This window comes from Melampsora larici-populina, assembly GCF_000204055.1.
Source record: "Melampsora larici-populina 98AG31 unplaced genomic scaffold MELLAscaffold_74, whole genome shotgun sequence".
Classification (NCBI taxonomy): domain Eukaryota; kingdom Fungi; phylum Basidiomycota; class Pucciniomycetes; order Pucciniales; family Melampsoraceae; genus Melampsora; species Melampsora laricis-populina.
In genome coordinates this window covers 159,913-282,184 of record NW_006768838.1, presented here as the reverse complement: position 1 = coordinate 282,184, position 122,272 = coordinate 159,913, and the positions used below count along the sequence as shown (strand labels likewise).

Below are 122,272 nucleotides of genomic sequence, written 5' to 3'. Positions count from 1 at the left end.
CATACATCAGAAAAAGCTGGTTCAGTGCTACTGTATTAGCTACACAAGATAGATTGTGTTATCTTTTATTCTACGTTTATCCACCAGACTATCTGAACACTCTATGTTGTCAACACCACGGTTTGTATTCTGATTGCATTTTGTCCCACTCATATTATGGTCCAATGGCTTGTACGCGACTTTTATGCAAGTTTTTTACGTTCATCTTATCATTCTCAGTTCCAAAAATTTCGAAGAATGATAGCAATGATTGATATCTTTTCAGTGATGGAATTGTTTCTTTTTCATGTTACACTAGTCTAGTCTTGAAGATGTGTAGATGGAACGAATTCCAAAATTAGTTGTACAGCCTATGAAATTGACCATTAGGCTTCTTATACCTCAGGTAACACTACCAGCAAAGTTGTCTCATTCTAGATCGAGCAAAAATGTTTTCAAAATTGATCTTATTCAATAGTCTTTCATAACTACATGTATATACAAGTATTCACGTGAAAGGAATCACGCAGGCATGAATATATCACCAATTAATTTTCCCAGTTTGAACTACACACACTGTTGCACCAGACGTTGCACAGCTCATATAGTGTTGTTGATGCATGTACTCTGGAGAAAGATTGGTCATGATTGATTTCCAATACTTTCAAAGCAGCATATAAAAATAATGTAGTTTTCTATGACATGTACACTTTTCTAAACCGTACAGAAAAGATGTACTTTGGTGTAGTGTCAGGTTTGAAGCTGTACAGTCATGTGTACAAAGCTTGGAAAGAATTTCACACAAATTTGCTCAAATTTGGTGGGCAAAAGTTTCCAACCTTTCCAAAATTGACTGCAGATTAGAATTGGAATGTGGTTCTTTGAGTATTTCAATTCATTATATCATCTGACCCTCTTCATTCCCTACTCGGATTGATCTATCTTAATTTTTTGTCAAAAATACAAAGGATGAAAGACCAATTCTTGGAATCAAAACCAGAAGCCATCATGTATCCTCATCAAAGGAGGTATAAAATGATGGCTCTTCAGGCATCCCTTTATCATTGGAAGGATGTGGAGGGGAAACAATCTCAGCAAACTACAAAAGCCCTTGGGATGTTCAACTGTGAGTGCTGTGAGCAATATACTGAACCAGGAGGCATCTCTTGATACTATTAGAGATGATTGGTTCTCACTCAATTCCCAAAGCCAATAATAACCTTCTATATTGCTTGAAGCACTTGTTGCAATGACTAATTTCCGGAGGTAGATCAATATATGGCACAATACTGGTTGTGCAATCACATATCACCAAAGTGGTCCCTGAGTCCTTGTGACCTGTGTTACACAAAGTTTGATTTATCCACACAAGATGCATGCCATAATGCTTGAGCAAGTCTCATTTTGCCCAGTGATCAACTCATACTTGCTTTTCTTTTGACTGAATGTGTTGAGTTTGGTTTGACAACAGCGGCGCCCGCCGCTAGAATGCTAGTGAAACTGAAAACCTCGGCGGAAAGCTCTTGCACCATGATCGCCGGAAAATCAAGTCACGTATTTCCACGACTTCATTTGGCAGATCTTTCAGCCTCAGGGATTGATGAAGAAGTCCAAACGTGGTGCCATTATTTGCAGTCTCATATTGTCTTTCACATCTGATAAAAATCTCGGTTTTCCCGTGCATGTCATGGAGCCAATTGGTCGACTCAAGTTATCTATTCTGTGTGTATTGAACACAAAAGGCCTGGAAGACCTGCTATAAAACTCAATTGACTTGATCCTCCAATTGTATCTTCCCTCATCGTATCTTCCCTCATCATATCTTCCCTTATCATGTCTCAATTCATCGAAAGTCTGATCATCAACTTTGTTACCCACTTAAATCCAGCCACCAACCCATATCTGACAACAGCTGATTATCTTGAAACACTCATTCTGGTACGTCTTGATACCGTGAACCTATTTTCCTTGTTGAACGTCTGAAATTTGACACAACAGATCTTCTTTGATATGAATATTCCTTACTGCATGTATAGCCATGTCCTCTGCCCTCTTGGTCGCGTTACATTCAACCTGTTATTGTGGTACAGCTTATAATGTGAGGATTTCATCTTTTTGTTAAAACCGACTAATCCGAGATGACTCTCGATACCATCGTTGACAATACTTACACCATTCAATCAACATGGCATCAAGAATGTTTATGCAATCATCTTACATTCTCTATATTCGCTCGAAGACCAAGAAACCGTATCACATTGGCTTGAATGGAAGTAAGTGGCTTCCAACTTGATATTTTTTCTATTTCGATTTCTTGGGAATAATAACACATCATCTCCTGGAGTGGGTTTGATATCACTTGATCGCGCAAACCATTGCGGGTTGTGTTACCTGCTTTATAGTATACGTAAGACTACTACTGCGTTCTCGACCTTGAGAGGATGATCTAACATATCCACCATACCAAATATATAGTCGCAATGACCGAAATCATCTTTGAGCAGCTTGCACAATCTGGCCATCTAGACCAGGGATACTCAAATTTTATACTTGGGATCAAATTTACGTTTACAGCTGCATGCAACAGGTGAGCCTTTGCGAGCTACTAAGCCATTTTTCCCAAAGCTGACTTGATCGGTTTTGTAGCGGTGAGTTTATTCAATTTCGTCCAAGTCTTTGAAGAATTATTCATGAGTTTTCAACCGGACGTCACTCAGTGATACTCTGGCTCTGTATTTGCCATTGTGCATTAGTCAAACAGAAAGCTGCTACGTCACACATGACTCCAGTGGGAAAATTGCTTCCAACCGCTGTTGTATGGGCGCTGAATATATTCTTGGTGGCGATAGTTGTTGCACCCTTTGGTCAGCTTTTGCCTTCAATCAAAAGTTCAAAGATATACACTCTAAAATTTTTGTCACATCTTAGTCGCACTTTCATTCACGTTCATTAAACTCACTATTGAATATAACCAAATCAGACAATTCGGGATGTCCTTAATCCAAGGTCTTCGGAATTCGGCCTCTGAATGCTCGGTAGGTAAATGTGGTGTAGCCCAGGTAGTCACGCAGGTGATTCCACTCATACGGGAAAGGTCTCATATTGTCAGTTTTTTCTGAAAATAGTCAGAAAAGTCAGAAAATGAAACTTTACTACCTTGATTAGGATCTCTTGGTATATTACACTGGAATGGGTGTGGATTGCTATATATTCATTGATGGATTCCTTTTTTTGGTATGTTCCTCAATTGTACATGAAAATTCTCAATCTGAAATTATGTGTTTCAATTTATTACAGATTTACATTCCATTCCTCTTCGTACTGCTCCAAAGCTTTACTGATAAAAGAGGACTGGAGTCTTCAACAATAAAGACGCAAAAAGCAGTGACTGTGAACACCTTTTTAGAACTTGCAATTACATTCCTAAGTATACTTGTAGCCGTATATGCAGTAAGCAATAACCTTGAATTTATATGTGTTTGATGAAAGTTGATGATATGGAATTCTGTGTTTGATCTTACGTTTCTTTACATTTTTTTCACAAGAAAACTTTGCTACAAAATGGTCGCTTTATCCTAGATCCGTACTTTTGGCTTCTCGTTCGTGTCGTAAGTTTTTTTTTCGCCAAGGTCTGCCTTTGTTTCATTCTCTAATGCCTCGTTGCAATTCATTAGGGTAAAAATGCTGTCATCTCAAGTTTTGGAAACATGTTAGTAAATCAACATTTTTGATTCCAAAAGACAAACAATTGAAGTGATCAGCTTCGGAAGTGCTCTGTTCTTGATTTTATACAGTCTCCGGAGGGCGGATGTATCTCCTATATCACACATGCAAGTACTGAGTCTGATAAAAACACCACAGGATAACACACACGTTCATAAACCCCACCAACAAGCGTGAATCGGTCCTATTGCACTTATCTGGATTTGCCCTTTCTCAGCTGTGAAATTGTTGTATTGCTTTGGCTTCTCAGCTCTTCTGACACTTGAATTGACATTATCTCTTCCATGCAATATATATTTAAGCTAGCTTGATTCTACTTTGTCTGTCTCTTTTTCTCCTGCATGCCAATGTTGAAGTAAAGCGTGTTTTTCGTTCATTTTATTTACGCAGATTACATTTCAAAACCACGACACTTCGCTAATATTTTAATTCAACTTACATTTCAATTATTATGTTATCGCTATGTGTATGATTTTAGTAAAACTGTTTGAAACCATTCCAAACCTAGGTATTTTTACAATGTATCAGTTATATACCTGGAAGAGCAGCAAATTTGATAATCTTCTTTCTTCATCCAAGTCATTCACTTCTCTCCTTGGATGAATGTAATTGGCTATCATGGAATTGTGCATTTGTAGATTTTAGGTTCACGTTCGGAATTTAATCCATCCCTACTCTGACAGACAGGTGTAGAACTTTGTTTGCAAGTCCTAGCAAAGGTATAACCTGAGGCATAGTTCTATGAACTGATTTTGACATTTACGGACCGGCATGAATCCATAACTCAAGAGTCTGGGTTGTTCACCATGATAGTTTGAGATTCAAGTATTGGAAGAATTCCTAAACCTCTCCACCGACAACCAAAACAAAAAATATCCAACTAACCAATTTTCAAAGTTTTAGGGAAGGTTCAAAGTTAGAAAGAATTTTTCCAAAGACAATGACTTCTTTCAACAATGACAGGAAGACTGTACAAGACAAAGTAAAAGTGGCCGCAGTAAAAATCAACATGAAGGTACAAGAGACAGGTACTAGTAATGTGAATACAAGAAGTCATTCAACGACTAGGGCACCAAAGGCTCCTACACTGTGCCTATTGAGAGAGCCCCCAAAACCAGGGGCCCAATGATTTGCAAGTTTTTTTTTGTTTGAGTTTTTTTCTGGTATGTTTCCAACTGATCAAAAAGGCTTGGATGCCTACCCAACTTAACCACAGCAACTTGACCCTTGCTAGGACTGTGCCAGTGCTTATACAGATCAGTACTCAGAAGTGGTTTGAATACTGTTCCACCTCAGCATCCCTTAGTGTAGTCCCTGAGACAAATAGAGATCTTTATGTCTTTATTGCCGCAACAAAACACAAAAATAGAAATCAACAACTAAAACAAGATCAACACTAATAGATACTTGATGAAAGAATTCAATCAGGAGTAAGGAGATTCCTACTATGCCTTATACAATAGTTAGGTCACCGACTCCTCCTGGAATCAATCACTATCAACAATACTTGTGTCGTGGAGATCTATTTAATTGTTTTAAGTATATAGATTATTAAATTGAGATGTTTTATAACAAAGAAACTGAGACCAATTTGAATTAATCATGTAAAATGATTGTTAGAAAATAAAATTCAGCACCTGAACACTTAAGTCTTTACCCTATACCATAGGGTCATACAGAGTACCCTGTGACCCAATGGGGTTCCTAGGAATACTGTGAGATGAAGTTGAATCTTGAGAAGCATCTTTGAGATCTCAAATTTTCTCTAAGTCCCTTTTTTTATAAGGGAGCTCTTCCAGCCACACTCATCTATCATACACGCACCTCACCACCCTTCCCATATACTTCACCTACATATCACACCTCCACCACCCTGTTGCCACGCTCCACCTACTTCTTGGGAGAGTTGCCGTATCAGTCTTCCTCTGAGACTACCTGAGAGGATCCCTGAGACATACAGGGATAGTATAATTTTTCTCAGGTGGCACTTGCTTTCCAAGAGGGGCGTTTCTTGTTATTCTCTGACCTTCTCGGACCCACACAAGTCTGTACAAACATCTTTTGTGCAATCGATGCATCCAAGAAATCTGCTCTGGATTGCTCCAAATGAGCAATGGATCCATGTCTATCCATGTCTATGTAGGTACATGTATAGATAACCTTGATTGATGAGGGCCACTTGTTAGATCTACTACGGTCCAATGATTGGATGCCTAGTCGGCCGTTCAGAAATCATAACACGATTATCCTGGTTTTCAACAATACTAATACTAGAAGATGAATCAGTTAAATTCATCAGTTTTGATTGGAACAGAATTTGAAGTGAATGTTGCAAAACACCTACAGCCATTGTAAAAACTATCGGCAGATTTTTCAGAAAATGTGTCGTCAGCGGATTTAACTCTGGAAGTCAAAAACTTGATTGTTTTCGACTTTCAGAGTTAACTGTATTGTCCATCTCTTGGATTCAACAAAAAGTTTGGCCCTTCCTCCTCTGATCCTCATACATACCTCTCCCTTCTCTCTCCCTTCTCTCTGTCTTCCGGCTATTTGTCTTCCTCTTCCATTCCAATTTCTAATGGCCGGAAAGAGCCTTCTCCAACGAGTTCTCTCAATGACATCATTCACTGATAATGTGTTGTATTTCCCCTACTTTCAATTGTTATATCCTTCACCTACCTCCTTTATCAACTTGTCCCCTTCTTTTGTACTTATTCCCATCGAATCCTTATTCACCATTCACATCTTATTCAACAAATCAATTTTCACAATCCATACATTATCTACTGTATCAATAATTTCATTTTCTCCTCTGTTTTACCTGTCGCAAATCTATTATACGCCTTCTGTTCCAATCTACTTTTCTCCTCAGTTCTACCCAATACAGATCTGTCGTACGTCTTCTCTTCCATGTTGGTTGAATTCATCGTCTCTCAATGGATTCAGCACTTATCTTATTAATGCTTCTCTTTGACAGTTTCACAAATGTCTAATCCTTCCGCAATCACTCCGGCTGCGACTCCCGTGACTGGCTACATGAACAGTTGTGAGCTACTTTTCATCTGTGCATTTTTTGCATTCTTCAACTAATGCTTGATCACTTTCAGTGTTTGAAGAATCAGAGGACCGGGTCGGAGACAAGCAACGATCAACCTGCCTCAAGCAAGCCCCCTTATTGCGTGTGGGCACTGCGGCTCGTGATGCTTTTGATCAGAATAACCTGATGACATTCAAGGTCCGATTCAAAATTTATACCGATACGGAGGTCAACATCAATGCTCCGAATCAGAGCACCCCCAAAGTTGGGGCTAGTAAGAAGGTACCGGAGTCTTCTAAACTTAATCTGATTGATTCTAAAGCAATCAACGCTGGCTACCTCAAAACAAAAATTTGCGTGTTTGGAAAAAGTTTGAATGAGTTCAAGGAACTTGTGGCTGGAGCTTGTGAAAAGTACGAGGCTGGTATGAAAAATGTAATTCTCAATAGTCATTTCTTGCCTGACCTAAAGTGGAAAGCCACCATTGGGCGGATCAAGTCAGTTCTCACCAATTTTGATCAATGGCAAAATTTGGTCGACGCTCTTGAGAAGTCTACCAAGAAAATGTGTACTATTTTGATTGAAAATGAGAATGTGCAAGTTAAAGCAAAAGATAAGGCAAGTTTGTTCTGTTCAATTTTGTTTTTATATTTTTCATCTTTCTTCAATTCTTTCTAACATGATTGCATTGAACAGGCATCCGCGACTAAGAAGCTGATTGCGACAACTAACGGAGGCGGAACCTAAGTTCAAGAAACCGAGGTGAGCATATCCCCTAACTTCATATATTATTTATCAATTTTTCTATTTTCTATGATCCTACACAGGAATCGAAGAAAGAAAGAGAGTTAGCTACTTTTGCTAACTCAATTTTTAGCAAACACACACTTGAAAAGTCCAACGGTGGACCTGGTAAGATATTGACTACGCCTTGGGATCCGACCTTCCAATATTGATTGACTTACCCGGCGGCCTGGATTTGGGCAAACGGGGTTGTAAGTGAACATTTAACCATCTTCACTATGTAGGTTTTATGGAAACAACTGACCACTTCACCTTCTTATAGGCGGCCAACATTGCAACCACGGAAATCCCTCCGAATACTTTGGAATTCCGGTATGAGATCAATAAGAGCCGGTGGTTCCACCCTGACATGGGTGTGGATCACCGGGTTGAACTTTGTTTGCAAGGGAAGCCTTGAAAATCACATGGATTGTCTCAAAAGACCCACTCAAACCTCAATATTCAGGCTGGTGGGTCTGGATTGAAGAACAATCCTCCGAACCACCAAAACGACCCTTTTTCCCATGCCAGCTCCCAGCCCAATATCAAGCCTGACTTGGTGAAGATAGGTGGCAAACGTGACCTCTCCGGGCCAAGCGAGATGATTGACATCAAGCCGGACTTGAAGAAGTTGAAGGTAGAACAACGTAAGCGAGGTGTCATGGTACGTTTGCTTGGATATAATCAGTTACTGACATGATTTTTTCAATTGCTCCTGCTCCAGAACCCAAAACTTCTATCAATGAACCAATTTATGTTTCAAGCGATCATAAAAGCGACTGGGTAAGCAATAGTGTCAGTAGTAGTATCAAGTTTGAACGCCCGTCCACATCTCATTCGGTCGAATTCAAACTGTTTCTGGCCGACTGCAACATTGCATTTGACAATGAACAAACTCGAACTCTTCTTAGAGAGGCCGGCATCCTTTCCTGGACTGACCTGATTCCCAGTGTTCAACTCACTGAGGCAAGTCTAACCTCCAAAGGGATTGACCGTCAAATTGCCCACCGCATTTTGACCAAAGCGCAAGCTCGTTACAAATGTAAGAAACTTTGACCACTTCCCAAAAACAACGCTTGGAACTGATCACTTATCTCTTTTTGGTTAATTTGTATCTTAGAATTTACTTATTAACCCACCGTGCCCACATCTTTGGCCTCAAGTTCATTATTTGGGCAATATCTTATCATTAATTTAGTATATTAGTTTTATTATCTTCACATATCTCAATATTATTGACGTATGATTAAATATATATGTATTGTTTATCCTATTAGCAAATGATACATCAGCTCATTATTATAATGAACCCTGCTCACAATCTGGTCAGTGGCTATAAATCAAATTAGTTTTCCAGCTTATTACAAACAGAATTGCAAATTATCATCAGATATTTTTTATCTTATTCAGAATTTATTTATCTCAACCTGAATTTATTTGGTGTTGTGTTTGATTATTATTATATCTTGTTGTATAGTTATTTCAAAATGGTCACTTGGTGTGTTTTTCCAACCAATTTGATGGTGTTATTGTCCTGGTTGAATCATTCTATACATTCTTATCAAAGTTAGTTCTTGAACAGAGATATCCTTTCTCAGTCAGTCGCTTGAGTATACTTCCTTGTAGTGTTTGAAAATCTAGTTCCTCTTGTGTGTTTGATAACCCATGAAATATATTATTATCCTTGGTTCAGCGTGTAAAAAATTTGATTGAACTGTAATCCTCAACTGATGTTATGGATTGTGAAAAACAAAAAGAAATTTGAGAGACTGTCTACTTGACCAAATCAAAAGAATACCCAAAGAGTCGTAATACCTAAAGCAGATGTAAAGTCATTCAATGACTTTAAATTTTTTTGAATGACTCTATATAGGTTTGAAGATTGTGCCTTCATTGGTTTTTTGGCCCTTTAGTGCGAAATAACTCATGCCAGTTTTAAGCCGTCATTATTATTCACAGAAGCACGAGAATTTGGAAGTCTAAGCAAAGAGCAAGTCATGACTTGAAAAAATGATTTTGATTTCTAGACTCTCAATAGTTAGCTATAGCAGTCAATATCTGTGTACAAACAGGAATAATATCTGATCATAGAAATATATTTTCAATACTATGAACTAGTGAATACCACTGATAAATTGTGATTGATACCAAGAATAAATGGAGATACCATGAAAAATAACAATTTCAAATATATCGACAACTTTTGAATAGCTTGGTGCAAAGTGATTCAGTGAACAAAGTCAAACACATCAAATAAATTGATACTTCCTCTCCCGCCACATTGACTGCCCGGTGAAGGGCTCAGCTTCTTTTCAAACGTGACTTCAGGGGTGAAAAGCCTAACTCAATAGGGTTGTAATCAGGTGAATATGCTGGAAGATAGAGTACCCGGATTCCACGTGCTTCACAAAGTGCCTCAATATTTCCTCCGTGATGGATAGGCGCATTATCCATCACGAGGACCAAATTCCTAGCTGCCCAAGGATTCATAGCTGGCAACTATGTAATGTATCAATCCATATGTCAGTTGTGAATACCAAACAATAAGAAAGAAGATGACTTACTAATTGGTCTTCTAAGTAAGCCTCAAAGTCGATTCTTGAGTATCCACCAGGCTGGATAGCCAAGGCTACAAGTCCTCCTAAAGAGATGGCTGGTAAAACAGACCATCTCTGGGATCGAGTTGCCCTCTCTAGTCACACAGTTCTTTCGCCACGAGGCGCACGTGCGTAATCATGATAAAGATGACGTTTATTGACAGCAGTTTTGTCTGTATGAATAACAATAAGAACAACAATAAATCAGCTGATTTCGGTCAAAGGAAGAAAAGAATCTTGTATCTCACCGGTGAATACCAGACAAAAAGGATCAATTCCAAATATATTGCCAATATAAGCACCTCGCGCCTCCTCCGATTGATTAGGATGGACAGTGCAAGATTTCTTTCTTGTCCATCCAAGTTTCAAGTGTACTTCATTTGAAAGAGTCTTGAGAGAAACAATAAATCCAAACCGGTTGGAGATCCTCTCCTGAAGCTTGTCTAGAAATAAGGTAGGATCATGTTGAAGCAAGTCAATGATGAAGTTGTGTTGAGCTTGGCCTAAAATGGGGCGAGTGTCTGGAATCATGTGGTCATCGGGATTTGTGATCACCGTGCGGGTAGTTTGGTACAAGTCGAACCATCGGCAAATGGAGGTGAGGGAAACATCCACGCCAAGGGTCAATACAATATCGTGGAACCTCATGCCATGCATGACCATCCAAACCACGACCAACTTGATCTTGGTCGGATAGGTGTTGATGGGCATCTGTAGAAAGAACGATGTCAGTACAGTAGTGAGGAAACAGAAAAAAAAAGAAAAAACGAAAAGGAATCACAATGAAGTGAGCCAGTGAGTGCGAATGATGTGACAGTTTGTTTGATCCGAGTGAAAGGAGTCTTGGATCGATAGACTGCTTGGATGAGGTTGTAGACTCCGGATGAGACGGAAAGAAGTGGACAGAAGGTCAACAAGGAATTGAAGTGGATGGAAACCAAAACCGGTAAAGAAGGAAATCAGTTCACAACCATTAACCGGCTTTCGGTATGGTACAGCGGGGTGTAATGGCATTATAGGGAGAGAGGAAATTAAACTTAGGTGTAAGATGGGTAAAGGGTACTACAGTATAGTTTTACATCTCGAAAGCCAATTTTCAAGTTTTTGCCCTTTTCATTAAATCCGGCGACGACACATTTTCTGAAAAATCTGCCAATCGTTCTTACATTGGCTGTATACGATTTGATTCTGTAAAGCCTTAAGTCAGATCTAACTGGGTGTGCATCATAGAAGGTGATAGCTTTGATTTGGGTTGGTTATCAAACCTGCGTATTTGATAGGATCGATTGTCAGCTAAGAGATCGAAACAATCCAGAGAACGACGTGGCTCACTGGATAGCTATTACAATACCCTCATTGGTGTAGGTACGCTTGAAGCAATCTACAATACTGACATAAGGCTGATCAACACGACAGACTTTTTTAATCATCTTCATATTGAAGTTTGATTTCATTTTTGCAAGTTATTGATATTTGAAATCAAATTGAAATCAAGTTTTGCTTACCAACAGATCCATGTTTCTTTTTACGAGTATAACCTTCTTATAAGATCTCCATCACAGATTGAAATAAAAACCAAGTAGGAATCTCTTTGCCAATTTGCAATAATTTCCTAAGTCCGGAATTCCCTCTGTTCCAGAGCGAGCCATTGGAATGGATTTCTAATCCACTGTACGTATGAACTATACAGTGCTACAAGCCGCCACCAACTTGTGTGGTAAGTATACAACAAGCCACATCACTTTTCCAAATTTTGGATAGTCTCAGAGCAAGATAGTCTCAGAGGAAGACCAATACGGTCACACTCCCTACTTCTCACAGGTCCACCACCCCACATATCTGAACACACCTACTGAGGACAAATCCACACCTCCGCACAAAATTCCACTCTGTCAGTCAAAAATCCACCATGCTTTGCTTTCCTTTCCTCATCCACAACACCCCTTGATCCTATACCCACCAACCTTTACCAATCACCATACATGTGTCACACATGATACATACCTACACCCAACAATCACAACTACACCCCCAAAGCGAAAGTACCAAGTCACACCTTAACCCTATGTAATTAGGTGACTGACCTTTGATTGTGACCTCAACTTGACCACTTTTTGATTTTGACAGACCCTTCTGGCACTGATTCGACTTGGCAGATGGTATGGCACAACCAGGACCTTCAACTTGATCTAGTCACTCTTTATCCTGTTACTGAAAGGATACTGGAGAACCTTGGGATCCAGTTCTCATTGTTATATTAAATTATAAATTGAAACCTCTTCTTTAAGAGTCAACTGACTGTAGTCTGCCAGGATTTGTCCCAGCAGACTCTTAGTTGTTAACCTTCCACCCTATCTTCCCCTTTCTCATTATCCTCTTCTCCCTTGTACCTAGTTTAACAATTGAAATATAATAATCATTATTATACTTCATACTGTCCAGGGTGCATTTGCAGGATTTCACTGCCCTGGGGCTTGAGGTGGATCTGATGGGGAGAAAAAATCGAGATGAGTCATATTTGAGAAGCTTAGTGTAAGTGAGTCAGTGAGAGAGCCCAATAATCTGAGTTTGATGTTGATGATAGTGGTGATTGGGGGTGAGTTTGGTGAAAGTGACCAGACAAAGGCCCTTTATTGGTTTCCTCATGGGTCGGCCCCCTATATTGTGCGCGGGCGAAGGTCGTGTGCGGCCCATGCTGCGTGTGACGTTGCTAGCGACACGCCCTGCGGCTACGCAGGATAATTAAGCTAAGCACTTAAGCATCTGACAAAAGTTTTAATTTTTAGGATTTCAGATTGAGGTTGACCATTTGACCATTTGACCAATTTCAATTTTGCAACTTTGACGAACGATCGATTCATCCAGAACTCAAAATATGTCAAGAGTTGGTAAGTCATCTATCACTCAACTACTTCATCTTCACCCAAATAGCTGAACCAATACCGTCGTTTTAGAGAAAGGTGGTCGTTCCTTTCGACCGGTATTAAAAGGAGTCAGGAAACCTCCCACTCAAGCAAATACAACTCCAAATGTTTCTCAACCCGTCTCTTCACATCCGATTTCAACACCCACAACTCACGTTACATCTACTCTCTCTGCACCAAATAAATCGGCGCCAGATTCATCATGTCCTCCCAGTCAAACCGCTGGCCCTAACTCTACTCCCCTCGGTTCCGCTCCGTCATCCTCCACATCTCGCATTACATCTCAAAACGACCCTCCATCAAACAAGACCCCCTCAAGACCGCCAGAGGTGGCATCTCCCATTCATGCCCCATCAAGCTCCAATACGTCGAGCTCTCGGACGATTCCATCTCAAAATACCCTTCGATCAATTGAAAATATCCCAAACTCACACGGAAGCCCACCTACGAATCGAACGATCAGGGCCAGCTCAGTGATGAGTAACATCAGTACTACTTCTACGCAATCAGGTCTCACTGCCGCCGAAAAAATGAAACTCAAAGCTCAAGCTGCCAAAGCAGCTCGAGCAGAACATAAGCTTCGAAATCCCACTCCACCACCTTCTCGTCGATCTTCTGTTGCCCCACGATCTTCAGTCCCTCCAGAACCGTCCATCCCGGTTCTTACAGCCGCAAATGCTGCATCAGTTTCTGCAACAGCCACACCAAATTCTAGCCTTTCTTCCTCAGCGGGACCGACGATGGCTTCCGGTCCCAGTCTCATGACTGGGACTGATGGATCATCTCGAGTAGTGGAGGCGATTTCCCAGTCTGTTGAGGATGCCTCGCGACTAGATGATATTCCGGTCCCTTCTCAACCACTCACTGGCGCTCTAGACGCATCAACAGCCGAAACAGCGAAGAAAGATTCGAAACGACAAACTTCCACCACCAAATCGACTAAAAAAGTGCCCACTGTTAAAAAACCCAGAAGAAAAGCTGCACCAAATCCTACTCCAATCGAAAATGCCGATGCTGATGAAGAAGAAGACATTTCACCGAGACTCAAACGTAAACGCCATCTATCCGCACTAAGAGCGGCAAAGGGCAAGGGCAGGACGTCGGCTACGCCTGATTTAATGGTGACCCCAGTCAATGATACTAATCATGAGGAAAACGCGCCTGGCACCAAGAAGCTTTTCAATGATAGCTCTGGAAGTGAAGACGATGGTGATAATTACGAACAAAGTGATGATGATGAAAGTGAGTCAGAAACCGAGAAAGTCAAACCGAAACCGAAAAAACGGTCAGCTTCAAAATCAAAACCAAAACCAAAACCAAGGAAGAAAGCAAAGAAAGTTGATGTTGACGAAGATGAAGACGAAGCATTTGATACACCTATCGATCCTAGTAAGGTGAAGATGGATTTCCTTTGTGCACCTCAATTGAGCAAAGGCAGAGGATGTGAGACTTTACAGAACCGTATGAAATTGGTTATCGAACGTAGGGATCGTGAGAAGATGGAGAGGATGGCGAAAAGAGAAGAAGAGAAAAGGAAAAGGCGTACGCCTGCTCCTAGGAGGGAGACTAGACCTGCTGAAGAGGATGAGGAAGAAGAAGAAGAAGAGGACGTCGTGCAAGAGGAGGACGCGGAAACAGAAGCAGCAAATGCAGCTGCTCAGGCGAAGAAATCACTGGCAGAGACTTATGGACTCGAAGACCTCGATTCAGATGACGATATGGATAACTTTGAAGAAGTCACGTTTGATGAATTCCAAACTACGAGCAAGAAAACGAAATCAACTCCGAAAGCAGCTGTGCCTCAAGTACTACCTGATATCGAAGAAGAGGAAGAAGAGGTGGTAGAGGAAGATTATGTACCCGAGCCAACCCAATACGCACCTCAATTGAGAGTTGTTGATGGACAGATTGTGCTCGATCAAGATTCGTTACAGGTTGAGAGACAAGATCAGGTAAGTCGAGACCTACTGGTTTTGGAACAGAAGAAGATTGATTGACTGATGACCGTTTCCTTGAGTTTAGAATGATCGATTGGATGAAATGGAGATTGTCGAAGAACATGACTCGACTCGACTTGTCAATTCCCTTACCTGGAGTAAAAAGATTCGCGGAGAAAGGTGGAGTGCAGAGGAGACTGCATTATTCTTCGACGTAAGTTTTTCTCTCGGCATCTATGTTTCCGTGTAGTTTAGGTGTATTGAGAATGTTATTTGTTTTTATAGGCTGTCAGAATGTTCGGATCGGATTTTGAAATGATCACTCAACTATTTCCTGGTCGAAATCGTAAACAAATCAGATTGAAATGGATAAAAGAAGAAAAGAAAGCACCCCAGATTATGACCGATATGATGATGGGAAGACAGCCACCTTCTAGAGCGAGTGTCACACCTAGTGTACCTGAAGAAGAAATTGAAGAAGATACTGAAATCATTAGACTTGAATCTTTAAATACATTTGAAGAATATGCTAAATGGGTTGGGATTGATTGTACTGGACCGATTCCTGAAGATCCAATGGATAAATGGAGAGAAAAAGAAAGATTAGAAGATCTTGAGATGAGAAAAGCTAATGAGGTTGGAAGTAAGAAGGGTGATGATGGGGATGAGGATGATGAGGATGAGGAAGTGATTGAAGAGGAAGTTGATACAAGTCATTGGGGACAGTGAATAAAGCTTTTTGTTTTGCAAGACTACTCAAGTTGATTTATTTGTATTACCAGTGTCATATCATCCACTTTTTTTATGATGAATGTGTTTTGTTGTATTATTGTTTCAGATCTTTCTCTGGAGATGATTCTTCGTGAAATACATGTTTAAGAATATTTGCATATCAAAATATGTGTTAGTAAACACAACAGAGCATTTTACCAGGAGCCCAAATATTGATTGATCTCAACATTCAAAGTAGGTAGGTGGAGATGGACAATGTGTCTAGCTGTAGCAACGTTGGCTGTAGAAAGATTTGAGTGAGATGTGATATTGTGGCCAATGGGAAGTTGTCTCTGTTTGGCTCAGCTTTGCAGCGGGTTTAACACCACTCAATTTATGCAACCAATATAAGCATTCACAGTGGCCCCAATCTGCTATGATGTTTTAGTCAACAAGGGTTTTCAGTAAAGACCTCAATGGATGCTGAAAGCTCTTAGAAGTAGAGTTGGAGCACCAAAAATTAACTGTAAGTCTATCTCAAATTGTGAGGCTCCAGGCAAAATATATGGTGGGATGGTTCTAAGATCACTATGGGGGAGCGGGGTAGGGAGATAGGAAATTATGTACACCAAAACCACTCAGATCTACTCTGGAATCTGGAGATTTGCAGCTTTGGTTTTCTATAGATGGATCACAAAGTGCATATAGTCTGTAGAGTACAAATTAAATGGGGAATAAACAAACAAAAATCAAGACAAAAGAAAGTGAGATGAAAGGTCAACTTAAAGAGCTTCTAGTGATCTCAAGTGATTGGTTGGTGAATCAATTTTCAGAATGTAGGCAATTAGACATCAAGAGAGCATGCAACACTATAAGACATGAGCTGTTATGATGAAGGGAGTTCAAGTTGAATGAAAAACATGTAAAATATAACTGTGCCTCAAGAAAAATGGTGCAAAAGTTTGAGAAATCCCTACCTTATATGTGTGACAAGGACATGCATGAGATTTCTTTTTGAAATTCTCGGGATTCAAAGCACTGCAAGGTCAAGGTTGATAAAATTTGACAACATTTCTAGTCAACTTGAAACCTCTTATCATGGTTCCAAGAAAAAACATTAGAAGTATAAGTAGGTAAAAGAAGTGGAATAACAAAAGCAATAGATAAATCAGTCAGTATATATATCAGACAATTGATATGACAAGTACTATATCTCAAATGTTCCCTGCAAGCACCATGCACAATATGGTCAATTGATCAAGATACCTTCCATCATAATAGTATGCAAATGGCCTCTTCTGTGTGTAAGGTCAAACTTGAATGCCACTGGCACAAGGATTCAACTAAATCCCAGGATGGGACTTGATCAAGTTTGCATGGATCCATCACAAGTCTTCCAGGAAAGCCCTTATAGAATCATCACTCCCCCATGAGTAGCCAGGTGAGGCAAATACCCTAAGGATAGTGCCATGACTGCTTCAACTCAGACTTAATGTGCTGCACAACTAATTAAAAACATTGTTCTGCCTTACATCTTTTTTGCCAATTTTTGAGAGTGAAGGCTCAAAAAGATCATTACACATTCAAGTTGTTACAGAAAGAGGGAAATGGAATAGAATTACGGGATACAAACTAGAAACCCGGATTTGTTCCGGGTTTCCCAATTCGGACTTTTTGGCTGTGTTTGCGCAAACTGGGAAACTGGGAGAACGTGGGAAAGTTCCAAACACAGCCAAAAACAAAAACTGGGAAACTGGGAAAAAAACCCAGTTTTAACTTTGTATCCCGTAAATATGTACAGTCAAATCGGAAAAGCTTGACCGATTTTGCCCGCAAAACTCGAGCAATTTGGCGGGGAATTTGTGACAAGCTTTTCCGGTTTGACTGTATTGCAGCTAGTCAACCAGGCAACTTCCCAGCCTCATAGGCAAGTTGTGTTCTCTGTCAGCTTGAGTCGGGGTTGTTTTAAACAATTTTGAGGTATGGTGGCTGTTGATGAACGTGTGAATTTCTGACCCTTTAAAATTCCCTTGGGTCGAAGAGACAAATTAAAAACTTTGTAATCAGAGAAGCATTTTTTTCAAACACCGGAATTCAAAAAAGTAGGTTTCATAAACACGATATCGGCCTTTATCGGCTTTAATTTTGACTCTTGGTGTATAAAAGGATAAGGGTACTCAAAGTAAGTATGTACGTGTACATACTTTTTGCTATATACTTTTTTTGGCGGGGAAGGCGAGGCCAAAAGTATATTTTTTTTCTTTGTCCCCGCCAAAAAAAGTATGTAGCGAAAAGTATGTAGCGCTACATACTTTGCTTTGAGTACCCTTGATATTAAGCCAGCGTGAAAAATATTATTCGTTCGGTGAGTACAAAAGTGTAGACAAAGTGGCAACTGAAGCTTGATGTGAGCACGCCATCCTGATGCGGTGCCGTGCTCGTCATTACATAAATGTGGGAAATGACCGGATGTGAATTTTGAAGTTGAATGCAAAATGTATACATCAAGATGCAGCTCGTGGCCTCTCGTGAAGTTGTGGCTCAAACGGGCTGAACAAGGGAATGCTCGCAGCTCAGCGCCCAGCGCGTGGTTCCTTGTCTCTTAGAGTATGAACTCTTCCGCTGTTGTCCTCTGTGTGCGATAAACTGGAGTCTGGCTTGATGAGCTTTGATGAGTCACGACTGGCGACAAGCTTTGTTCACAGAAAGTCACACCGGTGGAAAGTCAGGTCAACTGTGTGATTCGCTCGCGCGCCGCAGGGTGACTTTCGGAAACTTGCGGAAAACGTAAATTTTCTGTTACGTTTCTGTCACAAAACGTACGCTTTCAGTGACGCAGTGATCATACTGGAATGATCATCAATCGATCACGCAAAATATCAAAACCGAGTATACAATGGGCGTATACAATCAGATTCACATTCTCCCTGGTTTTGGTCGCCCTTGTGGATCTTGACTCTCACAGCTGCATCGCTTTTATTCTCATGAGAGGGCGCTCTCGACTTGCATCTGTGTTCTTCTCATTGCAAAGTATTTAGCAGCTAGCTTACTCAACGAAATCTTCGAACAATTCCAAGAAAGCCGCCGCTCTCCTAGATCTTAGAAAGGCGTTTCATGATACCTTCCTCTCATTGCTATTGTTTATCTCCCGTAAAATGCAATCTCCTGAATATTCACGTACTCGCACTCGCTTTTTGGCTGCTCTTGGTCGACTCTCGACGAGGTCGAAATCGCTCACGGGAGAAGAAGGTAGTGCGGATGACGTTAGTGTCTTATGTGTTTTCTCTTCCCAAAAGTTACTGAGATTTTTCAACTATCCAGAGCCCGGTATTTGTCGCACCGATAGTCAAAAGCCAGCCGCCTTATAATCATAGCTCACCCACCACGTCAATTAATGAAACTCAGAGCTCTAGCTCTCAGAGTTCATCTCTCAATATCCGCGTGAGTATCACGATTCTCCTTGACAGACCGTCTGTATATCAACTCCTCTCATTGGTGTAGGTGTTTATACATTCCTGTTCCAGGAAAAAAACTTTTTCTCGGAGCCCACGATACTTCAACAAATTTCTACTACGCAAAGACGGGCTCATCCACGATCAGTAAGCAAAGAAGTTTTATCTATTAGCACGGCCAAGTGACTTATCCCGCAATGTCTTCATCAAGGTATCTTTATCCAGGATCAAAAGACCTGCTCGGTTGCGATCTGATACGCACACCCATCAGCATTACGTTCGAAGAGCTCATCACATCGAGGATGACCAAGGTCCCCAAATGAATTTCATTAACCCCTTTCTTGCCGGACCCCACCTCGTGAGTCACTCATGTGTATGTCTCATACTTGTATTTTTGACTTATCCAAGCTTTCTGATGGATCTATCAGGATTTCCCGATGATGTATGGAAACGGCGTTTCACCGACGAACGATACACCACAAATAATGCCCGAGGCTTCGCCGCATTCGGAGGGACGAAGAAGAGCAATGAGTGCCGCTCTACGACTACCCAAGATGATGCTTCCCAAGACAAGAGCAGCGCAAGCATCGTCTCTTTCGAGCGGGTCTTGTGATCATAGAACGCTCTCATCCACGAAATCATCCCCAACCATAGATAACCATGGCAGTGTTTCATTCCCCAAGTATACCACAAAAGTTTCTCGCACGGGCGGTCAAGGCATGCAATCTCCTGCATTAGGCCGTGGACTCGAATCGAAAGTCTTTCCCTTTCCAAGTCACGCAGAGCGATTTGATCATATTCGACAACTTCTCAGCGATGAAGAAAGTCTGTTTTATGCGCAAGACCTGATTTCAGACTCCTCTCAGAGAGAGACAAACCCTTGGAGCACCACGTCAACAAAGGCCTTGGAATTTTCCGCTAATTCGGGCGTAGGTCTTGACGCCAAAGAATCTGATATCTACTCCGAAGTCACGACATCGGATACGGAAGCTTGCACCTTTCATGCCTACAGTGACAATACTCCAATATCATGCATATCAACAGGAAGACATCTCCCCCTCAATCGTGGTCCTGGCATCAGACTATGGGCAACCCTCGCTAGTCATGCTGAGCTATGTGACTATTATCAGACAATTTCAGATGATGATGGTAGTGTTCTTGATGCCGAGGGCTACACACCGAGTATATCCGCCGATGAACAATTAAGCCCAGTTTTTCGTTCGGCTAACACTTCTCCGGAAGCAATAATTTAACAGATACCTTGATCTTTGCATGTGGTGATGTAAACTTTCTGCCTTCTGTCTGCTGGCACATGGAAACGCATACTGCTACATAGCGCTGCTTTTTGAAAGGTTCATTTCCTGGTGCAAGGTTCAAAAAACCCCATGAAGATAACATCAAGATATGCTTATCACGTCCATCAGGCTATAGTATTCATGTATGTGGCTGAGAACTTGTCAAATACAAACAATATGCCTCACGAAATCCTTTGTCCAAAATTTGAGCTATGACTTTGATGTGTATTTAAGCTCTGCGCGGTTTCCTTTTCATCAGCACTCCTGTACAATCTTTCAGACCACCTTCTTCATCAGATAACATTGTAATATAGACGTTTATCCCAATTTTCAAGTCGGACCTTCAGTTTTCAGCTTTAGATTCAGTTTGACAGATATCCAATGAGCCAACTCATACATCGCTTCCTAGTATCGGTATACCGATGAGCATCGCCGAGTAATTTGAGCATGGCGCAATGTCAATCCCAACCAGGATGCCATGCAATCGAAGATCCGATGCGTCTTTAGGCCGCGTGGCCGGGTGTTGATCCGAGATTTCTGCTTTGGTACCGGTGGGAGCCTCGACATCCGGATTGACGATGTGCTCGCAGCAGTCCGGACTCCCAGCATCTTTGTTGAGCGTATACATACAGTTTGCGGAACTTCTCACGAGTGAATTTTGATGCAACACTTGAACCTCGCTTTATGAAGCCCAATTGCTCCCATCAGGGCTAAAGGGGGATGAGTTAGCGCTTGTTGTGGAGGCAGCAACTCAGCCACAAGATAACACCGCACAAGATATATTTTCTTGTTGAACGCATCCAGGTTCTTGCAACGGGATAACCGCAAGTTTGCGCGATGGACAGTGGCAAGTGATAGTGCATCTCAAAAAGCTTTGCCCAATGGGCTTAAGTCATACAATCCAACCAACTCTCGTGTGTTTCATAATAAACGCTGCCCATAAGCCAAAATTACAAGTACATCTTTTCGATGGAAGTTGTCAACCTTTAAAGAAATGAAGAATCACTACTGTTTCCAAAAGCTAATCCGAAGAGGCATCTCAGCGCCATTCTTCTTGCCTGCTATCCTCGGTCTGACAACCTGTTGTTCCACACATCAATTATCAATTCATGCATACAGTCCAGATAAAGGACACATTCAGTGAATTATTTGACTCACACTATTGGCTCTTCTTTCGATCAGAGGTCCACCTCCTGGATCCCTCTCTTCAAATTTAAATTCCAATAGCAAGTGAGCCAGGATCACCTTCATCTCCATCACAGAGAACTTGTATCCAATGCACGACTTGGGGCCTGTCCCAAAGCTCAAGAGACCTGCCCATAGTCCGACAGCTTGTCCTGAAATAGATACACCTGAATCTCCTTCTCGCTCCGAGTTTTTGGACATCCATCTTTCTGGATCGAATTGATCAGCAGTAGGACCGAACACGGATTTGGAGCGATTATAAGCACTGATGGGAATCAAAATCGTCTGTCCTTTTTGTATAGGTATGGAGTTGACTATATCCCCGTTACGAAGTGTGACTGGGGTAGAAAGAGGTATCTGATCTGATGATATGGCTTGCCGTAACATGCTTGTCGCGGGGGGTATGAAGCGCAATACTTCGCGCTGAATTTCAGAGATTGTAAGGTAAGTTTCACTCAGCTTGTTTCTATTCATGTCAGACGTTCCGGCACTACCTCGTCACGAGACTAATCGGAAAAATGGCCACATCAATAGAGCTAACTTACGCAAAACGCATCCAGATACGGCAGAGAATATATCATCTCCGGTTCGAGACTGCCAGTGGGGCACTTCTCTAGAGCGTTCAAAAGCTCATTGCGCAACTTGACTTGAACTTCAGGGTACCGAGTCATTAACCACGTGGCCCAACTCAGAGAGGTAGCAGTCGCTGGTGAGGTAGAATAACACGACAAAAGCTAATCAGTTTGAGTCTATCGTACAAATTGATATGCCACTTCACCTACTTTCGCTTCCAGCCGCTATGAAGGTCGATATCTATCACAAAAACGTTCGTAAGTGTCCTCTCATATGTTCTTTATGAGAATTACAAGAAGCTGAGAATTCAAGGCTCTCACTTGTGACATGATCTCATCCTCTCGAAGCTTGTCTCCTGAAGTGGTCTTGGAGTTTTCCCTAATCAAAAGAGTGATCAAATCTTTTTTGTCCTTTTCCAAACCTGAAGTAACTTCTGAATGTCTCGCTTCGTAAATCTTCCAGCCTTGCTCCGTGAGAATACGTAAGGCTTCTTTCATAGCTTTCGTGCGTTGTGTTCGGATGAATTTCTGTAGGAAAGTGAATTCCCTGACCGCTGTGCGTATAAGAAAGGTGATCCCTGTATACTGAAAGGCACCGGAGCAGCTAAATGTCGGAAACGGTCTTGTCAGTGGGCATTGAATGAAGAATATATTGATCAAAGACATGTTGAGGCGTGCAAGAACTCACAAAAGGCGGTTGAGCGCTCTAGTTACATGATCTTCACCTAGTAGGGAGTTGAAGCTGTGGCCAAAACCTGCTTGTCCAATCTAAGAAAAAATAGTTTCCGTATAGCTCAGAGTATGAAAAAGCTTAAATAAGGAGGATAAAAACAGTAGGAATCACTGACAATATCCAAGGTGACACGGTTGAACCAAGCATACATGTCCACTATCATATTTTTATCATTTTTAGAAGATGAGTCGTTGTCTTCGAGCATTTGACGTAGAATTGAACACAACTAGACCTCATACGTTCAATTAGTACTATCGACGCGGATGTAGTTTTGTTACATAAAAAGAGATGTCTCACCTGTTGGGACTTTTCTTCAAACATAGGGGAAGCTTCCTTTAATTGTGTAGGGGAAAAGAAGGGAAGAAGCATCTTCTTTTGTCGTCGATGAGGTTCACCTGTGTCCATGAAAAAGATAAGATACTTGATCAGCCTGCTCGAAAGATATCTATAAAATGAGAATGAGGGGCCATGCTCAAGTATTTTTGAAGAACTCACCTTGGGCGCTAGCGATCCCATGTCCCAATGAGTGATCCAGTTCCCTCAAGTCCGATGGTGTTCTTGGGTAGAGCTCTGCTTTTTCGAGTAATATATGATTAAGGGCTTTTGCATCGATGGTAGATAAACGTTTCTCCTGTGTCACATTGTTCGCTCCATCCTATGTCAGCTTTGGTTTCAGGCATGAAGAATGCAAGTATGAGCAGCACACTAACCCCAAAAAGACATTGATAAACAAACACATGTCCATACTTTTCCGCCCATCTCTCATGAGGTGCACCGTGCTCTGACTCAAACTGAGTTGGCGAACATGAACACGTTCATTATGAATGTCATCCGAATATATGGACAAGGCTCGAACGATGAAATCAGGCACGGGACTTACGACCTCCAAAAGATTTCCAAAGATCCAGTCCTGTGGGTCGGGTCCCGGAAATGCGGCGAGAGGAGAGGAGGTGCTCCTTAGAAAAACCCAACATAGAGCTAACACGATACCGCCGGCCAGTACGGCGCTATGGACAACAGAATTATCAATATTTCACGTAGAAGGCCATGAGACGCAAAAGTCTGAGACGAAACCCACAAGGCACGTATAGCAAAGCTGGAGGTCAAGCACAGTTGAAAGATTAATGTCATGATCAGGAAATAATATGCTACTGTCATACTCCAAAGGGCTTTAAAGCCTGTTACCAAGAGAATACTAATGAAAAATTAGCGGAACGGAAGCATCCCTTCAATGAGCTTAAATACCTTCACAACAGGTCACAGTGGCAACTTTTTCAACGCCGGGATATCGGCAATTTCTTTGGGGTGTAAAAGTTAAACGGAACGGAGAACCGAGAAAGATCCCAGCCCCCTCAAAAGGTTGAAGGGGAGCCAATGACAACAGCTCACTGACAATCGCTCGATTGATCCAAGTATACCCAAGTTTCAGTTTACACCGGCTGAGTTGCGAATCGTAATAAGGTTGGAATTCAAAAACTCATTTCAGGAGAGCATCATGCCAATCCGCGGGGGAAAGTTTTCTCTTCTTCATCAACATTCCGGCTACTCATCCGTCTGGAGTTTTTTCAAGTCGGCGAACCTGAGTTTGCTGATGATCAATCAATCATACGCCATGACCGAGTTTACAACTGGTTACGAGATAGAGCAGAATATATGTCCAATTCATTCAAGTCTTGAGATCCATGTCCGATATCGTACAAATCAGGGTCACATCCGAGATAGTTTGTGTCCACCTATGTACAAAATATCTCACCCGGTGATCTCACTTCGGCGGTGACCCGAATATGTATGTATGTACTTGTGTACATATTCACAGATCTGTGCCCGGTAGGGGTATGACCCGGCCCTGAAGTGTCAGGTCTTTGAATGAAGCCAAGCTCAGCATTCGGTGTTCAAACTACATATGCACATCCTCTTGATTGCACAAAGCTTGCCACTGGCTCGGACCATCCCCTTGAAAGCGTGTTTGAGAGCTCGGGAAGGATGCTTGATGACGTCAATTTTTCCAAAAGATTGCCTCCATATCTTGCCTGTGATGGGGTCTTGCATCTTTACAAGAATCAAACCTCAAGATGTTCGCAAGACATGTCCTACTATATTTTCCAGTCATGATCAGGAAGTGTTATGATATGTGGCACTAAAGAGCCAAAACATTTCCTTTACGTGGAACATATCATTTCAGAAGTTAAGCTAAGGCAGATGGCCTTCTTGAGTCAATTGTATTCATCGGAGTTAAGAAAGTTTGATTCCAAGTGGGGCATTGAACTTGTACACGTTACAAACTTCTGCAGAAAGAAGGGCATCTAACTTTTGTTTTGAAGAGTTGTTATACGAGATTTTATTATTGTACATGTTATCAAAACCCTCTTTCTAAAATGTAGTCCCTTCTTCAAAAAAAAGCGGACGTGTCCGCGTCGGATAAGCTTAAGTAGTCTCTTATTGTTTTAAGATATTCTACATGCACGCATTTATCTTCGACCTTGGCCTATGATCACGGCTGAGGTCGAAGCTTGTTTTGGGGGAGCCCGGGCGGGGGATCGGCAAACGTTTGCGTCACGGTAAAATACCCCCAAGCTTCAAGGATGGAAATGATAGTTTTTGGTCAACCGGTGAGTGGAGTGGGTTGAGGATTCGGTGCATATAATCCAATTTCTCAATTTCCCATCATCCAGATCACCCACTAAAATTTCTATATTCCTTCAAAATTGATGGACAACTTAATATACATTCTTGTACATCTTCTTTGGCTGCCAATGGCATTCACTTTTTATCCTGTATTAATATGTGGTGCGATATGAAACACCAAAAGCTTTTTACTGTACCACCCATCATAAGATATTCAAGCAAAACATTGACTTTATAACTTTTGAAAAAGGAACGCATGATGATGAAAGAAGTAACGAAATAAAACCAACAATGTAAGGTAATAAAGTACAAACTAAAGAGGGTGATCAACAAATTTATGAAGGTTTTGAAAGAAACAGATATATATATGTAAGGCAAAAGGATGTAATGATTAACGTAATAGTATCAAGAATGTTTGAAAGAACAAGTTGAATTCGATAGATCAGATCTTGTAATCTCTTTACTTTGTATTGAGCATTTCACTCAAAACACTATAAAACCTAAACAAGCCCAAGACCGTCTCAATATTCTTCAGTAAAGCTAAAATCATACATACTATTTTAAAAGAAAACATAGGCCACCAACATATATCATTCATCTTCATCATCCACAACAATCGGCCTCTTTCTACGATTGTTCTGAGAACCACGTTTCTTCTGAGACCCTTTATGATCCAAACCGTTTCCATCCTCTTGATTTTCTTCCTCTTCCTCCTCTTCTTCTTCTTCTTCTGCCTCTGCTTCCTGTCTTTCGATTCTTCTCTTAGCACGTTTGATCTCAGCCATAAACCTTTCATCAAGTTCAACATCATTTCGAGTTAAAGATTGATGACAACCTGATTGTGGACAACCTACTACAGTCGAATTGTTTTGAATGAAATGTTGATCAAAACAGGTTTGACAAAACGCATGTCGACATAACTTAGATCTATATGGATTCGTTAAGAATTTGATACAGAGTGGACATTTGTAGGTTTGAGTGCCTCCTCCGATCGCTAGTTCTTCATCATCTGAATCATCATCTGAATCGCCTTCTTCTGTTGGTTTGGTTTGAAATTGAGTCAATCGAGTGGAGAAAGTGGTAAGTGGTGACAGTTCCAAACGATACGTTGTTAAATGATGGTGTCGATAGAACTCTTACCTATAGGAAGATATGACTTGACCGGGGGCATCACATCTGATGTACCTCGAGCGGTCTATCAATCAAAACCAATTCCCAATATCAGCAAGACTCTTCTCAAAAGAAAAAAAGACGCGTTAGATTATCTGAATCATGAAAAAAACAAATGATGATCAAACCACTCAACCCAAATAGCTTTACGAAACTCTTTAAAAGATGGATGAGTCGCAAACTTCTTACGTGTCGAAAGTGAATTCCAATCCACTAATTTATTTTCAAACTGTTTTTTAAATTCTCGATTTAAATCAGGAGGAGTTTGATGATGTTGTTGATCCTGATCTTGATCTTGTTGATCAAAATGATAAATCGTTTCTCTTAAATCAGACAACACATCTTTACGAATTTCCAAAACCTTAATAGTTTCAATCAAATCTAAAACTTCTTGATTAACTTGTAAGATCTCTTGATCTGTTTCTTCACATTCTACTAAACCACATCCTAGATCTATTAAACTTTCAAATGGACCTTTTAAGTCTCTAATCTCACTGAGGGTTTCATTGATTAACGTCTTTAATTTCGTTTCCGTCATTCGATTGTCTAGTTTAGTTTGTAAATTATCTGGTTCGATTTTTTTCATATAATCTTTTATGGTACGTGATTCGGTTGATAAATCGGGTAAGATTCCAGTCTCGAGCCATTTTTCTAGGTTTGGATATGATGGTGCCATGAAAGCTTCGAGATTGTGAGGAAGACCGATTGAAAGGTGTGATCGTTTTCCAAGATCTCAATCGATATGGTTTGATTATGATGAGAATCCAGTCGAGTCTCGAATGCTGATGGGTTCTTCTTGATTGGGAATGGTAAGGGGCTTCAAGCGAAATTGAAAGTTTTGACAAACACACGCGACGGTGATTGAAACCAGCTATAAGCATATTCCAGTCTACAAGTCACATGACCATTCCTCTCTATACCTATAAACCAGTGTAAGCCGCATTCACCTTGAGATCGGATTTCAATATCAATCCAACCAACCACCACCCCAACAAAACTCAAGAAACATTAACCAAAAATGCCACCCAAAGCAAAACCCACTACAACTATCAAATCAACAACATCAAAAATCAATCAAGAATCAAAACCATCGACTTCAACTTCTAACAATAATGCTCAAAGTAAATTATCGAAAGATGAAAGAGAACTTTTTTCAAAATGTGTGAATGCAGAACAAAGGGTCAATTAAGATTATCACTCTTTAAATCTCTATAAATCAACAACAAAACAAAACTAACTTGAATCAACAGACAAAACTAACTTGAATTGCTTTTTTTTCGGTTTTGGGTGTATGGAAGACTTTGAGTCATGAAGAACTTCAGGCTGCTATGCCAAAGTTGGATGTAGTTGAAAAGATGAATGTAGCTAATAGTTTAATAGCCAGAGTCAGTCATTTCATTCCATTCAATTTTTTTTACATCACTGACTCTAGGAGATATCTTTCATTTTCTGTAGGGTATGCTTCAAGTCAAACGTTTGCAAGATGAATTATTTTATACTGCAGTTGATAAGACACAACAGAGAGCGTGAGTGTGCATTTCTAGTTCTGGTAAAAGGATATCATAAAAACTTATGTTCGATCATTATTGTAGGAACTCGAACATGACAGCGGATGAGAAGTTGGTCTATGACAGTATCGCAAGTTCAGGCAACACAGGTATTTGTCTAATCCCCATAAACTAAGACGAATCAAGTTCTAAACTTCTGACCACATTCCTTTCTTCACCCCCAAACCCAAATCATCAAAAGGAATGTGGACGAAAACTTTAAAAGCCAGAACAAACATCCATCAAAGTAATATCAACAAGTTTTTAAAATCTTTGGAAAACAAAAACTTAATTAAATCCGTCAAGAGTGTTAAATTTCCAACTCGAAAGATTTATATGTTATCTGAATTACAACCTAGTATCGAATTGAGTGGAGGTCCTTGGTATACTGATAATGAATTAGATACTGAATTTATTACGGTCTTGTTGAGAAGTATTCATCAATGTTTACAAGATCGGGTAAGTGATTTTTTTTCTTTTGAAATTCCTTATGATTTTAGAGGAAAATTTAACGGATCCTTGGTTTTCGTTTTTTTCCTTTGATTTAAGTCTTATCCTCCTGTTAGTTCTTCTTCAACAGATCCTTTAAAAGTTCTTCTTTATCCAACTTCACATACTCCTTACCTACCTACCACTGTTCATGACGTTTTAGCATACTTGAAACAAACTCAAATCATCCAAGAAGGCACTGATCTCACAGCAGAACATATTCTAACCCTCTTAGATGTATTAGTCTTTGATGGAGTTGTCGAACGGATCACAGTAGGAACAGCCAAGATTGAAGGAGAAGAAGAAGATTTTGAAGAAGAAGAAGAAGAGAATTCAGATGGATCTGAGAAAAAACCTACTGTACGATCTAAGATTAAAAATAAAGGGAAATCTACGGTTCCGAAGAAACGGTCAAGAAATGATGATGATGAACTTGATCTAGAACTTGATGAAGATTTTAATATGAAATCAATAGATGAGGATGAAGAAGAAGAAGAAGAAGAAATCAAACCGAAAAGAGTCTCAGCAGCGAGCAGAAGAAGAAGGATCTTACCAGATAACGAAGCATTTGTATACCGAGTCTTACAACCTATCATGAACCACCAATCCAATCTTGAAGAAGAAGAAGAAGAGGACATCAAAATCGAAGAAAGTGACCCAAAAGGATCGATAAGCTTACCACCTAAACTTTCAGGCTTCTTTGATATGCCATGTGGACATTGTCCTTCGTTTGAGTTTTGTTCTTCTAAAGGTAAATCATGGCAATTCAGAGGTCAAACCGATCAAGGAGTCTTGAGTCGAAGTTTAGGAATCGAGTTGGAAAGATTACCTAGGAATGGATTGGCCGGCATTGGTGCTGGGTTTAGTGCTTTAGGTGGACTTGGAGCGGGTGGTGGGGTGGCTCCTGTCAATCCTGCTGATTGTGTTTATTTGTGAGTCGTGCGGTTTGGTTGGTTTGGTTATGTTCTTTTTTGCTGATGATGAATATTATGGTTTTTCTCATTTGACAGTAATGATTGGTTAGACTTTTAGTTGAGAATATGTATATGCTCAGATATAACTTTTTAGAAGGGATCTTTTTTTCGAATTTACATTGTATATTCTTTTTATTTTGTTTTGCTTTTTTGAAATAAGTTTATAATAAGAACCCAATAAAGTTTATGTATGTTCTTTTTGGATGTGAATCTTTTTCTTTGATGAGCCATTATAACTCAGAATGATGGGTCTTCTTACTTGACTGAAGTGAGCTTGAAGGCTTATCTACTTAGTGGGATTGGTCAGATTCTGGATTACAATCTCTTGGATGGCTGTGGATTGATTTCAGTCTTGGTGCTTAGTGAGCTGCATGAAGTTGAGTTTGGTTCGGCTGGTATGCTCATCTGAGTCATCATCTGATTCTTTAGTAATGTGCTGTGAAGAAGGATGAGTTTGAATGCTTACTCAAGGTTCTTGAGTCTGATTTGCTTGAAAGCTATGATGTCATTTGGTCAACAGCAGAAAAGAAATGGTTTTTTAGTTTTTTTCTTATTTAAACTTGACCTCTCTTCACTTTCCCTTGGCCTTTCTTCCTCTTTACCTTTCCCTTCTTGATCAAATCATCATTTTAAACCTCTTTCTCTCTCATCTCTCTTGAAGATGATCCTTCCTGGGTATGCGCGCCAACTCCGATTTTATGTACTCCGACGAACCCCGGTGATCTTGCAAGTACATATCACACAACAGCCTTTTAACTCTAGGCCTAATGACGACACCAACAATTTGACAACACCAACAATACCCGTGGGATGACTGGCGATTGCACAAAGCTTGCCGAACTTCCAGCGCCGATTTCCTCGAGTTTTGCCAAAAAACCTGTTCAGAATTGGACAAGTTTTTTTGAAATTCACAGGGAATGAATGACAAATCCCATCGCAACACCAATTACCAATAACACTTGTAATTCAAATAACCAGACAATGACGAAATTGATACCAACAAGAAGGTCACCAAAAACTAACCAACTGTTTGGCGGGCGGTAAGCAAATTGCCTCTAGTATCGCGAGGTAAAAATAGCTGTGCTCAAATCACATAAATAGTCCTCTCATCGAGCGTTGTCTGTTGTCCCCTGCTCCCACAAAAACTTTTGTTATCAGCGCTATAGGACTTGGTTTGGCTTTGATAAACTATCCGGACTATAACACACAACTTCTGTCGTGCTCTCCAATTGGTTTCTTACATACCCTTCTCAATTCTAGAGCTCAAGTGTCTAAGCGCGAAGATATGGTTTGTGATTTTCACTTGGTTCCCCTTGCTTCTTCAAGTTCAACTGACTGATTTGTGCCCTTATAGTCACGCCTTGTTATTGCAATTCTTGTTACGCAGTTTTTGGCTCTTTTTCTGTTTGGAACTGTTGCACCCTCACCCAATGTGCGTCCTTGATCAACCTTTGACAAGGAGTATTGGATCTAATTCTCCCCACTGACGATCTTATTGACTCTGAAATCCCCAGACGAAGCTTCAGAAGCGATCATGTCCTAATACTATTACATACTGTGCGATATCTGCCGGGTGTGCCTTTTGCAATGGTAAATGCGGTAAGCCTCATTCATTTTCCTATAATTATTGCGCTGTGAATTGATTGGTTTGGTTGCCAAAAAAATCATTCAGTTCCAAAAGCAAGCTGTTGATAGCGCGATTCGAACGATTCCTTCGCTTGCTCATTCTACTCGTATCAATTTGTGGCGCCTTCGGTTCGAGTTCTTGGATTTTAAGTCTCGCATCCTAGCTGTTCAAACCAAGCTATGATTCTAAGATCAGTTTTGAAGTTGTGTTCACCTTCATGACCATATTGGAAGTGATCCTTACGGCCATCTATGTGAAGGGTTTTGTTTACCTTTCTTGGATCCGAAATGTGATCCGAAATGTTATGTCGAGGCTGTCTATGAATTCAATGCCTTGAGTTCTTGAGTTCAGCCACGATCAAGAATGACACGACTTTTGTACTTACATGGAGCATCAAAACATCAACTGTGTGAGAATTTAAATGAGAAATAAGAATCATCCAGTTGTCCAAGATCCTTGCCAAAGAAAATTCACATCTATCTTTTTAGTATGTGAGTTCAAACTTCAAACTTTGATAGGGTATGATTTATTTTTGTTCGAATGTCCAAGAATCTTCAGGGTCAAACACCACTCTGACTTCAACAAGACACTTTTGATGATTGAATTTGACTGATCGTGTGAGATTGAAGTTAAAAGTGATTTATGTAAAATTTAAATACAATCCATTCGATTTATGTAATCGAAGCCATATTCGATTCGGTTGACTGAAAAACTCTTTCGAAACAAAACAGAACACTATCAAACCATCCAAGCTCAGCTTCAAAACAAACCATCAGAACTCATCGTATCATCTTCTCAACTTGTTTTCGATTCGATCTCTTCAAATCGGATTGAAAGTTATTGAACGAACTTGATACTTTCATCAAATCAAAACCATGAACCATTCCATATCGACTCCCAAACTTGAATTAAATTTAGATTCAAGTCCTTTTGAAATCGTACCACTCACAAATCCACAAGAACCACCTTCATCACCACTACCAATACCACCACATCCACTTCATCAACCTCATCATCATCATTCCCATCAACTATCAATCTCATCAAGAACAAGTGATTTTAGATCCGAGTACAGTAAACCAATCCATCAGAACTTAGATCAACCTTTACTTCCACCTAATCCTTTAGCAAGTGCTTCGACATCTACGCGTGGCTCGGTTGCTTTTCAACATTCAACTCTCGACAACAATTCACAAAATGATTCAGGCGAGTCTTGATCAACTTGACTTTTTGAATTTTTTGATATCGATTGAATCCCAATCAAATCCTTCAAAGTTACCAGTCTTCCGTCGACTTGTTTCACTCCTTTTGACCTTGACAATCTTTTATGATTCTTCTCGGCATCCTCTTTTCCGAGGTACATCACAAAGAACCATCGGTGCATCTGGCTTTCAGAATTGATTTGCTTTTCAATTCAATCTTGACCTCATTGTGTTAATCACTTTCTTGTGATTTGTTTGCATCTTGATTCTACATGAATGTGGACAGCATCAAACTGCTTCGATTTGTTGAGCTCATACTAATCTTGTGATTGTTTCTTTTTTCCCTTCTCCTCAACTTTTACAATTCGAATGTTCAATATTCAACTTCAATCATGGAAATCGAATTGGATCCTACTCAAATCCCACTTCCATCATCACCGCCTTATCAACAATCCATTGGTCCATCCACAATTCTCTCAATCGATATTCTGAACCATCCAATCTCATTCGACAATGATCATAATTCAATCCTTAATCTCGAAAACAATCATGTGATTTCAACTAATGGGATTCAATCTGATTCGGAAATCTCTTCATCCGATTCTCATTTCGCTTCATGCCTTTCTGCTCATTCGGATGATGTTCAATCAATACAATCAAATCCCAATGTGAATACCTTACCTCAACTGGATCTCGATTCAAATACTTTGAACTCCAAACGCAATTCTCAATTACAATCATCCTCCTCAACACATTCACCTGACTCATCTAACGCTACTCGATCTTCTCAATCGAATGATTCATTTACCGCTACTCTATCTGTTCGATCTCTGACTGAATCAAACACTCACACAATACCGGATCACAATGCATCTGATCACGATTCTCATTTCAATTTACCATCTGCAACATCACCTCTTTCCTGTCCTACCTTTGGTCATGGTTCTATCAACGATACCCAACAAACTTCTCCGATTGATGAACCTGATGATGCCGGACTTGATGAACCATACATGATCGCACTGGATGGGACCTTGGGTATTGATTCACACCAATCTGAAACCACCCCAATCGCATCCAATGTTACTTTGAATGAATCAAATCAACAATCTTCGCATCCAAAAACTGATTCTGCTGATCCGACTACATCATCTACTACATCAATTGATCAATCACCGACGTCAAATCTTGTCAAACCCCATCGTATCACTCAACACTTCCCTGCCACCGATATCAACCCATTATTTCTCACTTCCAATCCGTCATCAAACACGGCTAATCTTCCGGAACGTCGTGTATCTGCTTTCCCCGCTCCGATTCCTGATTCACACACTTTCAATAATCATGGCGAACGACCTCATCACCTTTTCACGAATGCCGTGGTGTCTAATGATCCTACCAATGTCCCATTGCCGCCTTCACCACCAATTCTACCGTCACCTGAACTTCCACTCGTTATTGACATGATCTCGGACGATGGTTTTCATCAAACTGACCATTCCACTTGCTTGACTTCATCTGAACATAATACCCTCGCAAACAATATCGCTGTTATTCCCGATTCATTGGTTCATGAACGTACTTTAACCACCATACATGACATGATCCAACCAACAACCTTTCTGGAAACTTATTCATTACCTCAATCTGAACCTCATATGTCCGGATTCGATTCTGATTCTGATTCTGATTCTGATTCTTTTCAATCACCTGAATTTGAATTTGGATCGGATCCATCTCCGATCAAATCTAAATCTCCGAATTTATCTCACTGTTCTAAATCCACCAACTTTTCTTCTCTGGCGCAATCTTCACGTATGGCCGCGCACCTTGATCGTGTGGTCGTGGTACCTTCTAATGGTCAACCGGTCAATGTGGTTCCAATCACTCACATTGCTGTTGTTCCTCTTTACCGCTGTCAACCTGCTTTATCACCTGCCTTATCTATCATTCCTGGAAATGATGATGACGATACTGATGATACTGACGCTGATGAAAACACATTGATATTATCAAAACCTATTTTCGATTCTCACCTCGATCGACCTCCACCTGTGCGTCAATCGACCGGATCCAATCGACTTCGACTTCGACATACCATTCGTGATTTGAAATTCGATGTACCTTCATTGCCCACTCCAACCATAATCACCAAACCGATTCCATCCACTCGAAGGTTAACAGATTCCTTGGCAGCTTCGAGAAGACCAAGACTTAGACCACCTAAAGTACCAGAACCTAGACTCAATGATTTGATGAATGAGAAACCCATTCATAGTGATCATTATTGTTGCTTTGCTATACCACTCTATAATACTGGGATCTACGTTATCTTGGCTCAATTCACAGTCTTTGGTTTTGTGGCTGGCGTTTTGGCCTTTGCGGCTCCTTCTGTCATTGCGATTGCTGTACCTGAGCCTTTGACGGCTGTCATGGGTGTCTTATGTATCTTGGTCGGAGTCTTTCAACTGATGGGGTGAGTTTTATCATTGATCTCCAGTGGACATGAGGGAGAAAAATAACAGAAGGAAGCGAGCTAATGATACTGGAAACCGATTTGTTTTGAAAATAGCTTCTATGGTGTATACAAAGAAAGGGTCAAAATCTTTAGAATATATCTTTATATTAACTTTGCATTTGTCATAATCACTCTAGGATATTCTTTAGTGATCATGATCCTATCAGCTCAACAACATAGCACTGCCATTGAACAATGTCTATTACAATTTGTTTCTGCTGATGGCGATAATACTGAAACGCCTTCGAATGAATCTAAAACACTTTGTAATATTTGGACTTGGGCTCAACTTGGGATTTGTGGGATCTTATGGATCTTATTTGGAATTAGCGAAAGTTATTTTTGTTTTCGTAAGTTGAAAGTTTCACTTCCACTTGAATCCAAGTTATTTCTATGCCAAAAAGTATTAACATTTTTCTATGTTTTTTCTTCCTACGAAAATCAAAAGTACAAAGAAGATGGAGTCAAGATCAAAAGAATGATCATTTGAAATACCGATCCATAATTTCAGCCGTTCGAGAATCGTTAGCAGTCAGAAATTCAGAAGAGATCGGAAGAAGAAGTGAATCTAATGATGAAGGAGTACCGAGAGGGATGAATGGAGTAGTTAAAGGAGGTAGTAGATTAAAGAATGAAATCGAATGGAAACCGATCTTAACCGAACCACAAGAAGAACAAGAGATCACTGAATCGAAATCACACGATAGTGGAAGTGGAAGTGGAAGTGGAAGTTCTGATGCTGAGTTTTATAGAAAAAGTTTGGCTTCTAATGATCATCAGCCTAGACGGACAAGAGGTGATAGTAATCTAAGTGCTCCTAAATCGATTCTTAAAAATTCTAATTCTAGATCCAATTCAAGTTCTACTGTTGTTTAATTTTATGTTTGTTTTTTTCTTCTTCAGTCTAGTCGTTTTAAATTTCAATATCATATATGTTGTAAAGAGCAGGAAGGATTTGTGTTGAATGTATAGATTTTAGAATAAACGGATTGAAAAGTTTTGGTTACCTTTTTTTTCCCTTACATCTTATCATTTTTTGTTTTATAATCAAATATATTTCCTCTTTCTACCTCTCAAATCATCCTTTTTTTTTCTTTGGCTCTTTAACTACATCTCTTTTTTTGTTCAAAAAAAAATAATTCTAGTTTATTCAGTTATATAGATTTAATCATTCTTTCTTTTGGTTGGAAATTTTTTTCTTTTCATCATATATTGGATTAAAGTTTAATTTAGGAAAAAAACGAAATCTTTCAAAAAAGGTTTTTTATATTTATTAGATTCTTGTACATACTAATTGAATAAACTTCGTTCTTTTTTTGATTTCTTTCTTTTCTTTTCTTCTCATTTTGCATTTTTTTTTGTTTTGGTTCTGTTGTGTTTTGTGGTTTGTGTTTATTTGTAAATGGGTTTTGGATTTCATTAGGAAAAGTTTACCATTGAAAAGGTTGTAAAGAAAATTAACATCTCACATAAAACTAAGAATTCTCTTCACTTATTATCAGGCTATGCCTTACTACGCGAGATATGATGGCCTGTGAGTTAGCTTGAACAAGAGCCTCACAAGTCTCACCACCCTCCCCCAGATCTGTGCATGGTGCGGCGGTGGTGACTGTTTTCGGCTCTTCGGCGAACAGCGAATTCTCGCTCTGGTCAGGTGTTCCAGTGTGATTATTCTTATCCTCGGCCTTGTGTTTATCATCATGGCGCTCCAAACACTCGACAGACGTGCCGGATCTCTTCTTCTCGTCCATGACTTGAGAAAAGGAATGGGTGAAGAATCATGGCACACCTATTCTACACGTCCTTTTGCCATTGGATCGGCCGGCGAAGGCAACTTCTTCCTCCTGAGTCCTGGGCTCATGACTGTCAGTGTCCCTCGGACCCTCTCCTGGATGAGGCTGAGAAACATGAGTTGTGAATTTGAAATTAAGCTTGGCATGAATTTTGCATAATACTTATGACATTGACATTTCTAGAGGATGTGTCAATAAACTCAACAAACATATTTATATCGTGATTTTCGACGTCGATTTTGTTGCAACTTGCCATTGTTCAAGTTATTTTTTGTGGGATATCATATGAGGATATCCTACGAGTGTGTACAACAAATTTGTTAAATGCAATTCTATGTATTGTACAACATATCAAAAAAATATCAAAATATGTGTACAAGATACTCTTGAGTCTTGAAAATTATTTCGATTAAATTCCCCGGCTCTTCTCTTTCCTTTGTTCCTTTTACTTACAAACGTCGAAGCTATTGAGCGTGATTTTACTTATAACTTAACAGGATTTCTTGTTTGCGTCTTGGTAGATCTTTCTTCACGTCAGATCATCTCACTGCCTTCAACATGGTCAACTCATTCACTACCATTCGTCTTCATCTCTTCTTACTTTTAGTACTTTTATTAACACCGGTCTTGACTGATCAACTCGAAAGTTCTTCTGATTCAGTCAAGAGCCTTTCCACAAATCTTTCACGTCGGGATCTACCGATTTCCAAAATAAATCATCCTTCATTAACCAAGAGAAGCAAGACTGTGGTCTCTAATCAAACCATCAAACCAGCTTCAAAGAAGAAATCAAAGAAGAAATCAAAGAAGAAATCAAAGAGCAAACCAAAGAATAAACCAAAGAACAAACCGAAAGAGAAACCACATTATCATAAGCAAAAACCTTCTATTCCAACTCCAGTTCATGTCCCAGTTCACGCTCCTGCTCCTGTTGTAAAACCGGCTACAATCCCTCGTCCTCGTCCTGTTCCGGTTCGTATTCTTGCCCCTGCTCCTGCTCCTGCTCCAATTCCAGCGGCTATCTCGCATGCAATTCCAGCTTCTATTCCAGCTGCAATCTCGGCCCAACTGTCTTCCACAAAGAAAGTTCTGAAACCTAATCCAACGCATTATTCTCATCCTCAGAGTATTCCGGCTCGACCATCAAATGTTCATCCTCAAAGTCCAACTCCTTTACTTAATCTTCATCCTTTATTACCGGTCTATGGGGCGGCTTCACAAGATCAAGGTAGTGATATTGATCGGTGAGTGATACGCGTAATAATTGTCTTGTTCTTCTTATTTTGATTACATATATATCTAATTGAACCAATGAGTTCGTGTTCGATCTATGTAGATGGGTAAACGGGCACAACAAGGTTCGAAAGATGTATACCGTAGGAGATGTGAAATGGAGTTCGAAATTAGCTGCTTCAGCCCTTCAACATTCTCAAACTTGTTTTTTTAAACATACATCTAATAATCAATATGGAGAAGTAAGTGAAATATCGATCAAACTTGATCTTTGAAGGAATTTTTCTTACATCAAAGATTAATTTCGCTCCTGTGTGTTTGTTTAACTTTTTTTTTTTTTAATTTTCAAATAGAATATTGCAGCTGGACAACAATCGATTGAACAAGTTATGAAAGAATGGGTCTTTGGACCTGGTGAAAGAGATTCATATGTTCGATCAGATCCAACCAGTCATTCTCATTACACCCGTAAGATTCCTTTGAAGAAAATCAAGATTACAAAAAGATCACAAAAACTGATCTTTTGATGATTTTTGGTTTTGATGATGTGATTCGGTCGGTAGAGGTTGTGTGGGCTGATACGAAGGAGATCGGATGTGCTTTGACAACTTGTGATTCTTTTGGTGGTGCAGCACTTGGTCCAGGTCCGATTAAGTTTTGGGTTTGTGAATATGACCCGTGAGTAATTCATCTCTCAAGTAGAAAGAATCAAGACTTTTAGAGAAATTGATGTATGAATTGATTTTTTTTTTGATTTCGAAGTCCTGGAAATGTGATGGGTTGGTCTGCTAAAGAAGTACATGCTGCAACCGGTGGTGCACCTCTTTCAGGTGGTTATACTTCAAAATTCAAACACAAACGTCGAAATGGATTTTCTTTAAAACATTAGAAAGAGAGAATTGTTCACTTTCTTGGTAGTTTTTCAACTTGATTTCTTGAGATTCATTTTTTGTTTTGTCTTGACTCTGTTTCCCTCTCAAATCATTCTTTACACTCGTTTCTTCATGTCTAATTATAATGTTCTTGTTGAAATTTAATTTCTGAAAGATTATGGTTTAAGTCACTTCATTTTTTTTTTAGAAAAAAAAATCGGTTTGGTTTAGCTATTATGGGTCATTTCAATCAAGACTTTTTGATCGTAAGCTTCATCTGGGAATATTTTCAATTCTTAGCCTCTTAACATTTCTTTATTAACATCAGAATCGAGTGGAACTATTGAACGAATCTTTTTAGTTATCACATTAGCTTGGAGTCTGATGTGACGACTTGATCAGTTGCAATTCGTCTTACTTGAAAAAGTTGTCAAGATTTTGCAATATAGCCAAAAGACATTAACAGAAGTTGGAGATAGCCTGGCTTCCTCTTTTGTCTTTCAAACCATATAACTTGGTGTTAGTGAGGAAGCGGAATATTGCAAGGGCTAGCCTCTCAAGGTCATGTGACATGGGTCACTTAAACAACTTACCTCTGTCACTCTTTGCAGAATCGTATAAATGTTTGAATGACTATGAGCTCAGCAACGTCAATGGTGAGTTGAGTTCAAAACAAGTAGTCTAGAAGGTCTAGTGAAGCTTTTGTGAAGATAATCAGGCATGAAAAAAACATAATCTGACTGTGAGAAGTGCCTACCTGGTGTAAAAGATTACAAAAAGATGTGACTTCTGCAGATTATCCTGACCATAGTGTGAGGCACATGGAAATGATGACCAAGATGCTTGCAATCACACGTGGAGTGAACAAAATCCTACAAAATCACATCCTATTGAATTGTGGCATGGATTTCTTGGTTCAACTTTCAGATTGATTGGTTTTGGATGTGACGATTTTTCACACTTTGAAGATGTGCTGGATTTTGTCTCGTTTTTCAAACTCTCACCTTACTCAAGGATAGATGGATCTGATGATCAAGGCTCACAACTTTTAACACATGATGAAGATTTGCCAAAAGACTACATAGAAGATAATCAACATCTCAGAAATACGTTCACAAGCGAGGTATGTGGCTGCGATCTCTGTGCTCAATTGAAAGTTTGCACATCTGCACCAGGATTGGATTGACAGGGTAGAGCTCTATCAACAAGTAGGTGCTCATGATTTCTTGATGAAGTTGTCAGTAGCTCATGAGTGTATATCTGGTGTGCTCTGGTGATGAATCAGCGGGACTGGGATACATATATGTGAAGATAACTAGAGTTTACCTTCTCTAGGACACCAAAGTATTATTATGGTTGATTAATGATTTCATCTCCGGTGTCCAGTCTTTTTCCTACCACACTGATTATTCAAGCTGGGGGTTCTTTTGAGTATCCAAAGAGGATGAAAGGTGATCAGCAAGAATCAAATAGAAGGCATCAGATCCACAGGGTATTTTTAACCCAACATGAATCTGATGTTCAAAATTCAAGTGCTGAGCATCATCAGACAGTGTGGTCCAATTCAATCAAATGATATCCCAGTGCATTCGGACATGACACAATATATTCAACTAATCCTTTGAAACGGAGTTATGTTAGGGGATTAATCAAGATTACTGAACAATTTGAAGGAACTTATTAACTTATCATTCAAGATAGCACAGAAACGGATTATACAAATGTCAGAAAATTGATCAAATAAAATTAGACACTTGGCGTGCTTAGAAAGTCTTTACACCATCATATCAATCGAAGGTTCTATAAATACAAGTGTGTTTGAATTGCTCAAAGGTGATTGTAAATGATTCTATATTTTCGAAGCGGACTGATGATTATGTGTTCTGAGTCTGGATGGGATGCTCCGAGCCTGTGAAAGAAAGGTGCAATTCGTGATCCATCGATTCATCTTCACTTCGTCTAGGTTGAAGTTGATTCAAAGCGACAATTGCAGGATCAATTTGAGGATTATGAGTGATGGATGATCGAGGAAGAACTGGTGGGAGTGAGGTAGGTTCTTGAAGTTGCTGGTGGTTGTCTAACTGGTGATTATCGCAGGTTTGTGGAATGACCTTGGAGCTTATCTCAACTTCAGCTTGCTCCAGGTGATCTGTATGCTCAACTGTGTCAAGAATTTGTTTGTCATCTTCTGGTGCCGCGAGAGTTTGAACATTTTCAGCCGTGCCAACGGTTTGGTCATTAGGTTCAGCTATGTCGATGGTCTGGTCGTCAGCTTCCGGCGTCGCAAGAGTTCGATCAGTTTCAGACGCGCCAATAGTTGGGTCATCAGGTTCAGACGTCTCGATGGCTTCTTCATCATTTACAGGTTGAACAGTCTTCTTCATCGTAGAAGCCGCTTGTGTAGTCAGATGTGCAAACTGTTCTTTATTCTTCTTCAAGTATTCTTCCTCACTAGTAATTGTGATTTTACGTTTGCCAACGATCTGTTGAACAGCAAAGTCTGAGTTATTGTTTGATAGCTTACGCCGATTAGCATCATCTGCATCATTCAACGATTCCCATTTATCTACTTCGTCTCTAATCTCTTTCAGTGATTTTCGATGTACACGTTCCGAATCCAGACTAGCATTATGAAGTAATATGTAACGATTCAGTCTACGCGTCATCGTATCTGTAGTCCCATCACAAGATAGATGGTGTTGCTGTAAAAGTGCTTTGAAGTCTTTCATTTTTAAAGATTTAAAATGAGGTAATGGGATTTTTTTCTCTGGTACATTCGGATTCGCTCCTTTCCTTATCTCGGCTTTCTTTAGACGTCCAGATTTTGCAAAAGTTGTAACAGATTGTTTTACATTACCAGTCCCGGCCAGACATTTGTCCAAGTGTGAATTCATGTCCGAATTACGTAGGAGCCTGTTACAGACTGGACAGGGGAGCATCGCAGCAGCTAGAAAGTTCAAAGAAAACTCAATCAGCGAACAGGACAGATATCGATGATTTATGCATAAAGCTTTTTCCATATCGAGCGTGTTTCACTGACGATTGTTGAGATCCCCGGTTATCATTTCTATGTCACTATCAGAATCAGAGACAGCCTTGGAGGGGCGCTTGTCTTTAGTTTTTCTTTTTTTAGAGGCCTGTGTGTTGGTAAGACTTCCGCCTGAGGTATCTCGGACTTCGGGAGCTTGATGGGAAGAGCGCGTTACTCGCATCCCAGATGAGGTGCCTTGAGACTCCAGCGATTCGGCTTTTCGTTTGTCGGGGATCATTCTTGGTTCAGGCAGTTTAGACGAGCTAGAATTTGAGGCTTCTGGTAGTTGAGCTGCTTGGCTTGTGGATCCCGAAGCTAAGAGAGGCAGTCGATTGTTCGCAGACTGTAACAAGCTCTTCACTCGATCCGCTTGAGAAACCATGTTAAGGATTTCTGACCTAGCCTCTTGCCAATTAGTTACAACTGTTTCTAAAGCCGGTACTGGTTTGATCTTTTCCTCATGAGCTTCAGTTTGACAAATTGGACACCTTTGACTATTTCCTACTCCACCAAGTCCAGCTGAACCGATTTTACTATTTAAAGTTTGATTGAAACAAGCGCGTATACAAACTGAACAAAACGTATGACAACATTTCGGGATATGAATCAAGACTGGAGCCTCGAAGAAATCTTTACATATCTAAGCAAATGGAAAGGCAAGTTAGTTTGAGTAAAAGAAGTCTTGAAGTAAATGAGTTGTTTCGTTGAACAAAGACTAACCGGACACCTGAGGCTGGTATCTAGAGCAGAGAGACATTGAAAGTTGGGTAGAAAGTCTTCAGGTGCAGAAACTGACTCGATTTCTTCTTGTAGTCGCATGATGCTGAGTGAAGCTAGTGAAGAATGAAGTTTTGAATTGGATTGGTTCTAAAAAGTTGACAATGAGAATTCACAAAAGTTCCAATTCCAGCTAAAGTACGATGAGGCGGGTGCGGATGCGTAGCTGGACGCTGTGTAAGGCCGCCTCTGCTGCGTGCACTTGTTAGCAATCACCAAAATCAGATTTCACTGAGCGTTTGTCAAGTTGATTTGCTCCTCTTCTGGAACCTGTTACCTGACCATCATCAACTTTCACAACTTGAAACTTGTATACCCACTCATTTCAATGCGGAGAGCCTATGTCATACCACCGCATCATCGGGACATCATCCGCTATTAAAACACTCGCTACACCACAGAGGTGTCTTGGCCGGCTACAGGCGGCCATGGCAGGCCAGCTGCAGACCGCCAGCGCTTGCATAGGGGCAGGCCGTCTGCAGATGGCCCTCACGCGAGACGCCTGCCAGACGCCTGCTGGCCCGGCCTGCAGGCCGGCTAGTTTTTGCCTGCAGGCCGGCTGGAATCCGTCTGCCGACGGTCAGCAGGCTTGCTGGCCCGACACATCCCCCGGGTATTCAGGTATCGGACTCGCTGCTGGCTGGGTCGATTTCCGGGTAGGGGCAGATCAGTCTGATCACTCAGGTCACCTCAAATCAGCTACGAGGCTCATCAACACAGACACAGTGACTTGATAACCAACGTATGATTGATTCCACAGTAGCAGTGTATGTACATAGAGATCCGTTCAATTAGACCAAACTTCAAAGATAAAAAAATGACCCGTATCACAATTAAAGTTGTATTTTATTGATTGAATGAAAAGCAAAATGATGAAAAAGCTAATAGTTTAATTAATTAACTATTGGATTCCCAACCGAGGTGGTATCAGATCCAGATGGCCTCGCATTACCTGCAGACATGCGCGCCATGATGGCCTCCTCGGATGGCAAGTCTAAAGTGACTTTTGGTTCGCGCGTTTTCAGGTCTTTAAACCAAAGTTTCCCATCAAATAACTGGCGGTCCTCATCATAGACGATCTGATAGAAGCTGCGTGTGAAACGATGTGATGTCAGTGATGCTTGAAAAATCATATACATACATATAATATGTTTGCTCACGCCGTAGTATAATCTTCGTTGCCCTTCAATCGCACCTCGGAAAGCTTCTTGTCAACTGCACGCCAGACTGACTCAGATCCTCTACCCCCTTTGAGCATCACCCGTGCGGCTTCCCGACGCTGAGCACAAAAATAAAGTGTATAAGCGAGGAGTTTGATGGATTTCCAAATGCTGTTGGACTCACGAGATATGTGATTTGTCCCCGTGTGGGCAGATCGGTGGCTGCCCACACTGCGTCGACTTCGGCCTTCTCCCCAGCAACAGCACACCTCACAGCAACCTAGATTGTGACTTGCAGTTAATCGAATGATTATATGAAGGGAAATGAGATGACTTACTCGTTGCACCATCCCTTTTATATGGGGAACCGGAATGTCTATGTTCTCTTTGGTTTTAGAGTCGAATATGCCTACCAAGAGCTGTTTCGGTCGTGAGTTGGAGTTGCATTGTTCCAAAACGCGACCGATGTGAGAAGGAGAAGGAAACACAACCTACCACGTTGTGCAACTTTTCCCTGGCGTGTTTGCCCGCCAATCGCAAGGCGCTAGCGTACGCTTGTGTGTCGGGCGCTTCTTCGACTCCATAGACTTGACGAGGCAGGTGTTCAGCGGCAAACACCTGCCCTTCTTTGGCCACTTTTTTCTAGATGATACGAAACAGAGCGAGTTAGCAGAGACACTGATTCATCAATATGAATATGATGAATCAGTGACTTACCTTCATAGTATTAAATAACGAGTTCGGAAGATACCCTTCCAAACCGTTCTTGACGGCGGTATACGCCTCAAGGACGGGGGAGAATAGCAGTTTAAGGGCCAAGGGGTTGATCAACCCCTTGGAAAACAAAATTGACATTTCAGCCAATGGTCCAGAATCTGATTCAAAAGATTTTGAAATACACTTACAAGAAGTTTTGGGCTTGCCTTCCACTGGGGCTTCACGGTTGATTCGTCTGCGGCGGATCCTAGCACCACGGCAGTGGCTGATCCGGAAGCCGATCCCCGTTTGGCTTCTGGTTGCGAGGCCAGTTCCATGACGGCCCTGGTCATCGTGACCATTTGTTCACTCAACGTGTCAATCTTACTATTGACACGTACTATCTCCATTAAGAGTCTTGAATCTGCAGTGACTTGAGCAAGATGCCGATTGTTTTCCCCGAAGACCTTTGGCGATGGTAGTTTGACAGATGAGAAGAAAAAAACATCAAAAAACAAAGTCAATCATACTGATTGATCACAGAAAGGTAAGACTTTGGAGAATTTTACCTCTGCTTGAGCAATCGCATAAGCGTGGAATGGGCCTTCTAGGCCGCACCGCGTGGCCAATGCCTGCAGCGTAAGCATTGTTGGCGCAGGGAGTGGGCAAGAGAAGGTTTGGGTAACGTCAACGACTTGATCTCTTGAACTCGGGCGGTTTGGTAGGTCGTTTCCACGTGATCCTCGCGAGTCGGATTGATTTGATGCTCGCAAATCAGATTGATTGGGAAATCCACGAGGTGGCCACTGAGGATCATCTCGGGGGCCGCGCGTTTGGCCTGATGGGGATCGAGAGCGCTCGTCGCGTTCTCGAAAGCGAGGAAGAACCTCCTCTCGGCCTGGGTTAGCTTCGTGGTTAGGAGTCCTCTGGAACTCCCGACCTCGAGGTATGTCCCCACCGTCATTTCTAGGTGTAGGTGAGTCCAAAGAGGCTGAAGAAGATCACACTCGAGGTCAGTACTGATGAGGGTTCTGTGAGTTTGTCAACTCACAGAACGAGTCGTTCCTAAGTGACCCATGGTTATTGAAACTTTGAATAACCATGGTTCCGCCTCGAGATGGCGAATCGAGGCCATTGCCGAGGTCAAGAGAACCTCGGCCTCCAAATTGAGCGCCTTGATAGCAAGCATTATGGTCAGTCAATCACACCTGAACGTGTGAAAGGCAAGTGACTTACTGAAATTAAAGGGAAAATCGGTGGCCATGAATTTAAACGATTGATTGGGGATGTGAGTTTTTGGCTGGAAGGCCGGAATCGATTTGTTCCAAGTGTGGCAAGTTGCCCCAGGCCAAAAAAGGGTTCCCAGGGAGGGATGGTGCCACTTTTGACAGATCTCAAGTGGCACCCACGCTTTGACAGGAGATTGGATCTGGTGCCCAATTCTGCACTTTTTGAAAAAAAAAATCTGGAGTCACCGTTCCACCTTCAAAAATTTGGAACTTGCCCAATGTCACCATCCCAAACTCACACCCAATCACACAAGCGCAAGCGAGATTTCTTCCTGGGTTTTGCTAAAGACTCGTGAGTGTGTTGTTGTTAAGCCGGCCACCCTTTAACTGATCACGACCATGTCTTTTCCTGGCTTTCAGCGATTCAGATACATCAGAAAGTCGATTCGTATCTCTGATACGACTTGAGCCTGTGGAGGATATGGACCACTCACCTGTGATCAAAGCAAATGCGACTCCTGAGGTCGCACCTACCGGAAACCCATTTGATGCGATACGTAAGCTTCAAGCCTTTAGCTAGAGAAAAAAAACAATTACTTACTTTCTATGTAGCTTTCCCAATAGATGGCGGTTACGTGATCTTTTCCGATCTTCGACAAATCATGAGCTTAACGACGTTGGAGGATTATCTGAAATTTGCCTGTTTGGAACACAACGAGATTGAGAATGTCCTTCCGATACTTCAGGCCAACGGAGTCAATCATTTTGATTTATTTTTGTTTGTCGATTATATCAATAGGGAACTTTTGCGTAAATGGGGCATCTCTCACGGAACGAGTGCTCGGATCATGGTCCATGCCCTGATGTTTTATCAATTCCATGTTAACAAGCTATCATGAAGTCTTTCCTTTTTTGTTATCTTGATTTGATTTGTAACGCGATCAAACGGTCTATTGGATGATGATATTGTTTTAAATCATCAGATCTTAGATGAGTTAGCTTCAAACCATATCGAACGAGAGATTGTCGCATTTGTGCAGCGAGTCTATTTTGTATTTGATTCAATAATTATAAGATACGACAATATAATCTGCGTATTGATGCGATTGCCCCATAGATCCTCGCTTCTCAAAAAAAAAACAATTGCCCCATCCTTACTTCTCAAAAATTTCAGCTGTCCCTTATTTGAAATGAAGATGGTACGCGTCAAGATTGATCCACCTCGAATATCTTCACAGCTCCTGACCATGTTAGAGCTACTGCGCAAAGATGGGCATAATCTGGATGCGGTGGATGACATGCTCAAATACGTGGATCACCAAAAAATGGAAGATTTTGCAAGCATTTCAATTCGTTTGAAGCGCAACGGTTCCAACTACGAAAGCTGGCTCTACGGGGTTAATGAAGTCTATCGCTGGTTCTCTGGCAAAGGTTTTTACTTGTACGAACCACCCTCTTCAATCACATCAATACACAATTGGGTTGCAGATGAGGTACTTTTGGCAATTATTTGTGCTACCGTGCATCCCAATGTGCGTCCAGCGGTTTGTATGGCCACGTGTGCTCATGACGCTGTCATGTGGGTTAATTGGTATCACAACTGTGAAGGTGAGCTTGGAACCTTCATTAGTTAGTAATAAATACTGATCATCCTGATTCAGTTCCAAAGATTCGGGTGGGCTTTCCATGAATAATCCGGGCGAGGTCATCATCTTCATTGATTGTGAGTACTTTATCATCATAGATCTGCAAAAGAAATGTTTGATTGACAATTCTTATTCCCTTGGCCAACCAGCCAATGCTATATAGAATTTTTGCGCACTGACTGTGATAAATTTGATGTTTATATTCAAAGACTTTAGATGATTGTAACAGCAACTACATGATTCTTATGATGGGATATCTTTCATGTTTATCATCAAGGTGTTATATATAATTGTAATATCAAGTGGAACATCATGCTGTCTATGAAATCCAAAAGCGGCTGCATCATTCACCAAAAATGTTAACCCAATGGGAAATTGCAACAGTGTTCAACTGTTCTCTGAGCCCTGGTCATTACCTTTTTTTGCTGGACGTGGTTCAGCCTTCCAAACGTTGAGACCCTTGGTGATGGCCTGGTTCCAAACCTCAGGAGGAACTGGATTGAGTTGATAATCCGAAAGCCCGCGGTGAACATGGCCATTGTAATGTGATGCCACGTTGAGGATGAATGAGTTTGAATTAACATGTTCAACTCCCCACAGGCCAATGGTTGATTCCCTCCGCTCAATTTTCTTGTGGTGGTTCTTGGCCAATTTACAATCAGAATCGTGGCAGTTATGTTGAACGTTCAGCAAGCACACAATGTCCTGGGAGCCATAATATCTCTTGGTCAATATGAACACCCAGTTGCACAGTGAAGAGCAGAACCTTACCTTGACATTGATGATCATAATTTGTTCTGTTACCTTAAGTTCCCACATCCCATAAAATTGGTTGATTGGACCCTTCTGACATTTTTTGATAATAAGATGGGTGTGGGAATCAGACACCCCCTTGAGTTTCCAGATTGATTGCACTTGTCCAACCTCGCGGGAGTTCACCTGCCATACAAAAACATAAGCCCTTTGCCTTACTTTGAGACTATCAAAGAAATACATATTGGACAAACCACCAGAAAGTCATTTTTTTCAGCCTTGTGTCGCCCAATCAACTTGATACTTTGGTAGACTTTCAACTGTCCACGGTCGACACTGAGTGGGATGCAAGATGGTGCAACTGATTGTTTCTCGCACAAAGCTTATGACATCAAGAAGCTTAGTTACATGAAGGCATCCAGAGAATTGAAAGAAGGTTACTTACGGCCAATTGAATAGGTGGAGATGCACCCCAAAGACGAGTCCAGACCCATTGCTTGAAATAACTCGGGTACTGAAGATAATAACGCTCGCAATTTTGGGCCACTATGGACACGCGATTTGAGATCATGGTCAAAAACGGAAGAACCGGATACAAAAATCCTCAACATGACCTGGGTATAGGAAGTGTTTGCTATGTCTTGTCCTGGACTTTGATGGTTTGAATGAATCGATTTGTGGCGAGTGACACCGTTGAAAGATTCAAGTTTTTCAGTTGCAAATAAACAAGCCGGTCCAAACCTACGAATTGAATCTTGTAGGTGAACGAGCATGTGAAACTTGGGCTTGTTGACCCAGCGAGCATCGAGGGCTACCAAGTTTTTGAGAAATCTGGATATGGCAATGTCCAGTTCAGCTAGATAGGTTTCCATGTTCGGTATTTCAGTCTGAAAAATATAAGATCCTAGAAGACAAAGAGATGTCCACATTTCGCGTTTTTCCTCGCTAAGGTGTTCAAACAGGACAAAGGGGACGGTCTGTAACACAGTTCGAAACTCCTTCCCCACTAGACTCTGATAGTAAGTAATCATTGTGTTTGGTTGAACGGGCGGGATATTCAAACCACTAGTATTGAAAGCCCTCCAACGACCGGAAAGATTGTTGTAGTTCTTTGAGTCAGCCTTGATATTTCTAGTTCTTTCATCGTGTCGTGGAAGAGATACTTTGTGGTACCCAAAAGTGCCACATGGAGCACCTCAACTGGAGTATCTTTGTGACCGTCAAATCCTACAAAACAATGCCTATGGATCAGCTTCTTTCAACTGAAAGCAAAGTATAATGAGAGAGACTCACCTTTGAGTCTCAACATGGGATTGAAGATATGTTCTCCATGTTGAGCATTGATGTCTTGACAGAGTTTCTCCACTTCAGAAGGAGGCAGAGACTCATGGGCTACTTGCACATTTTTCTGGAAAACTTTGTTCATAGGATCTCGAACTCCAAAGTCACGGCCCATCTTTTCAACTCGAGTTTTAGTGTTGCGCTTTTGAGATGTGTTCCAAATTTCCTTGGTCCATCGTCTAGTCTGGTTCCAATCTTGGCCAGGTAATAGGCACTGCAGAGGTCATTCAGTTTCGCTATCTGGAAGAACAAAGATTGGTCTCATACCTTCTCTCCATCTTCATCCAGGCCAAGAAAGTCTCTGACAAAATTTTCTAATTGTTTGTCAGCCTGCTTTGCCACATGTAGATCACACATCCGACATGGCGTGAGGGTGTTGGCTGGGTTGAGTGTATTCGAAATCTCTGCGTGCATTGGAGAGTCCCCCAGGTGAAAAAGAGGCACCGCCATTACCAAAACTTCTGCACCCAGATGTTGGTCATATGCAAAGAAGCCATTTGTTCCATAATCACTAGAGGAAGCAAGTGCATGTTAATTACCCAAGTAGACCTATTTCAACAACAAGAATGCCTCACTTTAAATCATCAACAACCTGATCAAATAGCTCTAGGGCTGTCGCACAATTTGAAGTCGCCAGGAAATGGATGTTGAACTCCTGGTTTGATAGATCAGATGGTAAGCCGGCCAGTGTAAAGTAGATACTCATGTGTTTGTTCCACTTTTTGGATATATTTCCTGAAGTGTCGTCAGAATAAAGAGCCAGAGGAACATGGCGGATCATTTTGCCTTGTGCCTTGGCTCGCCACGGGTTTTCAATTGGATTGCATGGTACTGTTGAATGTTCAGATTCTGCAAGGACAATGATTCACATTAGCTCTTGAGTACATTTAATTAATAAATTAATATTATTTGAACTTACGATACATATGATTCCCACAAACAGTTTTAAGAAGAACTCCATTCTCCACCTCAATATGTCCAAATGATCGCCAAAAGTCTTTGCAAGGAATGGTGACTAGCGTGTCAGAGTCAAAAGCGCAATCTTGAGGAATGATGACTTTGAGTTGAGACCGGTGATGAGGATCGTGTTTGACTATGGCCGGTAGACACTTGGCCATAAGACAACCATCCTTTTGGAAGAAGAAAACAGGTACTACAAGCTGCTGAGTTCTCAGTTGGACTGGCTCGTAGATGTAGTAGTGGACATTGTTGGATGATATCATTTGAACACGTAGATCAGGAGGGTAATCTTCACGCCACTTTTCACACTGCGATAGCCGGTTGATTGGCCCATCAATGGTGAGCTCGGGCACATATACCAAATAGGGGCTGACCAAGGGGTTTGCCAACTCCTGTGAACGCAAACAATTTAGCTATGTCTAAGCTAGTCAGATTGAGTAATGAAAGCTGGCTCACGTTACTTATGATGGTCTTGACATCCAAACCAAACAGTGGATTCCCACATGGACTAATCCTTTCCCGTATATCAAGACCCATTTTTTTCTTCAATCTTTTGACAAGTGCCCTCAAAGTGCCCCAATCTGGCAGAGTGACTCCCAGAATACGCAGAAGGGACTGTATTCGCTGGTATTGGACACGCGAGAGGAGGTTCCGGTTTGATCCGATCATGAGCAAAGCTACCACATGCTGTCACAATTGAAAACAATCAATGAGTGTCTAGTGATGCAATATACTCGAGCTACTTACCTCTTTCTTTTTGAAGGGGTACCATTCAGCTGACTCCTCAATTCTAATGCCTGAGAGCTCGTGGTCCAACAATTCCTCGTAGACAGCTTCATCTTCAGCGTTGTCAAGTCCTGTGTTCAGTGCATCAAAGGCATCGCGGAGCTTATGAAAATCAATCCGGCTGTCTGAGTCATCTGATTCATATCCATCCTTGTCTGTTTGGCCGAAGGAGCGGAGGAATGAAAGTGGAGAAGGTGGGACCGATTGCAATTCGGAAAGATGGTCATTGTCTTCAAAGTAGTGGTTCAGGTTGATTGCAGGTGGTGTTGGTGATCTCTCTACAGGGGTCGGAAACTGCTGACGTAGGACTTGGTCTTCTGCTTGTCTTGTGAGAAACTGCTCTGAGGCACGTATGTGCGCTGGTGAAGCCACATGAGCTTCATAGTATTTCATGGTTCGGCTTTGGATGCAGACATTACATCGATACCTTAAAGGACTCTTGCTTTGTTCAACAATAACTGAGTGGATGTGTGTGGAATTATGGGTCAAGTGTCAGTAGAAAGCCTTCATTGAAATGTGATTGAAATAAGACTTACACCGTGGTAGATCATTCATGATTTAGATTGAGCACGCTGCACAGTTGATAAGGTGGTTGTGGTGAAGTGTGGTTGGAATGATGTGAATTTGGGTTTGAAGTCAAATTTGGGATTGAAGTCAAATCGCCGATGTCTGTGGTGGCCGTCTGCTGGCAGTCTCTTGGCCGCTTGCAGGCGAAATTCCGGCCGGATTAAGCCTGAAACATGATGCCCGCCTGCAGGCCGTCGATACGCGGCCTGCAGGCCGCCTGTGCATATCAGATTGCTCGCTGGGCTCAAGCTCGACTGCAGCCCGCATATAAATGGCCTGCGAGTCGGTCTTGAGGCCGAATTTTGACCTGACCGATCTCAGACGGCGTCAGGCCAATTTCTGACAAAAACCCCTCCCGTGGTGTAGCTCTGCCGGTAAACCCCCCGTGAAAAGACATCGCGGAGACCGAGTTGGACGCGACTGGACGTGACGCGTCGGATCCTAAAGTAGCATACCATTGAGTGTGTCCCGCGATCCAACCAGGAAACTGTTTCTTGTGAAAATTTAGGTGATGCAGGCGCAATGAAATGTCTTCAGGAAATTACATAGCTGTCCAGTGTTGAGAGGTTCTACCATATGATGAAGACTTTCCTTGAATCAGTGAAGGAGACGAAGTAAATGCTACGTCGCTTGGACATTGGACGGCAACCCTTGCCCTCAACGAGGACGAGTCATGCTACACCAAACGAGTGGGCGCCTCTCCACCTGCCCCTAACGCTGAACGAAGCCATGACGCAGCCAGCGGTACGGGCGTGGTGAACGAATTCAAGGTCACAACAATGATCTTAACAGACCCATAATGTAAAAATGTAAAGAATGATTCGAAATTCAAGGTATAACTTGCAGATATTTAGGAGACCCGACGACGTCTGCTCTAAACTAATTGATAACTCGATCTAACTTGATTCCTGCTCAAGAAGATGTAGAATCCATTTGATAGACGATTTTATAATTCATTTATAGAATGATCCAGGTCCTTCATGCCTTTCAAGGAATATTCAGATCTAGGAAAACTCATTGGGTACTTGAAGGCGATTATAGAGGCAATCATATACACTGGTGGCTAACCTCATGGTGGTTGAAGTCGTGAAATGCCCAGTACGTTAATCTCCCACTCAACCTTCATGTTCGGAAATTCGATCATCAACTGATACCTTACAAAATCATAATGGATCAGGAGTCAGGACACCCTAATCACGGATACGAAAAAACGATGATACACGAGGAATTGGTTGATGGCTATCTGGGGACTGTGATCTTTCTTGTATTTCTATTGATTCTATTGCTTGTATCAAGTCAAAGAGTGACGGTCACCATTCTCTACACCAAACCTTGTGCAGATAATAAATTGGTACATGCAGAAACACCTCAGTGACACTATCAGAGGTTATGTCACTGGAGGTTGACTTTACCAGGTAGACTTGTTGAAGAAATGATAGAGGAGAAATAGAGTAGGTTTAATCAGACCAACCACCAAGATGCTGGATGATGGAGATGCGGCGGGTTTCTTTTTGATATGATATTGCATCCTATGGTTTTGGGGGAAATAACAGGAGATATGAAGATGATTGCAATTTCGACAAGGCTATCGGAGATCGATGCTCTTCCTATCCATATAATATGCGCTTGCTCTCCAAACCTATGTTATGCAGTTACAAGAATGATTATTGTCTAATGGATGACGCATAATAAGAGACCACTATGTAAAAAAAACTATTCTGGCTCATTGCTCAAGTTGAAGAGGTTGAGGCAGATATGTTACAAGGCGCAATTGCTAAGAGACGAATACATGGGATGCTGCAGCTCAGTATCATCTGAATGATATTAGTTGAGCGCAAGGCTGAGTACAATATGGATATGGTGATAAGCAAACAACCAAGTATTACCCAATCATAAGAGTTGGAGACAAAAATGGGGTTGAGGCCATGTTCAACACTTTCAAGCAAGTTCGGGGAAAAGTATCGCAAAGGCTACGACATATTTACTCGCCAACGAGTAACACCTTCTTCAATTCAATTTTTGTAAAGGAACTGGTTGATAATCTCGACTGGAGAAAGTCGAATGGCTCACGCGATCAAAAAAAATCTTCAACTGTATACCAATCGACTTGCAGTATTCGTCCAACGGAATCAATATAGAAACCACAGCTGCATCAAGTGGAAGGCTTTCTTCTTCTACTGGTAAATGTATCACTTTTAATTTGGGGAAGTGATTTCGGGTGATGAAGTTTGAAAATTGTAACAGTCCTTCGAATGATCCCTCCTCTAACATGTAATTTGACTTTTTGTCTGGAGCTGAATCATATCCGATAAAGTAATTGAACATGATGTGACGAAGAGCTTTGCAACCCGAAAAACAGTGAATATACTGACAACCAGCACTTGGCCAGATTGTCAAATGTGTCAAAGCCGGAAGTAAAAATTGATTATCCTCAGGTTTGAAAGCCAGACAATCCTCTTCTGATTCGAAATCCATATTGTAGGCAAATCTGAGTTTGAGATGGGTGAGGAGAGGCGCCCAAGAATTTATGAAGCAGGGCATTTTCCCTAATCCAACGTCGATACAATTGAGGATCGTGAGATTTTCTAGACGAGGAGGACCTGGCCGATTGCCCCAAGAGCTGCTTAGAGTATCAACGTCGTCCAGGACAAGACGTCTGAGGTTTTTCAGATTGTAAAGACAGGTAGCGAGCTCGCCATGGTCTCCCCCCTCTTCATCCCCTACATTTTCCAACTCGAGCGATTCGAGTAGTGGGAGATGTGTAACGGTGTTGGATACGCATTCCGATCCGAGTACTGAAAACGTAGGACTGGATATTCGGAGATGTCGAAGATGGCTGATTCCAGAGAACAGTGAGATGAGTTTATCACTCAGGTGATAACCTTGTTCTTGACTAGTAAACATCGTTGGTAGATGCGGACATTTGAGATGGAGCGTGGTAAGCTTCTCACAATGAGAAAGCACTCGGGCGAGATTTTCAGGAGAGAGACCAAGTGATCGATGATGGTCTTGAGCACTGATAGCTAGATTGTCAGAATGGATGGCATCAACATCCCAAAAGTCATTGTCCTCTTCGATAAATTTTGTGGTGTTTACATGCGAAGATTGTGGTGATTGGTTTGCGCCTATGGCGGCTTCCTCGGGACAAACGAGCCGTGGTTTTTCTTGCAGCCATTCATATCGTAACTTCACATGTACTTCTTTGACATAACATCCGTGTTTCGGTAAGATTTCATCCATCCAGAAGGACATCGGACCACCTGGTGTGGAAGGAAATTCAAGATACTAGTTCGATGTAGCAACAAAGGTAGAGGTGTAAAAAGTTATACGATATAATCATCAGTCCATTTTAGGTTTGTATCTCAGAAGCGTCAATGAGACAACAACCACCCACCTGCCATATGATGGGGCGACATAGAGAATAAGTCCTACGATTGAGCACGGAAAAGGTTTGAAAGCTCGTCAAGATTGGCGATTTAGGATTGTGTTTATAGATCCGTACAGCGCTCTTCGGCCCTGATGAAACAGTTATCGTCTGTTCTGACTTCTTCTGTAGATTCTTTTGAGATTCGGCCCAGTGATGAGTTTTGAGAAGGTGTCCTATGATATTGAGAAGGACCTCGTTTGGTAAGCGGCCGAGTAAATCTTCCTCATTTCCATATGAGTTTTCAGTTTGAGCCACTCGTTCATTTTCTTGTCTTGAGTTGGTCATCTCAATTGAATGCAACGAAGGTGAGATGAATCGAACAGAAGCTATGATTTTGGGTATTCGTCAATCAAAGTTGTGCATCATCATCCTCAGTTGATGGTCGCAGGTAGGCGCGGAATGTCTACTTAGGCCCACATGAAGTACAGACATCTTCGTTAAACGCATTCCTAATATTGCCATTTTAATTTCTTAGCCTTGATACAGACATTGTACATTCTTCGACCTCTCTTCAAAGGGTCTGGAACTTGAATGTTCCGAGAACTTTTAACCGATTTCAAGAAGGGTCTGCTGAGTTGGGCAAAAGAAAATGAAACTGTGTTCATACTTCCGGTTTGGTAGAACTCAAATTTCTCTGACCAAAAAGTGTCACATTTGGAAAGCCCTCTCTGCGCGGCCACGTCCTAAACACAAGTAAGAGTTGTAGAGAGGTCTTCATGTGGCTCTTGTCAAAGCTTCCAGTCAAGTTAAAGTCAAATTCCAACGTGCTCTGGAGGAGAGCATGAATTAACTCAAGTTGGTCTATGGACCTCTTTATCCAATACAATTCAACAGATCCTGGGTCCTCATTCAGAATGAGGTCAGCACCAATCAGGATATCCCAAGGACGCACACACATATGACCCATCTTCATAATCTAGAAGTACTGTCACTGGGATTTGAAAAATCAAAACAGGTCTCCAAATGTGATTTTGTTTCTTAAGCTTTGATATGGAAACAATCTGAGGCTTGGCAAACCAAACAAAGAACTTGGATGTGAAATGACAATCAACCGATTTGTTGCACAAAGAAGAACATGGATTGAACCCAAAGAGATATCCAAAGAGAGAAATTGAGAAAGTGAAAAGTGAGAAGATCAGTGATATCTAAAAATAACAATTGGTCTCAACTGTTGAGGATTTAATGATGAATTTATAGAGACCAGTATTAGTAAAGACAATGATAGGAAAAACTTGATTTGTCAATTGAATCTACTCTGGAATATCCGAAAAAAAAATGAAGAATGAAGAAGTCCAAGATCAGCACTTACACTCTTCACTTAATTTAAGAAAACCATTTTGAATTGATGGACATGGATGGTCAGAATATGATGGGTGTGGATGGTGAGGGAGGGTGATTCTGGTGGTGAGATTGATGATTGATGGTGTTGGTTCCAGAGAGTTCCAGAGTCAAGATTGGAAACCCCATTAGCTTGAACAAGCCCTCTCTGCGCGGCCACGTCCGCGCGCCTCGCAGAGGGGCTTGGGACTAATTGTGAAATCTTGGCACGGAGACTCCAAGGATTAAGTCCTCTTAAGCCGTTTTTTGACTTTTCCTGGTTTCCTCGCTGATAAACACCAATTTTCCTTGCAGGCAACTTTCTTCAGCACGATGTTGTACACATCCTGGTATGCTCATATCTTATATATCCTGGGTGATGTGGCCGGGAAAATGAGATGAAAATCTTTACAACAATGCCCTTTTTGGATTTCAAGTCACTCTACGTTGTGAATACAGGCTGTACAGTGCGGACCACCCCCTTAGAGCATCCGCACTGGTTTGCGGTTGTTAACTTGATCACGCACGGTAACAAACCCTACTTTAAGTAAAAAATTACTTAACTCGACTAAATTCCCCACTCGTTTGCATTAGCAGTGCTGTAACTGTTACAACTTTACAGATAATGCATGTGCTCCACACGGGTCATGCAGTAAGGTAACATTTTGATTTTTCAAGTACTAATCACCTGCTTTCATCACAAGTGTTAATATGATAGAGCCACTGTCCGCTTCTTTGGAGGACTGAAGTTGCTTTCACATTCTCCATCTACATAGATCCAATCACTACAAGAAAGATAATATTTTCTGGGCAGAAAATTAAATTATTGATACACAAAAATATTGAGAGGCCAGGAGAAGGGCAAAAAATAAATAAAAATATGCATCTTGTTCCCTGCGGTGAGAGCTTCACTCTCCATATTTTTCCATATTTTTACAGTCCGTATTGATAAGTGTACTAACAATAAACCTTCACAATCATCCAATTACAACCTGTAACAAGCACTGAGATTTGGCTCATTAGTGTTTAGAGAAACTTTTGATTTCTGAAAATACTCATAACTTTTTCAATTCCGGTCCAAAACGCTCGATTTTGGGTGCATTGGTAAGCTGGAATTGTCCTCCAAATAGTTCATAATAGGACCACACAGCATGCTGGTCTGCTAAAAAAGATATAATCTTTTTTGTACATTTGTACATACAGATCCATAGAATGATTGTTATACTAGCTACATAGTTCTTGACCTTATGAAAGTTTGAGAGGAAGAGTTCAGCTTTCTAATGCACTTAAAATCGAGTGTTTTGAGGCAGATTTGACAAAGTTATAGGTGTTTTCAGAAATCAAAAGTTTCTCTAAACACTAATGAGCCAAATTTCAGTGCTTGTTACAGGTTGTAATTGGATGATTATGAAGGTTTATTGTTAGTACACTTATCAATACGGACTGTAAAAATATGGAAAAATATGGAGAGTGAAGCTCTCACCGCAGGGAACAAGATGCATATTTTTATTTATTTTTTGCCCTTCTCCTGGCCTCTCAATATTTTTGTGTATCAATAATTTAATTTTCTGCCCAGAAAATATTATATTTTGTGTAGTGAATACTTGTTCATCTACCTGATCAGCAATTTTGATTTAAAAGGACAAAGTCAACATGACTTTGTTCAGCAACTCAATTGATCAATTCAAGTTCAAAAACCAAACGCTTGACTACATTGATCAAGCCTTTAATGAGTCTGAATACATGCAATTATGATCTTGTGAAAATATTAAAGATTCAAAGTTAAAAAAGAAAAATCGACGATCTGAACGATCTGAACAAATCCAAACTTTTCTTAATGATTTGTATCACTTGATCTTGAAAGTCCCCCATGATTAGTCTTTGAATGTTGATTGTCTTTCATTTGAACTGTACATGCTATATGAATGTTGACATTCTACATATTCATCTGATTGGTATGAAGTCAAGTTGAAGATATCTGATCGAGCTATTTTAATTAAAAAACACCAAAAATTGAAGATTGAAACAACATGAATCAGCATTGATTGTTCTTGATTTAGTTCATGTGACTGTGAGGCTTGGATTTCATCGTGTGTGGAAGGTGAATGTGGAAGGTGAAAAGGAGGTGTGGGTTGACTTTGGTGTTGGAGGTCGGGTTGAGTCTCGTTTTTGGAGTCGAAGTTGCTGTCAGCTAGTCGCGATGTGTGTTAATGCATGCGTTAGCCAATCGGTAAATTTACCGATTTGCTAACGCAAATTGATCAAAAGTTAACTACCGCGGGGCTAATTTTCCACCGGTGTGGAAAAGACCCCGCGGTTGCGTTAAATTTAACCTTACCGCACCCGATTTACCGCACGAGTGCGGATGCTCTTACAGGGCAGACATATCATATAAGTTAAATCATATAAGTTAAAGGCAAACCATGTTCGCCGGCAAAACTGGACAAAACTCCCAATCAGTACTTTCAGGTTGGAGGTTTACACGTCATTTGAGTAAAATCCCTGGCTGACGCGTTCACCTCATCATCTATTGGTCAAAGCACCTGAACATTTCATCTCAATTCAATCCAATCCTTCAACCCACTTCAACTTCAACTACAATCATCGACTATGATCAGGAACTTACTTCGATATTGACCCTTTACCTTCTTTATCAATTCTCAAGCAGTTGCTCATTTCAACCGGTCATAGATAACAATCTGATCCAAACATTGTATCTTCAAATCATTCTCATGATGAAGTCACTCAGAATGGTCATCACAAGAGAAACATTAAAGCAACATGAACCAACTTGAAACATCAAAGTAATAAAACCGATTGTCACCCTCAATTTAGTTTGCTTACACTCTACAGAGTCCACCAATCCACCATTTTACTCAGCAAGTTGATTTTAGGACTTGAGTCAGTTTGCACTCACTATTTACAAATCCAATATATACCCGTTGTGTGGTTTCACTCCAGCCCAAACCTTCCAAAACAATCACAATTTCCAATAAAATACAAACATTTCAAAAAGGGAGTTCAAGATGAGAAACCTAATTTTCCAGAATTGAATACAAGATTGAGCCCTTTGCTCCTGTGAAGAGTTTTGATTCTGTGAGTTGATAATTGCTTCACTTGTTGCATTGTATCTCACTTTGGCTAACTTCAACTTCCATTCATCTTCATTCAAACATTTTGTCATCACCAGATGGAAAGTAGTGGCCACATATCTAAGTTGGATCTCATTTTTTCAAGATACCTCTAAAGCTATCTTGAAGTATATATCCACAAATCAGACTTGGTACTGCTTCTATCAATTGCTTTATTCAAGTTCACAAGTTCTACTTGATCTCAATTTTTGGATTGATGATTGGATAACAACTATAAGTCTATGAGCAAATTTATCAACTAAACTCCATGGTCATGGTCGTGGAGTAGGTCAATATCCTATCCAATTTTGGTATTCAAGAAGCAAGTGACTAACATGACAAAAATTGAAATAGATTTGAATGAAAAATCAGTTTACTTTTACTTGAAAGGAGTCGTTGATAATTCTAAAGTTTGGTTAAATTGCCATGGCCAACTTTGCATCAGGTGCGATCAGCACTCTTTTCCTCAACCCAACAAAAGTCGGTGTTATTCTTCCTGGATATATAACAACAAACAAGTCTGATAAAGAACTGACTTTCTTTCATTCAATCACAGTCGTGTTTGTCATTCACAAACTTCAAGTGCAAGCCCATCAGCTAAAACCAAATTGATACTTCTTATCGAATGGAATCTTAGCCAGAGTTGGATTTGGGAAATATATTACATTTGTTGATCAACTGTTTAGTACAGAACAAGATTACCAATTACCCATTTCCAGAACTCAATCAACTTCTTACTACTGGTACTACAATTCACCACCCTCTAGCAAGATCAATCATATCCAACCTCAATGTTTCTACTCCAACAAATTCACATGTAACATCCTCAATCAACTGGGCTATTAGACTTCAAAGTTGATTGCGATCTTTTGCGGGAAATGTTCAACGCACTTATAATCTACAGCCGTCCCTGAGCGCAATGTCTGGTACCTCAAATCTAATTGCTGCTGCTATTGATAACGAGATGTCCGATTTGAAAGCAATCAATGCTATCATCGCCAAACTGACGGGTATGAGTGGACGATGGCAGGAGTTTTTTATATGCATGGTTTACACAATTACAAAAGTAAGCGGTTGCATACATCATGATAGGATCTGCTTATTAATTTCCTTGCTAATCTCAATTACTCAACTCTGTCATCATAGAATGGATTGCTCTTTACCCAAATGATTCAACCTAGGATCAGACCCATAATGATAGATTGTTATAAAGACAAATATTTCTTAGATGAGGAACGGTACGCCAAAGCCAAATCCCACAATTGTGGTCGGAGATTTTGCTCGGAAACGGTTTATTCAAGCCTGGGAATCTTGGATTGACTTTTCGATCTCAACTTGACAAGCTACAACATTCAAAGGAGAATCAATGAAATTGATTTGTAAAGTAAACTTCTCTTTGTTCTCATAGCAATTCATCCATCTACTCTGACCGGTGTCCTACCTCCCTCGGTCCCTCATGAGGGCTGAGGGCCCCCCCCAAGAAACCTAGAGTATTCATAGATGAACTCTTTAGGTTTGCATAGGACAAACCGACCAAGAGTTTGATATGAGCCTTGTGCATTGTGATGAAATAGGTGACCATGTAACAAGCATTACAACACACATAAATAGAAATAAACTAAAACAATAAAAGTGAGAAACATAATATGAATTTAAATAATCTTCCTCGAGAGATATCAACTGAGAGAGAGTGGATGGTGGACGGAACCCAAAGGCACGACGGTTCCGTCTGTTTCCAAGATACAGGTAGATATCGGGTAACGGGTGAATGTAGAGAAAACATCCTTATACCGAGGGTGGTTTCTCTCGATGTGTTATGACCCGGACTAACACGGTGGATGTGATGAGATAGAGGATGAAGGCCTATTGGTACTATTAACTAGATTGCAGTGTGAGGATCAAGTACAACGGAGAGGAGTGAAAACTATAGAGTCCGCTCATACACGCTATTAGCATAATGCTACTAACACCTCATGTGGTTATTACACTATCCCCCTCTTTATGCCCAGACTCCTCTTGCAGCCCTGCATACATCCCTGGGTCAGCATTAAAAAACCCAGTGGGAAAAAGCTTGACCCGCTCACTTTCTCCTTGACCTTTTGTATTTTGTAGCCGCCATTGGAAATCTCTTATCAAAATCTCTTACCATTTCTTTTGCGTTGGTTAGATTTGAATATGGTTCCCACAAGTCATGTTCTTTACCGTATCCTTTCCAGCTTACAAGGTACTCCAGTGTCTTGTATCTTTTTCTGCTGTCCAGTATTGCTTCGACCTCCCACTCTTCTTCTCCTTTAATTTCAATTGGTGGCAACTCGTCTATTTGTCTTGACTTGATTGTATCGGGTTCCATTTTTCGTAATACTGAAACGTGAAACACGGGGTGAACTCCTTTCATTGTCAATGGTAACTTTAATTGGTACGTAGAAGGGGAAACTCTTTTGACTATACTAAAGGGTCCTAGCCACCTATGGTCCAACTTGGGGCTTGGCCTTGTCGTCGATATGTTTCTGCTGTGGAGCCAAACTTTCTCTCCTACTTTCCACGCCGGTGTATCTCGTATTCCCTTATTGAATTGATGTTTCATTGCTTCTTGAGCGCCTTCTATACATGATTGTAGTTCAAGTTGTACCTCTGCTAAGCGTTGTAATCGTTCCTCAACTGCCGGCACGCACTGGTCCTCGGATGGGATTGGTCCTAGAGTTAAATCGTACCCGTAGTTAGCTTTAAATGGGGATACTCCTGTTGATGTGTGAGTGTTGTTGTTATACGCAAACTCCGCCGGGGCCAATAATGGTTCCCAATCATCTTGATGATATGATACAAAGTGCCGCAGATATTGTTCCACTACCTTATTGGCGATTTCTGATTGACCATCTGATCGGGGGTGAAACGCTGTTGACGGTTGTAATTTGATGCCAAGTCTTTCGTTTAATTGAGATGTGATCTTAGAGATGAATATCAAACCTCTATCCGATACTATGGTCTTTGGCGTTCCGTGTATCTTCCATACTTCTTTCATCATTAGATCCGCTAGCTGTTCCGCTCCATCAGTGTCGTTACATGGTAGGAAATGCGCCATTTTGGTTAATCGGTCGATGACTGTTAAGATACTATTCTTCCCGTTCGACGTTGGTAATCCCGTGATGAGATCGTAACTAATGTCTGTCCAGGGTCCTGCAGGGATTGGTAATGGCTCTAGCGATCCGAAAGGTTTCATTAGCATTGGTTTCACTCTTTGACATGAAATACACCCCTCCACATATCTGTTTACGAATGCTTTTTGTCCTGTCCAGGTGTAATTGCGTTTGACGAGGCTAAGGGTTTTAGCTCTTCCTGGGTGGCCTGCCAGTTTACTGTCGTGATAAGTTTTCAGTATTTCTGCTCTGATTTTGTCGTTTTCCGGAACCACCACCCTACCGTCCTGATAAAGGATACCGTCTGCCACTGAGTACACGTTCAGAGCCTCCTTGATTTTGGATGATATCGGGTTTATTAATGCATTCATGATTTCTTGAATTTTTTCGTCCTTGACATTAAGCTCTCTTATCTTTTGTACTAGTTCCGTGTCCGATGGTAAAAGGTTGTTCTCTGGATCAGTTTTGGTGCCTGCAATATCACATTGGAACCATTCATTAGCTTTCACGTGTTCCACTTCCTCCTCGTTTGCAAATTGGGCGTCGAACGCGTCTAATTCTGCAAAGGTATCCTCTGTGATGTTGCTAGGTCGTAAGAGTTGTCCGACAGTCAGTTTTTCTTCTGATGATGGCGCCAAGTCCGGTCTTCGAGACAGTGCGTCCGGTTGAGTTGCGCTCCTTCCCGGCCTGAATTTGATTACAAAGTCAAAACACCCAAGTGTTTCTGCCCACCTAGCTTGTCTACGTGTCAGTTGCTTGGTCGTCATGAAACTTTCCAGGTTTTTATGATCAGTATATACTATTACATCAAGTCTATGGGGGTTCCCTTCCAAATATTGGCGCCACTCTTTGAATGATGCTACCAAGGCTAATAGCTCCTTATCAAAGATTTCGTAATTGCGCTCTGCTGGTATGAGTGATCGTGATAGGTATGCTACCGGATGAACTTCGCCGTCTTCAGCCTTCTGCGACAGTACTGCTCCTAGGGCCAAATCTGAGCAATCGCACTCTAGGATGAAAGGTTGGTAGGGGTCAGCTATCCGAAGGACTGGTGCGGTAGTGAATGAAGTTTTTAGTTTGTCAAATGACTCCTGTCTCTCCTTTGTCCATGAAAAAGGTGTTTCTCTACACGTGAGGTCGTGCAATGGTCTTGCTGTTCTTGAGAATTGCTCGATGAACCTCCGATAAAAGTTGGCGAATCCTAAGAACCGCAATACCTCGGACGTATTCTTTGGAGCAGGCCAGTCTGCGACTGCTTTGACCTTTGCTGGGTCCATTCGTATTTGATTCTTTGAGATGATGAGACCCAGGTATTCGACTTCTGAACGAGAGAATTCACACTTTTCCGGTTTAAGCCATAAAGAATATTTACTTAATATTTTCAAGATGTCTTCTACAGTGTCTTCGTGATTCACATCGTCTTTTGTATAGATCATAATGTCGTCGATGAATGCGGCGGTGTCTTTTCCTATATGTCCTAAGAGAATGTCCTGGATAAAGTATTGAAAACAACCTGGGGCGCCTGTAGGTCCGAATGGCATGGTAAGAGGGGCGAATTGACCTGCTTTGCATATGAACGCCAACACGTCTTCATCACCCTCTTTTACCCTCAGATTTCCATACGCGTTTCTGATGTCCAGCTTTGTGTACTTTGATGCTCCTCTCAGACTATCCACTAACTCCATGGTTAATGGTAGTGGGTACCTGTTCTTTACTGTCAGAGCGTTCAGTCGACGGTAGTCAAAACAAGGCCTGAGGTTGCCATCTTTTTTACCCGTGAATAGTACTGGAGCCGCCCACGGTGATGTCGTCCGTCTAATTGTGCCGTTTGCTAAGCCTTCGTTCACCATTTTCTCCAGAACTTCATTTTCGGCTGGGGAAAGCGGGATGATTTTGCCTGCTTGCGGTGTAGCTCCTGGGATTAATTTTACCTGAAAATCATACTTGCGTCTCGGTGGAAGTGTCTGAGCCTTGGTCTTGCTGAACATTCCTAGGTATCTGTGGTATTGTGTTGGGACTAGTTTCTCGACTGGTTCTTGGACTGTTTTCTTCTTCTCTTCGACCGCAATTCTTGCTGCTGTTGACCAAGAGGCTTTCGCTGCTGATATGGCTGGTAGTTGACTACTAATTTGGAGAGAATCACGCTTGCGAGCTGTTTCAGACACTAGGGATGAAATTCCAGTAGCAGACTCACATTGCGGGGGTATTAGTGTAGTGTACTGTTGCTGACTTCAGCTTCAGTACATACCCCCTCTTCACTATTCCTTGCTTTCCTCTTGGCCTCCTTGGGTTCGGAGGATGTTTTCGGAATGGAAGAAGCTGACGGGACAGCTGCATTTCGTGGTTCGTCATCCTTAATTGTTGTTGGTGCTAGTCGGTTTTGGGAATACTGTTCTAAGAGAGATGAAGCGTTGCTAGCCGTTCTAAACTGATCTTTGTGTAATGAAAAAGATGACTCACATTGCGGGGGTATTAGTGTACTGTTGCTGACTTCAGCTTCAGTACATACCCCCTCGTCAACAGACCTAGCTTCCCTTGCGGGCTCCAAGGGGTTTTCCGGTTGTGACGAAACCGCTTCGACGGTTGCAATGAATTCCATAGGTGAATTGTCAAACGTGCCTTTTGACCAATCAATCTTGTGACCATGCTTTCGAAACCACGGCATTCCTAATAGTGCGTCGTAGTTGTCCTTCAATTGAGTAACGATAAAGTGCGTGGGGTTTGTGTCTTGGTCGATGAATAGATGAGCTTCTTCAGTCAATTGCTTGGACTTGCCGTCAAAGGCGCTTACCGTTTGTGGTACATTGAGCTTTGAGGTCTTGAGATTGAATTTTCTGACAAACCTGTCGCTGACTGCTTCGTGCGTAGCTCCACAGTCCAGTAAACATAAGGCAAATGGTTTTGATGTGGCACAGAGAGAGGGGCTGGTATGGGACAATGGTAATGATAAAAAAAAGCGAGGATCGCTTGCATTTCTTTTCAAATAAGTAACTGCTCCAATACCAATAACCTCCTCCTCAGAGCTCGGGATAGGCACATCCTTCAGTCCCAAGCATCGCCATTTTTTGATTCCTCCGCTCTACTCTTCCCTTTACTTTCTAATTCAGTGATTTTAGCTTCTAATTCAGCTACCTTGAAGTTGTTACCCCCACTTCTCACCCAGTTTCCACGTTCATCCTTTCTACCACAGTCTGCTGCTCTATGCCTTCCCTTGCCACACTTGTAACATAACCTCTTCTCAGCTCTCCTAGACATCTCCTCCTTAGATACCCATACCTTCGTGGTTGATAGGTCCATCGCGTCAGGGTCCTTGGTAGTAGTCGTGATTTGAGGTAGATTACGGGGTGTCAAACGTGTAATGCCGGGGTGAAGTTCGTTGTTGATGGCGATAGCAAAAGCAGTGATGTCTGTCAGTGATGTGAATGTCTTGAGAATCATGTTTACTCTGATTTCTTGTTTCAACCCGATCTTGTAGTGACTGATATGTTCTGTTTCACCCCAGCCCGTTCTAGCCGCTAGTGCCATAAATCTCGTGGTATAATCAGCAACCGTTGAATTCTGTTGCAGTGCTCGTAGATCTCGTTGCGCGCGGTTCTGACGGTCGGAATCGAAGTAGGTGGCTTCAAAAGCTTTTGCAAAGGCCTGAAACGTAAGTTCGTCTTCATCGTTAGGGTGTAGTAGGCGTTTGAAGTACGGTGCCGCCCATTGGTTTGCTTCCCCCGTCAGGTAAGACAGTGCGAATACGATCTTCGTCTTGTCATTCGGGAACGATTCCTCGTTAGCTAGAAGGTACAGTCCTACTTGATTCACAAAAGTTTCCGCTGCATCGCCTTTTGAGCCATCGAACTTATCCGGTGTTCCGACTTTTGGGCTACGGTTGGATTTCATAAGTATCTTCACATCGGATGCTGTGAGGGGCGGTTGGGTTTCACTAGTTACGGGTAACGTTGGCTGGGAAATTGCGGGGTTTAATGCGGGGTTGGTGGTGTGCTGAGCTGCCGGGGTAGTGTTTGAACTGCTGCTATTATTAAGCTGATTGATTAGGGTGTCTAATTGTTCTTGCGTCGATAATCTATGGGCACTTTCTTCATCTAACTTCTTTTGAGTCTCCCTGTGACGGGCTGTCTCCTCATCTAATCTTGCGTTCAGATTTGTAAGTTGAGATAGTATACTAGCTATATTAGCATTTAATGCATCCATCTCGTCGAGTTCGTCGAAGATTGATTCTTGCGCCGATACAGCTTCTGTTGATTCTTCTGAACCTTGTTCTTCGGTGGGAGCGGTAAAGTTCGCCGTTGTTCCGATCTTCGTCAAAATAAACTTTTGGTAGATCCTTTCTAATTCCGAGTTTCTAATTTAATTGATTCGTATTCCTTTCTTTATTCTTCTTTCGAGTTTCGATTCTTGTCCACCGCTGATTGGTGAGACACTGCAATATGTTATGACCCGGACTAACACGGTGGATGTGATGAGATAGAGGATGAAGGCCTATTGGTACTATTAACTAGATTGCAGTGTGAGGATCAAGTACAACGGAGAGGAGTGAAAACTATAGAGTCCGCTCATACACGCTATTAGCATAATGCTACTAACACCTCATGTGGTTATTACACGATGCGTGTAGGAAGAAAATGTTGCAAAATTTCCTCTGCAGGAAATTTCAATTTCTCTCCCACGCCTTGACTTCCTCACCTCAGAGTTATCCTCACCCAGTATCTGGAATCATCCGTTTGGCACTCAGTTCTCTCACGATCTCCTCTGAGATCAGATTATCTCATATTCCCTCTTTTTTTTTCACTCCCACCCGCCACCCGTGAAGTTACATGGAAGCTCGTCCTGAGTGATAAACTGGCTTGGAGTATGGTAGTAAGTAGTCGAGAGGTTTCTCTGGCAGCAGTAAAGTAATGCAGATGTTGTGTGGTAAGTAGTAGGGCCAATGTAAGTCTTGGACCTTGACAGTCAAGGTGGTAAGAGTCTCTGACGGGGGTTGCCTAGCCCACCGTTCAGCGCCCTTCCATCTACTCTGACCGGTGTCCTACCTCCCTCGGTCCCTCATGAGGGCTGAGGCCCCCCCCCAAGAAACCTAGAGTATTCATAGATGAACTCTTTAGGTTTGCATAGGACAAACCGACCAAGAGTTTGATATGAGCCTTGTTCATTGTGATGAAATAGGTGACCATGTAACAAGCATTACAACACACATAAATAGAAATAAACTAAAACAATAAAAGTGAGAAACATAATATGAATTTAAATAATCTTCCTCGAGAGATATCAACTGAGAGAGAGTGGATAAGACATACCTTCCGTTGCAGCATATAAATCTCATGGATACGATGCAGTAACTGTTCCTTGAGCATCTCCAATTCTCACATCTTACATTCTCTATCTCCTAGATGATATTGATGTCCATTGAATCATAACCATTCATGAGAGGTGGCGGAAGATGTTCGCAAGCAGTATATTGAGCTCCACTGAGAGACTATTTTCATTTGTCTTGGTTGGTTCCAGTTGGACTACACTATGAGAAGTAGAATCCCACTGTACCTGTGCATCTAATTCACAATTGTTACAACTTTGTTCACCATCTAATTTCTTCTTGGCACTTTGAGCAGCATCTTCAGTGGCTGCATGTTGGTCTTGAAGTCATTTCAACTTGCTCTCACCCAAACTCAATGCCGTCCGACTCGTAGCAGACTCCTGAGTAAGTCTATTGCATCAATGACGGACTCCCTTGAGATCGTTCAAAATGACAAAAGAAGAAGCTAGAGAGATGAGATTGACAAAGGGATCTTTTGAGGCAGTGGAAAGTTGTTGAATGGCATGTTTGAGACCGGTGGGTGATAAAGGGAGTGACAGAGGGATTGAGCCAGAGGATGAATCAAAAGCAGGATTGATATTCCTGAAGAGATTCAGGTTGTCTTCTACCAACTTGAGAAAAAGTGTGAAGGGTTGATCAGGATCAATGGGATACAATTGTGAGGGTGAATGGAGTTGAGGGGATATGGGTAGACATAGATGCGTACCTAATTCCAACTTGTTAGGTGGTGAAGAATTGGCTGGATGCAAGGTGTGAGGAACACATTTGGGGTGAGGTGCATGCTGTTCAGATTAAAATCTTTTGGACATTTAAACCTGGAATTTGGTAGTAGGGATTGGGAGTTTAATCAGGTTTTGCCGGCAAACACGGTTTACCTTTAACTTGAATGATGATGATATACTGATCACCACACCAGCTGTATCAAGATAAATCCAAAGGGAAAGACCATACATAAATTTTTGTCTCTTTTGGTGAGATCTGATGCAGCTACTGTAGATACTCTTTGAATTGCTCTCATCCATTTCCTTGCTACTCTGCAACCATATTGACCCTAAGATGGTATAAATGGATATATAGAATATCTTGGATGAGATCTGTTACAAATTTGTCTCACAGCTTATGGTGCAACCAGATATGATGACTCTCCACTAGGTATATACTGTGCTCCACTACACATATATTCTCAAAAAGGAAGTGTAGGCTTAGCTTTCTGTAATAAAACACGTGTGCCATGAAGAGGTTCAGTTTTGATCTGAATAGATCAATGCCTAAGAAGCTAGTCAAAAGATACAGGATATACCTGAGGGCAACAGGTTATGTTGATCAGACTAAGCTTCTGGCTTGTTGACAATGACTCTAAAAAGAAACTGACCTGAGAGCAACAGGGTACATTGATCAGACTAAGCTTCTGGCTTGTCGACAACGACTCTAAAAAGAAACTGACCTGAAAGCTCAGAGCAAGACGTGAAGAGCATGCAGAAATAGGATTAACAGACAATAAATGAAGTTGATTCTTTTCGACAGTCTACACACCTGAGGGCAACAGGGTATGTTGATCAGACTAAGCTTCTGGCTTGTAAACAACAAATCTAAAAAAGAAACTGACCTAAAGTCAAGAGAGAAGAAATCAGAGAAACACAAAACAAAGAATTGAAAGAAAGAAGACTATCTACCTGCAAGCTCAGAACAAGACGTGAAGAGCACACAGAAAGAGGATTAAAAGACAATAAATGAAGTCTGATAGTAGAGGAAAGAACATATAGATAGAATAAGAAAGTTGTTAGTGAATAAGATGAATAAAACAACTAACAAGAGTGAAAATCACTTACTGATTCTTTTCAACAGTGAAAAGAATCAGAACACGCGAAGAGAAATTGAAAGACAAGTATATATAGAAAAACACCCCTGTGTACACAATCATCCCTTTGCTCAACAACTACTCTAGCACGTAGTACATCACCCAGCACATTAACATGCATCCACTTTCCTTTTTAATCCTAGCTTAACTATCCAACAAACAACACACACCTACAGTTCAACTCCTGCACAGCATCACTTCAACATCCGTTTTCAGCTCATCGTAATGATCTTTGACCAAACTCCAGCAGATATAACCTTATATCTCAACACTTTCAGCCCTGCTTCACTCCTAAGACTGTAGCACAGGCTGATCAAGCCACTCTGCATTCGCCTTTTGTGGCGGTATTGGTTGTGGACAAAGATAACCCAAATTTTCATACACCACAGCCTATGGCACATGGCTGTAGATGCTCTAACTTAACAAAGACCATTGCAAAATCCAGGACAGGGAAAAAGCAAGGCCCTTGGACTTGTGTCAAGTTAGACCAATTTCTCACTCAGGATCAAGACCTGAATTCTCTTGCTTCTGTCCCTTTCAGCTTCCAACACCGTTGCCCCCTAGATTGTGATCTGGCACGTGTGGGGCTGATTCAAATGTCACATTGGATAAGAGATTGTAACACATCTTCAGAATTTTGAAATTTGAGTTATATATAGAGTTACATATGATGTTGAAATGTTTTGACATTGATGAAAGGTGCCAGAAAAATATTTACATATCATTCTTCACAAATGATATGTGCTTATCAACACTCAAACTCGAATCAAAAGGTGATGAAAAGTTGGGTGTATCTTGTGATAGCATATTGAGTAAAAGTTTGTAATAAAATATGATCAATTCACGTGTATGTGTGGTGGAAGCTCTCTTTGTTGGGCTTATTCCCTTGAAAACAATGTTTCAACAGGTCGCCGCGTGTTGGTGGGGAGATTGTTGTGTCATATTTCATAACTATAAAGAGTTTACCAATTTCTCACTCAGCAGCATATCCTCAAGGCCAAAATTGCTTCCTTCCTTCTCAGCTTTGTAGTAGTCATTGATAATCTCTTTTACTACAGCTATATAATCCCAGTGAAATTAGAGCTCAATTCATACAAGTTCCAGCTACAAGTATTGTTTTTGGTGAGTACTTTTGAGTTTTCCTGAAATTCTGCTGTCTTCCTATCCTTACAATATATATATCAATGCTCTTTCACTGTTTAAGCAGTCATGAGATATTGAATTCCCTTATATCCCTAATATTCTCTCCCTGAGGCATGTCCTAAAACCTTCATACACCCTATATCTTTCTGCTAGTACACAAAGATGATTGTTCCCTATCAATCCACCTATATCTTTGTATCTCAAGAGAACTTTGGTACTTTCCCTTTTTTGATACCTAATCTATTATATTGGTTAAAGGCATTAGACATAATCAATATTGAGTGCTGATTTCTTCTATATATTTAACAGCCCACCCAAGATGAGATTTCAACAGATCTTTGTTACAATCAATATGTTGATGGATCACACTGCTTCTGGTCATGTGATCCCTCAACTTGATATGGCCAGCTCCGCCAGGAAAACTGAATTAGCTGGCCCAGAATATTCTGGATCAACTGGTGTGGTCTACCCACTCACCACTCAAGGAATCAATCAGAAATTGGAATATGCAGCCCAAATGAAAGCACAGGCAGAACAGGAGTATGGAACTCTATCTGGTACTACCCATAATGATAGAAACCTGCAGGCTTGGACTTGGACTTACGCACCACCAGGCTCAGAGGATCCATTGACTGTACCATCATCGAGCCAATCGACTGTACCATCATCAAGCCAAAGTGATGATTCATCTGACAACCATGTGTTCAAATATATAATAGGAGGAGGTTTGGTGGTGATTGCTGGTTGTGCTGCTGCTGCATTATGCTGCCTTAGAGACCAATTTAAATGTCCAAAGTAAGAGACCCCCTCTTCAATTTATCCTTGCAGATATCTTGACTAACATTTGTTTTGTGGATAATCAGGCGTGAAGTGAAAGCAGATATCGAGAACCATAAGTGAGCTCTGGCAGGTGATCAGCCTTGAAGAAGTGGCTGTCAATAGTAGACTGAAGACATCCAAACAAAATTAAACACATGTATCAGAGGAAAGGCATATACGAGTTGTTCAAAATCTCAGACTTTCTTTCACATGTCCTGATAAGATTGAATATACTTTGTAACTCACTCCATTTGTACAAACTTCATCTTATATTGAATGTCTGACTTTTCAGTCTAGTCCACATTTTTAAAACCCCATGAGATTGTTTCTTTGGGAATTCACTCCTAGTTGTCTAAAGATCTTCTTGCAACACCAAGACAGCAGCGCAAAACAGCGCAAACTGGCCGGTTGTGTGCTGCGTAGCTGTAGCAGTTATTGGGAAAATTTCCCGATGGATAACATGCCTGTTAGTGTTACACCCAAGATAGCGTAACTGATATTGTTCTGACACGCTATCTCAAGGTTGGTTTGTGGCGCTTAGCGCTACATTATCTATACTTTTGCACGCTATCAAACCTCTTTTTACAAAGTTATGTTCCCAAAGTTGAAAAATATACATTCTGAGAGAAAAGATAAAAAATATGTATAGAAAGAGAAAATACAAAAGAAGAAACTGAAAAAGTATGAAATGAAAAATAACAAAGAAAGACAAAAGAAACATAAGATTAGAAAAAATATAAGAAATCCTTAACTATGATGAATTCAGCATTGTTTGTGACAACTTTGTCTCCCCTAGGAGTCCATCCTCAACATGCATAATGATTGAGATGAAATTGTTCAGGAGAAGAAAGTGATTTAGGGTGTGTTGTGATAAGTAGGCTTGATCAATTGCTTTGGAGATTTGAGAATTTGAAGTGATGCAACACACTTTGATGAATTGTGAATCAAGGTCACTTCCAATTGTAATAGGTGTCAATCTTTGATTGTCTCTACTAGCATTCTCTCTCATTTACTTCAAACCACCTGTTCAGTACTACCTCAATGCCGGCATTATTCAAACCATCAATATAAATTTACATTTTCATTTGCAAGACCTACCAATACAATGAAGATTCCTGATGGAATCACACTGCTACTGAGATTGAGTTGATCATAGAGGATACTATTGAAAAGTCTCAAAAGTTCATGAACCAATTTGGAAGTCTATTGTCTCACAACTGTACTTTTGACTCAGTCGCTCGATGAATGTTAATGAGAGAGAGAGAGAGGGTTAGCTGAATAGAAGTTACAAGGAAAGGATATAAATGTCAACAGTTAATTGAGTGATGAATTGATCGATAGGAATCAGAATAGTAAGATTTGAAGTGCACTGTGTAATTATATTTTGGACTCGCCATTGAACTACATATTTCCAAGAAGGGCTGTGCCCCCCCTCGCGTCTATTGCTTGATACTGATCTGTCTTGATTGGGTGGTGGTGGTTGATGGAGTGTGGTACAGATGCTGAATTGGTACAATCAAGCCCCTGCTTTCCCTTACCCACAACAGGGCTATGGTAACAATATGTGGGGCTGATGTGTAGCTTAAGAAAAAAAAACTGTAAACCTTGGTGCTAATGTAACTTTTCTGGAAAGAATCTGTTACAACAATACAAGAGCGTAACTGCAGAATCCCCGCAGACCTATCAGATAGATATGTGTGAAGAGTCATGTTAACCCTACGCTAGCGCTGCTGTATTGGTGTTGCTTCTTGCTTCATTTTGCACTATGGTGTCCATTTTTTGTGCAGCAAGTCGGGGTAGCACATCCTGTTGAGAATTGGCAGTGATTCCAATTTGTGACGAATTGCAAGGTATATTGAAGGAAATTGCAATCATTGGGTGACCTACTTTGTGAGGGTTGGGTGCTCTCTTGAGTACTCAATGCTCACTAATGGGGCAAGTAGGATCTTATGATTTATGTAAATAGGATTATATTGCAAATGTAAAAGTGTTTAAAAAGAGTTAAGAAAAGAAACAGAGAGAGGGGGAAAGGATAATGATGCACAGGGGCAAAAATTGATGCTCACAACTATGTGAGTGTTGAAATGTTCCTGTTTTGTTCCCAATTGTTTCCCATTTGTTTCCAATTTGTTTCCCTTTTCTTTCTGTTTGTCAGCTGATTACGTGATCATCAGGAACTGAGCAGACAAACTAAGCCTTCCTCAGCATTTATTCCTGAGCAAAGAAGTCTGAGGATGGGCTGATCCATCTGCTCAGCTGATCTTGAGCGGCATTCCCTGGTTCAGTAAGTTCCAAGGGATGCCACCAATGTATAGCTTAGGGGCTGAGCTGAACTGAGTATTCCCTTAGCTAAGTCTCTGAAGTATCCCCCAGACGGATCACAGAACGCCAAGCTTGCCTCAAGCTTGATGGCTCCGGAATGAAGCCTGAGGCCTGTCTGCTCGTTCAAATGAGCTGCTCAGTTATTCCTCGGGGGCATCCCTGAGATCAGGAGGATCCGGAGGATTTCACTGCTCATTGGATGAGGGGCTGCTCAGTTCTGCTCAGCTGCTCAGCTAGTCCTCAGGGGCATTCCTGGACGGATCAGAAGGATCTAAAGGATGTCACTGAGTATTGGCTGAGGGGCTGCTCAGTTGATCTCAGCCCCTCAGTGTGAAAAACTTTATCCAGGGATATCACTGAGGTTTAGCTGAGCAATGAGCAGATGGGATGACACTTTTATCAGGCTTCATTCCTTAGCAAGGAAGTCTGAGGAAAGTCCGGCCCATCAGTGATCCAGTCAGGGGATGCTACTGAGTATTTGCTGAGCAGCTCAAATGGGACGCCCCTGGGCAGGCTTCTTCACTGAAAAATGAAGCCTCAGGAAGGTATAGTTCATGTGCTCATCTTCATTTTGAACAAATTACTGAGTATTCAGTGACTCATGAGCTGATCCTGAGTACTCATTGGGAATCAGTTATTGCTCATCCAAGATGGAAATGAGCCTTCTCAATAAATGTCAAGTAAAATATGAGAACCACAGGATGATCACCTGAACACAAACAAGATTGTGAATTGAATCAATCTGAAAGAAAATGAATCTTTTTTGGAGAATTCCAAAAAGTCTACAACGCTCACATGTATGTGAGTATCTATTTTGGCCCCTGTGATGAGATACAATTATAAAAGGTGAAGGATGGATCCTAGTCCTTCCTTTAATCTTCAAGTTGACAGATTCAAGACTGATTTCAAGTTCACTAGACTAGTTGTTCTATGGTCACAAACCTGAGGAGAGTAGCCGTATCAGTCTTTACGGGAGACAACAGGGACAGGCCTTGTACAGCTTGGGCTGTACAGCCTGTTTTATTCAATCCAAGAATTTGAATTTTGCAGGCATTTGTCGGTCTCGTACTTCTTGTGCTCACTCACTTCCTTCAGCTTCATTCTTTTCACCATCATGACTTGCAAGAAATGTGATTGAAATCAATTCCAGGGATATGGGAAAATCTCCACATTGAACTTTAATTTATCAAGTTTTGTCTGATTCAACTTTATCACAAACGGCTGGATTTTTTGACTACTAGAGGTGATTGATTGTGTTTCTCACAAAAACCTTTTGTGAAGTAGATCAAAGAGACTTGTCTTTTTGTTTTTGGTAATGAATAAAAATATCTGATCTGTATGTACGGTGAACAAAAAGAAAAGGACAAGACCGATTAAAAAAAATTGAAAGAGAATCACCGTAGGAGAAGTAAGAAGAAAGACACTAAAACAAGACTGTGTCATAGTACAAATCATCAATTGTGAATGTCGAGAGATTCCCTTTGGTCTTATTGATAGAATTCAATTTGGGTTTAGTATCTGATTCAAATCCTTTTGATGTTGTTTTGATTGCCTAAAAGGAATGTTAGATGTGTCTAAATGATTGATAGTCAAATTGAAAAGTATAGTATTGATCTAATGATTGATAGTCGAGATAGAAAGTGTAGTATCTGCTTGACTCATGATACGTCGTTTTGATGGCTTGAAGTTGATAGTAAAATTGAAAAGCGTGAAGTTGAGGTTGATGATGAATGATCATGATCTATATGTGTAGATTGATCAAGTTGCAATTTGGATCCAATTGTTCTCCTGGTGGATACCGGGTTGTGTTGTCTCGGTACTCAGTTGGTACATAGTCTCTTGGTAGTCTCTTGTAATCTCTTGTCTCCCGTGCAGACTGATACGCCTACGCTCCCCAAACCTGGGTTGTTCTTATGGTCACCAGCCTTGGGTTATTCTATGGTCACCAACCTGGGTTGTTATATGGTCACCAACCTTGGGTTGTTACATGGTCACCAACCTATGGAGGTTGTACTTAGGGATGAGAAAGGTGAAGAGTATTACTTACTTTTAATCAGGGAACAGATTAAAGTAGTGAAGATATCACTAGTCTTATATTTATAAGACTCTTGATATTTAATTCAGTAGAACTTTAATTGTTTTTAAAAGTAGTGTGTAATAAAAGCTTGGGGGGAAATCTCTCGAGGCTAAGAGAGGAGGGGCTTATATACTCTCCTCTCCAAACCTAACAGTGGTGAGATTTGTTTACATCCCTACTTTGGTTTTGGGTTTGATTATCATTATTATTTGGGATTATTACTGATAATACTTAATTACATATACATGTTATGTGTAATATGTAATATAAGCTTTTTAACTCTTGACGTTGAGTTATGAGGTGTGAATGATATTTTATTACATACCACATATTATTTTAACTGTATGTGTATATGTAATTAAGATATATATGGTTTAGTACATGTTACATATGTTTTCTAAACTTTGGTTCATGTAATTATGTTTCTGAAATTGGTTATATATTACAAGTTAGTCTTTGGGTACATAAATATGTACCCAGGGCGGACACTGTTTGAACCAAGCATCACAACATGATTAAATGGTGCATTGCAGTGACACAAATTTCTATCATTGACAAGATATGATGTAAATAGTCAAATTCACAGGGGCAAAAATAGATGCACACATTGGGGTGAGCATTGAAATTTTCTTGTTTGTTTCAACATTTGTTCAATTTTACTTCCAAATTCTTCCCCTTTTCCTCCCCTTTTCTTCCTGCTTGTCAGCTGATCACATGATCAACAGGAACTGAGCAGATGAACCAGGTCTTCCTCAGGCTTCATTCTTTAGCAAAGCACCTGTAAGAGGGCTGGCCCATCTGTTCAGTGCATCTCAGCCCCTCAGCTGATCCTCAGTGATTCTGAGTACTCATCTGAGAAACTGAGCTCAAAGAATGCTCATCCAAGATGGAACTGAGCATTCTCCAGAAATGTACAGCAAACTTTGAGCTGGATTTCACACTGTTGTATCCAGTGGTCACTGTGCTCCAGGCTTCACTCTTGAATCCAGATTCAGCCTTCTTGTCAACCGGGAGAGTTTCCAAAAAAGGCATTAAAATAAAAAACACATTTGAATCTACATTACAACACTTTCACTCAGTTTCAAGAGTGTAATGAAAAATACAAAATATCTGAAAAGATATGTTAAAATAAGGCCCTTGCTATTTGCAGCCCACACAAAATCCATGTAGGCGCTGCCAAAACAGCGCCTACATTTATGATGTAGGCGCTTTTTCCTTTTTCAAATGACGTCTACAGGCTGAAAAACCAATGTAGGCGTCATTTGTGTACGCCTACATTCTAAAAATAAAATGCAGGCGTAAATTTGAAGCGCCTACATTTTGTAGGCGTCACAAAAATGCGCCTACATTCTAAAAATAAAATGCAGGCGTAAATTTGAAGCGCCTACATTTTGTAGGCGTCACAAAAATGCGCCTACATTCTAAAAATAAAATGCAGGCGTAAATTTGAAGCGCCTACATTTTGTAGGCGTCACAAAAATGCGCCTACATCTTTTTTTTTTGACTGTAGGCGTAATTTTCGTGCGCCTACATATTTTAGCACCAACACCCTTATAATTAATTATAAGACCCTTATAATTTTATAATCAAATGCGCACTCTTACATTTAATACCCTTATCATTTAATACCAACACCCTTATATTTAATCTCACCACCCTTTTAATTATTAATACCAACACCCTTATAATTTAATACCAACACCCTTATATATCAATACCAGCACCCTTATAGATGTGTATTCACACGTGTATAAGACCCTTATAACTAACTTAAGCGCCTACATGGAAAAAACAATGTAGGCGCTCAAAAAAAGCGCCTACATTTTATTTTTAGAATGTAGGCGTACACAAATGACGCCTACATTGGTTTTTCAGCCTGTAGGTGTCATTTGAAAAAGGAAAGAGCACCTACATCATAAATGTAGGCGCTTTTTGGCAGAAAACAACCGTGTAGGCATAATTTGGACAGCGCCTACATGGATTTCATGTGGGCTGCAAATAGCAACGGCCTAAAATGAAAAACCCTTCACAACCAGTTCAGGAAACGTATCAAAACTACGAACTGGCCTGGTGAAAGATAAGATACACACTGACCCTGTGGCAAAACCAGGGATCAGTTCAAACTAGAATGAGGTCATTCTCAAAAAACCTCGTCTAGACAAAAAAAACCCAAAACAACTAACAGAATTAGTATTTATAGACTAATGTACTTACACAAAGAAAAAGATCCCCATCCCTTTTACTATCACAAAAAATAAAAATCCAAAAATTACCTTTACCTTTTCACAATTAAAAGATAAAACTATTTTCCTCTGATTCAAATCAACAATCTCCCTAGTTATACTTAGAAAATCTGACTTTAGATCCTACTATAGTGTTAACTCGATAGTTGTTGTGCAAATCCACCTTTCTCTTTTACTTTTCTCATCAAGGACGTTAGAGATCGTTTAAGTTTAGACTTATTTGACTAAAGTTCCTTTTTCATTGCTTTTCTCTTCTTTTGATAAAAACCTGTTTTATCAAACCAACGCTCAAGCGGCAACCAAGGAAATTATATGTTAGTTCAAACATATTCGCCTCTGCAGATCAACAAGTAATTGTACTTATTGATAAACTGGCAACGGTATTCTATCCTGTACCATAGACAACTATAATTAATGACTATAGTTCTTTTAACAGCCTTACTTTCAAAGAATTGAAAATTAATTCCTCTCTAGTTTAGATTACTATCTGGAACTTGAAGAAATACATTTTGTAAGTATCTTTCGGACTGAAGATCTCACCAATCTGACATAGCTTTGTGATCTTCAGCTGACACTTCTTCCCAGCAAGTTTTTGAAGTATCAAACTATTAAGAAAGGTTTGAGTATTTTCTTGAGTAAAATTTGGTTGTTCTGAAATGTTATCAGCTTTGGAGGTTTAGCTTTCACAGTGACATTTTACTACTCACTGGCAGGCCAGTGAGCCTGCCAGTGAGTATGACCATCTCAATCCAATCTCAAATCAATGTCAGTTCAATATGAATCCAATCTCAATGGTTGGTGTAGAGTAACAGACAAACAACCTTCCAGAATGAACTAAAATAAATTTTGGTTGCATGTCCACACATGAAGGTGTCAGAATGTCTGGAAGGTTTGAGTTATTATGCAGCTCATGCATATCCCCCACCCAAAAAGAATTGGAGGTCAAACTGATATTGAAATGACATTGACTTGAGATTGAATTGAGCTGAATGTCTGGCCTTCCAGTGCCAGTGACTAGTAAAATGACACTGTGTTTTTGGTATATTGTTGATGTTGTGTTGAAAAAGACAACAAAGAATACTGAAGAAACAGAGGAAGATGTGCAAAGAAATGAGAGGGTGTATTGTAAAAAGTAATGAGTTAAGTGGGAATTGAAGGCAAGGATTTTCAAAGAAGAAAAAAAAAAGAGTTGAAGTAGGCAAAAGAAGAAATGGGAAGTGTTGAAGTCAAAAGAGAAAGGGTAGGAAAGGGTGGTGTTGAGAAGGTGATGAAAGGAAAAGTCAAATTTTGACAAGTCCCCTTCTTATGTACAGAAGTAATTGGATTGTAGGTGGAATGATTGCCAAAAAGGGGATCACACAAATACCACCATACTTTGAGATTATTAACCAAATACTTTGGTATGATAATCTCTGAATTTGGGCTACCAAACACCCAAATTTATTCTGTGATTATTTTACAGTGATTGTGTGAATACCACAGTAAAATGATTGCTGCAATAAGAGCATCAACTATTGTTACAGTATATTTTCAGTAAATTTTAGAGTACAGATTTCATGGCAGTAAATTAGGTACAGAAACATGGAAATCTACTATTGTTTCAGCATGTACTATGACTTTTCTCGCTATTATTTGTTTTGTGAAAGAAACTGCAAGTCCTGAACATTCAATTTTTGACTTTTAGTTGTTGCTCAAAATGGGTTGACACCTTGACTTGAGAACAAATGGTTTGAAAAGTATTCTTTTCATAACAATCAATGCAAGAAATTACCATTTGAAGAATGACCAATTTGAGAACAATTGATTGAAAAAACAAAAAAGATTGGAAAACAATTGATCTGGAAAAAAGTGATTTGAAAAAAAGATTTGAAAACAAAAGATGTGGAAACAGGGAGACTTGATAAAACTGGTGAGCCCAAGATGTGATAGGTATGCAAGCAAAGAGGTTTCCCAATGCTCATGTTGAGATTCAGAATGAGGAGGTTGGAGCATGAATGTGGATCAAGAGCAGAATTGAAGGAGAGGTGTAGTAAACCTTTGATTTTTGGAAGGGTTTGTGTGACGCACTGCCAACATAGATGCCTCGGGTTGCGGAATCCAAGGCATCATCGGAGGTAAAACCTTGGACAAGGTCTGTCCAAGGTTTTTGTCCAAGGTAATCTTCTGCGCTGGGAATTGCCTCGGATCAAAACCTTGGACAGCTTCTGTTGGAGGTTGGTAATCCGATAATACCTTGTATTTTTCAATCCGAGGTAAATATGTTGGCGGTGACGTGCTGCTCAGTAAAGTCCAGTGCTTTTGCAGATACTGATTTGGCAGAGTTCCAGTGAATTGGTTGGACCCCTACCAATTTTTGAGTGGTTCTGACAGTACAGATCTGTATCTGGACACGATTGAGTATTTCAAGGCTTGGCATGGTAAATCAAAATTTACAGTACCGAGCCTCAAAATTCCCAATTGTGTACAAATTACAGATTGGTACGTACTGATTCAGTGAAACATTGGCAGAGGTCCAGTAAATCTACAGACCCTATGCCAACTCGGTATCTGCAAAATATACCAAATGTACCGAGCCCAATCCATCTCCATCTTTCCCAAAACTGTATGGGTGTCTCCTCATCACCATCAATTTTGATCAACATCCCTTTTCATTTGATATTCCCATCTTGATTGATCAGTCATATCAAAATGGATTCATATTCAACTACAACAAACCCATCAAACCAAGAACAGATTGACACCAAATCATCAAATAGAAACACATCAACTAGTCATAAATCCAAGTCTACCAATTGGTCTTCTTCCGGAGAGGAGTTACTAGCAACAGCTTGGCTTCACATCAGCCAGCAACTCAAGAAAGGCACCAATCAGACTGCCGAAACCTTTTTCCAACAAGTCACTGATCACCTTGTGTTGATCTCCTCTGCAAAACCCGCACGAGATCTCAAATCCGTCAAAGTAAAGTGAGTCAATTTTGAGTTCTTTATTATTATCTGTCCAATGAATGAAACTGATTCATTACATTTTTGTAGATGGGCTGCTTTGAAGACAGCTACACTCAAGTTCTCTGGCATCATGGCTCAGATTGAATTTAGTCCTCCCAGCGTTACTGTTCCGACCAATTTGCCTGAACTTGCGATCAGAATGTACAACAAAACCAGCACCCAAGGTCAATTCAAGTCTCTCGCAGCATGGAGGATCCTTTCTGTGGCTTCAAAGTGGACCGCGCAACGTGGTCCACCAGGTCCTCTAGCAATGTCAATTGCCAGGGCCAGCAACCCCCTCAGCGACTCCTTTAGTGCCCCCTCCAGCAACTCAGATCTTGATTTGGGTGTCAGTACCCCTTGTGCCTTTACTCCTCCTCGCACAATAGGCAACAAGAAAACCAAACGCCAACACCTTGACAATTCAAAGGCTGAACAACTTCAAGAAAAACGTCAAGAACAACTTAAACGGTCAAATGAGTTAGCTGAACGTCAAGTCAAGGCTATTGAAGAAGGAACTCAACTCACCAGGCAGATGGCTATAAAAGATGCTGAAGCCAAAGACAGTTTAGTTCGAGTTAACAATCTCAAAGTCTTAATGATGAAAGAAGAGAATTGTCATACCGAGCTTGCCAGGGAGACCCTCAAGTTAATGCAACAAAGATTAAAGGACAAGTACTCATCTGATGCCTCCACAAGTAATTAGAATTACAACATTCAAGTCAAGTTCTCCAGTCAAGTTCTTGTGTGCTTGTTTTTGTTTCAGTTAGATACGACGATGAGACTTGTATATTTTGGCGGTAGGGTCTGGACCAAAGTGTTTTTCCCTAAAATGATTGATCAAAATGAAAATTCATCGATATTGGATTCATCAAAGCAAAAAAGAAAAACTCACATCAATTTGTGTCTAATTTGGTCACATCAATTGAAAAAACAATGGACCATCACCACAGGACAGCTGGCTCTAAGCTTTTCCCATAAATCTTTACTTTGTTGGAGGCTACTAGCTGTGGGGCTTACATTACAAAATCCTAAAGTTAATTTGAAACAATATTTATCTTTGTTAGCAGTTGATGATTCAAAATAGATTGAGTAGACTTGCCTCCCTTGGTAAAGAACAAAACATGTTTGGTCAGATTCAATTTACAATGGAACTTAGGGAGGAATGTGCACATGTGACCAGCTTCCTCAATCACTGTTTGTAGCACTGGTTTTTTGTTCTTGAAGTCGGATTGATTTGATAAGATCTTTTAAGCACAACAATTGAGGCCTTGACCTTCAATGTCTTGAGGATCCGGTGTTTCAAAATTTTACATTAGACGTTTGGCTCTGAGTATTTTCTCTCTGGCGAGTCCACTAAGTTTACATTGGTCACACTTGAGATTAAGATGTTTTAGACCTCTTAAAGCACGCTTCTCATTATGAGAGGACTATAAGCCCCGCTCAACAAGGACTTGCTGGACCCCTTTGGGTTCATTTGCTAGCTGTAGATTGGGTTTATTCTTGATCTTTTTGACACCAAGATAGTCTGAAGAGAAGTTCATCAATTGAACTTGTCCACAAAGGCCTTCAGGGATGTTGGGATCGTCTGTGGGAATTGTTGTGCTTTGAAGGTGAGGTTGTCCGCCAGCAGATCCCATATTCATTTTTTCAACTCAGAGAGCATTTGGTGCAAAGGATTTGTGCGCGGACGAGCAGTTGAAGATGAACAAAGCTTGGCATCCCGGGTTCAAATAGTTGAACATTGGAATCACACATTCTTCAATTTGTTTCTGAAGTTGAACGCTATTCCAGTATGTGTCCCTGTGTTCTCCAGGATAGATCACAATGGCAGCATCCTTGAATCAAAGAGGACAGTTGGAATCTTGATTGGGTACCACGAGTCGACCATGTTTCTGTTCAGTGAAATCCGAGGTGTGAATCAACTTGCCATCATCCTTGCGCTTGAAAGAACAGTCTTTCTCTGCAAACCATCCCTTCAGAGGTTCTTCATGGGTGTGAATTGTACACTTGTCTTGATAAACACATACAATCTCCCAATCAGATCCTTCAAGTTCAGGATACACAATTTGGTCACAATCCGGTCCGAGGTAGTGAACTTCCCGGTTGCAGAGTTGTTTGAGTTGGATGCCATATTGGTGTCAATAGATTACTACGTCAGCGTGTTTGTGCCCATCGTAATAGAGGCATTTTGAGTATGCTTTGACCGTGAGACCTAGGTTGTGCATCCATTGTTGAGCCGTTCTATCTGAGATAGGACATTTGTACTGATCAAATTGAGGTAGGATCACATTGGCAAGGTGAATTACTAGCATCCTGGGCAAAACCTGATGAAAGAGAATAAAAAATATCAGTTGAATCATAATTTACAAGAGTCAAGATGTAATGCATCACTCACCTTGCCAACCTTATGAGTAGAAATCCATTCCAAAATTGTTCACAACACCTCTGTATCATCTAGAACGGAAAAGTGCTGGGTGGCTAAGCCATTTCCTTGGGTTGGTAATCTTTTGTAAGTGATGAAATGTGAGGCTTGTTTTCTTAACCTCTCAGTGTGAGACTTTCCAACTTCATATCCTGTTAAAGGTGCTGTTTGTCGCCAAAAAGATGACTTGATTGTTGAAATTGAGGCATCCATGGATGCAGTTGATTTTCTAGCAAGTTCCATTTCTCTTTGTGTGTAATTGAAATCTTGTAACTCTTTCAGTTCATCAAATTGTTGGATAGCCTTTGAGTTTGAAATTTCATAATCATCATAGTAAGCTGCAGCCTCCAATGGCATCTTTGAGAATCTCCCATTTCCGGTCAATCGCAGCAATTTGACGAGAGGTCTTGACAACTTTCTGGGGCGGGTGAGGGATAGAGTCTTTGAATTGGGATTGAGATATGACTTCAACTTCGTATTCAGCTTTATCTTCAGAGTTGTTAGCTTCGTCAAGGTCTGATTCACTTTGTGACTTGCAATCGGATGAAGATGTTAAACTTGAAAGGTCTGAGTCGGATTGCTCATCAGAGCTCTGATTGCGCCACGGTTCATTTCAATACTTGGGTCTCTTCGTAGGTCGTGAATTACCGTGTTGCCGATAACGTTGAGCCTTCTGAGATCTGGAAAGAGCCATCAGGTTGTCTTGAGTGGTGATATCAAATCAATTGATATTGAGGAAAGGAGTCTCGATTTACAAATTTACATATGAATTCACGTATTACAGCAATTTCAAGTGTATGTGGGACTACAAATCGGGTAAAAGTCCTGATCGGGCTTTTCCTTACTTTGCAAGTTTGCTGTCGCCCACCATAATTTGAAATAAACAATGATGGCAAACAAGACTAAGCACTGGATGTACAAATTTCATCCTGGCACATGGCGGAAAAGGTTAGTCAGGCATCTTACAAGGCTCAACCGCTCATATACAAACACATGGAGAGCTAAAGCTCAGTAGCATCTTGATTGTATCTGTCTAGAACTACACTGTATACAAAGAGAATACAATGATAAGCAAGAAAAGAGGAGAGAACAAGGAAGTATGTCAAACAATCTGAAGATAATTGACAAGTGAAGTACAACTCGCTCATAACATCTACAGACAGCAATGGTATTGGGGTTAGATTGACACTTTCAAGAAACATTTGAGAAAAGCTTGATATAGTAAACAAAACATCTAGACTCGAAACCTTCATTTTAATGTCAAAGAATTCAGTCGTAATTATGGCGAACACGCCAAGTCTTACGGCGTATATCCCCAGGAAAAAGTTTCAATTCTATGCCATTGAGTTTGCAGAATTCTTCCAACGGAGACAGCGCAGCAGCTGAGATTGGTTCAAGTGGAAAGTGATCTTCTTCAATAGGTATGACTATCACCTTGAGCTTAGGAAATACATTCTCGGCGATAAACTCTGAAAGTGCAATAAGTCCTTTATATGAACCATCTGGATCTGGTATGAAATCTTCATCTTTGTCTTCTTCGTCTTCTTCGTCACACCTGATAAAGTAATTAAATGTGAGTTGACGAAGCTCTTTACAATCCGAAAAACAGTGGATATAGTGACATCCCGAATGAGGCCATATAGTCAAATGTGTTAAAGCCGGGAGTGAAACTCGATTACGTTTGGGGTTGAAGCGAGAAAGGTCTTCTTGTGATAAGTCATCGTAAGGCTCAACAAATCTGAGCTCCAAATGAGTCAGGTGAGGCGCCCATGAGCTGACAAACACCGGTGTCTTTGCGAACCGAAGATGTGTACAATCAGTGATCATAAGACTATCCAAATGAGGGGGACCTTCTTGACAGCCCCAAGAGCTGTTTAGGGCATCGACTTCATCCATAACCAGACATCTGAGCTTCTTGAGACTGTGAAGAGAAGTAGCAAGACTGCCAAGTTTTCTCCGGTCTTCAACCGCAACGCATGCCAAATCGAGTGATTCGAGAAGTGGGAGCTGCGTGAGAGGTTTGTAGATGCATTCTGCTTGTATGGATGAGTTATAAGGCCCGGATAGCTTGAGATGTTGAAGATTTCCAAGTTCAGAAAACAACGAGGTAAGATTGTAACTCAAGTTTCGCACTTCGCCTGAATTAGGATAGTTCCGCTCCGTATCCGGACAAATGAGTTCGAGTGTGGTAAGCTTTTCACAATAAGAAAGCACCCGAACCAGATTTTCTGGACACAGACCGAGCGATGTGGGCTCATGCTGATGCCGCCGATGTGTAAGGCTGACGGAGAAATTGTCGGTATAGATGTCTTCATCATCGTCGGACTCCTTAGCTTCTTCGATTCCTGATCCCGGTGCATGCTGACGTCGGTCTGTGTGTTTGATTGCTTGTTTGATAGAAAGCGGCTTTGGTGGTCTTTCAAACCATTCCTCCCTTAACTCCGCGTATACTGTTTTGACATACGATCCGTGTTTCGGTAAGATTTCCTTCATCCAGGTCGTCATTGGACCTGGTAACGGAGAAGGGAACGTAAGACGCTGCAGCATCGTAGCGCAGCGAAGGGAGAGTGGAAAAGGATCAGTACACATCAGAACCTTCTGGACATCTTAAATGTGACAAATACTATTCACCTGCCATATGATAGGTCGACATAGAGAATAAATCTGATGGTTGACGACGGCAAAGGTTTGAAAGCTAGTTAAGATTGGACATTCAGCGTCGTGTAGATACATCCGTAGAGCAATCGGCCCTCCGAACCCAGGAATGGTAACTGTTTGCTCCAGCTTCTTATCGTGAATCTCTTCAGCTTCGCTCCAGTCATCAAGGTGTCCTATAATCTTAAGAAGGATCTCGTCCGGTAGGCGGAAAAGTGAAAGTTGAGTTTTTACTTCGCTTGGTTCCTCCATCTGGTTTGGTTGACGATAAAAATGCAATGGATCAAAGAGAATCTACTCAAGCAGATATTTATAATAGGGTACGTCTGCTCTTGTACTGAAAGTTAAACAGACTGAACCGCAGGCTCGTGGCTCATCTCGATTCTTACCTCATATGTCACCACCATTCCAAGTTTCACAGCCCAGCAATCGACAGGAGATTCAGGTCAACGCTTTCATCACTCTTTACCTAAATTATCATCTGGAGTCTGAACGCGACACCCAGCACCGTGCGAACTATACATCCTCAACACACGACGATGCCCAAAAAATTCAATCGAGTGTCTAAAATGTCACCCCGCTAGGTGACTGCAAGAATAACAAACTCAAAAGCAATCGTACCAAAAGAAGTTAGTGAGCAGGTATGTATAAGCTTCATTCTTTCTTCATTGAAGGGGAAGAAATGGGGGTTGACAACGAATTCCCCAAAGTGAAGTGAAAAATCAATTTCTAAGGAAATGAAGCATAAAAATGAAAGGACCGGGAATGAGAGTGGTAAACAACATGATGTCATTGTCATGCATGTAAAATTCATAAATCATACCATTGGCATCATTTAGATCAAACCCCAATTGAAAGAAGATGTTTCATTCTGAAAAGCTTTGAGACAAATTGCTCTCTATATTTCAAAAAGGTTTTTTTACAGATTTCCAAGATCACATACATAGCAAAACAATCTGAGCATCCTATGATCGAATTTCAACACTTAAAATCTATTTGGTCTTTGCATTAATGAGCTTAAAGTCGAGTTATATCCGTTCGCTTGGTAGGTCCCTGTCATCATCAAAGAGTCACCGGGTCCAGGTGCTATTTCCTCATCGGTCTCAACATGATGTTGATTTCCAGACATATAAGATAGACCTCTCTTCAAAGTGGTAGGATATCTGAATCGACTATATGTCCAAGGGTCAAAAAATCAAATCAGTCTATATACAATTCTCATCCTCAAAATATGAGGTAAGCTACTCACTTTATCATCTTGGAAGCTTTAATATCAAGAAAATTCTGTAACCATCTTGCGAAATAAACTTTTGACAAGTTTTCGTGATCGATTTTAGTAGCCATCATTCTATCTAATTTTTCGCGCGTAGTTGTTCTCCATATCTGAAGATGCGCGAGAGCACAACTCTTTCTAGAACTTCGTAGTATAGTGATCAAGCCGGAACGAGCGATCCATGTCTGTAACGTACGCGATTTATAAATTTTCTCGCCACGAGATCTCACAGCGTTTTCCTACACGTAATACGGCACGGGTCAGTATACCTGACTGTGTAGGAACAATACATGTATCTGAGAATGAAGATGCCCACTGTATCAGTTAGCCTTCGCTCGCACAGAACTTCGCGCCACCATTTCAAGGCATTGCATAAGAGACGATTACGTTCGTTGGAAAGCTGCCGATCCAACCTCACTTGATTCTCTCGCAAACGTCGTGTCAAACTCAACCAGTACAAAAACAGCTGTTTCTTTGCAACTATGGGTGTCACGTAGATTAATTAGCGATATAACTTTGCACAATGCTACGATGGGTGTGTCAGACGACTTACCATACTCATTTCGTGCTGAAAAATGGAGGGCTATCTCTATTGAATCTGATAGGTCGTGTTTTCTCGCCGCCCAACGGACCGTGTAAGTGCTGCGAGAGGATGAATATCAGTAGCGTATTTTGGTGCATTCAATACCAAGAAAACACTTACTGGATAGTACGCCTACGAAAAACTTGCATGGCTTTGAGGTCGCAGTCGATCACAAAAATTGCATTAAAATGCCAGACTTCAAAAGCAGTCCTACAAATCCGCTAGCAAAGATAAGGTCATAGATAAGTTTAGGCAAAGCAAAGTTCTTATCTCAGTGTAGTGAGCCTGGTCACGCACCAGTCTAGCCATTGTATGCAGCTTCTGCAACGCGATTACCTCATACTTCTTCTGCCTATACAATTTTATCCATACTATAGCCACGATAAGTGATGGTAAGAAGTTGAAAGACAATCTATAAACTCACAGTTGTACCATTCTTGAACTCGTCTACGTTTACACATCTGCAGCCAACGTGCCACCCTCTTTTTACGGGTTTTCTTACGCCAAATCTTGATGAGCCGGTGTCTGGTTAGGTGTATTCGTATCTGATGAGACTCGATGTAACGGGCTGCAATTTGTTCGGAGCATATCTTCATCGTTCTCAAGAAATGTTGTAATGTCTTGGCTCGACACCACTCTTCTGCGATTTTTTCAGCTTGACGGGCATCTCTCAATCGCTGATGCCAAGATAGCCATGCGGTGCGTAGGGCCTTCATCGACCTATGCTCAATGTGCAAAGTATGCATAGCTACGGCGAGCAAATAAGACCACGAATTCGAAACAGTAAGAAGAATGATGCAAGACCTCATTTAACATCAATATAAAACATATGATACAATCCTACCTTGTAGCCGACTCTGTATTCCTCTCCGCTCTGCTACCCAGACCCCAATATGATACTGAAGACATCTTGTATCACGTATGTGTTCAAGAAATCGCCCGCGTTCAAGGATGACCCAATATCGTATGACATATCTGCCGATATTATAGTCTCGCCGCTCCATCGTGGATTTCTCAGCATTTTTCAGCCTCTGGATGGAGAGAAAGAAGATCGAGTTCTCGTAAGTGGAAAGCAGAGATAGACAAAAGGATATTCACGGACACGTTGATAGACCAAAGTGTGCTGCCATAGTCGAAAAAAATGGCGAGATGTACATCGTTCGAGAAAACGCTTGCCTATGATAAATTGAGACCTATTTTCATAGACAGCAGATGCCAAATTCGAGTTTTAATCGTCAAGTGACTTCTCTTGAGCCCCAAAAGAAGCGTGATCTTACGTTTTAAACCTCCATAATCCAAATGTCTTTCCGAGTAGTCTCAGGTCGCAACGCGCAATAAGATCATTCTCCCTGCGGCGAATGGCAGTTTTGTTTTTCCATAATCCATACATATTTTGAAATTCAATCCTAACCGCCCTTTTGATAAACCTGGATGACAAGGAATGTAAATGAAGGACATGTGTGCGTTTTGTGCGCCATGCTAGTAAAAGGCGATGTACGAGATCGCGCGAAGAAATGATGTAGAATTTTGATGAACGAGTATGAGACAACCATCGCTAGGTAATCCAAATCAAATCACGTGTTAAAGCCTGCTCAATGATAGTCGATATCGGGAAAGAACATAGAATTGACAAACAAACAATCAACACCTCTCCCATCAAGACTTGATTCCGGTTTCTTTGCACTTCATCGCATGCTTGCAGTCGAAAGAATTGTAATCTTTCGTCACATTTTTTGATTGTCAATTGTCTCCAGCAATCCAAACTTTTCATGAGCAATCTGTTGACCAATTCGACCAGACCAATCACACTATCAATCCAGGGATAGGGACTCTGAGAGATAGAATTGAAAAAACAAACCTGATGCGACAAACACGTTCAACTGTGACAAGCTGTAATTTGATCGCGCGTTGCTTGCTCTTCCATTGTTCGTAAGGGGCACTGAGATCCAACAGACCTCTGACTCTTTGAACTTCTTTGCCTACTCTGCGCCATCTGTCCAGATTCCACTTCCAATGAAAAAATGTCTTCCTCAAAGTTTGCTGATGTCTCCAAGTGTGCGCTAAGATGTTGATCTTATCTACCAAATGCGGTGTGTTTGAGGCTACCTGTAGAGGCATGACTGTCTCGGGCTTTCTGGTGGGCTTTGGATTACTAAGGTGATTGAGGGCAGAGGGCAAAAAATGGACGGACTTCCTGGGCGTTGCCTGCATTAAGCCAGGAGATACATTTGATTTCGCGGTTCGAGACAGCCCGACAGCATCAACATCCAAGCGTTCCATCGCGCGTTTCATGTTGGGTAGACGTGATCTATTAGATACCGGCCCGGTAGCGGATTCTGCGTCGTTTTTCATCGGGCCATTCCTCACGTTTCTGTTGAGGTGTTGCGTCTGTTGTTGAGGTAGATCGCCCGCATGAACACGGTGAGCACCTTTGGCTTCGACTGGCGAAAATTGGCGTTCTTGGGTGATTAAGTGCCATTTCTGCCGCCAATTCGACCCAGGTACCAAACTGAGCTTTAGCAATAATGTGTATATCTTCTCGTCACTTCGATGATCAATATCGTATTGTTTTAAAACCTCGTGGTAGGGCTCCAATAACGCGTTGAAAGTGGTTGTGTTTGCAGGCGTAAGGGCCACAATTTTAGTCAAGACGTCGAATTCAAGTTTGGGTAGATCCAAAAACTGCGAGAGACTAGAGGAGGATGCCTTCTTCGAGAGGCCTCGTAACGCGTCCATGGTAGCCGTCCTGGCGAGTCTGGATCACGATCGTGGATGACATGATTCCCACCCAGTGAGCGGAGTCCAGGGGGAAATCATCTTGGTTGGGGACCGAAGTCGGGGTTCAACTCGAACCACTTTTCTCGAAAGGGACCATGCTCCGGCACCGCTACTGCCATCCCGGCCCAGCGCGGTCGGATTCCGGTGGCAGGCGAAACTGCACCGAAATATCAAATTGCTCCAGGAATATGAAAGTTCCACTCTTGCTTCGTTCTTAACTATCACTTCTAACAGATTGGACGTGTAGAAGTCATTCGAGCAGGCGGCCACGACAATGACTTGAAACTTTTCGAGGCTCAAATTGATACTCTCCGCTCAGCCAACAAGATCCGTTGCAACACTGACAAAACATCAAACTTTTTTCCCTTTTTAAGAGGAAGGCAGGGCAAACCACAGAGCCTGAGGCGATTTGCTGCAAGTTTGTTACGACGCTTCGAGACTTTTCAGCATGTATTATTTTACCATATATACGACCTTGTACGACTCCCAAAAACTAGACATGCGGCACTTGATGCTGACCACTCAGCTTCTATATAGCATTCAAGGGTACTCAACATGACCTGAAATGCCAAACAGTCGTCAGCGCTTACAAAGGGTGTGCTTTTTATAAAGCGAGATACAGCAACGAGAGTGAGTTTAGCAGCTTAGGTTTTTCAAGTGCTGGATGCTGAAGAGGGATCGGCTTTGACTCCTATATTAAAGGCTGTAGGAATAATTAGTATCAAGAAGTATCTTCCTACTTCCTCATGATCAACCATCCAAAAAAAACTTCTCGACTCTTTTACATATTTCACTCGCTACTTTCGGTTCCTTTGGATTTAACCATCCCAACTAGTTGATATTTCTTGGAACTCTTGACCACGATCCAATCCATTCAGATGGCATATGACAAGGATCCCATAACTTTGAACAAAGCTAAGCGAATCCTACCTGATTTCATCCTCGCTTTGAGAAATGCGGAGGCCAACATACTAAATAGAACTAGAAGGCCGCGAGAAAAAGAGCGCCAGCGATTGACAAGTGGATTCAAGCGGTGAAATTCAAACATCTGCATCTTGAGTTCATCAAATTACTCGCTTTCGACCTTGATATCAATCTTGGTCCTACCTGTGGTATCAAGGAATGGACCAGTCTCTACACTTCTCGTCTTGTGGCGCAATCCTCTCAAATACCTCGGTCAAGTTCGGATTTGTTTGAGAAAGAAGAACACGATAAGTGTCCTATCTGCATTCAGGCTTTCAGTGTTGGAGAACGCTATGTTCAACTCTGGTGTCATCAAGAACATTGGATTCATAAAACTTGTTTGCCTAGATTGGCAGTACTCACACTTGATGTCTCATGTCCATTTGTTGTAAAGATATGATGTGGAGACACTCTTATACATTAAACCTTGAAGTTCGTCGAGTATTGTAAAACTCAATTATGCGAGTTTCTATCAACTTCTGTAAACTTTTGGTTTTAGTCTTGTGCTTAGAAACATCCCATACTGCATTCAAAACATCGCAATGCCTAGATTCATCTAAATAACCACTATCAAGCGAATCTTTCGCGAATCAAGTTCCAATCTCTATTGAGAATCACGCTCAACATGGATCCCAAAGCAAACTTGTCCATCAGGAGAGTCGCACAGCTCAATAATGGCCATTTTGAATTCTCTATAGCATAGTCGTATCACGAAGGCTTGATTTTACCCCGTTGATGATGGTATTGTATCTCCCAGAGTGTGTTGTATACCAAGAACTTAAGATTTATTTGATCCACCAAAGGTACACTGACTTACAAGTTAAATATAGATAATTATCCTCGACATGCTTCAATGATTCTGGGTAACATTGTCACAAAACCCACCAAAAAGCATCTTGTAAAGAATCACATCAGTCAGATTGTTACTGAAGAATGTACTTTAAGAGGTACCTTAGACGTTCTATGATTCGGATAATAAAGTTTTGATCCAAGAAGCACATTTGTCAGCCATCCTTTCACCGTGTTCTTCGAAGATTGAAGTCACGTTCACGGAAAAACCGGCAATCAAGAAAACATCACGAAAATGTGTGAAAATTGAATGAAATTGAACATTAGCAAAAAATCAACAGAATTGTATCACAGATACGAATTGAAAGATCATCCTTACCCAAGCAAAACGCGTGAGGTATATTATTATTCGAACGTTCCCATCGTGGTACATTCTTCAAATTCTTTTTTACCTCTTCTTGAACTCCAACTTCACTGTTGTTCTGATAAGTTGTCGATTCTAGTAATTTGATGATTCGATCGATTTCAGGTTTAGGGATCCACCAATCTTGATCTTCTTCACTCCAAAAGATCGTCATCTTTTCCTTATAAATCGAAATACAATCTTGATCAAGTTTGATGATTTCTTTCATTTGAGATCTACCTAAAGTCCATGTAGCAGCCGTCGAATTGAAATTATGAATCATTGCAATAGTTTTATTTAAACTATGATATGAAAGATATTTTTTGTCACTTGTAGTTTTGGTAATCCAATTTAAAATCAATGTTAAAACGATTAAAATCAATTTAGGTATGAAATGATAAATGATGAATTGTCCTAAATGTATGATGGGTAAAAAGATTGGGTTTAAGAACGGGATGATTGATTTTCCATTGATAGAGTATCGAATTTGAGAAATTGTTGGATATAAATTAAATAAATGATAAACTAAATCTGGATGTTTCAATAAAACCTATTCAAAAGAGATTGTAGAACCAAATCAATCATAATCCCAGATGCACAAACAAGTGAAGAATCATCAGATGATGGATCTACATACCTTGTTAGCTATATGTCCTCCTACACTATGTCCGATCAAGATTAATTTAGTTTTCTCAGGATCAAGAGTATGAGAAATCATTTCAACAAATCCTTCATGAAACTCAATCTGATCATCTAATTCAGCAAACTGTTGACATCTTTTAGTATTGAAAAACAACCTTTGAAGGTTTCTAAGATACCTTTTATCTTGATTAAAATATTTTAATGAGAGTCCAAGATGTCCAACACATATAATTTGATTCGAAATTTGATTTGATTCAAGGTTTTGATATAATCTATTCAAAAACCTATCATAAAATTCACATAAACCTGGGTTTCCTGGTATTAAAAGTATCATTAATCTGGGTGGTGGGTCCGGATTGATTTCGAACTTCATGGTTTTTGAAAAAGTTGAAGACCATATGTGTAAATCACTTGGAGGGTAAATTGATGATTTCCATGAGAATGAAGTTCGAATTGGTAAAATGATTTCCGATTTATCAGTTTCTGATTCATCTTTTTTCATTTTGCCTTCAACAAGTTCTTTTCAGAGCTCTTCGAATGTATGGGAATTCAAAGAAATGTGACTTCCAATAAGTGAACTTGCGTTAGGAATTGGAATGAATACCGCTGAGATTTAGGGGATTCTGAAAAGTATCTATCATAAGCTTATCGTGCGTTAAAAGAAATGAAAGTCTGAAAACTCTGTTGTGATTCAAAGACTTGGTTTTGATCCCCTCCCCATCATAGTCTCGTTTCTAAAGGAGCTCAAGAGGAGCTATATGGGAGTGAGCATCAAATGCCTTGGAAAAAGTGTGTGGATGCAAAAAAATGGATGGGATCAGGGGATAAAAAGTCTGCTAATACGCACCTCCATTAACCATCTACGCAGTCCTCGTTCATGGTACTCGAGAAGTAGTCTGTACCTTTCGATGATTATAGGTTAGCAACGTGGAGTATTCCGGTGCGCTTGTGAGCATCTAGAAATGCTCCCTAAGTGTTTATGGTATCAACAAGATCTCGACCCTCATGCGTTGACCAAAAACGGTAAACCGCAACTTCACCGCCCTTTGATCTGACCAAACTGTCTTTGTCCAGGATGCTCAGCATTAGCCGAGGCTTTCACAGCTATTTTGATATGAGTAAACTGGATATCAATTGTCGAGAGCAGCTGGTGCCATAATGATGGTGGACAACGGATTCGAGCAACCCTTATCTAAGTGTGACATATTCTCCTGTCTGGTCTTAATTGTCCAAAGAAAGCAAAAATGGATGACATCTACAAACTTCACATTATATTGAATTACAACGATCTACTCTTAGAAAATACAATCTATCTTAATCCTTTGCATTCTTTACTATTATTGAGGTATTAGTCATCAAGAGACCTGCTCATTTAGCAATCTATTTGAAAGACGATATTCTTTTGGATTTAGGTCGTTGAAACCTTTAAGAGATTTTCAATCCATGAAGCACATTTCTCAGCCATGATTTCATTGTATTCTGTGAGATAAATGATGTACAATTGTCAATCGGGGGGCCGACGTAGAGGATAGAAACGGTTAAGGTCAGTTTCGATGTCATAGAGCCGGATAACATCAACAAAATCGAAATGAGAAATCATTGATCTTGTAGTACAATGAAGAAGAGAAACCGAAGAGCTTACCTAAACAAAATCCATGAGGGATCCCTTCAGAGACAGTAGACCTCTCCCAACGTTGCCCACCTAGAAGACCAACTCGAGGTAAAGCTCGACCTTCAGTTCCTTCAACATTCCCTTCATCTTGATCAATTCCAATTTGTTTTTTCTCATCATTTAAAGAAGAATCCAAAAGGTTTTGAAGTTTCACAATTTCCTCTTCATTCACCCATAAATCTTTCCCTTCTTCAGTCCAATAAAGTGAAATCTTCTGTCTATAAGTTTTAATAAACCTTTCATCAATTTCTAAAATCTCTTTCATTTCCCATCTAGCCATAATTAATGCAGCAGCCACTGTATTCGAATTAATCACTAATTGAGTCGCTGTATTTAAATTATTGATCGATAAGGCTATTCGTTCACTTTTAGGTTTTCCAATCAAAGTAATCAAGTTAACTAAACTTAATAAGATTCCTCTTGGAAGTATAAGTGATAGAAGAAGTTGAACACAATGTAGGATCGGTAATGAGATGGGCCAAAACATCGGTGACATAGATTTTCCATTACCTGTACTACCGATTTGAGAGAGTGTAGGAAATAATCCATAGAGATGATGAACTATCTTAGGATGTTTTTCTAAAACCTATATAGAAAACAAAATAGAAACCAAATCAGTAATCTTATACCAACACTTTAATCTTTCTGATCTTTATATCAAATAACGTACCTTTGCAGCAATATGTGCTCCTACACTATGACCGATCAAAACCACCTTAGTCTTCTCAAGATCAACTAAACCTCCAATCCTTTCAACAAAATCTTGATGATAACGAATTTGATCTTTTAAATTAGCATACCCATCTTGTTCTGAAAACAAATTAAAGTTTTTCAAGTATCTTAAATCTGAATTAGATTGATTTAAAGAATGTCCAAGATGACCCACACAAACAATTTGATTTGAAATATTTTTAGATGAAAGGTTTTCATATAGATTATTTAGAAACTCATCATAAAATTCAACTAAGCCTGGGTTTCCAGGTATTAAGATAATTAAAACTTCTGGAGGATTTGTAGAAGTTTTGAGATCATCAATTTGATTCGGTTTAGTTCCAAATGAAAATGTTTCTGAAAGAGATGTTGACCAGATATGTAATTCACCAGGTGGATAAAGTGAAGGTTTCCAAGAAAAAGATGATCGAACTGGTAAAACGAGCTTAGAAGGTTCTTCTTCAACCATCTTATCTGGCATTTATTATCAAGTTATCAAAAGCAAATATCGAGTAACCAAATAAAAGTTTTGATTTTTTGTTGTTGTCGGCTATAGTTATGAGATCAAACACAGATGATAACCTGTCAAAATCGAAGAAATAAGCCGACCAAGACTCTTCTTTGTACTAAACAATGACCACCGGATTAATTTTTCAGCAGTTCGTTACGGAAGAAAGGGGAGCCAGGAGAAAGGTGCTTTGTCTTGAATCCTAGTCTTGTGATGATTATCTAGGTGTATCGTCGATATTTGAGAAAACTTGTCTTGTTCAATTTAGGAGACTTGTTGATATCTTGAAGGTAGAGTAGTAGTAGGACGATAAGATAAGCTCATGAAGTCTTGTCTCCTAGAGAAATCAAACTTCATCTTCACGATCGAAAGTTGAAAGCCCACAGTTTGAGTGTACTTGACCTTTCAGGACGTTTTGAGTTCTTTCATGGCATGCCCAGAGCCAAGTTATCAATCTGTTCAGCTTGTCACATTGGGCAGGCTGGGGCAGGTCATGGGATGTCTCTTCAGGGCGGGCGCGGATCTGGGAAGTGCATGCACAGAGACCACCAATTGTTCCATGGAAGTCCATTACAGTGCATCACTGCCATGGAGGCCTATGCACCATTCTGAGAGAAGCTCAAGGGTGTTGAGTCTGGTGTTGAGTCTGAAGAAGCCCCCAACTCATTGATATGTTATGATTGAGTGGAATAGAGTGGAATGATGAATCAATTTAATTGAAGAGTGTGAGGTCACAGGGTGTTCCGGTGATCTGTTTTTTCACGGGCTGTCGCTTGGATGATGTGATTTGTAATGTGATGTGGATGTGCTGTGCTATCATATGCTAAGGTTTAAGTGTTTTAAGGGTACTTAAGCTGGATTGTGTGAGTGTGATGATGGTTTAACTTTGATTTCCATTTCCGATGGTTTGATATCAATCGATTGACTTTCTCCAGAACATTCTCGATTGAAAACTACTTCTTTACTTTATCCAATTCATCATCTGATTACTTACTCATCTCAAAAACTATCCACTACACACTCACTCACTTCAAAACCAATCAATCCTCAACCATGGCTTCTTCAACTCGATCAGCAAGACCGCCACTTTGGTTTTGCCACGTAATCTTACCCTTCGCTAATGCCTATTCCTAACAAGAGTAGTCTATCATCATCCCATCTATCTTACCGCTCACCTATAACACTCACTGATTTATACTGGATTTCTTCCCATCACCAGGAATGCAATCGAGAAATAATAGGTGAACCACTCAGGTTACCCGACCCACATTGTCCAACTTGTCATTCGACCTTTGTGGAAGATATCTTCGCCGATTCGAATCTTATCCCTCCCGAACCCATCCGAACTTCTTTTCATTACCCTAGTCCACCGATTCCAAGTACAAGGCAAAGGTATGATGAACAAGAACAACAGAGAGAAGCTCAAGCTGCTCCACCCAATCTTCCAGAAATGTTAGGACCTCTCTTCAACCTCTTTGGACTTCCACAATTTCTTCGAAACCAATCTCCTGCTACATCTTCGGCTGAAGAGAACCCTAACCCTTCTACTAGTTTGTTTCCTCCGATTCTCATACTATCGTAGTTTCGAAATCGATCTATGACCTAATTCTTGTTTTTGGAATATCAAACCTACAGCCAACACCTCTCGCTCAGAACCTCTTCGTAGGTCTCGATCAAATCCTCAAATGTCAAACACAGCCCCTGGGCCAGCTGGTGGTACTTGGTCTGCTTCATTAAATTCCGATCCAGATGAGACCACAGGCCAACCTCAATTCAACACTGGAGTTTATACGTTCACTTTCGATTCAAGTAAATTATTCTTACGTTTGGTTTTTCTCTGTTTCGCACTCTAAAACTGACAATTTCCTGCTTTTTGCTTTTGATGAGTAGGTAATAATGGTACACCAGATCCCAACCAGCAAGCCAGACCTCCCAACATTCCCAATTTCTTCACGTAAGTTGTCTTATACCAAAAATTTAAAAAAAAGCTCATCGACCGACATTTTCTGCATGTCTTTTCAGTATGGTCCAACAAGCGATCAGTCAAGCATCCCAACGTCAAAACCCTACCAATCCCACTCCCAATGCCGACCACCCCATGTCTAACAATGAGAGAGAAGGAGATGATGACGATCAACCGTCACGTTTACCTACCTTTGTTGATGAATTTCCAACACGAAGGCCAGATACACCAAGACCGCGTGAGGGAAGTCCACCGAGATGGTCCGATGATGGTGGTCATTTCCATACAGGTCCAACACCTAACCGAGGCTCAGTGAATTTAGAACAAGATCATCCGTTACGACAGTTTATCACTATGCTCAATTCACTTTCTACACCCGATGGAATCCCAAATCGAGAAGGATTTGTTTTCAACGGTGGTGGTAATGGGTTCGGATTTACTGCCAATTTTGGTGTAGGTGGTGGAGGAGGACAGTTTGGAGATTATGTATTGAGTGAAATGGGAATGCAAGATGTGATTGACCAGTTAATGAACATGGCAGGTGCTAACAGTGGTCATAATCCTGTACCTGCAAGTGAAGCTAAAATTAAATCGTTGAAAAAGTTTAAAGTTGATGCTAAAACTCTTGGTAAGTCTTTGATCATCTTTCAATTCTGGAAGTCGTTTCATCAACTGACTAGACCTACTTTTTTTTGCAATTTTGTCGTAGAGAGTGAGATTGGGGAATGTGCGATTTGTAAAGATGCATTTATGATGGAAGAAGAATGTATGGAGCTACCTTGTCATCATATCTTTCATTCTGAAGATTGTATTACACCATGGTTAAAAAGGAATGGGACTTGTCCAGTTTGGTATGTATCTTTATTTTTTCATCACAATCTTTTGATTCGATTTGATTTCCCTGACTAACCAAGTTTTTTTTGTCTTGGTTTACAGTCGGTTTTCACTTGTGAAGGATCCAACAGATGACCCAGATGATGTACCATTAAATGCAGAAGGATCGGGTGCTAGAGATGATGACGCTCCAAGTGAAGATGAAGATGAAGATGAAGATCATCATTCAGAGAATAGAACGATGGCAGAACTATCAGCTATTGCTGCTGAAGAAAGAAGAAATCGTGGTGGTGGTGGTGGTACTGTGGAAAGATCAAATGCAGATGAACTTTTAATGGATCCATTAGATGTGGATTAAATCGTTTTGGAAACTTTTAAGCATTTACTGAACAAAAGAAGAGAGTTTTTAAAGAGATTTTGTTCTTTCTATCAATGTTATAGTGATTTGGATTTTCAGATTATTTTTTGTTGGGGTTAATTTTTGTAATGTTTTTTGTGCCTGTGTACAAGATTTTGATTTGTTTCGAAGAGGAGAAGAGTAAGAAAAAAAATGGTTTATAGTCGAACAAAACAAACAAAAAAAATGTATGCCGGTTCTTTTTCTTTTGTTTTAAACTGTACTCTTACTTCATGGTCAGCTTAAGTGTTAGGTTTAACTTTTACGCAAGAGATGTGTTTGATTGTAAGTTATTGGTTTATTTGATTTAGGTTTGGTTTATGTGAAGAAGATCAGGTAAGGAAGGGGATTGCGATTCACTTGCACTTTGAACTTTATGGATTTCGGAAGATTTGATGTATTCACGATTCATTGGATTGTGCTATGCTTTAAAAGCCTTCATGAGGAAATCGGGAGATTCACGCTGTGAGGTTGCTCAGGTGGCGAGCATGATTTTCGCGCCTGTAGGGATTCCAAGGGGATTCAGGTGTGCTTTTATTGGCTTAGGGGTGCGCACACACCAAGGTCCTTTGATGTGATCAAAGAAGCTCATAGGTATTCTATTGAGCCCAGCCCAACGTGTGGTGCATTTGACATTACAATAGTTACCAGCAATCAAAGAACACTTGCTGGCCGATACAAACCCTATCAAACTGACCTCCTTTAGCTTCTCTTGAACACTTTACTTATATATTGCCTACAAGGTCAAAATGTAAGAATATCATAAAGATGTTATATTTCTACCTGGATTTCTCAACATAGATCAAATTGACCATGACAACTATGTAGGCGCGAGTTTCTAGAAACGAGAATAGGTTGATAGACCTGCTGTACGACGTCGCCACAACAAAGTGGTGCGAAAAGCCATAGCGTCAGGTGATTTATAACACTTTTCCTGTGCTGTTTACCAACCATCTGTGAAACTTCTTGATTACCATTTTTAATTCATGAGGATGACATTTTCCATCAGAATGATTACTATATAACCCATTTCCTTTTCTGTTTTCGAAGAAATTGTTGAGCAACTTGTGAATAGTTTCATGAAAGCTGATGATTATATCATCGAGTCATGAACGCGTGACATCAATACCTCAGGACAGGCATCTTTCATTCCCCTAAAGAGATTTTCAGTGTGTTGATTTAAAAAGGCGCGGGTCAGTCGATTTCGTTATGCGCAGGAAAGGATCGGTGTTGTCAAGTTTTGTTAATATGTTGTAGAGGATAGTAATTTGGGTATATTTAAACTACCTGAACCTTCACCTCTTTCATTTGATCTTTCCTTTCTTCTCATCGAATATTTTATTATCATCAAACAGCCAAATCATTTGATACAGCGTTGTAGGTTTGCTCAGGAACATAGCTCTTCACCTATATTATATCTGAGGTTTCGGCGGTGCCAGTTGACCAAGCGATTGCCATCATGCGTGAAGAAGGTGAGTCGACGCATTTTGGATCGAAAAGTTGATATATGGATTGTCCTCTTCATCAAAGTCTGAGACTACTTCTGAACGTAGAACCCAAAGCAGAGTCCAAGAAAGAGATCTCAAAACCTGGCGTCTCTTCTACAAGCGCAACACCTTCGTCACCTTCAAAATCTTCTGAAACCTCGCGCGCTGTGATCCTCGCCACTCCTGCTGCCATACGTATTTCTCTTGAAAAGGGGATTCCTCTTGGCTCGATCAAGGGTTCAGGACTCGATGGACGGATCCTAGAATCTGACTTGACATCTGGCACTCCAAGTTCCTCAAGCTCGATAGGCTCTACTACACCTCAGGATCGTACTCCATCGCACAATGACATCACAACTTCAACCATGCAACGTGCGATTGCCGCAAGATTGTCAGAGATCAAGCGCACTGTACCTCATTACTCTTTGACTTCTGAAATCGAAATGGATCGAGTGAACAGTTTGAGAGGCTTGCTCAACAAATCTTTAATTGATCAATCGAGTTCTGCTCAGGGTGAGATCGAAGCGCCTAGAAAATTGAGTGTCAATGATTTTGTTATCAAGGGAGTAGCACTCGCCTGCGTAGATGTACCAGAGGTCAACGCAGAATGGCACGGTGATTTCATTAGACAGTTGAGTTTATTCAATGAGCTTACGGCGACTTACAACATTGTTTGTTTGTTTGTAATCGTATTTTAACCATACATAACATTTCTTTTGTAGATTTACTTCAATTGATATATCAATTGCAGTTGCTACGCCTACTGGACTATGTACCCCAGTCCTAAAAAATGTAAGTAAAAGAGGGCTAAGTTCGATCTCAAGAGAAATGAAAACACTAAAAGAAGATGCAAGAATGAATGAATCTAATCCAGATGAATATCAAGGTGGAGGGATCACAATCACGAATTTAGGAATGTTTGGATCAGTTTTGAATTTCACTTCGATTATTAAATCACCTCAAGTTTGTATCTTTTCAGTGGGTGGGATTCATCAGAAATTAAGATTGGATTCTGGGAGTGAAAATGGCTTGAAAGAGATTGATGTTATGGTGGTTACTTTGACGTGTGATCATCGGGTTGTGGATGGAGCTCTTGGAGCTCGCTGGTACGTTGTTCTTTTTACAAATCTGTTCATCCTCGTACTGGTGGAATTGTTCATTCTAGGTACTTTCTACCATTGTTTTTTTCTTGAATCTAGGCTGAAGGCTTTCAAGAGTCATATGGAAAATCCGGTTTTATTCGCGCTTTAATCTTTATATCAGCGAAATGGTGTATACATAGATATATGTAGTAGATGGTCAGATTTTTCTCTATTTTCACTTTTTTGGGATCAAAAAACCACAAAGGATCATAAGTCAAGGAGTAAGAAGGAGCTCTTTTGGATTTTGTAATAGAGATGGCAAGAAAAATCTATTTTTTCATTTTGTTCATTTAAAGCATTAGTATTAAGCATTCCATTGGTTTCCCATCACCCCTCCCAATTATGCATGTTTTGGCATCATCATGAGTGTAAACAGTGTGCCACCCCCTGGAGTCTCCCTAGGGTTTTTCTTCTCCTTGTTTCATGCTAAGATTCTCAAGTCAGGCTTTGATCTGTCAAGTATTTTGTTTAGGGAAATCAGATCCCCAATGTCCCCACCCTATGACCTCCAAGACACTGGGCAAGCAGACTCTTCCCAATTACAACACATGCCTCTTGCTAATTGTATGTGTGATGTCATTTTAGGATTGGTCATGTTCGGGAAATGATCAATGTGATCAGATTAGGTTAATTTGCATGACTTTTTTTGAAAACTCGGCGAGTTTTGGAAATACTCAGCAGGTTTTCAAAAAAAAAACACCAAAAAATCACACTTTTTTTCTTTTCAAAGTCAACAATTATGCAAAGGGCTGTATGTACCTTCAACTTTTGGTTTTATTTCTGATTGATTAGCTGAGATATTTTTTTGTAGCTTTATCATCCGGTTCCATAGATCAAAAGAGCACAGAGCTCATTATCAAATCATATCATTTCATTTCATCTATCTGCTACAGCCCTTTGCATGATTGATGACTTTGGAGAAAAAAAAACCTTGAGTTTTCAACAAAAAAAACCTCGAGTTTTTTCAAAAAGTGACCGAGTTTTTTGGAAAACCTATCGAGTTTTTCAAAAACTCATTGATTTTTGAAAATTTCAAGAAAAACACATTGACTTTCTCAAAAACTCGGTAGTTTTTTGAAAAAACTCGGTCACTTTTTGAAAAAACTCAAGGTTTTTTTTGTTGAAAACTCGGGGTCTTTTTTTCTTCAAGGTCATCAATCATGCAAAGGGCTGTAAACCTCATCACAGGTCAGCTCACTTCTTCCTAAGCAGGAGAGTGGTTATTCTTACCGTGTTCCAATCATGTCTGTTGAAATGTGCATTCGACATAAAACAAATACGTTATATTAAGAAATGATTAGGTAGCGCAAAAAGGAGGAGAATCAATGTTGATAAACCGGTGATGTAATAATTATCAGGCACTTACCCCAATTACCAGTTTCAGACACATCGAATTGGTGACTTATACTTTACTATATTTTGACTTCAATCATAGTTCTCTTTCCCTATCTTTGAAAAGAGAAGTAAGTGCATTTCTAATTTTTTCTTTCTGCTCTAAGACTCATATTGATGTTGTTGTTTTTGAATGTGGTTATGTTTGATTTATTATAGGCATCTATCTCTTAAAGTCCCAGAGATCAGATATCGATCTATAGATACTTTATACAAATTTTCATCTGTACCAATCCCAGGTCAGAATCAATTTGTTAGATTTCGTGTTTGATAGAGGTTCTCACTGTGCTATTGTGCATACTCTTAGTTCCCCTCTTATAGATACACTATACTTGATTTCAAGACAACTCAGACATTCTTAAAGTCAAACATTTTCACTTCTTTCCCATCAACGTTGTTCTCATTTCATTCGATCAGTGTGCAGCTTTATACAAAGCTGACTCCTGAATCTCACAGGAAATAACCAATTCTATCACAACCTGAACTTAAAGCACAAGAAAAGGCAAAAACCTCAAAACCTAGCTCTACTTCTTCTACGAGCGCATCGACTGCTCACCTCCAAAGTTTCCTGGACCTTTGGCTGCTGTAACCTTTGGCAGTCCCCTTTGGCAGTCCTGCTGCCGAACTTTCCGTTCTGGAACAGGATAGTCATTTTAGCTCGATCACCTACACAATTACTCAACGGATCTGATGCCATACACTCAAAGTTCATCAACGTTCATAGGTTCTAGTACACCTGGTACTCCATCATACAATGATATACCTACTTCAACGGCGCGACGTGCGAGGAACACCAGAATGACAGTCACCAAGCGCGATGTACCTCATTACTACCTCACCTCTGAGATTAAAATGGATCGAGTGAGAAGCATGAGAGCATCTTTCAACCAAACTTTAGCTGACCAATCAAAAGCTGCTCAAGCTGACATGCAAGTGCCCACAAGATTAACTGTCAATGATTTCGTCATCAAGGGAGTAGCACTTGCTTGCGCAGATGTACCAGAAGTTGTTGCAGAATGGCACGACGATTTTATTAGACAGTTGAGTCCTGGACCTACCTCACATTCATCTCAAGTTGTAATCCTATTCTAAAAGGTGCCATTTTTGTAGATTCAACTCTGTTGACATTTCCATCATTGTTGATACACCTACCGGACTGTTCGTTCCGGTCTTAACAGACGCTGTTAATCAAGGATTAAGTTCGATTTCATCAAGAGTGAAAACTTTGGCTGAAAAAGCTAGAAATGATCAATTACAGCTGTTTCGAAAACAAAACTGGTTGTCGTTGTTTTTTTCTTTTTTTTTTCATATCCGCGGTCAATTTATTTGACCTGATTGGGCTAATTCTCCCAATCGGGAGCAAATATCCAAATTCTATTCGCATGCACCTTGTCCAAGCCCCCATCTTGCCAGATCCACCTCACCACATCTCACGAAACAAAAACAACAAGAATGCCTCGATACAGCGCCGACATCAAAGTGCAGGCGATTACTTTATTGTCCGAAGGTATGAGTCGAGCAGCCGTCAAACGCCATCTGCGATCTGCAGTACATGTGGACACCCTCACCCAATGGCAAAAACTATACGAATCAACTCTAGCCGTGGTTCGCAGTGCATCAGAATATGAGAAACGTGGTCGTCCCCTCGTATTCTCAGATCAAGAACGTGAATTCATGGCCGACTTGATCTCTGCTGACCCAACACTCTATCTTGACGAAGTCCGGGAATTGGTGTACAATGAAACCGGCATTCACGCCAACTTGTCAACCATTTCCGACGACCTTATTGATCGTCTCAATTTGACTCGGAAGAAGGTTGAAACCGTTCATCCAGCTCAATGCCCGGTCAAGAGGGCCGCTTACGTCTACTCAATTGCCAATCTGGATGCCGAAATGCTCGTATTTGCAGGTGAATTTGTTGATTTCATCCTCATCCAACTCTGTTTCACTGACGTGGTGTTACACATTAGACAAAAGTGCTGTTGCTTCACGGGAGGTATATAGACAATATGGCCGAGCGTTCCGAGGATATCGTACCACACCCCAAAAACAAACTCGTGCCGGAATCCGGTACTCTCTTTTGCCAGCAGTCTACATGGATGGACTCTTAGCTGTCTCGTGTCAGGAAGGTAGTTACCTTCGAGATGATTTTGAAGACTTTCTTGAATTCAATCTGGTATGTCTATTGGAACATTTTTGAGTTATCATTTCAAAGATTTTGGAGCCATCATCACTTGCTGACTGGCATCTTTCTCAGTTACCAAAAATGAATCCATATCCATCTCCAAATTCAGTTCTAATCATCGATAATGCCCGTATTCATCACGGAGGGAGGATCGAGGAGCTGTGTGAAGACCGTGGGATCCGCTTGATCTACCTTCCACCTTACTCGCCAGATTTCAATCCTATCGAGAAAGCCTTCAGTGCTTTGAAGGCTTATTTTCGTCGCACTCAATACTTGCAAGGTTTAATCCCTGAAGAAATGATCGAGGCTATTGAGGAAGCTGTTCACTTCATATTTACTAGGGAGCTGATGGTTCCTCTGTACAATTCATCTTGGCTTCTGTAGAACTCTATTCATTTCATCAATCAGTTCAACTCAACTCCTCAAAACTGTCAAAAGAAATCGATCGATCAAATTTAAATCAAACAATTCTCAATCAACCACCTTCAACCACTTTTTTATTAATCTCAATTTCAAATTTATTCAATTCTCGGTCACTGACTTAGTTTGAAGTAATTCTTTGATTTATCTATGTATGTACTATGCCAATGTTTGGTTGTTTGGTTGCTCTCTTAGAATTGATTAAGCGATATCGATCATTTTTGGTTGCTCTCTTAGAATTGATTGTGATATTGATCGATCGATTAAGAGATATGGATGTTTGTAGAAGTGTACACATGATCTTTGAAAGAAAAAAAAGAAATTCTTATGTCTTGTTTTGATTGATTTACTTGGAATGCAAGAAGTTGAGTACGAGAATCTAAATTAGAATCGATTTCTAATTTCAAAGAAAAACAACTGAAAACAAATCAAAATCACAAAAACTAAACAATGAGACAAACGAGACAAGAAGTTCATCTGTTGAGATTGTATGGATACAGACAAGTGGAGACTGAGACAAAAAGTTATTGAGGAGAATGAAAAAGCGTAGACACTATACTCTTCTATTGAGGTCAGATGGATACAAAAAACTAAAGAACGAGTAAAGTAGTTATACAAGTTGTAGATAGATCACAAACTATTCATCTTTGATCGCACCCAATCCCATCGTAAATCATTCAAAGTAAAATCCAAGAAAAACGAACAATTGCTTTCGCTTTCAAACACTTGAGCGGCCTTTATAAATTCTGTCTTATCTGGAAATACTCGTTGACCTTCGGACATGAATATCGGCATCGCTTTCTTGCGGCAGGGAAAGGCTTCTGGTACTGCAGCAGCGGTGGAAGTGTTTGCTGGAACAGGAAGTCGAGATATTCTAGCCTGAAGGATCTCGGCTTCTTGTTTTTTGAACTCACTGATCGAGATCCACTTCCAGCCTCTTCGAAGTGGTGGCTTCACGTTGCTCACACCTGGGACCCTGTTGACCTAAACCAGAGAAAATTAGTATTCATTTTAACCAAGATAAAATAAACACGCACGATGTCTTGAGCCCAGATCTTGATCATATTTGTATTCAACTTGATTAATTCTTCTTTGTTCTCTGGGTTAATAACTCGTATCGAGCTTTCACCATTAGCTTCACTTTTGGTGAAGCGTGTAGTGAGGTCTTGAATCACCTTCAAAAGACGAGCTTCATCATCATCATCATCATTGTTCTATGGGAGCAAAAGAGACATTCAGCTCAGCTACATTTGAGATTGAATTTTCCAATAACATACAGGTGTGGACTGCCTGTGATGAGCTCCTTGAGCTCGGTTTTGCTTGAGTCGAGCAAGATTTCGAGCTACTTTTTCAGCCTGAAAATTGATTCGTCAAACCCAATCACAATCACAAGAAAGACTGAACGAGCTCACGTTATTCTCCTTTGCCCTTTTGGTCTTTGGGTTTGTCTGTACAAAATCCAAATGCATAGATTGCATTGGGTTGTCGAGGCAAGCTGAAATGAAATCGTTAAAAGCAGTGTCGGTCATGATTTCAAATTGTTTATTCTTGAGGAAGCTCTTGTGGGCATGGATCCAACCGGTAACTTTGAGATCATTCTCTGAGAGTGCTGCGGTAAGGGCTTCGGAGATATTTGCCTCAAGTAGATCACATTGACTGAATATCAAAGAACGGAAAAGCTCAAGATCAGCATCATCATGTACTGATACCCGAATCTCCCAATCCTTCTTGAGGGGGGTGTAGGGGGCCACAGTTGGTCCTGAAGCTTTTGTTGACCTCTTGGAGCGTGATTGACTAGAATGAGCATCCTCATCGGGTTCATCAGGTATGAAAACCTCAACATGAACTTTGAAAGCCAGCTCAGTGGTTTTCAAAGATGAGCGATCTAAAAGCAGAGTCAAATTTGTTATCTACTGGGATAATGAACAACAAGACGTACCTTCACAATCAACTTCAATAAAATTCAAACCCAAGGCCGGTGATCTTCTATTCAAAGCAGGTGGAGGCGGCAAATCTGAAGATGAAGAGTTGAGATCAATATCTACAGGGAAAATAAAAAATAAGACATACCATCACAATCAACTTCAACAACATTCAAACCCGAAGCCTGAGATCTTCCATTCAAAGAAGGTGGATAGGAAGAAATAGAGGTTGATGGTTGTGATGTTGGAAATGTGATTGGGCCAGTTTGGCTGAAACGTTGATAAGGAAAATGCCCCGGTGCATGTAGGATTGGTGCTTCTTGAGTCAAATCTTGAGCCGGGTGGAAGAAGCTTGAGGATGTACCGCTATAAGAACCACGAGACTGTTGAGCTGTGTTGAAATTAGTGGTTCTTTGATATGGGAGTGATTGATTGAAACTTTGAAAAGGCCGTGAATTCCGATCAGCAGGCATGTTGAGGATGGCTCAATTGTGTTGTGGACAAACGTGGCGCTGGCTTCAAGCTTGCAATGTGATTCAACAGGGTCCAACAGGATTGAACCTCATGCCACGTAATCAGCTGTCATCAGCCTTTTGCACGGTTTTTCTGCTAGATTCAAAACCGCGGATATGAAAAAAAAAAAAAAAAAACGACAACCAGTTTTGTTTTCGAAACAGCTGTAAATCCAAATGAATATCAAGGTGGAGGGATCACGATCTCTAATTTAGGAATGTACGGATCTGTTTCACATTTCACTTCCCTCGTCAATAGACCTCAAGCTTGTACCGTGTCAGTTGGAGCAACTGATAAGAAATTAGTGATGGATACTTCAAGTGAAAAAGGGTTCAAGGAGATTGATATCTTGATGGTCACTATGACTTGCGATCATAGGGTCGTGGATGGCGCTCTTGCCTCTCGGTGGTGCGCAATTTGTCTTTATATCTTGTCTGACCCTAAGTAATGAAAAATTTATAGCTCATTTCACTTCTCTTTCTGTTGAAAGTAGGTTGAAAGCTTTCAAGGACCATATGGAAAACCCCGTTTCATTCGCGCTTTGATCTCCTTTATCTTGGTTTTTAGTTTGGCACTGGTGGCCAAAGGAACGACGTCATTGGTGAGTTCCATCGGGACCCGAGACGCAGTGGATGAGAGCAAGGCGGGGCCGGGGTAACCGGCCTCCCGAGAAGAGAAGACTTTGAAAATTTTCAATTTCAAAGTTCCAATACAACTCTTCCCACTCAGACACCTCAAGTTCGAATTATTGAATTTTCAGATTTATTGCTAGTAGCTTCAAAAGAAAAATTAATAATTATTTCAAAAATGGACAGTCAACCAAAGTTAACACAACAAACAGAAAGCAGCGGAAACACGATGACCTTTAATCAAGACGTAAACTGCATTCTTGCAGAACACGAGCAAAATCAACAAAATCAGGAGGAGATAGGAAGCACTAGTAGAGGAAGAGGAAACATCAAGAGAGGGAAAGGTCGAGGAAGAGGGAAGAGAGGAAAGAGAGGTGGAACTAGCGGAACAACAAGAATCACCAGAGCGATCACAGCAACAAAAGGTAAAGAACGGCAACCTAAAGATGAAGACACAGAAGAAGAAGAAGAGGAAGAAGGAAAAGAAGATAGGAAAGAAAGTGAGAGTAGTGAGTTGTCAGACGGAGGAAACGGAATAGAAGGAGTAGAAGGAGGTGAAGATGAAAACGAAGAAGGGGCTTACGAAGAGGATCACATAGATCTAGGTATGTTTCATTCTCCAATAGAAATAAAAACCCCACATCCTACCCCCAGTCAAGAAAACTATACCCCCCCTTAAAGAGACCATCATCTAGTAAACCCTAGAAACAGTCAGGGTGATATCCCAGTTATTGACTAAACAAGATGAACAGAACAAAGAAATCAAGGTCCTCTTACGCATGAAACAAAATAAAGGCCCTTCTTTCGTCGAAAAGAAAAAGACCTGGTTCCTCTTACGACAAGCTAGACCTGGTTCCTCTTAGTTCGACCCGGTTCCTCTTATAAACATGTCAGAACGGGTTCCTCTTACAAGCGCTAGAAGTGCCATCCTCTCACAATCATGTCAGACAAGGTTCCTCTTACAAAGTGCTAGAAAGTGTTGTTCTGTAAAGACAGCCCATGACATAAACGTCCTGAAATGAAATTCCAAATTAGTGTTCTGAGAAGCGTAAAAAGTGGAGATAGAAAAGAGACTGACATGATCGTATGAATGATGACTTGGCCCGGTATCAGGAGACAAAACAAATTTCCTCAACGAAAACGCATACGTAGATCGAGAACATGAAAGATACGTTGCAGAGTTGGAAAAGCTCTATCGGAGAGGAAAAATAAGACGCTTTCAACTCCTGAAACAGTCATACGTCGAGTGGTGCGAACGAGTAAGCTCACACCCTAGACCGGTACAAATGCTGGAGTGCTCGAGCGGAGAAGACGATGATGATGAAGAGTTAGTTGGTGCGAAAAGAAAGAGTACGAAGCAAATATCTGAGAAGCCAGCAAAGGCCGGGAAGAAGATGAATCCCAGAAAAATCTTGACGCATCAACTGGTAGACTTAGCCCCTTACTGGGATAACAAAATGACAGCCTGCTTCGGTTACGTACCTTTGACAATCTTCGTTCCGGCATGGCTCCTAGCAGACAAAGCCCACATGGCAAATCGGAAGAAACAAACCAACTCGTGTTCAGACGTCTTACAATACACCGGATCGAGAATCCCGAGCGAGTGGAGGCAGAGCTTCCTGGAATGGTCGACCTCATTAAACCTGTGCGTTAAGTATTGGAGGTCAAAATACAATAGAGAAGACATCGCCTTAAGCCTAGAAAAACATTATAAGAATGTCCTAGAAATGAAAGCCAAACATCATGAAGCCTGGGCACCTGCCTTAAGATACAATATAACTCATAGAACCAATGTGTGGAGTCATACCTTAGAAGATGGATCGCTGTCAGATGTAGGAACGATCAATGAAGAGTTAATGGAACAAGCATGGTCGGATTCTAAAGCAAACGGCGATCATCGATACATAGACAACCCCTACATTATAGGAGGAGCCCTAGAGAACATGTGCCCATGGACTGGGAAATATCAAGTTGGCTGGGATGTAATCGGTTCGAACGGAATGGAGCAAGTCACTGCAGTAACAGGAGGAAGAATGTTATCGCACTTAGCACCAACAGGTCGAGGTCATGTGAACGCATCATTCGCAAACACACATCACGACACTGGAAGAAACAACTTACACCAGTACAACGAGAACCAGAGATTTCACCACGAAAGCAACAGATTTCATGTGAACAAGCAACACGAAAGTGGAAGGAGTAGAGGAAGAAGAGGTCGAGGTGTGGGGAGAGGTCAAGGAAGTAGAGGAGGTGGCCCGAGCGGTAGAGGTGGCATGGCTCCGAGTGCCACGGTATTGGTGAATGGCGTAGCAGTTCCTAAATTTGGACCGGGAGCATTTGAAGCTCTGAAGGCGGCACAAGCCAGTGGTAGCACCACCCAACAGTGAGTTACAAATGTCATAGACGAATCCCAAGTGCCTTAATGAAATGAAATGAGAATTGTGAACATACCTATTGTGCCACAATCCCCCCGTGAGAACTTGAGACCGTGAGCTGAGACATGTGACTTTGCTTTAGCAGAATGACAACCGTGACAGAGAACCCCGTAAGACACCCAACAAATCTGAATGTATTCTTGACAAATGAAAACAATCATGATAGCAGCAATCAGCATATGCAACAAGACGGCATACAACAACGGGAACACGTACAGAGTCCAACAAGGGTAGGAGAGAAACAAGACGAAACAGTGGTGAAGAACAACAAAACTAATGCACACCCTTACCCAAGATTTCCCGTAAAAGCAAGAACAGAAATGGTTGTCGAGGAATGGATACGCTTAGCTAAAAAATGCGGTTTGCAGCAAGAGGCAGCAGAAGTCATTAACGGACTCATTGAGGGATTCTCACAAGGAATTCCCGAGCACTACCTGAGTAACAGGAGGTGGGAAACGCCGGACAACCACGCTTCAGCACTGGCAGTAAAAGAAGAGATAATGAATAACCTTTATAAAGAAAAAAGAGCCGGACGCATCTACGGACCTTTCAAACACGAAGAGGTGTACGCAAGATGGGGTTTCTTCCGTTCAAACCCCATGGGGAGCGTAGTCAACAACGATGGAACGTTGAGAATGATAAACAACTTATCATTCCCAGTAGGCGATCCCAACACCCCTTCAGTCAACTCGATGGTCGACAAACACGATTTCGATACGTCGTGGGACGACTTCAGAGTGGTGGCGAGATACTTCAGGGAAAACTTTAAGAGAGCTTTAGAGTTAGCTATATACGATTGGGAAAAAGCCTACCGACAAGCGGCAGTGAAGATAGAAGAGTGGAAATACCTTACAATCAAAGACTTCAACGGAATGATCTGGATAGATACAAGAGTCCCGTTTGGTGGTGTCGCAGGATGCGGGGCGTTCGGGAAAGTGGCAGACATGTGGAGGCTGATAGTGCAGAAACACCTGAAGATAGAACGTATCTTCAGATGGGTAGATGATAACATGGTAGTTAGAGAAAAAGGAAGCAACTTACAAATTCAGAGTGTAGTAGAGATGAGTGCAAAGATGGGAGTGAAGACCAACATCAAGAAACTCCAAGACTTTGCCGACGAGCAAAAGTACTTGGGATTCATCTGGAATGGAGTTGAAAAGTCAGTAAGACTACCAGAAGAAAAGTTAAAAGAAAGGTTGGAATTGATAGTCCACATGTTGGAAGGAGTGGAACCGTGGAGCCTCACACACGCAGACACAGTGATAGGTAAAATAGCTCACCTGATCTATATCCTACCCCACATGAAACCCTATATGAGGGGATTATATGCGTGGCTGCACCCTTGGAGGAAACCAAACGCAAGGAGGCACTTGTCAGTTGCAGCCAGAGACGACCTGGAAAGTTGGAGGAGAGCCCTAACGACTTTCGAGCCGAGGAGGATAATCCCAGAGGTTACTCCGGAACGGGTAGGGTGGGTCGGAGACGCGAGCCTGTTTGGGATTGGAGTATTACTAGAGTTCGGTTGGGTTCGATTTAAGTTAAAAGAAGGATGGAGAACGGTAGGATTAAGGCAAGATGAGACGTGTAGAGACATCGCTTGGGCTGAAACAGCAGCGATCCGACTGGGCCTCTTAATGTTAGAAATGTCAACGGATACGAAAGGGCGGAACTTCTGGGTAAAGACCGACAACACAAAAACCGAATCTACAATCAATAAGAGAAGGTCAAAGAGCGAACAAGTGAACGAAGAGTGGAAGAAAATTCAAGACTTACTCTTAAAACTTCAGTGCGACATCACCGAGGAAAGGGTCGCATCCGGAGACAACGACGCGGACGGTCTCTCAAGAGAAGTGAACAAAGAAGACGAGATAGGAGATAGATTAGATATAACCTTACCCGAAGACCTCCAGCTCTTATTAGAACGGGCATGATCTCACCAATAGTAGAGAAGAAAATCAGTCAATTTCTGCAAGACGCAAACGGGAATTGGAACTGGAAAGAAAATGAAATTCAGGTTCACATGATGTCGGGAGGCTGGGCTTCGGCGACATTAGTAAATTACAATAGCGGTGTGTCAAAGCTGGTGAAATTCGCAAATGAGAAGAGCTACACGAGGAAGGATTTGTTACCCTTATCAGAAAAAATCTTATATGAGTTCGTAGTTTGGGCAGGCAAGAGGATAGATGGAAATAAAAGGTCAGAAGCAGCGAACGAAAACTCAAAAATTGAAGTCGAGACAATCAAGAAGTACCTTACGGGAATTAAATGCTGGCATTTGTTCCACGATGAAGAGTATCCAAGATATGAACCATTGAAATTAAGTGTACTATTAAAATCATCAAAAATAGCCGAAGTCGCCTTGAGAGAATCGGCGAAGGATCAGAAAAGTCCGGTGCTGCTCCGTCACCTGGTGCAACTCCTGAGGCACTTGTCGAATGGAAACAAGAGGGATCAAGTGGCTCTGACGATAGCCCTAGTCGCATTCTGGGGTATGGCACGTTTAGGGGAATTAGTGTCAAATGATAAGAGCAAGAAGTTACCAAGAAGGAAAGACGTACAATGGCCGACTACAAACGTGGCAATGATCGCGTTACACAAGGCAAAGACAGCCGCCCCAGGACAAATACAATACATAAAGCTGATGTATCAGAGATCGTACCTCGATCCAATAGGTGCGTTGGGAAGAATGGTGGAAGATAATGAAACGGGACCGAAGGACCCACTATTTTCGTATATCGAGGAGAACGGGACGAGAAGTGTGATATCAAAGACGAAGCTGTTAGGAATCTATAGGAGAGTGTGGGAAAAGAAGGGAGAAGACAGAAAGTTGTCGGGTCACTCGTTTAGAGTAGGAGGTGCAACGCTGAGATGGAATGAAAAGAAGTCGATAAAAGAAATAACCACGGTGGGACGTTGGCAATCAAAGGCGTACCAGTTGTATTTGCGGAAATATAGCGAAGAGGAGAAAAGGGAGACGAAAGAACTGTGGAAGTTGCTGGAGTTGAAAGACAGTAAGTAAGGTTCCAGGAATCGAGCCGTGAAGGAGTGAGAAACTGATTGGGTATACGTCTGCAGATCAGTTGTTGCCAACAGAAGAAGCAAGAAGAAGAGGAAAAGAAGATGACCATAAGTTGAAATAGATAGGAAGGAATGGGGAGAGGGGAGACAGGGCGTTGTGCATACACGCATAGCAATTGAATTAAGGAATATTAAAGTTTAGAGATCCACCTACACACAGGTAAAAGTTAAAATGAAATACATACACCCCCTGTACGACTGTCGTAGATAGGTTTTCGACGGGCTCAGGACGCCATCCGTCCAGAGAGTTGGTGGTAGAAAACCTCTCTCTGACAGGCAGTCCGCGGCCTACGGCCCCCCCCAAACACCAGGTCAGAACCTTCTACAAGAAGGCTATGACCTAGCACGTGATTGCTTGTGAGAAAGAGAACAATGTATGTAATGAGAACTGAGCAAGTCCCTAGTCCAAAGATGGATTGGCACTGGTGGCCAAAGGAACGACGTCATCGGTGAGTTCCATCGGGACCCGAGACGCAGTGGATGAGAGCAAGGCGGGGCCGGGGTAACCGGCCTCCCAAGAAGAGAAGACTTTGAAAATTTTCAATTTCAAAGTTCCAATACAACTCTTTCCACTCAGACACCTCAAGTTCGAATTATTGAATTTTCAGATTTATCGCTAGTAGCTTCAAAAGAAAAATTAATAATTATTTCAAAAAAACCTCCCCACCCACCCTACAGAAAGAGTCAGAGTGGGAAAGAAAAAAGAAAACAAACAACGGAATTGGAGAAGGGAACCACGATGAACAAATAGCTGGATAGCGTAGGGAAGACAAGAAACAAAGACTGGCGGTTCTCATGGGCCACCCACCCACCCCCACCCACGAAAACCTCTCTCTGACAGGCAGTCCGCGGCCTACGGCCCCCCCCCAAACACCAGGTCAGAACCTTCTACAAGAAGGCTATGACCTAGCACGTGATTGCTTGTGAGAAAGAGAACAATGTATGTAATGAGAACTGAGCAAGTCCCTAGTCCAAAGATGGACGAATGGTTTATAGATGATCAAGGTATTCATTATCTTCATATTTCAAACTATTGAAGAAAGAACCAGGAATCAGGTAGTGATCTTTTTCTCTTTATCTTTTGACTTTTGAAATAGAAACAATTAAGAAATTATCCGCAGGCCTATTTCCCCCATCCCGCTTGAGCCAGACAACCATCCAAGCGCACATATTTCAAGTACAAGAATAGAGAAGCTAAAGACGTGCCGCCTGATATTCCAGAAATCTTAAAACCCCTCTACCAGTTTATTGGCTCGTATTGTCGGATGATTTGGGTTTAGGAATTAATCGATGGACTCAGTTCCCTTGGAAACTTATTCCTCATTTGGTCTTTCCCTGTCTTTCTCTAGCTTTCTCGTGCTCTAAACTCGATTTTTTGGGGGTTTGAAGCAGTGGTTTGAGGACACGAGAAAGCAAGTTAAACCTCCCAATTACACAGTCATTTTTCTCACATGGAGGAACAGACATTATATGATTTCTGTGAATGATGCTTGATTTGGGGAACCAGTACATAAATATGCCATCCTTGTTGTTAATATTCAAGAATATCTTGAACATACCACAGGACCACACCAAAAAAGGATCAAGTGTTTTTAACCAGAAAAATCAATTGTGGTATGGTTGAATCAAATATATACGAAGTTAATTTCAAGAATTATCTATGGATCATCTTTATTTCTAGTTATGATCATTCTTTAAAAATCCTTAGGTAGAAAGTTTCCTTAAGAAATATGTATATCACAAAAAAACCTAAGCACACTATAAGAGAAACCATTCACATCTTGCTTATGTATGTAATAAAGAAACTCAGATATCAGATTACTTCCTTTGAACTATTTTTGTTCTTTCAAAATTTAGGATGTCTTTACTCTGGAATACGAGTCTTATGAGTAAGCAGGATGGCTAGGTGGTAAAACTCATTTATTTTTTGGCGTGACTTGACTTTTTCTTCACATAAGTTTGTCCGGAATAAATGATGAGGACTGGATAATTGAGAAGAGATGGATAACATTGAAATTGTCTCTAATCCTTTGCATTCTCCATCATGAAGAATGTTCAAAAGAAGGGAGATGAATGGATGTATACAGTCCGCAGCTGATAAGGGATTACAGAAATTGCCCGAATGGTTTCGATCCCGATGGGGTCCGAATGAAAATCAAAATCAGGATCCAAGTCAACTGGTGACCCCAACCAAATTGAAAAACTAAAAGCGAATTATCGACTATACCCCTTCTTCAACACTTTTCACATTCACATCGTACTTGGTCATCAAGAACTATCATCGATCACCAGGTGGAAAACCATAGCTGACTACTGTTCAAGACTTTCTCAAGAAATCACTACATCATGTTCAGAGTCATTCCTCGTAATGCCAATCTAGTCGGATACGCTACAAGACGGCTGATACCACATCATACCATCAAAAACCGAGGTCAGTGTTTTGTTCATGCATTTCAGCCAGATCGTCTTCGCATGGGTCTAGCAACTGATCACCGTTATCTTCGATCGATCGTATCATTACTCTGCAGAACTACATGCCTCAGCTCAATCTTTGGCTCTCAGCAAGTTCTCAATGCCCGCAATGTCACCGACCATGACAGAAGGTGGTATTGCTAACTGGAAGAAAAAAGAAGGCGAAAGCTATGCCCCAGGAGATGTGCTTTTGGAAATTGTAAGCCTTATCTATCGCCAGCGACGATCAATTCTCACGGTCTTAGACTTGCAACTCAATGTGTCATAATGCTTGTTCGGTATTGAAAAATTAGGAAACCGATAAGGCTACTATGGATGTAGAGGCTCAGGATGAAGGAACGATTGCCAAGATCATTGTAAGTAGGACAATGCTTGATTCACAATATCTCGATCAGACTAGCAGAAACTCATGAGCCACTTGAAATCCTTTTCTGCAGTTCGGAGATGGATCCAAAGCGGTCCCAGTTGGTCAAGCGATCGCCATCATGTGCGAAGAAGGTGATGAGGTTGACGCATCTGCTGTCGAGAAGTTGATCTCCGAATCAGACTCTGCCCCGTCAAAGTCTGAGGCCGCCCCAGAACCCAAGGCAGAGTCCAAAAAAGAAGCCTCAAAACCTAGCACTCCTTCTCCAAGCGCATCAACTCCTTCACCTCCAAAATCTTCCGAATCTTCACGTTCTGTGATCTTCGCCACTCCTGCTGCCAAACGGATCGCTCTTGAAAAGGGTATTCCTCTTGGCTCGATCAAGGGTTCAGGACCAAATGGACGAATTCTTGAATCTGACTTGTCATCTTACAATTCAAGTGCATCAAGCTCGACAGGTTCCGCTACATCTGCTGCTCCATCATACAATGACATCCCAGCTTCAAACATGCGACGTGTGATTGCCACCAGATTGACGGACAGCAAACGCAACGTACCTCACTACTACCTTACCTCTGAGATCCAAATGGATCGAGTAAACAGTCTTAGGGCTCTGTTCAATAAAGCTGCAGCTGATCAATCAAACGCAGCTCAAGGTGGTATGCAAGCACCTACTAAATTGAGTGTCAATGATTTTGTCATCAAGGGGGTAGCACTTGCCTGCGCAGATGTACCAGAGGTTAATGCACAATGGCACGGTGACTTCATCAGACAGTTGAGTCTACCCCATGAGCTCACACTGACTCGCATCATCCTTTTTCGTAATCGTAACCTAATGTGCGCCATTTTTTTTGTAGATTCGACTCAATCGACATTTCAGTCGCTGTTGCTACTCCTACCGGATTAATCACTCCTGTCGTGACGAACGTTGGTGCTAGAGGATTAAGTTCGATTTCATCACAAGTAAAAGCATTAGCCAAAAAAGCTAGAAATAATCAATTAACTCCATCAGAATATCAAGGTGGAGGTTTTACAATCTCTAACTTGGGAATGTATGGATCTGTCTCACAATTCACTTCGATCATCAATGAACCTCAAGCTTGTATCCTTGCGGTTGGAGGACCTGATAAGAAATTAGTGATTGATGCTGCAAGTGAGAAAGGATTTAAGGAAATCGAAGTCATGAAGGTCACTTTGAGTTGTGATCATCGGGTTGTGGATGGAGCTGTTGGAGCCAGGTGGTACGTAGTAATCTATTCACCTCCTGTACTGCTAAAAAACGTTTTGCTCATTTCATCTATCTTTTTCTGTGGATATAGGTTGAAGGCTTTCAAGAATTACATGGAAAACCCACTTTCATTCATGCTTTGAACTTTTCAATCCTAGTGTCTGTAGTGAAATGGTGTATAGATGACCAAGTTATTCTTTTTTCCTAGAGAAACAATGAAAAAGTCAGAAATCAAGAAGCAGTAAAATAACTACATCATTTATATCTCTTGATTATTTTAAAATAGAAAGAATATATAGTGGAAATCATGAGAAAGAAGAGTCATGATCATCTTTTTTTTCTTCTTCTTTTTGTTATGCCACTGGATCAATACTGGGATTATCTTCCATGTGTTGGATTTGATGGTCAAGTTTTTATTCTTTATTTTTGTAGATCAACAAAAAAAACTATCTCTACTTCTCTTTATTCATTTTGCTTGGTTGGTAGAAAAAAGGGAGAAAACGAAAAAAAGTTGGAAACTTATACATGACTTTTCTTTCTTAAATCTCAAAGAAGCTGCCAAAAAAGTAAGATCAGTATGGGTGACACTTGTGTAACCTTGTGATATAGCTTTTGAGGGGTCAGTTGTTGATTTATCAATGTAGCAAGGTTTGATTCTTTGAGGAAAGCAAGCCACTTCAGGCTACATATCAATGAGACATGAGTGGCATTTGAACCTTGCAGGAAGGGAAGTGAGAGCATTGGAGCCTGCGGGTCTTCAAGGCCATGTGGGAATCACAGAAATCATGGACATTGTACATCATCAAAAACATTTTTGTGCTCAGTATATAGGATAGGGTTGTGCACCACACATATGATAATATCATTTTTCAAAACATTGGGAATGGAACATTTTTGGAACAGATCAGAGACCTCAAATCAGTAAAAGTAACACCATGTCTGTATTCATGTGACACGTCAACGTGCACACACAAAAGACTTTTGATAGAAACTTGCAAGAGCCTCAAAAGAGCTCTTAAGGCTTTGCCTTTATTGAGTGGGTTGTTGAAACTTGGGCAATTGAGTTCCGACCAAGGTTGTGTGCATAAAGGTGATCCACAAGTCTGAACTCAACAAAAGTTCTTCCAGATTTTTTTGGAAACTCTCCGTGTGTGCACGTCAATGTCCTACAGGGATACAGATGTGGTGTAATATGAACTTCATTAACTATTTTGATCAAGGATTCAAAGTGGTCTCTCATTCTTGTTAGATCAAGTTTATTGGCAAATGATCTCAAATGATCCCCTTGACATAGTTTCTGTGATCACTGATATTGAAATATATAGATAAGATAAGTGATATTCATTCATATATAAGCAAAGCACCAGTGTACTAACATTGTGATGTCTTAATAGTTGAAAGAGAATTTGGTCAGATGTTTGTACTAGGTTCTATAACTTATTACCTACGCATCATGAACATTTTTGAGAAATTCTTCAACCAGATCCAGTCATCTGAAAGATTTATAAAAAGTTTCACAATTTCAGCAAAAAGTTTCTCATCCAGGTAATTGGTGTAATTTGAAACAATGCCCATTGATCATCCTTGAATAACTCATCTTATGAACTGTGGCAGTGTTCAACCACACAAGTTTGGATTGTATCATATCACTCATGAGAGATGTAGCAAAGTGTAGGTATTTATCTACAATCAAACATGCACATGCATATGAACAACACCAAGTATGCTACACTGGCCATAACTGTTACAAGGAGGTGTGTTGTGGTTTCCAGACCGTGCTTGCACAGGCGCACAGCATAGCATTTCAGGTCCAAACCCCTGCATAGTTTGTTGCAACTCAAACAGAGAGTTTTTTGACAAGAAATGTGGAAGCTTCTGTCGCATCACAGACCACAAGTGTTGCAGTTTTTGCAAGGCCATGAAAGACAATTGAGTAGTGGTGACCCAAGTGGTGATGGTGTTCTATTTTTGGCAATCTTAAACCACATTATGATCACCCAGGGGTATCAATACATTCCAAAGAGCTGGTGTATTCATCTTAAGACATGACAGAACAAGGAAGTGAAGAAGTATTGGTAGGGTAAATTTGGTTTAAGTGATTAGCTATAGCTAAGTGCAACCACCACTATAAGTCTAAAAGGGAAGCACAGGCGGAGGGGCTGCACCACTACCACTCCACTGCCACTCTTTTGGGCGGAGCGGTGGTGGTGTTGAATCACAACACATGTTGAGCACATTGGAAAATATGTGAGCAAATGGTCGGCTTCAACGCTGTGAAGCTCACATAGCAGCCAATGTGGGGTATATTTAGATTGCTACTGTGTGCTCATACTGTTGTCCTCACAAAGCAGTCATGTTGTGGCCAACATGAATCGCACATTTGTTTTCTGTCAGCCTGAGACTTCTATCTAGAGACTAGTAAGTAGTAAAAGGCTAAATATTTGCTTACGAAATGTATGTTCAAGCTAAGCTTACAAACTTATTTTTTGGTTCTTCGTAAAAGGTAAGTAAGTGCAAATCTTTAATGGAGATTTAAAGAATTTTACCAAAGTGGATACTAATGTAAACTGGCTTTGGTTTTGCTTTAGCAAAAATGTTGAATACAAATTCAATCAAAAATTAGTTTTATGAAGTCTACAGTCGGATAGGGCTACCCAAGAAATCTTTATAGAACTTCTTGAAGAGTAGAAGGACAAAAGAATAAAAGAAG

At 40.9% G+C, this 122,272-nt stretch overlaps 23 protein-coding genes across 23 annotated transcripts; 14 read left to right on the top strand and 9 right to left on the bottom strand.

Annotated features, from left to right (window-relative positions):
- Window positions 1-1,796: 1,796 nt before the first annotated feature.
- Window positions 1,797-4,338, top strand: MELLADRAFT_73443 (uncharacterized protein; the record flags this gene model as incomplete). Its single annotated transcript, XM_007417502.1, has 11 exons — window positions 1,797-1,917; window positions 2,016-2,077; window positions 2,176-2,252; window positions 2,455-2,566; window positions 2,731-2,843; window positions 2,908-3,083; window positions 3,145-3,213; window positions 3,277-3,429; window positions 3,525-3,587; window positions 3,654-3,688; window positions 3,750-4,338. The coding sequence occupies 11 exons, from the start codon at window positions 1,813-1,815 to the stop codon at window positions 3,877-3,879; spliced, it is 1,095 nt and encodes a 364-aa protein (XP_007417564.1).
- Window positions 4,339-6,687: 2,349 nt separating this feature from the next.
- On the top strand, window positions 6,688-7,449 carry MELLADRAFT_94872 (uncharacterized protein; the record flags this gene model as incomplete). Its single annotated transcript, XM_007417519.1, has 3 exons — window positions 6,688-6,748; window positions 6,810-7,361; window positions 7,436-7,449. 3 exons carry the CDS (start codon window positions 6,688-6,690, stop codon window positions 7,447-7,449), a joined length of 627 nt encoding a protein of 208 aa, XP_007417581.1.
- Window positions 7,450-15,063: 7,614 nt separating this feature from the next.
- On the top strand, window positions 15,064-15,874 carry MELLADRAFT_73441 (uncharacterized protein; the record flags this gene model as incomplete). The annotated part of the gene is made up of 2 exons (XM_007417501.1): window positions 15,064-15,194; window positions 15,266-15,874. 2 exons carry the CDS (start codon window positions 15,084-15,086, stop codon window positions 15,707-15,709), a joined length of 555 nt encoding a protein of 184 aa, XP_007417563.1.
- Window positions 15,875-18,846: 2,972 nt separating this feature from the next.
- On the top strand, window positions 18,847-20,396 carry MELLADRAFT_94870 (uncharacterized protein; the record flags this gene model as incomplete). The annotated part of the gene is made up of 5 exons (XM_007417518.1): window positions 18,847-18,954; window positions 19,013-19,132; window positions 19,216-19,290; window positions 19,355-19,501; window positions 19,572-20,396. The coding sequence occupies 5 exons, from the start codon at window positions 18,847-18,849 to the stop codon at window positions 20,394-20,396; spliced, it is 1,275 nt and encodes a 424-aa protein (XP_007417580.1).
- Window positions 20,397-21,334: 938 nt separating this feature from the next.
- Window positions 21,335-24,082, bottom strand: MELLADRAFT_118362 (cytochrome P450 monooxygenase; the record flags this gene model as incomplete). Its single annotated transcript, XM_007417532.1, has 12 exons — window positions 21,335-21,518; window positions 21,597-22,046; window positions 22,169-22,329; window positions 22,406-22,436; window positions 22,517-22,799; window positions 22,884-22,963; window positions 23,044-23,154; window positions 23,226-23,323; window positions 23,424-23,559; window positions 23,639-23,719; window positions 23,809-23,935; window positions 24,007-24,082. The coding sequence occupies 12 exons, from the start codon at window positions 24,057-24,059 to the stop codon at window positions 21,444-21,446; spliced, it is 1,686 nt and encodes a 561-aa protein (XP_007417594.1).
- Window positions 24,083-26,143: 2,061 nt separating this feature from the next.
- Window positions 26,144-27,399, bottom strand: MELLADRAFT_112952 (uncharacterized protein; the record flags this gene model as incomplete). Its single annotated transcript, XM_007417531.1, has 3 exons — window positions 26,144-26,589; window positions 26,694-26,748; window positions 26,860-27,399. 3 exons carry the CDS (start codon window positions 27,397-27,399, stop codon window positions 26,144-26,146), a joined length of 1,041 nt encoding a protein of 346 aa, XP_007417593.1.
- Window positions 27,400-27,741: 342 nt separating this feature from the next.
- On the top strand, window positions 27,742-29,791 carry MELLADRAFT_94867 (uncharacterized protein; the record flags this gene model as incomplete). The annotated part of the gene is made up of 7 exons (XM_007417517.1): window positions 27,742-27,903; window positions 28,022-28,108; window positions 28,179-28,249; window positions 28,316-28,380; window positions 28,473-28,729; window positions 28,820-29,691; window positions 29,770-29,791. 7 exons carry the CDS (start codon window positions 27,742-27,744, stop codon window positions 29,789-29,791), a joined length of 1,536 nt encoding a protein of 511 aa, XP_007417579.1.
- Window positions 29,792-32,954: 3,163 nt separating this feature from the next.
- On the top strand, window positions 32,955-36,551 carry MELLADRAFT_118361 (uncharacterized protein; the record flags this gene model as incomplete). Its single annotated transcript, XM_007417540.1, has 4 exons — window positions 32,955-34,222; window positions 34,739-35,038; window positions 35,135-35,430; window positions 35,529-36,551. The coding sequence occupies 4 exons, from the start codon at window positions 32,955-32,957 to the stop codon at window positions 35,954-35,956; spliced, it is 2,292 nt and encodes a 763-aa protein (XP_007417602.1).
- Window positions 36,552-37,431: 880 nt separating this feature from the next.
- MELLADRAFT_68796 (uncharacterized protein) lies at window positions 37,432-38,995 on the top strand (the record flags this gene model as incomplete). Its single annotated transcript, XM_007417495.1, has 5 exons — window positions 37,432-38,117; window positions 38,210-38,348; window positions 38,460-38,574; window positions 38,670-38,784; window positions 38,869-38,995. The coding sequence occupies 5 exons, from the start codon at window positions 37,432-37,434 to the stop codon at window positions 38,993-38,995; spliced, it is 1,182 nt and encodes a 393-aa protein (XP_007417557.1).
- A 1,857-nt stretch (window positions 38,996-40,852) lies between these two features.
- Window positions 40,853-42,828, bottom strand: MELLADRAFT_94864 (uncharacterized protein; the record flags this gene model as incomplete). The annotated part of the gene is made up of 4 exons (XM_007417516.1): window positions 40,853-41,785; window positions 41,831-41,925; window positions 42,019-42,649; window positions 42,730-42,828. The coding sequence occupies 4 exons, from the start codon at window positions 42,826-42,828 to the stop codon at window positions 40,853-40,855; spliced, it is 1,758 nt and encodes a 585-aa protein (XP_007417578.1).
- An 851-nt stretch (window positions 42,829-43,679) lies between these two features.
- On the bottom strand, window positions 43,680-46,159 carry MELLADRAFT_94863 (uncharacterized protein; the record flags this gene model as incomplete). Its single annotated transcript, XM_007417515.1, has 11 exons — window positions 43,680-43,875; window positions 43,947-44,065; window positions 44,131-44,226; window positions 44,285-44,365; window positions 44,442-44,588; window positions 44,664-44,780; window positions 44,852-45,109; window positions 45,212-45,633; window positions 45,694-45,816; window positions 45,879-46,071; window positions 46,118-46,159. The coding sequence occupies 11 exons, from the start codon at window positions 46,157-46,159 to the stop codon at window positions 43,680-43,682; spliced, it is 1,794 nt and encodes a 597-aa protein (XP_007417577.1).
- Window positions 46,160-53,546: 7,387 nt separating this feature from the next.
- Window positions 53,547-54,418, bottom strand: MELLADRAFT_73438 (uncharacterized protein; the record flags this gene model as incomplete). Its single annotated transcript, XM_007417500.1, has 1 exon — window positions 53,547-54,418. One exon carries the CDS (start codon window positions 54,397-54,399, stop codon window positions 53,932-53,934), a length of 468 nt encoding a protein of 155 aa, XP_007417562.1.
- Window positions 54,419-60,718: 6,300 nt separating this feature from the next.
- On the top strand, window positions 60,719-61,119 carry MELLADRAFT_112945 (uncharacterized protein; the record flags this gene model as incomplete). The annotated part of the gene is made up of 2 exons (XM_007417541.1): window positions 60,719-60,865; window positions 60,946-61,119. 2 exons carry the CDS (start codon window positions 60,719-60,721, stop codon window positions 61,117-61,119), a joined length of 321 nt encoding a protein of 106 aa, XP_007417603.1.
- Window positions 61,120-71,606: 10,487 nt separating this feature from the next.
- MELLADRAFT_94861 (uncharacterized protein) lies at window positions 71,607-72,154 on the top strand (the record flags this gene model as incomplete). Its single annotated transcript, XM_007417514.1, has 2 exons — window positions 71,607-72,049; window positions 72,118-72,154. 2 exons carry the CDS (start codon window positions 71,607-71,609, stop codon window positions 72,152-72,154), a joined length of 480 nt encoding a protein of 159 aa, XP_007417576.1.
- A 13,239-nt stretch (window positions 72,155-85,393) lies between these two features.
- On the bottom strand, window positions 85,394-87,031 carry MELLADRAFT_94860 (uncharacterized protein; the record flags this gene model as incomplete). The annotated part of the gene is made up of 2 exons (XM_007417513.1): window positions 85,394-86,662; window positions 86,756-87,031. The coding sequence occupies 2 exons, from the start codon at window positions 87,029-87,031 to the stop codon at window positions 85,394-85,396; spliced, it is 1,545 nt and encodes a 514-aa protein (XP_007417575.1).
- Window positions 87,032-87,662: 631 nt separating this feature from the next.
- MELLADRAFT_118359 (uncharacterized protein) lies at window positions 87,663-91,371 on the bottom strand (the record flags this gene model as incomplete). Its single annotated transcript, XM_007417530.1, has 10 exons — window positions 87,663-87,951; window positions 88,029-88,291; window positions 88,369-88,532; window positions 88,606-88,694; window positions 88,756-88,856; window positions 88,933-89,006; window positions 89,060-89,383; window positions 89,480-89,666; window positions 90,275-90,413; window positions 90,494-91,371. 10 exons carry the CDS (start codon window positions 91,369-91,371, stop codon window positions 87,765-87,767), a joined length of 2,406 nt encoding a protein of 801 aa, XP_007417592.1.
- Window positions 91,372-93,337: 1,966 nt separating this feature from the next.
- Window positions 93,338-94,712, bottom strand: MELLADRAFT_112942 (Hypothetical protein; the record flags this gene model as incomplete). The annotated part of the gene is made up of 3 exons (XM_007417529.1): window positions 93,338-93,402; window positions 93,545-93,749; window positions 94,206-94,712. The coding sequence occupies 3 exons, from the start codon at window positions 94,710-94,712 to the stop codon at window positions 93,338-93,340; spliced, it is 777 nt and encodes a 258-aa protein (XP_007417591.1).
- Window positions 94,713-95,618: 906 nt separating this feature from the next.
- MELLADRAFT_112941 (Hypothetical protein) lies at window positions 95,619-97,074 on the bottom strand (the record flags this gene model as incomplete). Its single annotated transcript, XM_007417528.1, has 3 exons — window positions 95,619-95,689; window positions 95,853-96,468; window positions 96,553-97,074. The coding sequence occupies 3 exons, from the start codon at window positions 97,072-97,074 to the stop codon at window positions 95,619-95,621; spliced, it is 1,209 nt and encodes a 402-aa protein (XP_007417590.1).
- Window positions 97,075-99,572: 2,498 nt separating this feature from the next.
- On the top strand, window positions 99,573-100,608 carry MELLADRAFT_73436 (uncharacterized protein; the record flags this gene model as incomplete). The annotated part of the gene is made up of 3 exons (XM_007417499.1): window positions 99,573-99,692; window positions 99,774-99,915; window positions 100,001-100,608. The coding sequence occupies 3 exons, from the start codon at window positions 99,593-99,595 to the stop codon at window positions 100,254-100,256; spliced, it is 498 nt and encodes a 165-aa protein (XP_007417561.1).
- Window positions 100,609-102,141: 1,533 nt separating this feature from the next.
- MELLADRAFT_28052 (uncharacterized protein) lies at window positions 102,142-109,765 on the top strand (the record flags this gene model as incomplete). The annotated part of the gene is made up of 3 exons (XM_007417485.1): window positions 102,142-102,413; window positions 102,505-102,668; window positions 109,545-109,765. Coding segments are annotated over 3 exons (657 nt in total), but the record flags the coding sequence as incomplete, so codon positions are not given.
- Window positions 109,766-110,214: 449 nt separating this feature from the next.
- MELLADRAFT_68787 (uncharacterized protein) lies at window positions 110,215-110,724 on the top strand (the record flags this gene model as incomplete). Its single annotated transcript, XM_007417494.1, has 2 exons — window positions 110,215-110,590; window positions 110,681-110,724. The coding sequence occupies 2 exons, from the start codon at window positions 110,215-110,217 to the stop codon at window positions 110,722-110,724; spliced, it is 420 nt and encodes a 139-aa protein (XP_007417556.1).
- A 547-nt stretch (window positions 110,725-111,271) lies between these two features.
- On the top strand, window positions 111,272-112,477 carry MELLADRAFT_94855 (uncharacterized protein; the record flags this gene model as incomplete). The annotated part of the gene is made up of 2 exons (XM_007417512.1): window positions 111,272-112,368; window positions 112,423-112,477. 2 exons carry the CDS (start codon window positions 111,272-111,274, stop codon window positions 112,475-112,477), a joined length of 1,152 nt encoding a protein of 383 aa, XP_007417574.1.
- A 5,209-nt stretch (window positions 112,478-117,686) lies between these two features.
- Window positions 117,687-120,103, top strand: MELLADRAFT_50754 (uncharacterized protein; the record flags this gene model as incomplete). The annotated part of the gene is made up of 6 exons (XM_007417487.1): window positions 117,687-117,929; window positions 118,027-118,169; window positions 118,264-118,326; window positions 118,408-119,108; window positions 119,192-119,575; window positions 119,654-120,103. The coding sequence occupies 6 exons, from the start codon at window positions 117,845-117,847 to the stop codon at window positions 119,703-119,705; spliced, it is 1,428 nt and encodes a 475-aa protein (XP_007417549.1).
- Between the last annotated feature and the right edge of the window lie 2,169 nt (window positions 120,104-122,272).